Here is a 144,179-nt window from a genome sequence, read left to right on the forward strand (position 1 = left end):
AACTTCTTTTAACTTTCCCCTAAATTATCTAAGCAGACAAACCCAGCCGCCTCAGTAAATGATTCATTGAAAAGGTAAAGATTACAACCGAAGTGTCTTCCTTGACCCGGGAAGTGATCGGAATTGGATCGTAAGTGAAAATGCCAGTTTGCAGTGGCCTCAGGCACATGCCAACCTCCTGGCATTGCAAATGCCAGTCCTCTCTTGCCAAAGTGAAGCTGGGGGTTTGCATGTCCCCGGTTCACCAATGTGGGCCACAGCCTTGGCTGATAACATTGTCAGAAGCACCAGCCATTCCAAGGAGACGACTGAGAGCCTTGGGTGATGAGGACGCCTTTCAATTAGCACTTTGCTCTGCCGAGCCAGCCGGCCAGCCTGCCAGCTGGCACAGAGCGGACCATCGGCAACCTCAGCCCGGGCAGCACAGCCAACTCTGTGAAAAAGAGACTGCAGTTAACACTGGCAAGTAACAAAAACAAATCAGAGAGGGGAACTGGGAGACAGGTGGTGTGGGGGGCCCTGGTAGGGCCAGCCATCCCTGAAACTCCTGCCTCCAAGGACAGGAGAATGTGGCCAGGAGCATATGAAAAGTTCAGGAGTTCAGACCTGACCCTTCTATACGAGTTGGAAACTCACCATCCTGTGTCTCCATCTTAGATACAGTTGCCTCAACCTTTCCTGTAAATCTATGTCTGAAATAATCCTGTTGACTTTTTTGTAGTTTGGAATACAAGACAAAATATATTTTAGACTAAAAAGTGTAGGTGAGCTGTTTTTAAAAAAAGAAAAAAACTCTAACAACTATTGACATGATTCTTAGCAATCTTCCTTTCATGTGTTGCCTGGGAGACACCACCGTGCACTTCGAAAGCTCTCCCTTTCTTTAGAAAACTGCCGCATGTGTGAATGGCACTTTTGCTGCTTTTTATTAACGCACAATGGAGGAGGCAGGTCATCCTCACAATTCCATAGAGAGAAACACCAGCTTCTTGCAGGTGTGTGGGCAAGATTCACAGGTGTTTCTGGAAATCTAATCTGGGCACAGGGATTTGTCCTCGTCGGCACAGGAAAGGCGTCGACGCCTTCCTTGAAATCTGCCTGCAAGGAACAGTTCAGCCCTTGCTTGGCACCAGCCATGGTGAGGGCAGGGCCGCAACAGGAGATTCCTTTGCTGTCGAGAAATCACCTTGATAGCAACTGCTGCTGTTCGTAACAGCATGGAAGCCGGCCCTGGCGTTGCGCACACAGAGCTGGTGAAAGCCTCCATTACCTCTCCCGGTGACTCCTGCAGACACACGCACTCGGGGAGAGGGGAGGTGAGGGGCTAATAATTGGGAGTGATAAGGAGCTGCTAGAAGGCAGGGCGAGGGCTTGTCCTGTGTCGACTCTGACAGCGATCAAAGCCAGGCCTTGGTTCCTCAGCTCTCCGTTTTGCTAACAGTCTGAAGAATACAAAGCGAAAAGCAAAAGATGCCAAGAGCAGTGTTGCTTTTGAAGGTGAAGGCGCGCTCTCCAGCCTGTTTCTCTCGGTAAGTGAAGACAGGAGCAGCAGAGTCTACGAACAAACAGGGATTTCTCTTCTCCTTTGGAAACCCTGAGCACACGAAAAATAAATTTCTGTTTGTTGGTTGGTTTGACATCTAGTTTTGTTTCGATCACTTGAAGGGAAGAGTGAGGAGATCATAGCTGGGCCTTAGGAGAAACAGGGAAATTCCGAGGAGAAGGTTCCAGGGAGAAGATGAAGTTCAATTTTGAAAAGTGTCTTTTATACCAGGCCTCCAGAATTACTAGGTGCTTTATTCGGGTCTAAATAAAATCTTATCGACTACAACAGCAGCAATAAAAAGAAACAGAAAATCCCCATGCTGTGTTACCCCCGTTAACGCTACTTATGTTTTTAGATGATTTAATTTCATAAGCACGAGAAAGCGAAAGCGCTGAAATGCAGGGGGCACCTATTTGGTTTATTCCTTACTCCGCTTTTTTGTTTTGTTTCGTTTGTTTTGTTTTTTGTTTGTTTTGTTTTTTTGAGTCTAGGTCTCAGTCTCGCCCAGGCTGGAGTGCAGTAGCGCAATCTCCGCTCACTGCAACTTCCGCTTCCCAGGTTCGAGCAATTCTCCTAGCTCAGCCTCCCAAATAGCTGGGACGACAGGCGCGTGCCACAATGCCTGGCTAAGTTTTGTGTTTTTAGCAGAGAAAGGGTTTCACCACGTTGGCCAGGCTGGTCTCGAACTCCTGACCTCAGGTGATCCTCCCGCCTTGCCCTCCCAGAGCGTGGGGGTGGTTTATTCCCTACGCTTTATGCCCAACTTTTTCTTATTTGAAGAAACTCAAAAACACTTTTTGCTTTGAATATATTAAAGCAAAAAAATAATAATAATTAGTGCATTATCTTTACCAGCATCCTAATTCTGTTCCCTAATTCTAGAGAAAATATTTTTATTGAAAAGTAAAACTTCTCTTCCAGTGATGCCAGTACCGGCTGCAGTGTCTCCTCCATTTCACCTTGTGCTCTGGCCCCGAATGATTCACCTCTCCTGGGATTCACAGCCAAGCCAGCCCCCACAGGTTCTCCGATATTTAGTGAGGATCCTTTCCTGCTCTCTGTTCCTTCTTGACCTGTTATCTCCTGTTTCCTAAGGCCTGTGCTCACCCTAACTGATGCCCCTGCTAGGGACAGTAACATAGAGTGTGGTTAGGTCCATTTGTGGAAACGCCCACACGATAGTTTTTAAGCAGATTAGGATCCCATTGGATTCCTCTTGCTCATTTAAGCCTGTGTGCATCTAAATAACACAAAATAAAACAGTTGAGACATATTGAGTACTCAGCATATGCCAAGCACCTCAGAGCATGGTCTCATGTGTGCCTCATGACAGCTCTGAACGGTGCTCTTACCACCGAAGAGAAAACTGAGGCTCATGGAAGTAAAGGAACTTAGCTCTGGTCACAGAGGCGGCAGAGGGCAGAGCTAGGATGACAGCAGTCGGCCTGACTCCAAAGACCCTTCTCTGAGCCAAAACAGTGCATTCAAGCCGTTTTTAATATCACAAGCTCTTTTTTTTTTTTTTTTTTTTTTTTTTAGGTTGAGTCTTGGTCTGTCACCCAGGCTGGAGTGCAATGGTGTAGTGGCATGATCTCGGCTCACTGCAAACTCCATCTCCCAGGTTCAAGCAATTCTCCTGCCTCAGCCTCCTGAGTAGCTAGGATTACAGGCGCCCATCACCACACCCAGCTAATTTTTGTATTTTTAGTAGAGATGGCGTTTCACCATGTTGACCAGGATGGTCTTGAACTCCTGACCTCAAGTGACCCACCTGCCTTGGTCTCCCAAAGTGCTGGGATTACATGCAGGAGCCACCAGTCCCAGCCAGTATCACAGCTCTTAATTTGAAAAATGGAATGTTTGACTCCCGTAAGTCCATCAGCAACATCAATGAATGCTGATTTCTATTGAAACTCCCCCTGTAATCATCATACTATTCCACAAGATGCAGGGAATCACGCTGTTCTTTCTATAAAGGTATAACATGAAATGTCCCTTGGTCACCAACAGAAAATACAAGTGTTCCCACAACACATTGCAGTTTTGGCAAATGCCTTAAAATGTCATTGCCGTTAGTCTATGTACTTCTGAATTATACTAGATCTTGTTACTTAAAGAGTTAATCAAGAGGCACACGTAGTACTAGATCACAATTACTTCAATATTTTGATAACTGTATTTCAAGATATTTGGTTTCCTTTGATAGCTGCTTCAATATAACTGGTTTCCTTAGTGCCCGATGTATTTATGTTATGGATTTAAAAATATTATTCTTAGAAAGGGCCCAAGGGCTTCACCAGACTGCTAAAGAGGTTCTTGGCACAAAGGTTGATTAAGAACTCCTTTTATACTGCCTCTGTTGCATACAAAAATCATGCCTCCTCAACTATGAAGCGATTTTCTTTAAAACGGACATTTCACTTCTCCTTCACGCAGGAGAGCTGGTTTCACAGATGAGGCACACCGTTAATGCTGGGAGGGTGTGGCCGGCAGGATCTGGAGGCCCCAGCCGCCTTTCTAATCGGTCTGGTTTCACCTAGGAGGGCAGCCCCACCCAGTCTCTGAGTCAGCTGTGCACAAAGCAGTCGGAACTGACAAGGTAAAAAACGCCTGACTCCTCTTTACAAACCCCAGGCTCCATTTAAACTCCAGATTCCGCATGCATTTCTTCTTATCTAACTCCGCCCTGTGGGTTCCCAGGCGCTGACTCCCTCATGCCGCAGTTTCAATCCCTGCCTTGACTCATCTTCCTGGGCCTGCCTCACCCCTCCAGAGTGCCTGTTCCTGCCTGCTCCCTGACTGAGCTGATCTCTCTAGGAATGACCTGTGTGCTGATCAAGCCGACACGTCTCTTTGCTTCCCGACGTCCTGATACGGCAGCAAAATGTGGTAGAATGAAGTCATTCCTGCAAAAGAAGCTGTGCGAGGAAATAAAGATTCGGTGGCTGAATATGAAAGTGCTTATGTTCCCAGTGGAAGAAAATGCTAAATTTCAATTAAGAGGTTGGAAGAAATAACGATGCGGTCTTTTTACTTTTGTTCTTGCTTTTGTGTGTAGTTTTGCTTCTTTTTTTTCTTTTTCTTTTTTTTTTTTTTTTTAATCTGTCTGGGTTTGCAAATCTCTGAATAATATCCACAAAGCTATCAGGGGTTCCAGGCTCCAAACCCTGCCGTGTGTGATGGTAAAGGTGGCTCACATTTCCCAGGTTCTCCTAAGCTGTGGGTAGAACGGGCTCCTGGTTACACTCATGACTGAAATTTCCCTAGCCCGTCTACCTCCCTTTTAAGCACCTTTAAATTCCCCTTAATCAGTGTAAAAGTTCTCCAGGAAGGTCTTACGTGTGTTCAACAAATTCCTCTTGACTACAAGGAGGTGCTCACCATTTTCCTCCTCTGCTGCTCCAGCTAACTGGGTGTTATCCAGCTTCCGGTCCGCAAGGAGTGACCCAGTGTCCTCTGAAGTCCCCACCCTAGTGACATGCCTACCAAGGGCCATGGCACTGTGGCTGTGGCCTGAGGTCAGCCCCCAGCATGGAAAGCTGGGCCGAGCCCTGCTTTTTGAAGGGAGCTGGTCGGACACAGGCCCGGCTTGTGGTAGCACGCTGAAATGTGTTCTGAATTGAAGTCGTGTGCTCTCACCGCACAGCAGAGATGGCAGTGAGGCTGCTCTCCAATGTGTACGTTTCCTCCATTTCAGTACCTTGCTCAGGCCTCTGACGGCAGCATGTGAGAGCTGAGGGCCAGGCCAGAGCCGAGGGCAGAGTGGCCAGCAGCGTGTGTGCCCTCGTGCACCAGGTGTCCCTGCTGACCGTGGCATTTGGCATTGGGTCAGGCTAGTAAGCCTTGTCTCTGTCTGGTTTTCCGACAATCCTTTCCCAGGAAGCCTCTTGGGAAAGTTTGCATTCACAGCCTCAGGCACTGGGACATAGGTTTGGGGTGGGCTGACCCACCTGGTCCTCCAGCAGCCCTAGGCGGTCGTGAATCCTGCGGGGCTGCAGTTGAAGCGCAGGCCCAGACCCCGACTCCCCGTCAGGGCTGAGAGAAGCTGCCCCGTCCTGGAGTGAGCTTCCCACGCCCTCTGCTAGAAGTCCAGTTCAACAGAACAGAGCCGGCCAGAGCCTTTGGGAAGGTCTTCACGGCAGAAATGGAAATTGTAGTTTCTATAAAATAAATGTTTGCCGACATTCTTTTTATTGGCATATTGTACCCATAATAAATTATTTGGAACTGTTGTCAGTTGTAACTCAGTAAAGATTATTAAGACAAACCCCATGGGGGCTGCTAATTTGCTCTTATGCGTTGGAATTGCAATTTTTTTTTTTTTTTTTGAGACAGAGTCTCGCTGTTGTCTCCCAGGCTGGAGTTTAGTGGCGTGATCTCGGCTCACTGCAACCTCCACCTCCTGGGGGCAAGCAATTCTCCTGTCTCAGCCTCCGGAGTAGCTGGGATTACAGGCACCTGCCACTGCACTTGGCTAATTTTTGTATCTTTAGTAGAGACGGGGTTTCACCATGTTGGCCAGGCTGGTCTCCAACTCGTGACCTCAGGAGATCTGCCTGCCTCGGCCTCCCAAAGTGCTGGGATTACGGTGGCTCACGCCTGGCCTGGAATTGCAATTTGGATTCGCTACTCTGAAAGGAGAAGTGAGAGGAAGCAAATGCTATCATCCTTGGTTATGACTTTTTTTAAATTAAATAATTGTTAAAAAACAAAACAAAACAAAACTATCTTTACCATTCACTGAATCTGCTGTATGTAAATGCATCAACAATAACAAATGCAACAAAAGCAAACAATCTTATTTCAGACAGTGCTGTTTTAAGCACTTTACTTCTTTGCAACCATATAACCATCATGACAGCACGAGGAGATTGATACTGTTAGTTTCCCCATTTTGCAGATGAGGAAACTGAGGCACAGACTTAGAAACTTGAACTCATTCTGAGGCAAGATTTTAAGAATTATAAGCCTGTGGATGCAAGAATTTCTTCTCGCTTGTGAACTGCGTCAATGGCCTTAACACCCATAGTACACTGAACTCCTTTTGAGGATCTTAAAATTCTGCTGCCAGTGTTATTCATTCACACTACGGGTTTTGAACTATGGGAAATTGAGGAAAGTAGTGGAATAAATGTAATGAGGCAGGTTGTTTTTAAAACTGGAAGAGAACAAAAATATATACAAAACATCAGATTACACCATGTATGATAATAGTAAATTTTTCATGAAGCTTTTGCTTTAGTTGTGTGGTGTGGGTGTGTGGTGTGGTGTGTGTGTGGTGTGTGTGTGTGTGTGCACATGGGTGCATGCTAGGTAACCGTGTAACCTAGCTGGGTTGCAGTCTAAAGGATTTGACAAACAGTGTCCCCAGCCTGTGCATGGTCCAGGGCAGGGTTGTGAGAGTTTGGGCACTTGCCGAGTTAACTGACCCTCCCTGCGAATGTGTAACTGGTTCCTTATCCTTATCCGAGCTAAGGTATCATACCACTTGGCCTCTGCAGCACAATGCCAGCTGTGAGTTTCTTTCACAGTGATGGGGAAAAAAAAGCATATTATCTTCGTGGCATGAGTTAAGCACAGACCCCAGAAATGGAGCCCCCTCCCTCCTTGGCATGACTCACTCGTGACGCTAATCACAGAGGAGCTACAGCAAGACTTCCTTGTCCGTCCTCCCTCCCTCCCTCCCATCGCCCCTCCTGAGGGGACCTGCACTGGTGTTTCTCCTAGGGTAGCGACTTTCACCAACCTGGCAACTTGCTAGAAGCTGGTGGATGTTATCCCAGGAGTGTCAGCCCTAGTGGAGGCTCCACCTCACCCTCCCTGGGTTCTAATTGTAGGTATCCTTGCCTACCTCCTCTGAGACATGAAAACCACTTCGTGATTGACTACGCCATCTTCATTCTTGTATTTTTCATGCTCCTGGCTTAGGAGCCGGCATAGTCACAGCTCGCTGCATATTTGTTGAATTTGTGGGGTTTTGATTTTGATGTGTGCAAACATTTTGAGACATAATTTGAATGAACCATTAAAAAAGTAAAATTATTAGCTGAGCATGGTGGCATGTTCCTGTAATCCCAGCTACTCGGGAGGCTGAGGCAGGAGTATCCTTGAGCCCAAGAGTTTGAGGCCAGCCTGGGCAACATAGTGAGACCCCCATGTCTAAAACCAATGCATAAATAAATAAAAGTATTTAACAATTTCTTCAGAGAAACGTACAAAAAGTAAGTACCTGACACATAACATGTTTTGAGATGCGGTGCATGCATAGATCTATGCTAGGAAATATAAAGCAATCCTCAAGAAGACAGAACTCCTGGCCTGTTAAGCTGTGTTGTTTCAGCCTAATGTTGTCATCTGACCCTTGAACTCAGAAACTTCTCAGGCTGTCTGGACCCAGCAGCAGCATGGCCTGTCTCCAATCCTAAACCTTTCTGCGAATAGCTTCATGACTGTGAGTCTTTGTTACCTGTTTATCATAAAATTTGGAAATCTGAATCATTGGCAGAAAATGTTCAAGGAAATTGCTGGCTGTTGTTAGGTTGAGAGATATGAAAGAGTTAGAGAGTTATACTCTTGGCCATGGTTCCACTTACTGTTTACCGTTCTTTCTAAGAATGTAATGCTGCCACAGGACAAACTTAAGGATGGAGTGACTTTTTTTCGTTGCCATTTCACATATCCTCTCAAACTTTCTACATGTCCTTATTATTGCCTTCATCATAATAGCTGCTTACGTTTAATTAGCCAACACATTATCATGCTCTGAGAATGGGCTGTACACTGTGAAAATCTTTCGGATTTATGGTCTCATCTGAATCCTGGGAGCCCTTGTGATGTATGTACTCCTCTCTCCATTTTACAGCGAGAACATTTAGGACTGCAAAGTTTATAAGATATGTTCAACGTCACAAACAATTAAATTACGGGTCTGAAACACAAATCAAGATGTTTAATTCCAAACCTTTCTTCTTATCCTCTGCTACCCTAGTTGACTGCCCAAGTCCTGGGGAGGCACCCGTCAGCCCAGGACACAGAAATAGCCTCGCCATTCTAGTTTGCATTCACAGCCTCAGGCACTGGGACTTCTGCGTTTTTGTACCACAATACAGCTAATGTTTTGTTGTTTTTGTTTGTTTGTTTGTTTTCTGAGATGGAGTCTCACTCTGTTGCCTAGGCTGGAATGCAGTGGTGTGATATTGGTTCACTACGACCTCCACCTTCCCAGGTTCAAGCAATTCTCCTGCCTCCACCTCCTGAGTAGCTGGGATTACAAGTGGGCACAACTGTGCCGTCTAATTTTTTGTATTTTTAGTAGAGATGGGATTTCACCATGTTGGCCAGGCTGGTCTCAAACTCCTGGCCTCAAGTAATCTGCCTGCTTTGGCCTCCCAAAGTGCTGGGATTACAGGCATGAGCCACCATTCCCGGCCACAATACAGCTAATGTTTTAATCTGCCCAGATAACATAATCTCTTGATCCAGTGTTAAAGGAAAATGCTCCAAAAATGGATAGAATCTTGACTCTTGTACAGATACAACAATGAACACACATTAAAGATTTTACTTAACTCATTAACGAGAAAATGGTAAGATGCAACAACCAGTTTCAAGAAGAATACAAAGGACAGATGCAATTTTGCATCAGGAATATAGAAACAAACGTGCAGATGAAGGAAACCAGCTTCTTCCCCGGTTGGGGTGGCAAGTCCGTTGAATGTCTGCATCTACCAGGCAGAATTTATTTTTCATGTCTTCAGACAACATTTTGCATTGCTGTTGATTATCTATAAATTATACAGTCATGGAATAGTTCAAAGGAATGGAAAGCTGGGAGCCAGATAACCCAGAATGGCGTGCTCTCCACCAGGTGTCTGCAAATCTGGCCCCCACCTGTTTCTGTGAGTAAATTTTTATTGGAACATACCCATTTGTTTACTTATGGTCTACGGCTGCCTCCTGTCGCCACAACGGAACCAAGTAGTCACAGCCGGGGACCACATGGCACACACACCTAATATCTTTACTATCTGGCCTTTTCAGGTGAAGTTTTCCAACTCCTGCTTTATATAATGAATGGCTTTCCACTGAAGCACACAGTTTTCCTTATACCACCTGAAACACATGGCTTTGTATGTTATGCAAAGCAGGTGGCAAGGATTCTAAGAATTTCTTTAAGAGCAATAATTGATTAAGGGAGATATTTAGTGTGTTTTGTTTTGCTGGGCCTGACATAATGAAGTGTCATCAACTGCATGGTTTAAACAACGGACAAGTATTTTCTCACAGTACATGAGGCTAGAAGTCCAAGATCAATGTGTCAGCAGGTTTCGGGTTCATCCCAAGACTGTGAGGGAAGAAGCTATTCCAGGCCTCTCTCCTTCGCCTGCAGACAGCCGCCCTCTCCCTGTGTCTTCACACCGTCTTTCCTCTATATGTGCCTATGTCCTGATCTCCTGTTTTCATAAGAACATCAATCGTATTGGATTAGGATCTACTCCAGTGATTTCATTTTCACTTGATTAGCTCGGTAAAGTCCCTCTCTCCAAATAGTCATTTGAGGTACTGGGGATCAGGACTTGAACACAGGAATGTTGGGTGGCACAGTGCAGCCCCTCACATTTGGTGAGAGGGTAATCTGTGTGCCCACTAAATACACTGTGAAGATGGCCAGATTCTCTTCCACCCTGTGAGAACGACGCTACAATGGCTGTGCCAGAAGTGGACTCAGCAACACCCCATTTATTCTGGAACTTCGTGGGTGCATCTGCTCCTGCCTTCCTCTGCATTTAGAAAAGTCCTGCTCTCCAGCAGCAGCTGGCACATGTAGAATCCTGACACAGGGACGGGAACCTTCGCAGAGATACATTCTGTGTATGCTTTTAATATAGATACCATATATTTTATCTTATTGTATAAACCAGGTATAAACCAGGAAAAACTTGATCTCCTTTTAGGTCTGAGTCAGCAGTATTTTAGTATGAAGTATATATTGATGCTGACTTAAATAATAAAGGCAGGAAAGTCAGGTGCAAAGAATGTTCTGTCCTTACTCTGGGAAAAAAATGCAAATGGATTTCCTCTTCCCTTAGAGATATCTAAAGATGCTGTACAATGTGGCTTCCTCTTGGAATACCGTTCAAGACCCTCCGTGGATGCCTGAAACCACAGATAGTACTAAACCCTGTATATACTATGTTTTTTCTATATGTTCACAACTATGACAAAGTTTAATGTATAAATTAGGTAGAGTAAGAGATTAACAAAATAATAAAATAGAACAATTATAATGATATACTGTCATAAAAGTTTCGTGAATGTGGTCTCTCTCCCTCTCAAAATATCTTATTGTATGTTACTCACCCTTCTCCTTGTGCTGATGTGAGACGATACGATGCCCGTGTGATGAGATGAAATGAGATGAATGATGCAGGCATTGTGACATGAATAAACAATTCCAGAAATAAACATGCATATGTTCTAAATGGCGCCAATCTTAGCAGCATGATGGAGCCTGGTGCTGTCTGCATTCAGCCTGGATTGCCATTAGCCACTTAGTAGCTTTGCCTTGGTTCTCAGATCAAGCACTGAGGTATCACAGTGCTGTGTTCAAGTGACCTTTATTTTAGGTCATAATGAGAGGTGACAGCGTGCTGGTAGTCCTCACAGCCCTCGCTCGCTCTCGGTGCCTCCTCTGCCTGGGCTCCTACTTTGGCGGCACTTGAGGAACCCTTCAGCCTACCGCTGCACTGTAGGAGCCCCTTTCTGGGCTGGCCAAGTCCGGAGCCGGCTCCCTCAGCTTGCAGGGAGGTGTGGAGGGAGAGGCGCGAGTGGAAACCGGGGCTGCCAGCAGCGCTTGCGGGCCAGCTGGAGTTCCGGGTGGGCGTGGGCTTGGCGGGCCCCACACTCGGAGCAGCCGGCCGGCCCTGCTGGCCCCGGGCAATGAGGGACTTAGCACCCGGGCCAGCGGCTGCGGAGGGTGTACTGGGTTCCCCAGCAGTGCCAGCCCACTGGCGCTGCGCTCGATTTCTCGCCGGGTCTTAGCTGCCTTCCCGCGGGGCAAGCCTGGGGACTGCAGCCCGCCATGCCTGAGCCTTCCCCTGCCTCCGTGGGTTCCTGTGCGGCCCAAGCCTCCCCGATGAGCGCCGCCCCCTGCTCCAAGGCGCCCAGTCCCATCGACCGCCCAAAGGCTGAAGAGCGCGAGCGCATGGCACAGGATGGGCAGGCAGCTCCACCTGCAGCCCTGATGCGGGATCCACTGGGTGAAGCCAGCCGGGCTTCTGAGTCTGGTGGGGACGTGGAGAGTCTTTACGTCTAGCTCAGGGATTGTAAACACACCAATCGGCACTCTGTATCTAGCTCAAGGTTTGTAAACACACCAATCAACACCCTGTGTCTAGCTCAGGGTTTGTGAGTGCACCAATGGACACTCTGTATCTAGCTGCTCTGGTGGGGCCTTGGAGCACCCTGTGTCTAGCTCAGGGATTGTAAATACACCAATCGGCACTCTGTATCTAGCTCAAGGTTTGTAAACACATCAATCAGCACCCTGTGTTTTAGCTCAAGGTTTGTGAATGCACCAATGGATACTCTGAATCCAGCTGTTCTGGTGGGGCCTTGGAGAACCTTTGCGTCAGAACTCTGTATCTAACTAATCTGATGGGGACATGGAGAACCTTTGTATCTAGCTCAGGGAGTGTAAACGCACCAATCAGCACCCTGTCAAAACAGACCACTTGGCTCTACCAATCAGCAGGATGTGGGTGGGGCCAGATAAGACAATAAAAGCAGGCTGCCCAAGCCAGCAGTGGCAACCCGCTCCGGTCTCCTTCCACACTGTGGAAGCTTTGTTCTTTCACTCTTTGCAATAAATCTTGCTACTGCTCACTCTTTGGGTCCACACTGCTTTTATGAGCTGTAACATTCACCTCGAAGGTCTGCAGCTTCACTCCTGAAGCCAGCAAGACCACGAGCCCACCAGGAGGAATGAACAACTCCAGACGCACTGCCTTAAGAGCTGTAACACTCACCGTGAAGGTCTGCAGCTTCACTCCTGAGTCAACGAGACCATGAACCCCCCAGAAGGAAGAAACTCCGAACACATCCGAACATCAGAAGGAACAAACTCCAGACGCGCCACCTTAAGAGCTGTAACACTCACCCTAAGGGTCCGCGGCTTCATTCTTGAAGTCAGTGAGACCAAGAACCCACCAATTCTGGACACAATAATGGCCCCAGAGCACAAGAGTAGTGAGGTAATAGTTTCAGAACTTGGTTGACTAAGGGTAACTGAAGCTGAGGAAAACAAGGAGGGACCACTGTATACATAATGCAATATTGACACTAATGTTTGCATGCCTATTAAAAGAGGTGTATTTAAAAAAAATTCAGCAACGTAGGATTATTTGCGGTCAAGAATAAAATCTAGGGCTGGGCACAGTGGCTCACGCCTGTAATCCCAGCACTTTTGGAGGCCGAGGTAGGTGAATCACCCCAGGTCAGGAGTTCAAGACCAGCCTAACCAATATGATGAAACCACGTCTCCACTAAAAATACAAAAATTAGCCTGGCGTGGTGGTGCGCAACTGTAGTCTCAGCTACTAGGGAGGCTGAGGCAGGAGAATCGCTTGAACCCAGGAGGCGGAGGTTGCAGTGAGCTGAGCTCTAGCCATTGCACTCCAGCGTGGGTGACAGAGCGAGACTCCATCTCAAACAAAACAAAAACAAAAACAAACAATGAAACCTATCACAAAGCCAAGTCTTGAGATCAGCTATATCTCAAGATAGTATGAAATACAGAGACACTATTCACAGATCGTTACTGAGTGCCTATTATCTTCTAGCCCCTTTTGAGAATGTTATTGCCACTAATCTCAGGGCAGCTTTCAAGGTGGGTGTTCGTAGATCTCTTTTCACTGATGAAAAAACTGAGGTTCCGGGGGGTAAAGTAGCTTTCTCAAGAACTCGTAGCTGACAAGCAGCAGCATGGGGTTCCCACGGAGCCCATCTGCAGTGGAAACGCACCCGCAGCTGTCTTTTGGGAATGTGCGAAGATGACGCTGCATTTTTGAAAGAACCTCCTTCTATATCACATACACCATGATTTGGACTGAACAGGAAGGCCTCCACTGGCTGATTTTGCATGGTGCAGGATGAAGGAGGAGGTGCAGATGAGCAACATTGCCCTGAGTTGCATGCCACTGGATTCCTAGCACAGGGGGAGAGATCTCTGGCGGCCGAGCCTGCTCCTCCTTGCAATATGATCTTTTTCTAATGTGTTTTTATAATGCTCTGTGGGGCCTCCTGTAGCTCAGATCCACGGAGCGCAAGCCCTATGAGCTATTTCCTTGCATGTGGAAATTGGCAAAAAGAAAGGGAAAGAGTCCGAAAGAAAACAAACAGACTCCATTTTCTCTCTTCTTGGTTATGACCGCTAGCTATTGATTGCCTGTGTTTGCTAAAGTAATTAGAAACCTCTCCCAGTTTATCAATTCCTATAAGAAAAAAAATGAGAATGTTCATGATGTGAAAAAAGAGGAAGGAAGAAAAGAAAAACAAATTATGCTTATCCTTACTGTTCTAGGGAACCACACAGCCAAAGCCGGGCCTGCATCTGGACAGCAAAGGCATAGTTTGAATGTTGCAGAGAAGCTTTCATTGCCAAAAAAATATTTCTGTATTGACTTTCTCTGAGCTGATGTTTTATTGGGAAAAACAAGAAAAACGGGCATTATCTTCAGAAGACCTGAGTTAAATAAACCATATGTTTCCTGAGCAAGGCCTTCTAACCTTTAGAAACTGTTCATCAGATTAGACAGTTGAAATCTGGGGGTGGAGGAGCTGGGATACTAAGCAGGGAGACCAGTAGATGTGGTTTATGCCAACACAAACTCTGTAGCTGGGTGATGAGATGAGGGAGGAGGAGTCAGGAGGAACCCAAGAATCTCAGAAGGCCCCAGGACCCACGGCCTGGACAGTTTGGGAGGAAGAATGAAGCAGACGTGTGTTCAACTCATTCAAAAACAGCCCCGCCATTTCTCTAAGAGCTGATCCTTTTGCCATTCTTTCTGTTGAAAGTCTCTGATTGTTGGCTTGATCTCTATTTTTGAACCATCTGTATTATGTGCAGACAAGCAAGGCCCAGACAGGCACTGAAGAGGCGTAGAGGGAGTAGGTGTTGTTTCGTAAAAGGATTCATTGGAGGATTAGTCAAGCCTTACCCTAGACAGAGTGGGCAACCTCCTATGTAGTATGATCCATGGAGTTTGAGATTTAAGCTCAAGTTCTAGATCTAAGTTATTGTCCAAGAAAAAAAAAGTATGTATGTACAAACATACAAATCTCCTTATCCTCATCCTCCCTTCGTATCTGATCACTAAAATTATGTTAGACAGTTTAAGTCCTTTAGTTGAAGAGATTGAGCCTTGTTTATTAAAAAGGAAAGAAAAGAAAGAAAAGAAAAGAATAAAAGAAAAGGAACCCCATGAGAGGGAAACCTTCGAGCTGTTATCAACCATTCATACACCAGCAATCTTCTATGTTTGCAGGGGAAAAAAGATTCTTGGGTCACACAAGCTCTGTAGAATCTGAATCTCTGGCTTCAGGTACAGGAAGTTCTATTTTAAAACAGGGCATGAAAGTTTACAGAACTTCTTTAGTAGGCTGTCATAACTCTCAAAACACTTATTTCCCTAAAATTGTAATTTTTAAAATAAACAATATTTATTATTCTGAAAAGATTATGTTTCTCTTAGAAAACTAAGATCACTACAGTGGGCTGTGATTGCTATTTTCATAGCAGCTCTATCTTAGGTGCTTTTTATGTTTCCTGCAAAGCTTCTGGCACAATTTTAAATAAATGGGAAGACACTTGGGGAGATAGTAAATATTTGGCAAAATAAATGAAGCACATGCCTTTCAATTTTTCTGTATAACTCTTAACATATCCTCTTACTGGTTCAAAAAGGAGAAAGAAGTAACAAAGTATATCAAATTCATGAGAGAATTACTGCCTAAATCTCATTAGATGAAATTTCTATTAGATCCGGAATACTCGGTTTTGTTTGTGCTAGCAAGATAACTGACTGCAATTACATGGCTTACACTTAAGCGTCTTCTCTATTAGAAGCAAAAATACAAATCTCTCTGCATCGTGTTCCCAGGTCCACAGCTCAAGATCACATGCTCTGGTCACACTAGCAGATATCAAGTCCTGTTTTAGTAGCAAATACACTAATGAAAGAGCTCTTATGCATCCACAGCTATGAAACAAGAGAAGTCTAAACTATAACAAGGGGGGGCTTCAGATTATTTGACATATATTTATGTATTACATTTATTTCTAATTTCCACAGCTGGCATCGAAGTGATATGTAATGTTTCAACAGTTGTTACTTAAAACAGAGATAGTACTTTAAATACAGTAACACAGAAACAAATTAAAGGCTCCTTTTAGCATTAATCTATTTCATCCTATTTACCTCTTGTAGGTTGTAAAGCATATCACAGAGTAAAAATGTAAACAAACCAGAGAAGAGAAGAAATGGAGTGGAACACAAATTCTGTGTTTAAACCAGAAGTGAAAGAGGAAGGAAATTGGAAGGCAATCTGGCAGTATCTATCAAAATTTCTAAAGGCTATTTCCTTTCATACAGCAATCTCACCACCAGGAATTTAGGTGAAGGATATATTTGGAAAAGTACCTTGAGGTGTCAAGTGTGTGTGAGAATAGGTAGGCTTATGCTGGGTAACAAACAATTCCCCAAATCTTCTGGCTTAGCGTGTTCATTTTATTTATTATGCAAAGAGCATAGTACCGCAGGTCAGCAGGAGGCTCTACTCCACAAAGTCACTCAGGGATCCAGGCTGACCAAGCTTCTATCATCTTTGAGCTGTGCCTTCTAGAACTTGTGATATCTATAGTCACTACAGCAGGAAAGGAGGAGCACATGAAGATCCAACACCTGTTCTTTTATGTCACCACATCATTCCAGCTACGGCCCATTGCCCTCAACCTATGTGCAAGTGAGGCTGAGAGAAATAGTGGAGTACCTCAATTATCTGATGAGCCCTCCTGTCTCTCCACAAACCAAAATATGTTCATGAAGCAGTATGCAGAAGAGCTTAAAAACATATTTTGCCTGTAGATGATGGACAAAATAAGCATATTATGTGGATTTTTTTTTTTAAGTAGATCTGAACGTGCTGATGAGGAATGGTCTCCAAGACATATTACTTACCAAAAATACACGGCATAAAACAGTATTTGTGATGTGATCTCTCTACAGATCATTTAGAAACACTATTTATATGCAAGTGTGTGCATATATCATTTTTCTGAACAGATAGACAAGACTGATTATGCCAGTGCTTACTTTGAGAGATGGAGGAGGGGATGGGAAAGGAATCATAATTTTTAGTCAGATAAAGTTATAGTGTTATTTTTATCCACATTTTTTAAAAAAGCTAAAAAGATAAATTTAATAGATTAGATAGTAGATTATATTATGAAATGCTTGTACATTTTCTCAAGACTCATAATGGCATTGTGGTTATACAAGAGGGTTTCATCTTCCAAGATGCTGAAATGTGGGAAGAAAGTATTGTGAGATCTGAAAATTCTTCAACCAAAGAATGTGTGTACACAATGTGTACACATCCATATACACACATACACACATACTGATGTACATAGAAACACACAGAGCGTGCACATATGTACAAAGTGCTGATTATTGACTCTACATAGAAGATAGCTGGGAGTTCATTGTTCTGTCTTTCAACTTTTCTGTATATCTGAAAATTTCCAAAGTAAAATACCAGGAAAAATAAAAAGAACCAAAGGGATAAAAAGCACATCACCTGCAAACGGAAAGCGCCACAGATCTCTAGTCTCCCTACCTTAGGGCTCTGCAGAGTTCATAGGTAGACATACTTGAATGTCAGAAATCAGATATTGATATCCGAAACCAAGAAGCATCACAGAACACGCGGGTGCCGACGGTCTGCAGTAGAAAAGTTTTCCAAAAGGATTTCTGTTTGCTGCTATAAAAAGCTGGGGTGACCTTATAAAGCATTGCCAGACTCTTTAAACTGCCTAATCACTGTCGTAATCGTAGTACCTGCTTGGCTGGCGGTGCTGGTTAAAAAATTCTATTGCCATATTTCAAACACTTTTCTGGAATCTGTTCTTAAAGTTAGCATAATTGAGACTCAAAAACAATGCACAGGGGATGAAAAGCCATGTGGCTTTAATCCATGTTCTCGTGGTCCCTGAGGTGATGGTGACTCAGGGAGAGAGCATGTCCCACCAGGCCATCTTTAGGAGGTAAGGACTTGGTATGCCACCTTTCCAATGGACAGCTGCCTCTCCCTGTGGTTAACGTCCACAGCACACAAGGCTTTATGGGCCCCACTCATTGTGTTGCACACAAACGTTAGCGCCTCCCACTTTTTCAGCAACTGTTTGCAGCAAAAAACCCAGTCCCGGCAGCGTGGCCTCAGTGGGAGCTTCAGAGACCAAACTATCAAGGTATATTTTCCATTGTTTAGCAAAGTACCCGATAGTTCTGGAAACGGAGAATAGTGCTTCCACCATGATCATGCTTAAGGAGACTTTTTTTTTTTTCTAAGCCCATGTGTGACTGCAACACAGAATACGAACTTCTGACACAGGCACTCCTGGAAAATGTTTTCCATCTTTTCCTGACACCCAGCCAACAGTGTGGAGGAATAAACTGGCGTAAGTTGAAGTGTAATTAATGCAGTCATTATTTTTATCTGAAATATTTAAGGGAGTTGGTAGGAGACCCTTATCTTTTCCCTCCCCTTTTACAAAGAGGGAAGTTAAGAGGCAGGGACTTGGGTTTATGCAGGAGGAGCCCCGCGTCTGCTCGTCTGAAATGCTTCTGCTGCACGTAGCTTGTAGGTCACTTTGGCAAACACCCCAGATACTGAGACTTCCTTTTTTTTCCTACTGTTTTTGGGTCCAGGGCTAACTACTGTTAGCAGACATAAAGTTCTCTGCAATTCTTTCCTCAGAACGAGCTACCAGAAAACTACCAATTATAGCCAAGAAACAGTCTTTCAAATACACATACACATTGTAATGTGGGCTGGAAACCAATTGGAAACTTTTTGATTTGCCCTTTAAGGCTTCAGGCAGGCACTTGAGGCAGACTCCTAAGACGTTCTGACGAACAGAACAGCGATTCTAAATTTAGCATCCTAACCAGCCAGTCGGCATAAATGTAATGAAAGATTTAAAAGGAAAGAAATTGAACTGGCAGTAACAGAAGATACAGGTGGATGAAAAGACAGCTACAAATAGACAAACACCTTCCTAAAACAATGCCCAAGGAATTCAGACCTAGAGCGGCTGTAAGCCTTCTTCCTTCCTTTCTCGCCTGCATCCGAGATGCCTAATTGCTATTCATGAGGTTTTAAAATTGCTAACTGGACTGTGAGTTCCCTCATAGGAGGAATCCTGTCTTTCATGTTATACTCTCTAATATTTAGTACACTGCCTGGTAGATAGTAAGTGCTAAATAAATGATGTTATATGAGTGGACAAATTAACGTGTGTGTGTGTGTATGCATGCATGCACATGTGTGTGTGTTCATTATATGAAGCTTCTAGACTGATCAATAAGCAAGAATCTGCTTAGGTGAGCTCATTTTGAGTGTCTCAGGCCCATCTAATAAAAAGGTGCTAGCTGAGGGTGACTGAAACCAGTGCTGGCTCTGCCTCTCCCCACAGCTCCCTACTAACCTGTGTGTTCTCTGCTGGAAACAGAGATGCGATTTTTGGATTTGTTGTGTTTTATGAGCTACACTTCAACATTAGATGCATGTAATTGAGCTAAGTCTTAGGAAGTCTCAATGAGTATCTGAGGGAGTCCACGTTGCAGATGGCTGGCCTAAGTCAAGGACCTGCTATGTGGTTTGCCTTGGGTCACATGAAGAAACAGCAGTTCCAGACAGAGGTGCCCCAGATTCCACAGGTTCTATGCTTTCTTAGCATGTAAAGGAATCTAAGCTATACTAAGTTATTCATGTAAAACAAACAAACAAAAAAGTTGGAGTTATGTGTCTAGAAACCTCTCTCACATCTTTTTTGTCATCTTGAACATCATGCAGGTCACTCAGTTGGTGAAGAACTAAGAGATCAAATACTTCTAGACCCACTGGAAGATAGAGCAAGCTGTGAGCTCTTCCTGGAGCATTTTTTCCCACTTGATGAATCCCAGAGATAGAAATGAATTTCGACTACTTTTCTTCTTCGTTTAATGTTGTGTTAATGAAGCCACTGCACAAAAATGATATACCTGAAGAGGATTCTTGGAGTATTCAGTTTAAGATTCTAGTTAATTTTAAGCAATTTGCTTTGAGGAAATTTATCTCCCCTACTGTTCTTGGACGTTTTAAGATAAGAGTCATCATGTCTTTTAAAACACCACACACACACACACACCACACACACACATACACACATACACACACCCCTGTAATCTCTTTATTAAGCATGAATGGCACTTAGTTAAGAAATAATAGCTCTATTATCAACTAAAAGATGTTTTTCAATTCTACAGTTTTCTGTCACAGACTACAGAATTAGAGGTGTAAATAATAAACGAGGGATAAGGATGTGTTTCAGATACCAGCATGAACAATATTCAACAGGAAGTTAAATTAATCTTGAGTCTACAAGGAAGACAAAGTCAAGTTGGGCTAAGTTAACTGGTGGAAGGGAACACTGTGACCACCTGACACGTTGCCTGCCTCGTGGTGAGTCTTTATCAGGCATTCACGTAGAAGGGTGTAGCAAATGTGCTCGGACCCCACCTGCAGTGGCCTGAAAATGTTTTCCACTTTCACCTTCCAAGTGGATAAATGATTCCACTTAACAATTAGAGGGAAGGGCTGGCAACACCAGCTCAATCCGTATGTATACATTGCTGGTTCTGAAGTCTTTTTGGATTTTGATTCTAGGGAAGGGTGAAGAGCTGCACAGCCCTGGACCCTGGGCCCGGGGCAGCGGGTTCTTGTTGGAGGCAGTGGGTGGATGGGCATGCGCAGCTAAAAGGTGGGGCCGACTGGGCACCACCTCCGCAGACTTCAGAGCTGTGTCTGCAGCACACTAGGACATGGAGAAGCTTGCATGGAGATACTTTTGTACAGCTGAAAATGGTGATGGCTTTTTGCTGCGAATCCTGCAAAAAGCCAAAAGCGACCTTCGGTATCTTAGAATCCATCCCTCTCACTTTACAGGTGAGGCTCTGAGGCACAGAACATAAAAGGATCTGCTGAAGGTCACAGCATGAGTCAGTAGCAGAAATAGAGCTAGAAACCAGGTGCCCCTTTCATGATTTAACACCTTTGTTAACTGTCTACAACTGGCCAGAAACTGTGCTGCTATAATTAGTATTATTTTCCTTGTGCCGTATGCCTGTGTACCTGATGTATACCTGGAGGCTTCTTGAGGGGATTGGTTGTTTTTAAAGATATGGTTGACTGCATATGAACATTATTTTAAAGAGATTCCACTAATCAAGTTTTCAAAGTATAAAAATCTTAAGCTGCATGTATCCTTAGCTTTTGGGACACATCTAAAAATGGATTAACCTACCTGGTTTGCTATATTTTGTTACAAATAATGCAATATTTTTGTACCCCCCCCTCAAATGACTGATGAATGATTCTCTACCTGGAATAATGAATCGGAGTAGGAAATACTCTTTTCCATGACGATACTGAAAATTTGCCTTCAAGTAAGTGTATAGTGTAAATATCACAAACATAATTCAAAAATCCATCCAAAGTAAAAACTAAAGCAGTAGCACATCCAGGCTAGCGTCCTTGGTGCTGCAGTAGCTACTGTGTCTCCTGAGCCACCTGAGGCCTATTTGCTACCCAACCAAAAAGTAGGGTAATGGTCCTTTTTTTTTTACCTACATTAGGAAAGTGAGTTTTACTACTCCGGAGTTTTCTTTTTCTTTTGCTAATTCTTCTCTGGGTTGGGTTCAGAGACTGACAGTAAGCTGGACAGCAGTTACCCAGGAAGGAATACTTTATTTTTTCTCATTTCCATTGCGAACCTTTATCCCAGGGTTCTTTGCCAAAAAGGGAGTTGATAAGAAAGAGAGCTGGCTGCTGGCTGAGGGACACTTCCCTGTGCAGAGCAGTAACGTGCTCACAGCAGGCTGGGTTCACCTTTCAGACACAACAAAGGGCATCTGGTTATACGCCCTCTTGCAAGGAGCTTCTGCATGTGGTTCCTTCTTCCCAGGTGAAAAGAACAAGTGGACAAATCTTGTTTCTTAGCTGAGCTTGGCTTACTCAGAAAACGTGGTTTAAAAACAAGGTCCAAACCATGACATTGTGTATTCGGTCATTTATACTGTAATAGGGACCACAAAGTAAAGGTTGAAAATGCATGATTTCACTTTGGTTCTTTTCTTTTGCCCAAACTAATCAGAAATGACCTTGGTACATATGGTTGAGGGTTCAGCTTAGTTGCTTGGCCATAAAATTGCATACATAAACTTGGATCTGCAACTGAAGGCAGGTGGGTGTAGCAGGATAAAATCCTGGAATAGATGAAACTATGATTCTAGCATCAACGAAAACCCTGGGCCTCCGGGGATTGTTGTTGTTGCTGATGAAGGGAGGCATTTATTTAACAAACATTTCTCTAGTACAAGTACTATGCTAAGCTGTGTAGATCCCTGTGTCCAAACCAGCCTTTCTTCATCACCTGGGGACTTTTGAAACATATGGTTTCTTCCACTGATTGGGGTGTGGTCTTGGGCAGGTCAGTCAGACCTGGGAACTCTTCTGGCTTGCTTCCTGACTCCTGGGGCCTTTTCCCATTCTCCCTACCTAAAATGTCTCACTCTTATGGCAGGGATTAGCCTGAGATAATGTAAAGATCTTAGCACTCAGATCTCAAGGGTGTGAAGTTCTCTGCTACGGGTGGGGACTCTTGGTTGTTTAAAAAGCTACCCAGGAAGTATAATGATCAGTCTTAGTACCCAGGACTACAAGAGGCCTGAAAAATAATCTCACCCCTCAGGGTACATAGTTACCTTCCCCAGGAAGGTGACCACGGAAAGTGTGTTTTAAACTCACAGCTGGCCTCTGGGTTGCCTTCAACCAGTATCTCAAAATGTGCTTTCATCAATGTTAAGTTTTTACAAAAACATTTGACTTTTTTCTTCTCCCTAGGATTATTCTGTTAAGAAAAATGAATCGATAGACAGCTGTTTTGCTTCTATGGACACTAGATCAATTTGGAATTAAGTGTAAGATAAGAGTACATTTCCCTCTTTTTCCTCAGACAGTTAACTTTGTAGGTAACTATTCTGACTGTGCAATTCAGGTGCCACTAGGGAGATTTTCCGTTGAGGATTATTAGGATTTTATACAATTGCGTATTATTTTTGAAATGTGAATTCGTGGTTTTATGGGGAATAATGAGCTCACGGCTCTTAGCAAAATTAATATTTGTGTTATGTGCACATCCCGATTTGAAAAGTGGGCACACAGTGTCCATGGACAGAAGTCTCTGGATTACTGTAATTTTGGGGGAAATACAGTAAAGGAAGGCAAATTAAAATAACAAACAAAAAAGAAAGAAAAATGAAAAGAAAAGAAAAGAAGAAAAGTACTTTGAAGGCACTTTTTCCATAGGAAAAAAATATTTTATTTTTTTAAGAACAAATTCAGTTTGAAACATGTGGAATGTGACTTCACGGATTTCATTTTCTGGGGCTAACTGCAATGTGAAACTAAAGCAGATTTAAAACCTATGACAGGCTATTAAAATAAAACAAAGAAAGAAAAAAATATTTATAACTCAGGCATAATACTGTGTTACTTACAAATTGGACAACGAAATTTTAAATAAATATTCATGGTACATAATTACGGCACAAATATGCAGCAATTTGGCAACCTTTTATACCATTTTTTCCTCATTACAGTGCAAAGGGGAATGACACTGCCGTTAAACAAGCTGTAGCTAAATACATTGCAAAATTCAGATTTTATACAAAACATCTTGCTTAGACTTTATAAAAAACCAACATTGCTCTATGTACACAATCTGGGTAAGAAAAGCCATTTCTTTCTTGTTTTCACGTGTATTTTTATTAAAAAGGTGAATAAGGCTACTGTAACACCCCAAATCCATAGACAGTAAAATCTGAACCTATTTACAGCATCTTCACTTAAACATGATGGGTGAAATTCCAAAGTCGGGTGACCAGCGACGATCATACAAGCAAGGCATTTACAGTAACTTTCCAAAGCTAAACCAACTTCAAATAAAGGGACGCTTGGTAGATTGTCATATTCTGCACCAGACACAAAACAGACGCACAGAACACTTTTCAATTGGTTGCAGGGAACTCTTTTATCAATTCATCTGATTTTTCACAGTTTAGCATAGAACCAAAACGTAGCCAACTGATGATACATACATTTGATTTCATTAAAATCAGACTATTTCCCATTTTTCCCCTTCTCGCCCCTCTCCCCCATCCTAAAAGTAAGTTCTGATGGCTTACAAGAAACTCTTGTACGAATGCACAGAAAGGAGAGGTTGGGGTGATGGAAAGAATTACATATGTACTGTGGCTGGTTACCACGGCAACCCTCCACAGAAATATGATATAGATATATATAATATATATTGTAGATATATATTATACATATATGTACACATGTATACCACACACCCACTCACACATACACACACGCACTTTGGACCAACATCATTTCCAGGTTCAGGAAATAGGGGATCATAATTTCTGTGACAACTCATTTTTGCAGGTACTCACTGGAGGTCTGAGAACCTTAAAATGCTGTCGCTACATTTTTTTTCCCTTCCAATTCAGAAAGCAAAGTGTTACCATAGTAACAGGACTATGTTAAAGATGTCTATTTTGCATAGCACATAAAAAGTAGGTTTCCTGTTTACTCTTCTTGTTTCCCAGAAGGGAGGGGGTGCGGGGGAGGACAGGAGGAGGGAGCCAGAGCTAAATCGTCACCTGAAGCCCCCAGTGTGACCCGCTGGATTCTAGAGAACACTTCAGCCCATAAGGCAAGGGAAAACCCAACGCAGAAAATAAATGCCGGAACATCTTGTCATTGTTAAATATATGATGCAGTCACATCGACTTCCTGCTCTGCGGGGCTCGTACTTCCTAGTCTACGGTTCCGTGAGATGCCTTCGGAGGACTTGGTTATTTTTGCATTTGCTCTCATTATTGTTCTTTTTGGAATGATGTTGTTTTTCCCAGAAGTAGCTGTCCAATTTGTTTTTTTTAAGCGCTGAGCATTGGGACCACTTAATTGCCACAAATGAATTTCACATCTTCTGGTGTGTACTGTGTGCAACCTTAAAATATATATTAGTAAAAATCTTTCATTTTATATCCCTTGTGTTCTATATACCTATTATAAATATGTCCTATCTTCCTTCTCCCCCTGGACATCATAATTTATTTCCGTCTTAAGGACTCTAAGAGGTTTGCCGTATGTGCTTCACCTTGACACAGAGCACCAGGCGCTGCAGCCTCCATCAGTACCGACCCTGCAGCCCTGGCACCCGGACAGCACCGCATAAACCAAAGTGTCGTAAGGCTCAATCGGGAGGGGAAGGGGGAACCTGGGGGGAGGGGGATCTGACCTACCTTTTATAGATGAGAATTCTTTAATAACAACGATGATGATGGAATTACAGCCTGTTTGACCTTTGGCTTTCCAACTTTTAGGTCAGATTTGGCTCTCTGCTATTCTCCTAAATGCTTTCCCTGTGTTTAATAAAATGTGATAAGTATAGCAGCTGAGTCTGCTTAAAAAATCATCCAAAGCAGACCGACTCTCCTACAGCTCGGAGCTGTATATCTTATTGCCAGTACCACAACAGTCCTGCCCGAATATATCATCAGCGGCCTACTTTCTCCCTTCCCTCCAAGCCTGTTCCTTTCCCAACAATACCCGTCTTTGTTCCCCGGAATGAAGAGGGGCTTTTCTTCCTGCACATCGCTATTTGATAACAGCAAGTGCCTCCCCATGCACTGGAATCCACTGTGTGTGCTGTCGTGTCTCCTACTTGCCTCTTAAATCTCAGCAAAACCAAAGTGCTGTGCTACCTAATTGCTTTTTTCTTTTTTCCCTTCCAACTTTCTGTTTCAGAGGCAGCAGCAGTGAGCTGCAATTGCAGCCAGCCCTTTCCCCAGCCCCACTCCCTTCTACGAACTCTTGGCCTTCTTCGCAGACAGCCTAGCATCTGGCTAAAGGGCACCTTGTTAGCAAACACAATTTCTATGAACGGATTACCCATGGACTGAAGCTGTTGTTGCCAACGGCTGGAGGAGGGGACTCCAGACATGAGTGTTCCATTAGTGATGCAGATGTGGAGTGGAGGTCTCAGGTGAGGTGCTGCAGAGCCCTGGGTAACAGAACGAGTGAGACAGCAAGGACTAAACTCTAGAGATCTTTGCACACCTTAACTAGCCCAAGGTCCGTGTGACAAGTCCGGTATGCACTGCGGGGGAAACGCACCCCAGGCAGAAGCCGGCCCTTCCAGGCGTGGCGTCCTGGGGCACCTGCCAGGATGCTCACAGCCCTCTTGTCCACAAACCACTGTCTTCCCTTGGCTTCTGCAGAGGCCTGAGTGACCGCAGCACATGGCTTCGAGGAGGAGACGTGTGACGCGGCACAGCAGTCCGAATAGGCGTCTTCTGCACAGTCTTCCAGCTTCCAGGGAGCGTGTGTGTTCACCAAGGCCGAATGCTACAAGACTAGGTAAGCTGTCCAGCGCGACGGGCTCTTCCGAGGAGGAGTGTCCCTCTCCCCCGGTGCTGTGCTTCAGTCAATTCTCCAGCACGCGGGCTCTCAAACCCTCAAGGGAGGCATCGGGACATTAGGTGTCCTCTGGGAAAGCACAGGTACCACCAGGGTCCCTCTCAGACCTTGTAGTAAATGTTCGCCGGGCTCTGCGGGGGCATCTCCTGGACGATGTACACCGGGTGCCCGTAGTCCCCGCTGACCTTCTCGTAGTGAGGGCAGAAGACGCTGTCCGCAGTCCTTAGCGGGATGATAATGTCACTGGGCTCCGAGCCGTTGTTGTTGCCGCTGCGCTTGGGTGTGGCCAGTGTGCTGAGCGACAGTGTGGTTGTGTGCTGTGGCGAGTGCTTCCTGTGTCTCCTCCGGTACTTCAGCAAGAGGACCACCAGCGTGATGATGATGACGATGAAGATGATGCATCCTGAAGCAATCCCTGCGAATAAGGCCACTTCGGAACCGAGGATGTTGTTCCCCGAATGTCCGGCGCTGTTGCCGTCTGTGCTAGAACCTGCAGACGCGGAGACAGAAAAGGTCAGAGATGGTTACTGCTGTCCCGGTGCTGATGGACTGCTTTTATGACCCTTAAAAATGTGAAAAATAAGCCAGGCTTATTACTACCTAGAAGCTGGACTTTGCCTCACCAATACCTCATCTAAGAGCTCAATGCAAAGGGAAATGAGAGGTATCTCTAGGAGGGACTTCCCTACCCTCCCAAGCCACAGGGTTTCCTTTGTATTGTTATCCAGCAAGAGCACAGACTGTCGGTGACAGCCAGCCCTTGATCTTGCTTCATCTTGGAACCCGTGTCAGCCAGCCTGGGGCAGCGGCAGGGAAGAAAAAGGGAAGCGGCCAATTCTCCAGGTCAGCGGTGAGCGTTTATGTGGTATTGCTCTTCCGCCTCCTTTGAGAAAGGGAGTTTCATGCGAACCTTCAAAGGGCCTGCCTTCTAAAGAAGAGCCCTACCTCCTGGCAGAACAGAACAGCTCGGGAACGCGGAAGGAGTGAGGGGGCCTGGGAAAATGTGCAGCTCGTAACTCATCCGTATTATTTGATTTACACTTAAAATATATTTGGAAGGCAGCAGAAACTCTCACACCGAACAGACTGCCAGCCCAAATGTTAAGCACTAAAAAATTGCCTGGCATCATTATATTATCCATTTATCAGTTTGTCACAAGAATTTGACACATCTTGTCATTGAAAGTTAGAAATAACAACTTCCCTCCTTGACTCTTGGAAAGAGACGGAATATTGCTGCAGATGATAAATTCGCACAACGACCAACCAAGCACACAACAATCCCTAATACAAAACTGCTGATGTCTGCTCAACGGCTACTCTATAAAACCTTCATTAGCATGGTAACAAATACAGAACTATTTGTTCCAAGACTGTTAAGAAAATGAAGGTCAACGATGGACAATTTTATCTGGTATTCTACACTTTTGCCAGGGACCTGTTTAATATTTTCTTTTACATGGAAAATGTGAAACAAAATAACGATAACCACCTGAAAAAATACTATTATGCAATATTTAAAAATGTTACCATTTAAAATTTAGAAGAGGATCAATTAAACCCTCTGTGGATTACATATAATTAGATGAGGGATTAGCACATTAATTACATATACATTAACATCAGCTTTAAGCTGGCGTTGACAACCAGCTTGATAAAATGTCAGCCAATGAAACCTTTGGCCTGACAGAGTAGTTCTAATAACTGGCACTTACAGCTCATGAATTCTACTCCTTTGAATGTATGACTTTCATTGGAATGAGTTATTTTGTTCTTATTGAGTGTAATTAATAATGACTCACTGACAGCAAAGATTCCTGATCACTGTAACTTCCAGCTAATCCTAACTGGTTAGAAGTCCTTAGACTCTGCCCTACCTTTTAAGATACTACTAAGAATGTGGTACCCACAGACCTCCATACACACAGATCATGCTGTTATACCTGGATTTGGTTTTACAAAGGGACTTGTTGTCGAACTTCTTCCATTTATACCAGCTTCTAGTTCTGGACGTCTTGTTGGATCTTTATTCCTGGTTGATCCAGCAGAACTTGCATCTATATGAAAAACAAATGATTAATTACGGCACAGACATCTGACAATATCTAGCTTTAGGAGCTGCATATATATTTCAACAGGCATGAATAGCAATGAACATAAGAGTCTTTATGCAAAGTACTGTGAAATACAAGAATATAATTTTTCTTTTAAAACAAAATGGTTATACTAGTTATTTCAGAGGTTTAGATCGTGAGGCCATCTGTGGAAACTATAGGGATTCTTGCATTTGGCAGGCAAAGCATTGCAGATGACATTTCAATTTAACTGAGCAAGTTGATTGACTACTATACCAATTTTTAATTAGAAGAATAATTATTTCTTTCTGCACAATAGGTTATCTATATTGGAAAAGTCACAATGAACAAAACTCTTCTGTAGTCAAGATTCAGAAATGAGCAAAACTGCACAAGCTTTTAGTTTTCATTCTGGATATTTTGATTTTGAACCAAAGTGTTTTGCTTTTTAAAAAGAAATATCTGTCTATCATCTATCTATCTATCTATGGCAATAGACATTCTACCTTGCTGACACCAACTCTTAGAGAGATCTCCGATAAAAGCTTAGTACATTGACTTGAGGAAATCTGTCAGTGGCTCAAAGTGCAGAAGGGTTTGCTTTGAAAACTAAAGAGAAGCGCGAATGAAGGTGGGCGTCGGCAGCATTAGCGCCACACTAGCTGGGGGCTACACCAGGTCCCAGTGGCGTCATGAAGCAGCAGATGGTCTTTACCTTGTCCAACTTTCATGAGGATCTTCATGGCTCTTGTCTGGCACACCCCTCCCTCCTGGTTATCCAGGCCCTCCAAAGACCCATTTGATGTAGCTGATCAAAAATAAAATGGACAGAACAAAAAAATAAAGAAAAATCAGGAAATCAATAAGCCAAGTTTACATGAACATGAAATGTCTGAAAACAATTTGAAAAATAAGAATTCACTCTTAGTCACAAGTTTTCTGAAAGTATGGGGATGCTGAAAGCCAAAAAGAAAAAGAAAAAGAAACAAAGAGAAATGGATATCGGAAACACTGCCGCATGTATGCTATCTGACTCCAAATTTATTTAGGCACTTTCTCCTTCCTTCACAAATGACTGATTTAATGTTAGTCTATAAATAAAAGGGGTGGCATCTTTCAAAAAGTCTATGGACTCTTTTGGGGCCAAACTCAGAAGAGCAAAATAGTTAATGCAGCCATTTCCAAATGTGGTAATCATCCCCCCACACCTGCTTCCTCCACCACAGATTTCCTGCTTCAAGAACAATTAGCTTGACGCTCTGTTTGTCAAGCATCCAAGTTCTGTAAACACTAGACCAGGAGCCTCCCACAACCCTTGTCTTCTTTTTTCAGCCTTATACATGCTTAAGAAGTATACCAGAATTCAGGTCTTCAAAATCTCCCCTTTTTCCTCCATCGTTTTGTAAATCAGAAGAACACACGTGTTATTACTGCCAATGTCAACCTTAGTCAACCTCTTCAACCAAACTACCTGCTGCGGGAAAACTCTGGCTGAATAGAGGGTTCACACACATGCCCACCACTGATTCTGGGTCCTGTGGCAACCCTGGAGAGAAAGTGGGCACTTTCACCAGCCACTTGCTGGTGTTCACCAATTGAATTCCCTCTCCACCTCAGCAGTGAGGACTGGAAGGAAGGACAGAATCATTTTACCATTTTCAGCATTTTTTTTTTCAACAGCCTATGCTCTATTTAAACACATCCTTGTTCTGTCTCTTTAGACCAGTGAGGTCTCTGAATAGCTTTGTAACTCAAGCTGTAAAGAGATAGGCTGCCAGGTACTTTAATGAGAAACAGGCTTTGAATTACAGTTCAAGTTCCAGGAGAGAAAAGAAGGTGGAGAGTGCTAGACATTTTCATTCCCCTAAAGTTCAAGGGGCAAGGAACAAAAGTGTTTCATATACACTTCTGCAATTTAAATCCATTTTCTACCTGATTATCAAAGTCTTGTCTTGTAACACTGTACTTTGCAAGGGACTGAAAAAAGGATTGATTTTCCGGTAAAAATAAATCCCAAAGACATTCTTCTAATGGGATTGTTTGTTTTCCAAACAGTAGGTCAGCAAACAAGTTCTATATGCCTTTATGGTAGAAATATGCATTCCACTGAAATTATATTAACTACAAAAATAAGGCACTTATTTACTTGTCTTTGTGGTCTTGAATTAACTTTTACTTTCACTGTTTTCCTCAAAACAAAGGCTGCCTCTTCTGTGCATACATATCACTGTGCTTCTCTGAGTGCCTGCTTAAACTTTACAGTCTCACAATCGCATCTCATTCTTCTGTAACTGTGGATAAATTTTTCCCGGGAAACTGGGCAATAATTGCCATAATAATAATGTCTTGGAAGGTAGTAAGAAGCAGACAGTATCTGTTTGTAGATACAAACATTGTAGACCATTAAGAAACTGTTCAGCAGACAGCTTAAAAAAAAATACCTAAAAATTTTGTACACTTCTGTGAATCTAAAAAAAATATTTTTTTAATTATTTAATGGGGCTATTAAAAATTTTTTTTTATTATACTTTAAGTTCTAGGGTACATGTGCACAACGTGCAGGTTTGTTACATATGTATACATGTGCCATGTTGGTGTGCTGCACCTGTTAACTCGTCATTTACATTAGGTATATCTCCCAATGCTATCCCTCCCCCAGCCCCCCACCCCACGACAGGCCCCGGTGTGTGATTTTTTTCAGTTCTTCGTTCTGCTCTTTCCCTTTTCCCTCCTCCAAATATGTGCCTAAATTTTAAAGTATCCTTTCCTCCCAGAGGCTTCAAACTATGAGTTTCTATGAGCAGACCCTATTTCTGGACCATTTCAGAGCAGTGCTATAATCTTCAATTAATTGTTGAGAATTTTCCTATTTGATTTTTCTAAAAAATCAGGATACCTCTGCATATAGAAAGAAGTGAAAGGCTGATGTCTCTATTTGGCTGGTAGTTTAAAATGTTTGGTTTACTTAATTCAAGTGGAATCCCAATGTTTTTAAATTCACATGCACATAAATGAACCTACATGCAAAAGTGCACTCAAACTCAAAGTTAAATGACTTACTTTTTGTTGCTAAAAGTTTCAACACTAAGCTGAAAAATGACAAAATGAGATCTGAAGGGCAGTGCAGAAAGAAAGGGGAGGAATATACATTTATTTATTTTAATCTTGAGGGGAAAAGACAGTCAAAGATTCAGATCCAAAAGAAAAACAATTAAATGAGTATCAGCAAGAGAAAGACAGGCACAGTAGAGCAGAGTTACTTGTAAATAGAATTGAGAACTGCGTCTGCAGAGGGAGAAACTACTGATGACTTCTACTTTGTCAAATTGGAAGCACAAGAGGTGCACATTATTTGACTTTTTTTCTTTTAATTTGTAGGTCAGTGCCTTTTCTGAATATCAATGCTTTTGTGTGGAGCTCCCTAGGTTTACCAAAATGGTGTCTTGACAACCACAAATGTAAAATCTCTAGAGTATTAAAATTCAATTGGAATCTATAATTTAACATCCACAGACTACAAGACAGCAGGAGGAAGGCTGCGTTGCATAAGAATGAAACTGCTTTGCACCTTTAAGAGTGAAAACTTTTTTATTTCTTGGTTTAAAAAAAAAGTGTGGGGGGAAGAGGGAAACGTTCAAGTCTTAGAGTTGAATAAGGAAAAATCTACAGATGCTGCCTTTGTAGGTTCTTCTGAAGCCACAGGCTATTGCTTGTTTGGGGGAGTGTGCTTGCCGGGTGGTGAGCAAAAGTGGGCTGAACAGTCTGAGCGCAGACAGTTTTTCTGCTATATTCAGGATTTTGCTTCTTTTCCTTTTAAGTCAACCTGTGACTTGCAAAGGTTACTGGAAGATACTGAAAAATTCACAATTAATATTAAAATAACATCCCAAATACTTGGTTGCTTATAAAGGGGCATTTAAAATACAGCTACACATTCCACCACGAAAGATTTTTGCCATGAGTGAGAAATGATCTAAGGTGCCTGAATAACCCTGTTTTAACCCAGTGAGTACGCTGGTACTAACTGAAACTCCAGGAGGTAAACTTTACGAGCATAACATAATTCAAAATGACTTCAGTCTATTTTATACTTGATGTAAGTAGAGCTTCCCATAGTAAAAATCACCTTTCTTCTCCCCTGCTACACCCTCATCACGGAGTATAATTCTTATGCTGAGGTTCCAAACCTATCTCCTTGAGCAGTGACACAGCTAAAAAAAAAAAGTCTCCTATCCCAATTACACCTCCTTCCTGGCAGCGAACTCTGAAATAAAACCACAAGATTAATATTCTGATTTCTCCTGCAAGTCACCAAGAAGCTTTGAAAGGCTTAGTGGCTGATTTTGAAAAATAACAAGAAATTGCTAATGCTTGGGAAAAAAAATCTATTTCCATTTCAGGAGACAATTTTGCAATTATGTTCATTGTTCATTTGAATGTACTGGGAATTTTTAACTTAGAGAAAGAGTGAAAATAAATTGTTAGTTCATTATACTTAGGTTTTCTTTGTATCTTTCTATCAGCGTGATCTAATGCAGCCACAATCATAGTATTGCTAAATAGATGAAATCACATTTAATCATTCAGAGATAGAAAAAATAACATTGTTATAACTAAGCTTTTAGTGCCCAGTATTTTTTTTCCCTTGGCTCAGGAAAAAAATAGACTTTACAAATCTAAAAATTACCAGAAAAGTTTCTCTATCCAGTTGGAAAATAGGCTTAATAAAGATACATGGGCATTTTACAGCCTGCTTTTAAAAGCTTTTGCTTCAGGGGTCTAACTGCATGTAGTAAGTTTATAGAAGTCACTACATTGTCCCCCCCAGGGCCTGAGTTCCAGTGGGTAGAGATTACTGCTCAGCAAAAAAGTTCCTTGAGTTCACATCGTCTAAAAGTTCTGCAGCACATCTGAAACCACACAGCTGCCATCTGCGGTTTGCCATCTATTTGCACCTATACTTATCTGCAGTTCTTAGTCACTGGGAAGAGTATACTGGTTATCTGAGTAGGAAAAAAAAGAGAACCAGTGAGTAACTGTAAAGCAGACTGGAAGGGCAAGAATATTTCTGGCTGTGCTTTTTAGCCCATCCCCGCGAAGAGGAAGTAGTACTCCATTTTCACATGTCTTCATCTGATGTTCACCGCTCTGCTCCCAGGAGGCTAAGCTCCAGCCCCACATCTTGGCTGTGTTTAGTCCACCACATTGCTAAGAGTGTGCTAATCAGATGGACAATCAAACTTCTGGATTTGTACCGATATACGGGTCTCACTGGCACAGAGATTTGAAACGGGGAAGCACAAAAAAATCCTACAGAATAATGGTACCACAGTTCTTATGGAAAGAACGAAGCACCAGGAAATATAAATACTATGGAGGGTTATTTCAAATTATTGAAAAATGTAGCGTATTTGTACGGGGCCAGGATGGAGGAGAGGGCCGATGGATACTTGAAAGCAAGTATTTGTATCAACTCCGTTGAAGAAGCCCGTCAGAGAGACATAATCAGCATCCAGAGTCATGAAAACCACAGAGTCGCCAGAATAAAAACGTCGCCCTTACATACAGCTGCACTGGACACAACTCACTCTCACATAACCACGAAACAAGTAGCATTTTATGAACATTCTCTGTCAATATCTATGGGAACTATTCTTTTCCAGCATGTCCTCACATGCTAGCCTTGCTAATTTGGACTTCTTAGGCGAGTCTTCCTACACATCAGTTTCCTTAAGCTCAATACAGACTTCTGAAGATCGGAAGACTGTTATCTTGGCAAACTGAGGAACTAAAAAAAGCATAATCCAGTAACAACATGGAAAGCAAAGCCGTGACTTTAAAATAAACATAAACACAACAACATACCAAACTATATTACTGTTTTCTTCTACCACAGGGCTATCAAATCTGAGTGTCAAAAAAAAAAAAAAAAAAAAAAGAATAAGGTAAGTTGAAAAATAAGAAGGCTGATAAAAAAATAATTAATGTGAATATACAACCTAGGAAGCTAAGATTTATCTATTTAACACCCTGACATCAATTCAAACTATGTACTCTAGAAACAAGAATTCAATTTCTGAAACTCAAATTAACGTAGTTGAATGCCCTGAGTTTCACAGTTATCTTTTAAGATGCTAACTCAGAACAAAAGTTCTAAACATGGAAATGATAATGTTCACTGAATGCCAAAAATAAATGACTGTTTCTTTAAAGTTAATTAATAAAACCTTCTGAAACAGAAACATCTATTTAATTTGCCAAAAGGAAAAAGAGAATTTCATTCATTTTTTTTCTAACTTCTTCCTTTTATGTGTTTTTCACTGTGGCTTTAAAATGAGAAAAATGAGAAATATAATCATGACTTCCAAGGGCCTCATTATTCTTGTTTAGCTTAATATATTTAAAAAATTCAGCATTACTTCAAATCACATAGCACTTCATCCTATAATACCAAATTTGCCTTATCTTAGACCAAAGTTTTATGGTATACTTCCCCTAAATGGCCTCACTTGAAGAAAGAAAAATACAGAAGAATTTATTTTCTTTCTTTTTTTTTTTTTTTGAGACGGAGTCTGGATCTGTCGCCCAGGCTGGAGTGCAGTGGCGCGATCTCGGCTCACTGCAAGCTCCGCCTCCCGGGTTCACGTCATTCTCCTGCCTCAGCCTCCCGAGTAGCTGGGACTACAGGTGCCCGCCACCACGCCCGGCTCATTTTTTGTATTTTTAGTAGAGATGGGGTTTCACAGTGTTAGCCAGTTTGGTCTCCATCTCCTGACCTCGTGATCCACCCACCTCGGCCTCCCGAAGTGCTGGGATTACAGGCGTGAGCCACCGTGCCCGGCCCAGAAGAATTTATTTTCAAGAAGAAATTTATACTTAGCAAAGTTAATTTAAACAAAACAAGCCCTCTACTTGATGAGACGGTTCTCACTGACATTTGATTAACTCTTATTTAGCCACAGCTAAAACACTGTATAAACTACCAGTGATGTAGGATGTGTGAGTTTTTCACCTGTGAAAATATTGTTCAGTATGATAGGAAGAATCACTTGAATTAATACCACATTGCTATGGTTGTGTTTTGAAAACTTAAAGCAGTAAATCATGCATTAAGAAGTAATAACTGGCTTAGCTTCAGTGACTTTTCTATGCAACACAATTAATTAGTTTTCTGCACTAAACAGAATAATTTGGAAAAAGTAGATTCTAAAATTGAGTCACAATTTAGACCTCCCCTCCTGTTTGCCAGCATTGAAATATGACTGAAGATGTTATCAAGTGCAAATGGATGCTCTTAAAGAAAATGGTACAGTTTTATTTCCTTAATTTCAAATATTCATGATGAACAATAATAGGACATTCTACCCAGAGCTCAGAAATAAGAGTGTTAACAATGGAACAACTTTGAAGCAGTTTGGTAAGTTGTTTTTGTTTGTATGTACACTTAAAAGATTTTGATGACATATATTACTTAATTACTTCTACTTGAGAAGAGAAAGGATACCAGGATACAGAACTGAGTTTACAGGTGCCATCATGCTATGTGAGGCTTGGACACTGAGGGAGAAGGTCAATCTACTGAGAGAACAGTCACAAAATAAAGCAATAAACACCACATCTAGAACACGAGAAATTCTAGCACAGCTTTCACATAAAGCCTTTTAACCATTAAAAACCGTATGAATGTCAAATAGCAATCAGTGAAGACATTCAGGGCCATAGTTATCTTTGACAATACAGACCTGGAAAGCTACTGGCTACAGACACTCAAGAGTGAAAAGACGGAAGAGCAGAAAGCAGTGATGGCAGGTGCACATGTGTGCGTGTCTACATGTGTGTGCTTGCAAGCACGTGTACAAACAGAGGGTACAGATCAAGAAAACATACCATCCAGGCTCAGTGATGTACACCGACGCTTTTCTGAGAAAGACCAGATAGTACTGGCAATAAACTTCACCTCCCCCAACCCCCGACTTTTTTGTTTGTTTGTTTTGCTAGAGACATGTTTAACCACATAAGATTATTTATGGAGTTGTTTATTTTATTTCCCCTCAAAATATTGTTTGGAACACCTTGGTGTCTTGACTTTTAATAAATTCTGTTGAGGAAAAACATCACTTTCTAAGTCTAAGATCTTATCGTTAAAAGTTATGACGATTTATGCAGGTGGAATCTCTCAGTTAAAAAAAATTTAACATAATTTCAAAATAAAAAACAAAACAGAAAAAAAAGCTTTTCTTCTAGTATAATTTAAGGGACCATTTCTTATTGCCACAGTAATTCAGAAAAACTTAATATAGTGGGAACATGAGAGTCAATGGTAGAAGAATAAGTAACTTCACATAGAAGAGCCAGCCTTAGACACACCTGAATATGTGTCCTGAGCTAGGGAATCCGGGAGTGGCCAATGTGGAGAGTCATTCCTTGTCTATGAGGAACAGCTGAGCCCTCGGCCCATCCTGTGGAACATGGGCCGTACAGGGACTCGAGGTCCTAAGTTCTGGAGTAAATGAAGGTTGCCAGGTGGAAGTCATTAGCTGGGTGGTGTTAAGTGAAAATGCTATAGATAAACTACATGCTGTTTGCAAGCAGATGCAGTTTTCCTGCCCAGCTCACTGCCACGGGCCCATGCGGATATCTTGTCTAGCCCATTGCCACTGGACTCTCTCTCTCATGTATATGAGCCCCCAATAAAACCCCATGTCTTGAAAAAAAAAAAGTCAGCCTTAATATGCTTAATATGGGCCAAAATGTACTAAGATGGAGGAATTGTGTTTTAAAAATAGGTGGCCAGATGACCGCTTCAATAGTAATGACTAAGCTCCCATTTTTAAAGAAAAGAATAATGTAAGAGTTCTAAAGATAAAACATCATTCCCTATTGTCTATGTTAGCTGTACTTAAGCATCAGATTTTTTAAAATGAAACTTCCCAGGGAAGGGAGAGTGATAATATCTAATGAAAATATTCTGAACCATGAAGAGGCATGTGTTTGAGTGAATTATTTCCAGCACATAATCCAGTGCCTGCTCTCAAGATTTTGACAGTCTTAATCATTAAAATATCCTTGCCAAGATACGAAAAGGTCTAGCTGGGAAAGGGTCAGAGTAAAAAGTTCATGGTGGGGAGGGTGCACATCCCACAACCCTCTAGCTCTTTCTACTGTCACTAATTGCATGCAATGATATTAATGACCCAGTAATTGCAAGATGAGTGGCACTGAAGTGGAAAACATCCATCGGAGGCAGAGTTCATCTCTAGGTGGTGGGACTTCACCAGCGACCGAATTAATGTCTGCTGACAGTTTAGAATATAACACTGCAGAGGAGAAAATGCACTACTCTCATGGCATCACAGCTTAGATGGACATGTTGTTTGCTTTGACCATTTAGAGACCAGTAGTAACCCCAATAAGGTGCCCCTATCTGAATGTGCCCTACACATGAACCTTATTCCGTCCAGGGGACATGTTCTATCCTCTAAGAATCCAGAGCAATTTCCCACGTTTGTGCCAATAAAAGAATACCTTCATCTCCTGTTTAACATCAGGAACAACAAAACGGGCTACTTCACCAATGCAAAAAGCCACGTGCAAAGCAGAACTGTCACCCAGCCTGGCTCCTCTGTAATGAGATCAATTACACTCCAGCTTGAGGGTCTGCCAATCCATCAGTCCGTCTATCCAGCCAGCCAGCCAACAAAACTGTTGCACTTGTACTTGGCTAAGGAAATTTGAAGTCTCATACCACCTCTACTTGTACGTTTGAGAGATTTTTATTTTTAATAACTATATTATGTAGCAACTTTCTATTGAGGGGCTCAAAGTACTTGCTAACACAAAAACACAAAATAGTATAGACTTATTGAAAAAATGGAATTAAAAGTATGTCTAAAAAGAAAAAGAAAATTCATAAGAGCTAACAAATTGCCACTATAACCACCTTTTCCCAATGGCCTTCCTTTCCTAGTACCCTGTAGGATTTTCTTAGTTCAACTTTGGGGGCAGATGATTGCAAGCTGGTTATATGTACACAATATATGACAAAGCGTCAGTACCAAAATGTCTGATACAAGCATACAGTCCATCCTTTATAGTTCATGAGCTTCTCTGCTGTTGCTATGTATGCAACATGTGTGTACGTATACTCTGCTGTCTCTATATATGTGTTATGTATGCATGCATACTATCTTTACTATTGCTACATGTGCACTTAGATGTTTGGACCCAGGAGGCACTGCTGTAAACTAACAATGCTGGCCTAAGGGTCCAGCGGCCCTGGATTGAGTTTTGTTTCTGACATTTGATGGCCAACTGAATTGCACTAAGCTACTCACACTCTCTAAGTTTCAGCTTTCTCACAGTGATAAAAATTGCTCTAAGACCTAACTGCTCTGTGTTTCTAGACTTCAAAGTGAGAGAAGATTATGTGAAGGCCACAACGCTTCCCTAAGTGATCAAACACCCAGACTGAAATTTTGAAACTTCAGGAACAAATGTGACTCTTAAGAACTATACAAATAAGTTAAAGTAATATTTGTTTGTCTGGTCTGTGTGTCTTGGCTATTTTCATGTGTTTTATTTTGCTTTAAAGTTTTATCTTCTTGATGAATGTTTAAAGGTTATTAAGAAAGAAGCCTGTCCTCTTTCATTCTTGTACTAGGTCTCTAGCATTGTCCAGTTATTTATAAATCCCAGTGAACCTTAAAAAAGCCATAAATAAGGTGCTAAAGATACCAAGATACATTTTATGAAATAATGAAGGCAGTTTTATTCTGAGCAATTCCTAAATAATTTTTGCTGTCATGATGGCTTAGGTGATGTCATTTAATGTGAACAGAGTCTCCGTCCACAACAGCTTTTTCTTCTTACACACTGAGCCATATGGGACAGACATCCCCGTGGTCGTGACTCCATTATACCTGAGAGCCAGAAGTTTCTCAGTGCAATCTCAAGTTAAGCAGAAGCTGAGACTTTAATCCTTAAGTGTAAAGAATTTATCTTTATTCATATTAAATTCAATAAGGAGTCTCACTGACACATACTGGGAAAACCTTTAAGACAGCCAGAAAAGGAGTTCACATGATGTTAAGAAGTAACAGAAACAACGCTTCTAATTATCAGACTAATGGACTGATCTACTTTCCCAGCTAGCCTCAGTGATAACGCAACCCTGACACATTTTCTTCTCTGGAAGACAATTTATACCACATTAGGATGCTACTAAAATTATCAATAAACATACACTATTTTCATTGTGTAACAGGGAACTGAAAAAAAGTCCTGGCAGGGCTGGTGACATGGAAATTGGGAAAAATGATTATATGTATCTGAAGACTCCTCCCCTGTCTGTCTCTTTTGGGTCTTACAAAGGATCTGCTAACAAGCTTGGGCAATTCCATGAACAAAAAAGATACATAAGTGCATGTTTCTTGGTAAAGGAAGCTCAAGGACAAAAGGGCTTTTATAACACTCAAAGAAGACAAAGAGAGAAGATCTTATAATTAAGTTATGCAGCATTCCTGAAACGTGTAAACTCTCTGGAGTTCCATTTTATGGATGGACTTCAAATCAGCCAAGCTTTTGGGGCCCATCCTCTCCAGCTTGCAGCCAAGCACAGGTCTGCCTCCAGCCTGGAGCCTCATACTTCCTCCCCTGCTCCAAAGTTAACTCTTAGTTATATGTATTTGGTGTCAAAGGTGGAAGTAATAAGCATTTTATATATCCCACTGCATCTGGATTCCCATCAACCCTGTGAAGCAGGTGCTGTCATTATCCCCACTTTACAGATGAAGAGACTGAGGCAGAGAGGGGTTAAGTTACTTGTCAAAGGGCACTCAAGAACTCGGGTCTTCCAGACCCCAGACTCTCAACCTAAGATGTTGATCTGTTTCTCTTGGACAGGGGGAGGGTGGTGGTGGTGCTGTATCCCCCAAGATCCCAAATGCACAGTCTCTGGCAAGATTCTGATGAATATCCTATTACAAAGATGACAGCTGTAGGTTAAAAATAAAAATGAGTTTAAATGCTTGAACTCAGCCATTATGCTCAAGGTATCAAACATAAATCCTCACCCCTCAATCAGAGGACCCAAATGACAGGCTGATGTTGCTGTATCACCAAATGGGATTACATTTAATGATGGAAATGTGGCTTTTGCTACATTTATCGTACATAAATAATTCATCAAATAAAGCACATAATCGCTTTATACAGCCCACACATTATTCTATATTCTAAAAGAAATCTATACGTTAAGAGGACATTTGAAAGCTCCTCTATCTTGCTAAAGAACAGTGCATTCAGTACGTTTCAGTGCTACTTGCCAAACCTACACCCCAGAAATAAGTAAATCAAAAGCAGAGAACAAAACAAAAATATGCTCAACAACATAAGCAATAGACTCTAAAGTTCTTCTGCTTTGATTCTTTAAGAATATTGTTTCATTATATTTGTGCAAGCATTTTACTTTATTCTGTGATTTTGCTTAGAAGTGGAGTACATGTCTAAAAAATAGCAAAGCTGTTTGTGAAGCTTTCCAATTTTGCATGCTCTTTATTAAAAAAAAATAAAAAATAAAAAGCTATAGACAACTGAACCAATGAGGGCCCTAAGAAATGGCAGCTTCTCCAGACTCGTTCAGTGTTTCTTAAGGAAGACTTTGCCAAGGCATGGAGAGTGAGGGAGGCCTCCAACAGGATGCCATGAACACCACAGGGTGGATCTCACAGAACAACCTTTAATCAAACAGTCCTTAGGAAAGATGACTTATGGACTATGCCACAAGATGTGTCTTAGCTATGGATTTGCAGCAAAATAATGCAAAAGCCATATGAAGCTAAATTGGGAGGTGCTTCATTAATACGGTTTTCTTTGTCTAACAGCTCTGCTGTAGCTACTGTTCACTTGAAAAGTATGAAGACAATGGCATTCATTTTTCATCCACCTCTGACTCACATGATTTTGGTAGTGTGACGAAAACCTCTTTGTGGGTTATTTTGCAAGGTTTTATGCGAAGGTAGAATAACCAGCCCACAGAACCTTCATAAGGACAGCTGTTGCAAAGGGCCAACACACCAAACCTGCTGACTCATTCAGCTCTGGGTGTCGCCTCTGAAAAGAAACTAAACCAGGCATAGAAAGTGCTGCAAAGAAAACTCTATGGATAAAGGCTACGAACACAAGAAGGCTTTCCCAGTATCAACTGGAGCATTTAGTAAGTCTAAGACACAGCTTCCCTTGAAAATGGGCAATTTCAGAACAGTTATTTCATGAACATTAAAAAAAACTTTAACGACAATAATGAAATAACTATAGGTTAGGTAAATTAGCTACTCTATTTTTAAGGCAATTAAAGATCTGAACATAATAAAGAAAAGGTCTCTTCAGACCACATGGCCATAATATCTCCATCTTTGCATCACTTGAAGATTAGGAGATCTCATTATGCAAATCAGGCCCAGGGCTAATTACTGAAATAGGTCACTTGAAAAAGTCAATTCTAAACAAGAATAAAAACCCACATACAGATGCTCTGTGACTTAGGTGGGGCTATGTCTTGATACTTGATAAGCACAAGGTAAGCTGAAAATATCATTAAATTGAAAATACATTTAATACTCCAATAAACCCATAAGAAAGTTGAGAAATTTAAGTGGAACTATTGTAAGTCGGTGACCATTCGTATATAATTTTGCCACAAGTTAAAAAACAAATAACCATCTATGAGAAGAACGAATGAGGATGCATATCAGTTTGCCACATATCTCCTAAGGGGACTTAGTGAATACTTAGTGTGTTTAAAAATACAGTTCAAATTAAAAATTCATATTCACGTCTGAAACTCACAAGTGTGATGACTATATTTTAAAGCAGGTAACACCACAAATCAAATTAAATGTTTTTAAAGAATTTACAGAGGATCCTGTCCATTTGAAACCACACTAACAAGTGATCCTATATTGGATTTGTATGCCCAGCCCTAAGGTGGCTTGAAACTGGAGGAGACCGCCATCATTAGCCAGAACAATGACAATACTAAAAGTGTTTTTTAGGGAAATAAATTAAAGTTCAAAGAAATAAAATTGACTTTCTCATTAAGCTTAGGAAGCAGGACTAGCAAGTAGGACTCTAGGTTCCTGGTTTAATTCTTCTGAAATGCTGTTCATGTAGGGTACTCCCCAATGCAAGTCAGTCCCTCTGGACTGCTCCTCACTGGGGGAAAGTCAAGCACTCCTCCAAAGCATCAGATCTCTTTTTCCTCTCCATGGAAAGAAACCAGCACACAATAACATATTTATTATAACACTGCTCGTTCTGAAGGCGCTTACCAACTAGACACTCAGATTTGGGGTTAAACCCATGTAGAATTTATTAAAGCTGAACTCAAATACCAATATTATTTACTGTCTCAAAGTGAACCAACGATTTGAAGTGTTAAAAATATACATGTAAATTTTAATACTTTCCGTCATGCTACCTAGCACTATTTATAAATGTACTGATATAAAAATTACTAACTTCAAACACTTTCCTTCTCAAAAAAGCCAGTACAGAGCTTCACTGTGTGTGTGTGTGTGTGTGTGTGCATTTGTCTGATATGCAAAGTAGTGACTTTTTAAAATCCATTCATTGTTTTGGTGTATTGGAACTTATGCAGAAGCAATACAAAGTCAATATTAATTTCTAAAACTATTTTAACATTTGTTCTCTGCATTTCCCATTTCCTTTCTAGGGAAACTTGTAGATCAATGAGCTTTGCTGTAGGGTGGGTGAGAAATTGGCTTCTATATTTTCCCAAGTATCTGAAACGCCTTCCTCTGCCTACGCCATCGTGCAAGTCTTTCAACTCTGCTGAAAGTCTCAGCTGGACTTCCTGGCAAACTTCTGAGCCCTGAGTCCTTCACCCAGCCCTTATGACAGTCCCCCAAAGCAACATTCAAATAGCCTCTCATAGTTTCAAACTTGAGACCCTCAATTCTATATTAAGAAAGATTCATTTATCCCAGGCTACCATATGCTTTTGCATGGTAAATCATAACTCTAAGGAGAGCTCTGATGGCCAGAGTAGCTCAGTAACTGCAATGAACCTGTTAGTGTGGTATGAAGAGTTTCCAAAAAAAGAAAATAATAGATGTCATTATTGTGTAGATTAATATTATAATTACAAATTAAACTGCTTCTAAATACAAATCTCTCATGTATTCATAAAAAGCAATTATTAAATGCTCACTACATTAAGCAAAGAGATGTTGGTAAACATTTATTTGCATATCTTGCATATTATTTCACACTGAAGGTTAAACTCTTAATGTTTACTAAAATTCCACTTGCGCCCAGTGCGAACTTAGAATTTGCAAAGCATTCTTCATGAAGTCATAAGCTAAAGTAAGAAGAGAGACTCTGGGTGTATTGGCATTATCAGTGGACTTGGGCTGCATCCACGCATTAGGGACATGCGTTCACTGCCCTAGGGCATCTCATCTCTAGTGTGTCCACTCTTCCCATACCAGTACCTTCTTTCTCCCACCCTACCCAGGGGCATCAGTTTCAGTTCCCTGTGAATGTCATGCTTAACAGTAGCTTTCACTGAGAAAGTCTTACTTTAAAAGTCTTTACTAAGGCCAGGCGCGGTGGCTCACGCCTGGAATCCCAGTACTTTGGGAGGCCAAGGAGGAAGGATCACGAGGTCAAGAGATCCAGATGATCCTGGCCAACATGGTGAAACCCTGTCTTGACTAAAAATACAAAAACTAGCGCACGCCTGTAGTCCCAGCTACTTGGGAGGCTGAGGAAGGAGAATCGCTTGAACCCAGGACGCGGAGGTTGCAGTGAGCCGAGATCACGCCACTGCACTCCAGCCTGACGAAAGAGACTCCATCTCAAAAATAAAATAAAATAAAATAAAATGATAAAGTCTTTACTAATATAAATACGTTGTTAGGCTTCCAAGAGCTTAAAGTTTCCATTTATTTTACCTGGTAACTATTTTACATTTTCAAAGATTTCCCTACTATTCTGCATACTTGGCCACCCCATCTACCTGTTTCATTTCAGAATGCTTTTATTTTATAATAATTATTCCTTACTAAGTATATACTCTACCACTCTCTCTTTTTTTTTTTCTTGTTGTTGTTGTTACTAATTCTTGGTAAGCTACTCTATGCATCAAGTTGGCTTTAAAATAGGTTTTCATTCTGTGCTTTGAAGTGTAGCTCTTGAGCTGCGTGCAGTGGCACATGCCTGTAGTCCGAGCTACTTGGAGGCTGGGGTGGAAGGATCACTTGAGCCTTGGAGTTCAAGGCTACAGTGAGCTGTCATCATGCCACTGCACGCCAGCCTTGGCAACAAAGCTAGACCCTGTCTCTAAAAAAATAAAATAACAATAAAGTGCAGCTGATAGGTTGAGATGCAAGAGTTTCAGTTTGATCACCAAGAGTCTCCTACCTAAAGTTTTAGAGTCCACCTTGGGGCAAATAATAAACCAGTGGCAGACAGCAGTTCCCTAATAAACTGAAAGTCTATGGTAACCAAGCCACTGGAAAATTCAACCCAATTATGAGTATAATTTTAAACCAAAGAAATTAAGAAAAAAGACTTCATTGCTTGAATGATGCGAACAGCTGTCTGAGTCACCTAGACTTTAACAACACCTGGGGCCCTGGGAATGACGCTGACGAGAGATCTGCACATAGTAGGCGTGGGCTCCAAATGTGCTCATCAGCTGACTTCACATCCTCACAAGTTAGCCTCAGATATGACCCAAAGGATACGTACCATCTCTTCCTGAAACAGCGTGTCAAATTATATATGTATGCAAAAAAGGGTAATTCACTGAGCAAACCAAGTTTCATCTTTTTCTTCTGAATCTGGTTTTAATGTGACCTGTCATCCCCACCTTTCTAATTTATGAGCTCCGTCTTCTCTAGATTGTTAACTTCTTGAGGAAAACATGCTATTTTACCACCTTTCACTGCTGAATCCCTAGCCCTTAAGCACAGTCTCTGGCACAGAATAAATACGAAATGAATGAGTGAATGAATGGATGGATGGGTGAAGAGAAAAGGCAATGCACAAGATTTACCTATCAAAATCCACCAATGGTCCTTAAAAATGGTTTTGTCAGTAGAGATGCTGAATATATTCATATAATACATTTATTTCAATACTATTAAGAATTCTAGTGTTTTTTTTTTTCTCTTTGGGTATGTATACTTAATGAATACTGGTAGCACAGGGTCCCAAATTCAATGAAGTTTTCTTTGAAAAAAAAAAAGGGGGGGGGACAATTTTTCAGCAAAGATTTTCATCAAATTATTTGCCACAATAATTTTAAGGAAACAAAAAATTGATACAAACCTATATAGCTTATCTTAATTTCTATAAAATAAATGAATAAAATGATACTTACATATAATGTAATAATCTTTGTTCTTCTGAAATTCTAGACCCCAGAGGTTAGGGCTGAATTCTTGAAACTTGATGGTGAATTTGATATCTTGGTCTGGTTTGGCACAGTTGAGGAGAGGGGTATTTTCCTTCTTAATAGTGCATCTGTCTGCTTGGTCTTTATCAACCATATAAACTTTATAATATTCATACTGGCCAACAGTTTTAGAGTCCACTTTGGGGCAAATAATATCCAATTTGTCTCCTATCTGTGGGTATAGTACCAGTCCTTGTCCAGGTAGAAATCTAAAAGCATAAGAAAAAAAAGCCATTGAGTTGATAAAAATTAACAGTATTAATGACAGTTACAAGATAGCCAGGCAATGCCGATAATCCCAAACTACACATTTTCAGATTCACGCTTTTATTTATCAAAAGTCTCTTACTTCAGATCAATATGGGATGAATGTATTTTGGAATTAAGCTTTAAAAGAAAAAGGAAAGACAGAAAGAAACCACTTTCCTTACTCTAAGCTGTAGGATCAGGCTACCTGCTGACATTTCTTTACCACCCCCTCGCTTGTAATATTTCAGTACTCCTTTGTGTAACTTTACAATAACTTTTCCTCCACGGTGAGTCAGATCTCCCACATGTTTGTTATTTTTTAACCATTGGCAGCTTTAGTTTATTGGGCATGCCACAGAGAGAGCTCATCAATTGGAGGGAACAGTGGATCCACTAATACTTTGTTGTCCTGTTAGTTTCCATGTGCTGTTGATGTTAATTAACAGACAAGTTTCATCAAGAATGTTTCAAATTACTTATCATAATTAGTCAGTCACTGATCAAACAATGGGTTTTTTATTACACTGAACAAAAGAAATGTCTTACAAATGCATAAAAGATAACCAGAAATAATTAGTTGTGGTATTGATTCAGCTGCAAAATGAAGAGTCCTCTACTTGCAAGGACAACAACTACTGTCCCTGCTCTACAAATCTTTTTTTTTCTTCCCTTGAGATGTATTTGCTCCAATTAATTCTCAGAAGCAAATCTTTAGAACTAAGACTACTGATACAATATCCCCTTAATGCTTATAGCTAAAAGCCTCCCTCCTCCTCCCTTTCCTCTTTCTTGGTAGCCATGTTCCTGAATGATCTTTCTTAATGGGGAGTTTCTCTGAAAAACTGAAACAAGAACTTCCTAATGAACATCCTTCTACAAGTGCTAACACTAACAACACACTTAGAAATCCCAGCTCGTTCGTAAGCAGCCAAGCCTGCAGGCTCATTAAAATATTAAAGCCTAAGAACAAAGAATCGCCTCTGAATCCTTCCAGTCCAACCCTTTCTTTAACCAGAGACGCCCACCAGCCATGATGACTACAGGGTCATAATTCACTAAGAGATAAAGCAAGGATGATAGCGCACCCCCAATTTCAAACCCATACCAAGGGAATAGTTTATGATTTATGCTAATGAATGGTATTAATTTTCTGAAAAGTGCATGAGTGTGGTTATGAAGCAGCACAAAACATAACAGAAATCATACTATGGATTCATATTAAAAACCCGCACTCTTTTTCAGCAGGAAAAATGTATGTGGCTGTTACCTCTTTCTTGGGAATGTGTTACTGTACAACCCCCAAAAGAGAAGGATGGTCCCTTTTTTTTTTTAACTGAGCTCCTTTAGCAAGGACATATGACATTCATTCATTCAAAAAAACTTTCTGTGAAACAGAACTCAAAACGAATTTTTACAACAATGATATATTTAAAACAACCATGTGTGTACTGTTGAAGAATTCTCTAGAACTTTTGACAAATGCAAATCACAGTGGGAGCCTCTCTGTGGTATCCCCTCAACCTTGTGAATGGCAATGTATTCTCTCTAGACAATTTCATCTTCTTTATGGACAAAACACAATTCAGTTTCTCAAGTAACAGACTGAATCAGAATGTTTGTGGATGAGGCTAATTTCTTTATCTCCCCCAGCCCCTCCAACACACACACAGTAATTCTGATTTGCTGCTGAGGTTAAAAACCTCAGGCAAGATGCCGGGCAGTAAGTACAAACTAAATTCCATCAACATTAAATTGATCATCTTCTTGACATTTCCTTTTTCTCCTGACTTATTCTTTGACCTTTTTAGGACATCTTTAAGGTTTACAAACACCAGGAGTCAATTCCTGTCTTGGGTTTCTCATACACTCCAAACCTTCTCTATCCTTAATCTGCTCCTTCTGCAGCCTGCGCAGCCAGCACTATATAAGGGTTAGCTACTATTAAGGGAAGTATTCCTAAATTACAAGCCCTGGGGGCTTCCCAGTCTTCAGAGATTAGGATCCTTAACCAAGCCTGATGTACCCATTTCCTCAACCATTCATTCAGCTCTTTTAAGAAAATGCATTACACCCCCTCCCAAGCTGTACATCTCTGCAAATCTTAAAACTCTCCCACATTACACCCTATGTCTCAAGTTTGGCTCAGTAAGCTCTTTCTACATTCAAAATGCTCCCAAGATCCTGTTTCCTTCATGAGGATTTTTTTTTTCCTGCTTAACTAAAGATTCACAGGAGGTTTCCTCCCGGGCCATGCAAGTCACTCCTCTTGACTCTCATCACTCACCGTCTCAGCGACAGCTCTTGCTGGTGCTGATGCCGTGAGGTCGAGAACATGGGACGCAGGAGTCGGTGTGGCTTTGGGGATCTCTGTGTTTGAGGCCATATTTTCAGAAGGCGTAAGTCACATAAATCACTTAATGAGCCTTTTAATTCATTTTACAAACACGCCAGGCCTTCCTTGATGTAAAGTTTTCATTCAGTGTATACTGTCCAACTTTGTTAAAAATCTATAATGGTCAGTGATGGCAAACCAGGGGGATGCTTATCAAAATGGAAGTGTGGCGGGGAGGCTCACATTTCAATATGCATATTTGATATGCTCATAAAAAGTAAATCGTGACAGAACTCACTATTCCTGATGATTCCAAAAGCATTAATTCACCTTTCAGAACACACTGTGGCAAAACGTGAGGCAAGAATTTGATCCTCGGCTCTTCAAAAGTAATTGTTTCTAGAGCTCATTAAAACAATGATTGTTCCTTTAATTAAATCAATACAAAAGGCCCCAATCCTTGAGTGGTTTAGTAGCTTTTACTTTTTAAGCGTATATGTAAACAGCCATAGCACACAGTCACTTTAATTGAAGAAATTACGGCTTCTCAGTGGACAGAGTGCAGTTGAGCTGAGAGCCTGAACTACAGCTCTCCTGGCCATGTTTTCACTACGTGCAGTCTGCATTATTGACTCTGCCTCCCGGGAACTCTCACACTTCTAAAGCACCATGGCAGCAAACAACAGTACTGTGAGTGTAACAACTCAAGTAACCTATTTTGTGCCAGACGTTATGAGTGACAGAAAAGTGGAGACCGCTGATCATTAGGAATTTATAGTCTAGCTCCCTGAGGGCAGGCAAGTCCCACATGTGACTAATTCAGTATTAAACGCCCAAGGGGCTGACACAGAGTAGATGCTCAATAAATAATATATTAGTTGAACAAAAAATAGGAATGAACAAATAGAAGCTAATATTTATACAAATTGAAGTCAAATTAAGTACCACTATTTGCAGATCACGGAGATGACAGGCATTCTGAAGACAGAACCACTGAGTCAGGACAGGATACACGGAGGAGGAGAGACTGGATTTCCACAGATGCCCTCCCAGGCACACTGGCGTTTCTGGAGAGCAAGGAGCCCTGCAGATGCAGTTTCTGACCCTTTCTCTCTGGAAAAAGTTGTAAGTATTGGCAGTCTTCTACAATCCCTCTCTACTTAAAATGCAAGGCAATCAGCCACCTCCAGAACCACTAATAATACAAACACAGCTGCTTTTGAGCACTTGCTTTTGGCTCAGCACCGTCCAAAGCCCCATGCATCCCATGTTCTTCATTTCAGCATGACGCATGGACCTAACACACAAAACAGGTGAAGACACACTGGTGCCCAATGAGCATGACAGGAAAAGCCCCCTTTCTCTGCACACGTTTCAGTTTTGACTGCAGCACATTCAATTATAACCCCGGCGTTGGGAAACCCATTTTTTCCCCCAAATCAAGCTGTTCATACATAAGCCATGAAGTTAAGGGAAATCAAGACACGCACATGTAAGCGTCACATGGAGAGCCAGGGAAAGCCTAGCTCCACACCAAGCACACATCAGTGGTGCCTGAAGGGAAGAGGCTTCTTCTGAGGCAGTCATCTGAGACCACGGCTCAGATGTGCGACCCTTCCCCAGGAGGCCAGGAACCAAAACGTGAGGAAGAAACAGACCAGCTACATGGCATTTGTGTTTTACATTTAATATTACATATGGACTCCAGACAATTATGCAAACAGCAGAATATATATGAAAAGCAAATGGGGTGAGTTTCCTAATACTATCATTTTTTAATGGAAGACAACTGAGTTCCATATGTTATAATCAAGTCAGTAAACAGAGTTCCTATTTTGGAAGTGATGGGGTTTATATTTGAATTCTGTTAACTTTGATTGCTTAGACTCATTAACAAATCAAACTACACAGCACATCTATCTATGCCCTAAATGTTTTGTAATATTCAACAATACACTTCTCCTATGCTGACTTTGAAAGTGTTAAAAAGAATTATGATGATGATAACTGGCTAATTTTAAATTGCTAAACTGACTTTCCATTATGGATGCCAAATACAGATTTCTTTCTGTGTGTTCAGATAATGTTCATCTTGTAACCAAAAACAGCAGAGGGAAACCGCCACAGTTACAACCCATACCACATGGGGGGAGGCTGTTCTTGTTAAACTTCGCCCAGACAGAGAGTGGTTAGAGAGAGGTGTCATTTCATAAAGTCTGCTGATTTTAAGCCCAAATAAAAAGCAAAGACCACCAAAAGTGATTCATGTCCCACACAGGAGAGAGAACTGAGCCAGACCAGTTCCGTCTCTGAGCAAAGTCAGAGCAGGCTCTCTACTGTTTTCCTGGGAGGGGAAGGCTGCCTCTTCCTTTCCATCAAGAGAATCTCCATGTTCAGGACTGCTTCCCAGGCCATGGCGTGTGGCTTGGTGCATTCCCACTGGAGGGCCTCCCTGGGAACCATGGGAAGCTGCTCTTAAGAGTGAGGCATACTGAGTGGAAACAGGCAACTCCAATGGTTTTTCCCAGTGAATCAGTCCTAAGCAAGACAATAGATGCCCTGCCTTTGAATCAAATATAGACAACATAATGTGGAAAAAACTGGAAACACTCAAGTAGGGCTTCCAAATTTAACATGCCTATGGTGAAAAGATCTGATATTGGAATCTATTTTTACTCTTGGATTACCTATTGAACTTAATCCAAGCTTTTTCAAGTTTTTCACCAATCTAGACTCTAATACTTCTACATGGATACTTTGGCTAAGTCTAATCATCTCAATCAGACATAAATATTTAGTAATCTAAACTGGATCTCTAATAATTTAGACATTTCAACTTCACAGTCATAATTGTAAAAACTTTAAAAAATAGTCATTATGTTGCCAGGCGTGGTGGCTCACGCCTATAATCCCAGCACTTTGGGAGGCTGAGGCGGGTGGATCACGAGGTCAGGAGTTCAAGACCAGCCTGGCCAAGATGGTAAAACCCCGTCGCTATTAAAAATACAAAACTTAGCTGGGCATGGTGGCAGGCGCCTATAATCCTAGTTACTTGGAGGCTGAGACAGAGAATTGCTTGAATCCGGGAGGCGGAGGTTGCAGTGAGCCGAGATCGCACTACTGCACTCCAGCCTGGTCAACAGAGCGAGACTCTGTCTCCAAAAAAAAAAAAATAGTCATTATGCAACACAATGTTCTTAAATATTAATAGACTAGAACACAGCATAATTAATGAAGACAACAGAAAGTTTTAACCTACACTACGAGCACATGCTTGTTTAAAACACGGGCCTAATACACTGAAAACATAAACCAGCCACTTAGAGTTCAGAGGTCACCTCATGTGATTTTCATTCACAGACCAGACCATGGCACGTTGGGATGTCAAGTCTGGACTTTTCTGCTGACCTGTATTGCATTATCGGGTCTCACAGGGTGCCTGTGAAATGGACGGAGGCAGTGGTCGCCTATTTCTGCACTTTGCCCAGTGTAATAGGAGGATCCGTGGGAAGCCAGCAGTGGAGAAGTTTATGGAGAGCTGTGTAGTGAACCCGAAATTGCACTCCCTGCTTCCCCTCCCACCCACGGCTACTCCATTTTCCCTGCTTCTTTCTTCCTCTGACCATACTACACGCACCTTAGCACAAACATCTGATGCCTTCTTACAAATCTTCTCAAGGTTGGCCAAAGAGTGTAGATTAACCGGGAAGAAAACGCAAACCGCTGGGGGGCCACTTGATGCTGGTGTAGTCTCTGAAAATACACGCGAAATGTGTGACAATATACCTGGTGGCTCTCCCGAGGGACGCGACAGATCCACGGAAAGAAACCACGGAAGGAAATGCCAAAGGTTCCAAACAAGGATGAGTTAATATGTTAGTAACTGACTGCAAGAATATTTAGCTGACACAGAATAAAGAGATCAGAACAAAAAAGATACAAACAGGAACTACCAGTTTCTACGTCCAGACAGATAACTAGGCCAGGTAAACCCCAAATGCAGACAGACACGATGACAGTGCTTGGAAATGCTGTGGGAAAGCTTCTATTTAAAAAGCATCAGATTCGATCCAGAGCCACTTCTACCTAATATTACACACGTAAAGATCTATTTAAATATTTAATATTTATGCGTAATTATGGCAGTTATCATGCACTTGAGAATCAGGGCCATGTTACTCCTGTAACAGGACAAGGTGAGTCCTGACATGGATGCTGGTGCACGTGCAAGTGGAATAAATGTGTGTGGGGGGAGGAGGCCCACACATAAAGCTCTTCTACCTTTGGAGCAAACTGCCAAGCAGGGCGAGATTCATAAGTCAATTCGCATTACTCTCCACAAAGAATTATGTTATTTTTCTTTTCATTTCAAAATTATATCATTAGTGTATATGATCATTGTAAGCAGATGGCTAATTTCAGTTGAAAACATACACATCAATAATATATGGCATGTTGTTCTGTTTATTTTGCTGACTGCACGGAAACAACCATAAACAAATGGTCACACACACCGCCTTTACTTGAGACCACTTTGGACTACTGAATGGTGGACTTAGAATGATTTTTAGCTTTCTGTGTTTTCTTTGTGCTAGTCAATGTTTTTGTGATAAGATTAAAACATTATTTTTTAATGTAGTTTCAGAAAAACTTTGTGCTATCTTTCATAACTGACTTTAAAAATTAGCATTTAAAATATTTAACGCTTACAGACTTAAACTTTTGATGCAATTCCCTAGCAAGCAGATAAATAAAATTACCCTAGTTGAAGTTGTGGCCGATCTAATACATAAATCTCTGAGTCCACAGAAGCTGTAGTAACAAACTTGTTTACTCAAATAAGTGAAAAATAGGGAATATATACAATTTATGCTTAATCATTGAACTGTACAAACATTTCAAAGATTCTAAATCCCAACTTTACAAAGAGGCTCAGCCTAGCAGTTGCAAACCAAAAGTCATATAACATCACAGGTTTATTCCCAAGCCAGTGTTCTGTACTAAGTATACTTCGAATTTACCCCATTTTGGAAAACATGTACTTTTTCCATAAAAGGCTTTAATTTTTAATTAAATGCCAAAGCCTACAGTGAAGAAGAGAAGTCAGAGTGCAAACTGGTTCGTCTGCAATTCTGAATGCGGATGAGCAGTCTGCAGTTCTGCTGTAATTGGCTGGTGTTTCCAGTCACCTCCTGACAAAGGATGCACGCTGCTCTGGATAAGCCCAAACCCTTGACCCTTCACCCCACCATGTACTTTGGGCCCGCCACGTCTATACGGAGCTAGAAGAGCATTAACACCAAAGACCAAGGCTCCTTTCCGAAGTGCTCTGTGCACTTGGGAATACAAATACTCCCAAAGAAGGACTTTGCATCATGAGCATGTGAATTTGATGGCACACTTCATAAACAGGCAGGATCTTCAGTCTTGCATGTCTTCCATTTAATGCTAGATTGCTGCAACAGCTTAATAAGGTATTCTCTCAATGCCCCAAACATAAGAGTTTTGTTATAAAATGAATAAATAAAGGCAGGGCCTACGAAAGACACAGGCAGCAATAAGAAATACTTGGAAAATGTTTTTTCCTTTTTTGTGGATAGCACTTTACTGCCCCCTTTTGCACTTTAACATCAGAACAAGTTTCTACGCAGACTTATTCTGAAATCAGAGAAATACTGTGGTGTAGTGATAGGGTGTCAGGTTTATACGGAATTAGGTTACCAGATACCACTGCTTAGAGTAAAAAGTAATTACCTTAAAACTTCCAGCGAGTGCACCACTATCTTCTCAGCGGCTTTAAACCTCCAAGAAATAAGGTAGTAATTGGAGGCTTTAATTGACATTTTCTGCTTTAATTTGAATGTATATGTGTGTTGGAACAATTGCCTGTTTTTGCAGGTGCCCCTTCTTTCACACTTTCCTAAAACAAATATCTGCAACATGAACCTGATTTATTCAAGGAAAAGAAAAGGGGTCTAAGAGCAGGCTATACAATTTGGAACCATTAAAGTGTTATAAATCTGAGAGCAAAGACTAGATGGGTGGGGGTGGGGGTGGGGGGGTACAATTCACACCAATGACAAGCAAAATCTTTTCAAGAAAATGAAAGATGAGAAGCACAGAAATTCAAACACATGGTGAGCTGATAGGCACACAAACCAGTTTAGCAACTCTTCAAGGTGAGGTGTATTTTGTGTCTCTTCATCATGCATACCTTTGAAAAAAAGTAATTAAACTACAGTCTAAAGGAAAGTTTTATTTGTCAAACTTGAATCTGCAATAACAGAGCTAGAGAGCCCCCAGTTCCTGGCCCAAAGACCTCAACTTGTATTTGATACAGCTGCGTGTGATGCTGTGTATCCTTTTATTTAAACACAATCCATTTTCCTCTGTCAGTCTACAATTAGCATATGAGTCAAAATAATATTAAATTTCACAGCCCACAGTGCTGCACAATTGAATGAAAACTGACTCCTTTTGATGTTAATCTTGTTTTTTATTTGTGATATAATGCTCAAAATCCTGCTGGCTAAAGTTAATTTTATTTTAAAATGCTCCAAGACAGTATTCTCATAGTTTAAGCTTTTTTTTTTTTCTTCGGGGAAATAACAGAAGTATTTATTTAATTTTTATCTGTGCCATGATTTTCACTGTCATAAAAGCCTCCAATTCACAGAGGGGCATACCTATAACTGGCTGAGGCTAAAAAATCATCTACTTTGGTATTAATCATCTAGAAGTCTAACTTTAAGTGTGTGATCACCAAATATCATTGTTGTCTTTTCAAAAGTTGAGACTAGTTAAATCTCTGCCATGAAATTAAAGACAAAACTCAACCACCTATATCAAAATAAAAATGCAGGTCTTTACTTACCAAAAAAAAAAAAAAAAAAAAAAAAAAAAAAAACCCGCACACACCCCCCCAAAAAATCAGCCTATGAATTTTGTAGCTAGATAAGAAAAAATGTGGAGATTTGAAGAGTAAGGCTGGGATGCTATGTACAGTGGGCAAGTGAGAAGGGGTGTGATCTCACAAATGCCAAATTTCATCCTGCTGGCTTGATCACGCCGGCTCCATTACTAAAAGGAGGATTTCATAACCCTCAGAGACAAGATGCACTGCAGGTTTCTTTCCCAACTGTAATTTGTGTGCACCTGTACGGTCTTGTTCCAAACCATGCTTTTAGCAAGAGTCTATAAAGGAAGGTGGAACTCCTGTTATTTATAGGTGAGGCACCAGAAAGAAAAATGGTTTTCATAGAGAAAGAAATTCAAAGGGCATTTCCAGCTGGTTCTCTCTTGTTTTAGATATGAGTGTTCAAATCCATTTGCTCATTTACCTGAGTGGGAAAAATCGCAGAGATGAAAGGCTCACGTAAATCATACAGGGAATGCCTTGGCATTGAAAAAACTCAAAGAAATGGAATTAAGCTACAGTGACAAGCATAACAATACTACAATCTAGAGTTAGGGAGAGCATGTCTTTTGTTTTAACCCTCTGCCCATCCCTTTCCTTCCTACCATCACATTTTTTTTTTTAACTACAAAGAATTTTGCCTATTGACAAAAATGATTCACCCATGTATTATTAAAGTGAAACCTTTCCCTTTTGGTGGGGCCAACAGCCCCGCGAGGGGCTGCCATTTCTGCTCCTCCAGGATTGAGTCTGTCTTGTTTACCATGGGACCCTCCCTCTGACCCCCGACCAGGTACCTTGCATAAGTAGGGTGCTCAATAGGTGTCTGTGTAATTAAAGAATGAACAAATTAATAAGGCAAAAGATGAGATAAAACTCTCCAAGTTCTCTCTTGCTATAAGAGATTCACCTTGCCAGTCAAGTATAATCAGCCTAGTAACACAGTTTACAAGGCTGTGTGCAATTGCTTTACAAGCAGGCTGCTTCAAAGATACCTCCTTCCTGGGATTCAGAGGAGGGTCAGGGCTAGGTCTGCTGTGGGCGTATGACAGGAGACATTTTCCTGCACGTCTCAGGGCTTTGCCACAGCCCGTGGAGTTAGGGAAGAAAAGGAAGAAAAACAAAGCAGGCTACAAAACAGCCAGGTCAGTACTGCTAACATCAAAAGGGAGCAAAATCAGACTGGGTTCCTGACTTCCATACGGATCACCCCCACAACTATGTACCTTAGGAAAATAGAAACAGCGCTCCACTGTAACTCTGTGGACGACCCATTTATTTCCTGCTTAGTCACCACATCCAGCCTGGAATTACCTTGACCAAAACCCAAAAACACCCCAGAAGTTAAATACTATAAGTGATCCAAACAAGCAGCTACTGAGAACTGCATGAAAGTAATTGGACAAGGAGGAGGAAGGAGGATGTGCTGGGTACCCTGAGTTCTAAAAGGCATGAAGATGTGGTTGTTGGAGACCTCTGGCCGGCGGCTGCATGGTCTCCAGGTAAGCAGATGCTAAGCATGGTGAAAATGCAAACCAAGGGGCACCACTTGGAGTCAAGAGAACCCCAGGCCCACCAATATTCACCGCCTGGCTTCCTTAAACAAATGGCTCCAAACTTGCAGAACATCAAAAGCCAGATGGGCTGTACTGAATGAATCCACAGGCAAGAAGCCAGAATCCCAGTTTGCTGTAGAAATAAGCCTGGACTTGATTTGAGTCTTCTCAGCTCTGACAAGCTGGAAGCTGGCACGGATCCCAAAATCCAAAATAAAATGGCATTTAATTGTGACTAGACTCTAAAAAAGATGTCATACTATCTCCTTAGCTTGACACACACTCAGCATCTCACCAAATGGATCTCCCCTCAAAAATCTGACCTCTTTTTCTCCCAACAAGGAACAATCAAATGTTTCAATTTTTAAAAGGAAAATGTTACCAGTCAAAGGAATAATACTCAATATATGCATGACTATTATATATTGTAATAACCCTCCAGTCATCCTTTAAATGGGCTGATCATTATTCTGTTTCCATTGGGTATAACCTTATTATACCCAAGATTTGACATAACCTTATTATATCAAAGATTCAAAGGTTCCATTTAAAACTACACGACCATCATAAGAAAGTGACTATAAATCAAAATGGATAATGACAGAATTAAACCAATTACACCACAAACTTTTTGATCCATCATGTATGCACTGCTTTAAGCAAATGCATGCTTAATTTAGTTATATGATAAAGACTACTCCACGCAACAGCATAAGCAGGAGGCAGAGGATTAAAAGAGGGACCCTGGCCCCAGACTAGCTGGGTTTAAATCCACTTATTAGTTCAATATGACTTTGGCTAAGTTAATTAACCAATTTGGCCACAGTCTCCCCATTGGTATTATGGATATATTAAAAGTACTTCCCTCATATGCTTACCATGAAGGTTTCAGGAGTATTTGTCAGGCAGTTAGAACAGCAGCTGGCACATAGTGAGTGCTATACACAAAATGCTGTTAATAAAACAACGTCCACCAGTTAAGCAGTTTTCTAAATATCATGTAATATCAATGTAAAAAATGCAATACTGCCCATCCCTCCAGGTTGAATTAATGTATTCATTCAACAACCTAACTGCTCACAGTACTCTCTACTATACAAAATGAATTCAGACAAAGAGCCTCCTCTCAGTCCACAGTTGCACAGCTGAATGACAAAGTCCAGGGCTAAAAGTGTTACTAGAAAGCACCAAAAGTAGGAAAGCAGAGGAGAGAGAACTTAATTTAACAGGACAAAAGAAATACAAAGGGTGTTTCATGTAGCAGAAACTCATTAGAAATGAGTAGAAGTTTGGCAGGTAAACAAAATAAATTAACACCAAGGAGTTTAAGGTGAAAGTATTATGCTATAGTCTTTATTAACAGAGTATTTGAATTTTTTCCTTGTATGCAAAGGCAAATTGAACCATGGCCAGGCACACAGTACATATTCAACTGACTTTTATTAATAACAACTGGTGTTTTATTGATTGGTTCATTGTGCCAATCACGGAGTTTAGCTCTTTAAATACACTAAATGTTGACCAAAATTTTGTTACTCTTTTATTCAGCACTGTTATGTTATTGTCCCTATTATAGAGATGGGACAACTGAGGGACACTAAGGCTACTGCTCCTAAAGCTACACAGCTAATAAATGGCTAAACTGGGATTGGACTCACATATCCAAACTCTAAAGCATGTGCCCTTAACTAAACTACAATGGCACTTGCCCTACGGTCTCTGCGAAACTGAATTGCCTCACCTATCCATGATCATACTCATTTTGAAAAGCAGTAGTTATTGATAATTCTCACATGAAAAGGTAGCTGAAATCAGTGGCTTAGCTGTTCCTGTGAGGGATCTGTATTGAGCAATGGCCTGATGTAGGGAATCCTGGGGCATGTTCACAGGTGGATGTGATAGACACACACTGCCCTTGGCTGAAATACTGTTTCTTTGGCTTGCTTATTATTTTCTTTATTTCAGCTCTCTACTGTGACTTCGCTTAGAGATGCCCACAGTATTTCAAGACTCAAGCTCCTCCTCCCCGGGCTGTTTCTGGACCCCTCCAGGGGCAAATGCCATTCCCTTCTTCTGTGTCCCCACATTGCACCAGGCACCTACCTCTAAATGTGCTTGCTCCCACCTGGGCGTCTCTCTACTGGACTCAGACTTTAAATCTCGAGGGTACAGGTCACTCTGCCTTGTATTGTTAGAGCCGAGTAACTGGCCTAATACTTAATAGTTGCTTGCTGAATTAACAACAAATTCTCCACCATCAATGGTTAGATCCCTGATGCTCCCCCAACAAGGCAAGGACCACAGATTTCTTCAGAGATCCCCAAACAGCTTTAATGTTGAGTTGTTTTCCCAGAAAGGTTGGTGTAGGGCGAGGGTTCTCAGCGTGGCCCTGAGGCAGCAGTTGCCAGCGTCACCTGGGAGCTTGTTAAACACGTCCATCTTCAAGCCCCACCCCAGACCTCAGGAATCAGGAACTCTGGGGGTGGGGCCCAGAAACCCCTGTTTTCTCAAGCCCTGCAGGGGATTCTGGTGCCCTAAAGTTCAAGAGCCAGTGACCTCTGAGCAGTCTCATCGTCTCAGGTCTCATCCATGTCTAGCAGCAGAAGGATGACAGTTAAGACAGGGTAAACTGCCATCAGCGCAAATCTGGGTTGTCTGTCCATTCTACTAATACTGGATGCCAATGCTGGACAGAAGTAGGGACTGATGAAATGAAGAAGGTGTGTCCCTGACTTTTAGGACAGGTAGAGTGGTGAAGACTTGCACATCCATCATGGTGTACTGTGTGTATGGCTCTTTCTAAGTACATCTAAGCACAAAGTGCTGTGGGATTATGAAGAAAAGACTTAAAGAGATCACTCTTGATCTATGTCATAAAGAGAGAGAACATGCCTAGGAGAAATCATGAACTTTACTGGACAGTCCATTATAATAATGATCCATTTTCCCATAAAAGAGGGGGATTCAAGGCCTACGAGAACTTGCATTTTTTAAAAACCTAAAATGTACCTCGAATATAGTTCTGGTAGATAAGTAAAAGATGACATTTTCTAACTTCTTCTGCAGCTAGGTACATTCTCAGCTGGTCTGGAACATGATTTGCCCTGCCCCACTCACTCATTAGACAATTCTGATTCTGGGCAAATGTTTTAGGGCCATGGTAAGCCCAGGTAAAGGCGTGACAAGAGCAAGGATTATAATTCATCAGCTATAACCCTAGGCTGGAAGAGATCAATTGAGAAACACTTCTGGCTCTGAAGGTCGGAAATTCTTTGCTACGCACACAGGTTAGGTGCCCTGCAGGGAATGTGGATTAGGAACAACAGTAGAATAGGCAGACAATAATGGGTTGCACCCACCCCACTTAAACACATATCCACGCCTGCCAAAAATGCTAAAGCATCACTGGCTTTCCTCAAAGACAAACATGTTGACTCTACTGGTTTCAAAAGTCTGGGTAGCACTCATAATTATTCTGGGGTGATACGAGAGTGGTGTACATGGAAAACATGGATAAGGCCTCAGTGGCAATGAGGACGTGGGTAGCAAGTATGGGAAGACAGATACAAATACTGTAATTAAAATTGGATGCAACAGGATTTAAATTGAGAAAATAAACTGGTAATATAAATAATTATAATAATATATAAAAACAACAATAAAATAATAAAAATAATAATATAAATAAATTAAGTGTGGCAGAACAGCAGTGGTTCATTCACAGCGCTCTAAATGTATGCCCACCACAGGGCAGTTTGAACGCTTACTTACTCGTGCTTTAGAGAATGAAAAGAGCACACTATTAATACTCCACTGCTGTCCACTTTTTCTTCCTATTTTGTTTGGAGAATTACTAAGGGCAGAAACAACTTGTTTAGTGGAGCTTCCCTTGCTATGTTTTCTTACTTGAAATCAGCAAGTATGCACTTACCAGTCACACAATGCTTTGGACTAGAATTACATATTTGAATTTAGACATGAAAGGAAAATATGTTAATAGTCTAGAGCCACTGCTGATTCTCTGCTGGAATAACAGAAATAGGTTCGCCTGGCATTCAATGTGCATGGAAAGCATTTTATAACTGGTCACCTACTCTTTTCACTGGTTTGCTAGATCCTCCTTATCTCTAATACCTCTGAAATATCTTCTCACAGGTAGACTGTAAAGCTAAATGTTGGATGAAGGTTAGTCAACAAATGGCAGGGCTTTCTTGAATGATTGCTTTAATCACTTTAACCCTGTTTCTGATAGAAAGCTGGAGGCCAGGGCAATTCAGCTTTTTCTTTTGTCATTTGCCTGCCATAAATATGCACCAGTCTGCGTTTGAAAAGCTGAAGGAGGCGGCAAGCTTGCTGGACATTTATCATGCTCTGTTCCCTGTTAACAAGCAAATACTTTAGTTGAATGGGCCATTAGCAATCATTGTCAAGTGTAGAATGCAAGGTGCTTGGATGTGACCAGCCTGTAAATCAGGGGGTAGCCCCTCTCTGATGAAGCTAGACAAATGAAATGGATCTATTAATACAGATTGCTGCGTTAAGTTAGAAAAACAAGGTAAAGTAACAAGCACTGGATATGGCCAGCCTATATGCAATACTTTAAAAATGCTTTTAGTCTATGAAAGCTACATAGTAATGGCTACAGTAATTCCCATAGTAACGAGAAAAACAGGCAACAAGGGCAATGTATCTACAGCCCCAAACAGATGCTCAAGTCAGTTGAGAATTTGGAACAAAATCAGTGAAATGGGTCTAAATTATAATATTTATCATTTAATGACCATTTTTGTCAGACACAGAATCCAAGAGTCTAGAAGGGCCCTATGTTGCTGTTAATAAAAAAAAAAAAAAAAAAAAAAAACACAGCACTGAATTCCCCTTTGTAAAACACACCAAGATGCACTCCATCAAGAAAGACACTTAGGGTGTTTGCAGCCTTTGGCATTTTCAATGTCTTGAGAGTTCAGACTCTTCCAAAGTGTCGAGACTTTCCTGTAATGCCAAATAGGGGGCAATCGAGCAAGTATTTCCTTCTGGCTTGACCCAATGGCGGATGTCACTCTGCATGGAACCCAATTGTGGTTTCAATGACTTATTTTGTTTAATGGCTGAAATGGAAAGTATGGAAGGCAAAAACAAAAGTCTAGCTTACTTACAAGGTTGTTCAGGACAGAGTGTGGTAAGATTCAACAGCACAGAGATTTTTTTGTTTTCGACTTTAAGGCTGGGCAGCACTAACATTTTTATAATCCTGTAATTTACACCACCTCTAACAGCCTACCCCATTCACATTTACGAGTAAAATTACATCTAGGTAGAGCCCACCGCTTTGGCATACTGGATTACTACTCATTTGAATTAAAACTAAATTCCTCCCTCCCCTTTTAAAAATTGTATTATATCTTTTTTTCCAGGGTGGGAAAGACAAAACTCACAGAAGAGCTCTGTGGCTGAGGGAGAGGGACAATGTGTCCTGTTTACCTTTGCTTCTCCCATGCGGCGGGAGAGGGAGGTGGGTCTGAAAAGATGGCTGAAATCAAAAGGTCTCTGTTTTCTTTTCAGATAACCCCAGCCCTACCTATCCCCTCTGGTCTCTGTTCCTTCCCAGCATGTCCCTGCCTGAAGCCCAAATAGATTAAGGCAATGACCGCGAAGTGCAGTTAATCCTACAGAACGGCTGCCGCTGTTAGGCCAGGAGTTAAAAAGGAAAATCTCCCAGGCCCTAACAACTGCAGTGATCTGAAGTTTTAATCAGCCCCAATCTCAATCTATAAAAAAGGCAGTCAATGAAATCTACCTTTGCCATATTATCCACCACCAATGAGCAAGAACTGAGCAGCTTTTCTTCACAGCCTCAGCCATCCCAGACCACAAGTAGAGCTTTCATACTTCCTAATCCCAGTTTCCAAGTCTGTGTGGTTCTCACATAATGCCCAACAGCCTGGAGGCAAGGGACTTCGTCCCGCGCCCTTTTCAGAGACGTGTCATTTCTAACATCAAGCTAATCTATATGTTGCCATGGCTTCACCCTTTATCTGCCTTTACATCCTATGAACTGCATGGATTTACCACATTATTTTTATCTGAAAGACAGAAAATGGTGGTTTTATTGCCATACAATCAGATTACTGCTGCTAGTTTCTCTATGCCTTTTTACCATACTTCAATCAAAAGGGATCAGTTTCTTTATACTCTGCCCTTGATTTACATCACATCTGTAAAGACCTAGTCTGAGTTGTAATCCCCTTATTAACTATGACCAGGGTTGATTTGCCTAAAAATAAAAGCAAATTGTGTCAGACCCTTTCACTTTGTTTTTGATTCGGAACTACAAAATGGATTACTAAAGAAATCTTCAGAGTTCACACGGCTAGTATCGTGCTGAATTTAAAATGAGAATTAAACAAGTTAAACAGGGGAGGCATGTCAACGGTTTGCATCTTCCATCATGGGAGAAGGGCTGAATTGCTTATGTCTTTGTATTCTTTGGCTTTATAGAGACAATGAAGCCACAGGAGCTTTTCCAAGCTGTTCGGAACATGTCCCATTTGCTATCCTTCCTTCTTTGCTGTTCTTATATTCCTCCCCCAGCCTCCTTCTAATTCCCCCCTTAAAAAGAAGGGGGGAGCTCTTCCCTGAAAGAGCTAATTCCTGACTAGAAGCTTATAGTTCTATGGGTTCTGCATATTTTAATCAAAATATTTTAAACAGTTGAGCACTCCTCTTTAAGGCTCTACTCCGCTACACAAAGGGTGAACTCATAGGCAAATCTATGTAGATGTATATTAAGTGACCTGAAAAACAGGTTCTTTATGTCAGCAGCAAAGGCAGGCAGAGATTAGGCTGATAGGAGGACCAGTTTAATCACCTTCCTTAGAAGAGCACTTCTATTTGTCTAATTTGCAATTAAGTATTTTAAGAATGAAGTTTTCATAAAATGTTAAAGAAATATCTTTCCTAAAAATTTTTGTATTAGGGTCTACAATCTGTGTTTCCTTTTTCCCTGCCACTCCCATTCCTATGACGCATTACTGCAGTCACGCTGGGATCTGGAATAGTTTCCCATTAGGTGAACGCACTCTAAAACGTCGCCCGAAGTTTGGTGTCATACTGAAGCTCTCGGGAGCTACCTGGAAGATTTCAGAGGAAGGAAAGACAGCAAGGATTTAGTTGCTCCAGTTGCAATGTCCATCTGAAGGCAATTATCTCACTGATCCACCTACCGAAGGATGTACCTCAGTAAGTTTACAGACAAGAGGTTTTAATATAAATCTACCAATTGTTCTTCAGCTGACACTGTATAGAGGAACCATTCAAATACTTAGTTTTTAGCTGGTCTCCAGGCCCATGGCTAATTCACCTGTCCACATACTTTAGCTTAAGTCAGAAGCCTTTGGAAATGTTGGAGTCATTTGCATTTCTTTGCGTCGGTAGAACAAGTGTCAACAGCTTATGCTTTGTAAAAGATTTAGAACCAAGTGCTTAACAAATCATCTTAACCTCTAGCTCCTGTTTCTGGGGCTTGAAGCTGTAATTGTCGAGGTTAAGATGTGCAGTCCCTAGACACATGATTCTCAAATAAATTCTCATCTGAAAACAAGGCTACCAAGCATGTTGTGAGGTATCGCTTTAGCTTCGTCTTTGTGCTCTGCCTGGCTCAGTTGTCCTGTAGAACAACGACAGTCCATTACCTACAGTTTATCATCCTGACAAAATGTGAGGAATGTGGATGTGAAAGCACTAACAATTCCACCCCTGGTGCTTTGAGCTTTTTTCTCTCTATATTAAAACCGACAAGATTAAGCCAAACGCAAACTGTGGAACATAGTTCAAGGGGCTATTCAATCAGTGCTGAATGTGCATTTGTTTACCTACAAAAATAAGAATTTCAGACACAATGGAAGGCAGGCTGGCTTATGTATGTTATTGAATGGACTGTTTAAACAGCACTATCCATTGTAGTTTATTTTATCAATCTCTGACAGGTCTGTATTTATTCAGAGCCTGATTGTGGTGAAGCCCATGTATTATACGTTATCTGGATATCATCCAGCCATTCTTTTGTATCAAGTCAATTAGTATCAGGAATCCAGTATTATATAGGGAAAAAATTACATGGGAAAAGCAAAATGCTAACTAACTAGTATGTGATGCATAGGGAATGGTAACCCCAGACAGAAGGCATTAGTACTCGAAATTTTCAACAAAGTCAGTGTAATGCATTGCAGAACACTGTGAGCAAATACGGTGAGCAAATACAGATTTGCTCACATTAAAGTAAAATTAATTTGTTTTAAAAAAGAGCCCACTACTTTACTTAGGCCAAAATATCCCTCTTGGAAAAAAATGTTCTACTGAAGTGTTAGTTAAAAATGGAAGCTAGGCATTACTGTTCTCTGCTGAATTAAAAAAACAAAAAACGAAAAACAACTTTAAACAACCAAAATGGCTACAACGGACCCAACTCTACCAGAACATATCAAAGCAATGTGAATAACCTAACAGGGCAGCTACTGTTTCAGCACGCAGGACATCTTTCCATTATTACATACAGTCAGGGACGGGCGAGCCGACAATGTGATTAAAGTAGTTACGGAGACGCTGAATTTACAAAGGGTTTTCTGGACCCTGTATCCAAACAGCTGCTGCATGCTCCCTGTGTCGACCACCTGCTAAAAAAGCTGACCTCTGAATGAAACAAATCTAATTACTGATGGCGGCTTCATTACAAATGAATTGTTTCACAGTTCATAGGAACTGATGTGAAACTTCAATGCATTTGATTACCTTCCTGCCACATCATATTTACCGATTGAAACTTTCCCCTGGAAATAAATATAAAACTTCCCCAAGGAAAGCGACCCCCTGGCATCAGGGGGTTGTATGCATTCTCAAAAACTTAGAGAGGGCTCTTTCCTATGGCTCGTACAGGAAGAAATCTTTCTGATCTCTGGAGCTAGCATTCAGCTGCAAAGGAGACCTTTTCCAGGGACACATTATCCAGTCATCCAGGCAAGCCGTTATCAGGAGAATTTTAAACGAAATGCTGCTGTGGAGGACAAGACAGCAACAGCAACCTCAACCGCGCAAACGGCAGGCTTCCAGAAACGCAGGGCCCTCGCAGGTCTGGACATAGCTGGAAAGACAGACTCATCTTCACCATCAGAATGGGGGGCGGTGGTAAATACCTGTCACCTCCCCCCGGAACCCCCCACCTCGACACATTACAAAAAGAAGTTATTAATGTCTAAACCTTAGGTTGAAATAACTTGTTCTACCTTTCTTTTTCTCCCAACTAGGTATTTCTAATTCTCCTACCGGCTACACACAAACTAATAGTTAATAATAACGCAAAGATAAAGATACACACACACACTGAACTAAACGTTGAAGAGGCTAAGGGAATTTCTTTCAACTAGATTTAAACAGAAATATTAAATCCTCATAAGAAAAAAAAAAAATCAGCCTCAAAGAGAGCCGGTCAGTGAAAGTGCAGAGTGGCTGGAGCAGGCGGCCTGGGGGAGGGGCGAGGCCTGGCGCTGCGCGATTCCGCATGGAAGAGTGACCTCTGGAGGCACCGGGCGGGCAGCGGCGCCGCGGGCTCCCCCCGACCGCCCGCCTCTCCCGGACTCCGGGACCCGCTGCAGCGCGAGGTCCTAGCCCGGCTTCTTCCGGCACCACCTGGCGCTTCCCGAGCCGGCATCGATGCAAAGATGCCGCCGCCAGTACTTCATCAGCAAACACAATAATTTACATTAAAAATATAATCCATGCAAGAGCAGACTACATGGAAGAAGGCTGAGCTAAGTAACTTCTCCGTATGAGCGGTGTTGAAAGTGCCTTCTAGCATCATACAAACATTTGTTTAAACTGATTTGTAACCGACGTTTTTGCCCTTTTCATGAAGGGATTCTTGGTTAACATGTTAGTGAATTTGAAATTTGACACTTTTAAGAGAATGGACACACTCCTTTAATTAAGACGGGATTTCTAAATCAATCCCCCATCTCTTTTCTCCTAAAACCAGGCCCAACTTGCTCAACTTCAATTAGGCCATTGATTTTGCTTCTGATCTAAAACGTTTTCTCCAGAAACCAGCTAATGTCTGCATACTTCTTCTCCAAGTTTCCCGAGACTACAATTCCATGATTCTGTAAAATATGTTTTGGCTGTGATTCGAAATAAGGGGATATACAGTACTGAATGCCCAGATGACTACGAATTATGACCACACAGATTTAGGGATGGATGGGATTTTCTAAATTCTGAATGCACTCTGGTGGCCCAAACTGAAAGTTACTCTCCACAAGGCCTGGCTCGCTCCCGGCTGTAGCGTCCGGTAAGAGCAAATCTGATCCTAAGGATCCCATTCCTACCAGTGGCCCGAGGGAGAAGGCTTCAGGAGCAGTGTCGACTGGGCAGGGCCCTAAGCTTTTATAGGAAGTGCATTACAATCAGGTCGGCCATCGAGACCGCATACTCCGGGGCTACCGGCTTGTGAACGAAGCGGGAGGCCGAGGTGCGGCGGGCCCTCAGGGAGAAGCCTAAGGCCAGTGTCCCCGGAGCGGAGGAAAGGGCTCGACGCCCGAGTTCTCCTGCGAAGCAGGCGAGCTCCCCGCGCACCCTCGGGCTGGCAGCGCGGTGCCAAGGCGCCCCGGCTCCAGGGCTCTGCGGGCAGCGTAGCGACTCCAGGCTCCCCTCTCTAGGACGCGCTCCGCTGCCCGCGTCCTGCCACCCCGGTCGCCCGCCCGCGGGCCCCCGACCACGCCGCCAGCGCTCCCCGGGAATGCAGCATCTCCGCCTCTCTCCAGAGCCCACCAGTCCCCGCGTGCCGGCCAGCCTAGATTGTGGCCATGTTCTTCGTCCTCGAAAACAGGAGAGGGTCAGGTAGCAACATCAGACACCTTCTCGGACGTGACACCCGAGCCGATAGTAGCTTTTAGCGCCCGGGAGCGTTCGGGGGAGAAAAGGCGGGGAGACCGTCCGTTCCGGCGGCGCTCGGGTTGGAAAGCCGAGCGAGGAGTCTCCACCTAGTGAAATGGGGCGGGGGTTGGGGGTGGGGGACGGGGAACCGAGGTTCCAGAAACAGGCTCCGAGGCCCCGCGGACTGACCCCTCCTCCCGCCCGGACGGCGCGGCAGATCCCGGGGCGGGGACATAGGGGGATCGCGGACGCCACTTACTTGGAGTTCGAGGAATTCCAATAGATAGGCTCTAAAACTATCGATTTGGAAATCACAGTTCTGCATAAAACCATCAAAACTCCCCAGCAGTACTTCCACACGGAGTCCCTCCTCACAGCCATGGCGAAGCCACTCCCAGCTCCGCGCACTCCGAGCCAAGAAGGGACTGACGGGACGCAGGCTGGGACCCCCAATCCTCCGGGGCAGACTGGCGGGGAACACGGCGTGCGCCCGCAGGCAGCTCCGGGGCGCGCTGCGCAGCTCCAGCGGTTGCCGGGCCAGGTGCACTCGCCCTCCGGGGCCCTCAGGGCGCGGGGACGGAGCGCACGCGCGGGGCGCGGCGGCGCGGCGGACTCGGGGTTCCGGGGCGCCGCGCCGGACGCAGCTCGGACGGCCGACTCCCGTGCGGCTCCAGGGTGCCGGGCCGGCCGCGGCTGGCGGGTGGGCGAGGGGCGGCGGGGCGGCGGGGCGGGTGCGGGCTGGGACACAAAGACCCGGAACGGAGACGACCGGCGCGGGCGGCGGGCGCTGCGCCCCGAGCGGGGCCGCCTGTGACTATAGATCCAGTGCAGCGGGCAGCGGCCCGAGCGCGCGGGCGCCGCGTCGGCGCGGTTCCATGTCCCGGAGCACAGAACGGAGTAGGGCGCCTCCGGGCGCGCAGGAGCCTTCTCAGTCCGCGCGGTTCCCGGCCCCCAGGGCAGGAAAGAGGGAGCTCGGTCCCCGCCGCGGGCTCCGGACGTGCGCGGGCCTTTGTGTGCGGGGAGGGCGCCGGGACCCGCTGCGTGCGCAGCTCCTCGCTCCGGCCGGCGCCGCGGTCCCCGCCGAGGAGAGTCAGCGCGGCCGGCGCGCTGTCAGAGCGCTATAAACGCGGGGCCCCGCCCCGCCGCGCGAAGCCCATTGGCCCGCGCTCAGTAGCTGCGCGCTGGTTGGGCAGCCGGTACGTCCGTCCGCCATCCCCGCCCGACATTGGGCGCCGCGAGGCGGGGCTCGGGCTGACAGGTGAGCCCCGCCCCCGGCTCCCGCGGGCGGCGGGAGCGAAGCAGACGCCGGTCAGGAGAAGCGCTCAGCGCGTGCACAGGGCGCCCCCGGGGCGGCGAGAGGCTTCCTGGGCGCGGTGCAGAAGTGGAAACAGCGACGGCCGAGTAGCGGGACACCTGTCTCCGCGCCCGGGGGCGCCTTCCCCCTCGGCGGAATCAAAGGGCGCGGCTTTCCCTCGAGCGGTGCGGAAGGCAACGGGCTCCGCTCGGCGTCCCTTCTCCGCAGATGCGGCGCTGCGCCGCGTGCAGGACCTGCATTCCGCGCGCACCCTTAGAGCTCCCGGCTTCTGCGCGCTTCTCCCGACGCCGCTCGGCGAGGGCTTCTCACTTGATTTTGGTACCAATCGCCTACGGCTCAGCTTCAGTCAGTGGGGCCAGGAATTGCAAGACGATTCCCGCGACGCAGCGCCAGAATTTGCAGCTCTAATCAGGGCCTGAGCGTCGTCGCCTCCCGCCTTCTCCGCGGGCGTCTCCCTTCCCTCCTGGCCTCCCGGGAAGGTGGCGCCCCTGGAGCTTTCCCCGCGTGTCGCCGGCACAGGCACGACGCGGGGACCGTCTCACTGGCCTCTAGGAGACACGCGCGCTTCCCAAAGTGACCAGAGATTTAGAGGGTGTGAGATGGAAAAGTCAAGGCATGTGCTTCTCACTCGGCGTCTGCAAGACCCCAGAGCAGAGCTGGCAGGAACTCCTCGCTACTTTCCCGGTCGAGCGCCGGTGCTGACGCTTCTCCGTGACTTCCACGGAGCCACAGCGCCCACTAGCGGCCAGCTTTGCTTCTCCGCATCTCGAGCGCTCTGCGGTCCACCGACCCGGATCCAGCATCCTGCAGCATCTAATGAAGTCACAGTTCCAAGGAAAATCTTTTTGTATGTCCAACAGTAGGAAGAACACGGTAGAAATAAGGCACAGTGCAAATGTACGATTCAGTATGAAAAATTAAAATACACTGTATGCCCACTTTTTTTTTTAATTTAATGCCGTCCACCCCAGGATTTATGTTTCAAACACAAACTGGGCAGCAATTCTACAAATTACGTATTTTTAAAACAAAGTATCCACTACGCTAAATTTAAAACAGAAAATGCATATGGTAAAACACCTTGTTTTCTTTCACTCTTCTTTGTAACAATTTCTGAAGATTTTTATGGTACGTTGCTTTTAAGTATCCGTTTTTGAAACATTAGTCTAAGTTAACGTATACATCTCAATTGGAGTGGTAAAAGCTTGTGAAGACTAGTTTTAGAAAACACATTAAGGCATACAGAGTACTGAATACACTTACTCTTCCAAACAGATCTTTGAGAGCAGAAAACTTTCATAATTTATTTTCATTTTAAATAAGCCTTCAAACTAAATATATATACACACACACACATATACGTATATACACACACGTATATACACATATATACGTATATAGGTATATATACACACATACATGTATATATGTGTATATACATATACATATATACACATATATACGTATATACGTATATATATACATATACATATATACGTATATACGTATGTATATATACACATATACATATATACGTATATACGTATGTATATATACACATATACATATATACATATATACGTATGTATATATACACATATACACATATACGTATATACGTATGTATATATACACATATACATATATACGTATATACGTATATATACACATATACGTATATACGTATATACGTATATATACACATACGTATGTGTATATATACACATATACATATATACACATATACATATATACGTATATGTGTATATATACACACATATATACACACACATATATATATAAAAAATTTATTTTAAAAAGGCTCCACCACGGTATGACGATTTGAACAGCGGATTCCCAGGAATTTAACAACCCAAGAAGGAGCAGGCACTATGACTCCTAACTTGACAAGGGTGAGAAAGGGCTAGTTTTTTAATATGCTAAAATATCATTTAAGGAACTCATTGAAATTGAATATAAAGTTAGCTTAATGATCTTTTAAAAGAACACTGGGTACTCAGTACCTTTTGACAAACTTATATTGTGAAATTTAAATTGTGACCTCTTAGCTCACTACATCCTCCTCTCCAAGTAAACTAGAGGAAATACAGGAAATTTGCATTGTCTGAAAATAAGCCAGCTTCCAAAAATAACATTTTCAGTAAATCAGATAGTCTCACATCCAAAGCGTTTTACCTTGGGACAAATGTAAATATACACTTTAAAATCGCTTCCTTTTCAAAACAAAGTGCATATTTGACTGAAAAGGAATCCTACACACACAAAAAAATCTATAGTATAGTGTGAGAATACACAGCTTAGTTTCAGTCAACAGAGATTCAATGTAGACAATGTGAAAACCATCAGCAGTAGCAACTCACTTCGAAGATGTCAACATTCTACTATTTAATAGTAATTTTGGTAATTAAAAGCATCACCTCAAAGCCATTTATATCTACTATTGTATAACATGCCAGGCAAAAAGTAGGTCATACTGGCATGCACAAAGCAAAGTAGAATTTCCAAAGCATGCCAAACCAAGAACCAATCACATCAGTCTCCTATCTCTTGGTATTTGGACTTCATTTTACAATTATTGGGAAAACTTGGTTAATTTTTTTCTTTACCACACTTTGAATCATGATCAGTGTATTTCGAGAAATCTATACTTTTAGCAGGTGTATTTAAACCCTCATCAAATGAGATTTTATTTCAGCAGAGGAAGTTACTTCACTGTGTTCTAGAATTAAGAAGTTTTGAAGGCCGGGCGCGGTGGCTCACGCCTGTAATCCCATCATTCTGGGAAGCCGAGGCGGGCGGATCACGAGGTAAGGAGATGGAGACCATCCTGGCTAACACGGTGAAACCCTGTCTCTACTGAAAATATAAAAAATTATCCGGGCCTGTGTCGGGCGCCTGTAGTCCCAGCTACTCAGGAGGCTGAGGCAGGAGAATGGCGTGAACCCAGGAGGCAGAGCTTGCAGTGAAGCCGAGTTCGTGCCACTGCACTCCAGCCTGGGCGACAGAGTGAGACTCAGTCTCAAAAAAAAAAAAAAAAGTTTTGATAAGTCAAATAAATAAGGATTTGGGAATTTCAAAGAATACCATAGTTATAAAAGTTAACACAAAGCTGAATAAATGTAAAATGAGATGACAAATAGATAATCGCAGCTTAAAAAGAGTGGAATCCCCCACCTCCAGCAAAAAAAAATTCATCTAAGTAGTTATGTTCCTACCCCTTTGAATTCCTAGGCATGTTTTGGTCTTTAGAAGTTATGGTTGTTTCTTATATATTCCTTATACAGTATTCCATCATTTCTAGGACATATTTCAAAAGATATATGCAACAGAACTTCTACAAAAACAAAAGCTTATCTAAATAACATTACAGAAAAATAAATTTGTTATGTGTTGACTAAGTGTTGTCCAAGCCATACGTTCTCTATGTAGCTTGTAAGCCTCTCGCAAAATCATACCCTTTGTTTCCTGGCATTGTATGCTGTTTATTTCATACAAGTCACTGATGTTTTCAGCACTCTCTAGCAAATCACATTTTCCCCCATTTATCCTTGAGGGAAAGATCTGACAGGAGAAAATAAAACCTTTTCTTAAAATCAACTTTGCTAAACACCCTTCTCCCATCTGCTTCTAAAATTCAGATTGTTAAAACACTGAAACATTTTATATTAGAGTCTATTTGTTTGGCAGGAAAAATACATTAGGCTCTTGGTCAAAAGAGAATCATTCTTCTCTCTGGGAAGTTTAGAGAAAACTCCTACCTTATAGATTGTCACATATTCCTTATGGAAGAAAAATACCGTATTTTCCACTAGTATCCATTTTAATCTGAAGCTCAACCTCTCATTTCTTTTACAGCATTACTAATGTAAAAACAGCACACATGGAAATATGAATGGCTCCAACAAGCACGCACACCTGGCATGAAACTTCATCTCTTTATCTGCAAACCAAGTGTGGAGGACCAAACTCCACTCATCATTCCAAGATGGATTAAGAGGTGTGGTGGATATAAAGGAGCAGATAATGGCTAGCTAGCTGTGCACTCTCTTGATTGCATGATTAATTCTAATATTTAACCTCTCTAAACAGGATGTTTTTTCAGACTGATTTGATACAGACATACATGAAAATTTAAAAGTTAAATACTACCCTTATAAACATAAGGAAAACTTCTGACAACAATCATAACGGATCTCCTCTTTTGGGTCCATAAAATCATTTTTTGCCTCCTCTTTTTACTACTTAACAATAACAGCTTCAACAGCACTTAAAACCAGCTGCAATAATGTATTATTTTGTTAACTCCTTATTCTACTTGTCACTTCTTTAATCCAAAGTGAAAACCTAGAAAATGAGAATCATCCAAAGGGTAAACAAACCCATTTTATTCTAACCCTAATAAGCCTAGGTTTGGTAATCAACAGTTGTAGCTATCAGAAAACATACACTATTAAAAACATACGCCTTTGGCCGGGCGCGGGGGCTCACGCCTGTAATCCCAGCACTTTGGGAGGTCGAGGTGAGCGGATCAGGAGGTCAGGAGATTGAGACCACCCTGGTCAACATAGTGAAACCCCGTTTCTACTAAAAATATAAAAATTAGCCAGGCATGCTGGTGGGTGCCTGTAATCCCAGCTACTCGGGAGGCTGAGGCAGAAGAATCGCTTGAACCTGGGAGGTGGGAGGTTGCACTGAGCCAAGATTGCACCATTGCACTCCAGCCTGGGCAACAGAGCAAGAGACCACGGGGTGGGGGGGGTGGGGGGGGGGGCGGCGGGGGGCAAAAAAACAAAACAAATACAATTTTATAGCACTGATACAAAAACAGTGATGAGAGAAACAGCTGGATCATTGGAGTTACTATTCTCTAATGTACTGGCTCTTTAATCATAGAGCAAAAAATAAAAATATAAAAATAGAACTGTCCCAACATCCTCTGGTCAACCACTGGAGGCTCAGAAAAAGATAAATCTTCAAGTATGACTTCCAATTAAGTTTTAATTTCTAAACCCAATAATGACTTAGGTATAAAAGCACTTATCAATTTGTGGAACACTTACATAGATGTAAAAGCAACCATTCTGATTTGTATTACTTTGTAAAATCAGAAGAAAGTTCCAAAGAAATACATAATGGAGTAAGAGGCTAGTTATTTCTCTCTCACACACAAACCCCTTAATTAGGTCTTCTGTATCCCCCACTTCCAGTTTGCCAGCACTGAATCAGTTACTCTAGAACCAATACTGGATGGATGGATGGATGGATGGATACATAGATAGGTAATACAATCCACTCATCTTAAGCATATCTACAGTGAACAGTGTAGTTTATCAGCAAATGCAAATCTTCTAGATTACTGCACCACATTTTCCATCATCAGGGACAACTGAATGTTAAAAGCCAACAACAACGCAAGAGTAAACAAAAAACATTACAGACAACAAAGATAGTCAAAGAATCAAGACCACTGTTAAATGGCAATTCAACAGATCAAAAAAGTAGGGCCTATTGCTTGGGCTTCCACACTCATTCTAGACTTCCAGGTTGAGGCCTTATTTTTACCTTCAGCAGTCCCTTGAGGTCCTGTGATTACTAACACTAGTACTTGTTCACAAGGCTCTCCTGGAGGGGGAGGAGAGCCTCAAAAATTAAGATAGCCTGTCTTCAGTATTTCTCATGGCCGTTAATACAAAACAGATGAATGGTTTTGGGTGTAAAGATGCAGAAAATTGAGACAACTGAAAACAGACGCTCTAATGGATAGCAATAGCTTTGGAGAAATGTCAGTGAAGTGACAGGCTCCTCATTATAAAATGAGGCATTAGAAATGATACACAGAGTTCAACAAGCCAGGATTCTATGCTTACTATACTTAGAAAATTGAAAAAATACTAACCACTGAAAATTCTTAAGATACTGCTAAATCCAGGACAGGTGGTGATACAAAAAAAAGCTATGGACACATACTAGTACCGTAAATGAATACGGAACTTACTTAGGGTAGAAACAGTCTGATTTGCTGCATCTTCATAAGGGAAACTGAAGTAGGTAAAATCTCATACTACAAACCCCTTCCCCAATTTAAAGCATTAAAGAGTCCTCACACCAAGCTAATTTAAAGGTTTAGTTTATACAATTGATAATTCTGCAAACCACAATATGTCAATAACTACATACTGTAATAAACAAAGTCATAGTTAATTCTATAATGCATTAAGAATAACCTAAAAAACAAACTGTGAATAAAGGCATATTTAATAAATTAGGGAACATCTTAACTTCTAATAGACTAGGGGAAATTTTTAAGTTTTCTATGTACACAAAGGCAGTGGGAACAAATGAAAAAAACAAATTACTACATTGTTGCAGCACATTAAAGACTGGATGGTGTATATTATTCACAATTACATCCTCTTTCCCATAGCCTGGCAGAGGAAAGTAGTTACCAAGCACAGGAACAATTTCAACATCTCATCGGAGTCTCCAACAGCAAGCAGATACTGCAGGATGTCATTAAGCAACTTACTGTCACTTCACACCATATGTGGCAGTAAGAAACTTAAAAAAAAAATTAAAAGGCACGCATAAGCTGATTTCAAATATTTTAAGTTCAGGCTACTCTCTTTAGATACAATGTTTTGAACACTTGTATAGAACAGTTTTTAAATAAACATTTCCAAAAACTTGAATACAGAACTTAGGAACCATGAATCTGCACCAAAAAAAGTTACATTGGAAAAAAAAAAATCATGAAATAATTACAGCTAACCTATATTTAGAGATAAAGTATTTTTTGGCAACCTGTATTCTTTGGGAAAATAAAATGTTTGATTTTAGAATAGGTAGCATGTTTACTAAAAGTTCTCACTATATTTCATGCCTATTTAAAATTCTACCTTTAAAGATCTTTAAACTGATTTTATATTGTTCCTTACCACAATTAGACTCATTGAAGAGCTCAAAACTAAAGCAACAGCATTTTTCTTAGCATGCACACACAAAATAATCTACCATTTAGTCATCTCATTAGCTTATGTTTTCAATTTTTAAGAATAATCAAACTGTCTAAAAAATATTGGGAAAAAATAAAAATATTTTCTCTACTTGATGACATGTTTATGCATCTCAGGTAGCATTTTAGATCAATATCCTTTTCTTGAATGTTTTAATACCTGTATACTTAAACATATGTAAGAGTAAATGAGGCAGATTCTAGTGTATAAAATGAAAGCCATCCGTAAGATTCCACATGCAAAAAAAAAAAAAAAAACAAAACTTCATAAAGTTCAAATGTGTTTGTCCTAAAAATAAATGTGCAAGTACACTACACAATGAAAATGACTTGACCATCTTAGCCTTTTTTTGACAGTATAAAGCTAAGTTCTTTCTGATGGCCCACTCTGAAAATGATCTCAGATTCCGTAATTTAAAAGCATTTTTCTAGCCTTTATTAAGTATAATTTGTGATAATACTTATATCCTAAAACAGAGGCACAGGTTTGAGAATTTAAATCTTCTGGGTGTTGTTAGTCTTTCTTAAAGGTAACACTGATGCCATTTGCTCTATCAGCATAAAGTTGATATTTGTAAAAATAGCCATTAAATACTAATTCACAAGTATATTTAATGTACATTAAACCCTATGTTAAAAGTATAAACAAGAGGAAATATAGTTCTAAGACTTCTAAATGGTTGACCATCAAAAAGTGTACCACCCTCTTTAAGACTTAACATAACTTTAAAAAAAATTGCTTCAACATACGAATTTAAGACTTTACTTTATTCAGCAAAATCATTTATTTACACAATGGGGAATGCTGGTTTGATTTTGTCAATGAAATAAAAACAAAATGAACAGAGACAATACTGAACTGTATATATACTTTGTATCAGTTGACCAACTGTTTCCTTACCTGTATCAGGAACATCAAGAGCAACAGTATCACAAGGACACTGGTTTAACAATACACCACATAGGTCCAGTAATACCCTGGGAATTTCCCAATGCAATCACCAACTTTTTCTTTTTTTATAAATATATAAAAAAACAAAAAGTCAGCAAAACCAGCATTATGATGTAGCAAACAGAGTATAACTCTGAAGTCAGTGGGGTCAGTAAAAGCCTTATCAGACCATCCATAGTTTTACAATGTGATCTGCTCTTCCTCAGACCACTAATATAGAATCCAAACAGGTGAAAAATACGTCACTCCTTAGAAGACAACAATGATCTGATAAGGATTTGACTTAGTGGAAGGAAAAAAAAAAAAAAAAAGGGAATTGCAGAGCATAGCCCCTATTAGAACAAGCTAACTTTCCAGATTTTACAAATTAAAAAAACGAAAACAAAAACAAAAACAAAAAACCACTTCAACATGAAGCTACCATACAAAGTTTTTCCATTTTTCTTTGTAAAAAGTTCAGAGTTTGCAATTTAATCCTGGGTTTTTAATGAGAAGGACAGTTTTGGCCTGGACTTCCCCTTGCCCAGGATAATTTTTTGTTCTTCTTTTTGTTGACGTTGTCGTTCTTGTTCTAGTTTCATCCTTTCCTCATGAATCTTTCTTTGTTCTTCAACAATTCTCAACTGTTCTTCGGCCTGAAAGTTAACAGTAAAAATTAATTATAGAAATGTATTAAAAATTATCATATATACCCCTGCAACAGGTGTTATCTATTATATATCTACAAAAAAATTTTTAATGCAAATGCAAAAAAGAGGGTAAAACAAGGACTTCCTATGAATTACATGCCTTGAAAATATTTTAGTTATGAGGTAACAACTTACACACAATGGCATGTGTCATAAAATTTGACTAAGGTCACATAGTTTAAGTGGTAGAGAAAAAAGAATTAAGAAAATTAAAAGAGAACCCTTTATTAATTACATCTACATTTTCTTTCATTTTTAATGAAAATAAATGAACAAATTATGGAAAAGCACTTACACATTTTGGAAATCGAAATTAATTTCCACAAATCACATGTTGAGATCATGACAGATTTTGTTCTATACCTATTTTTATCTCTAACTTCATTGTACCAGGTTAATAGATCGTTAATTATAAACCGAGGCACAGATTTACTCAAAGAGCAGGTTATCTACCAATTACCATATTTATAGTTGAAGGGCATAAACACACACACAAAAACAAAAACATAGGAAAAAATCTCCACTGGGGCTTTTTGTTTGTGTGGTCAAATCATGCTGAAAAAAAGGCACTATATTATAGTATCAGTAGACAACCAAGAAACACGACAGACCCAATTACCTGAAGAAAAATATTAGAAAACCTTCTGACCTGACTATAAAGTGCTACCTAATTTCAAAAGGACACTGGTATAACTGATTCCACTCCTGCAGTGCCTTCAACTCCTTCCATGTCAAGCAACTTCTTTCCTGCATTCTTCCACAGATTTCCCCCTTTACCAAAGTCAGGCCCTTCTCATGCTTCCTAGAGATACCATACACACATCTTCAATTCTCAACCAAGCACAATTTTAATCCCTTCCCCAAGGGGACATTAGGCAATGCATGGAGATGATTCTGGCTGCCACAACTGGGAATGGCTCCTGGCATCTAGTGGGTGGAAGACTGGGTCAATGCTACACATCCTATAATGTGGAAGACAGCTCCCACACCAAAGAATGATCCAATCAGTGCCAAAATTGAGAAAGCCTGCTCTCACCCTTTTTAATATCAGTTATCATGATTTATCCTTTTTCCCCTCTATCTGACAGTGATCTTAAAACATTCACTGCATCCTTTGAGCTGCCTACCTATTCCCATTCAAAGTCAAATTTTAGCTCCCACAACAAAGAACGATCCCATCAGTGCCAAAATTGAGAAAGCCTGCTCTAACCCTTTTTAATATCAGTTATCATGATTTATCCTTTTTCCCCTCTATCTGACAGTGATCTTAAAACATTCACTGCATCCTTTGAGCTGCCTACCTATTCCCATTCAAAGTCAAATTTTAGGTCATTGATTCCATCTCCATTATTCCACTAAAATTATCTTCTGTATGGTCAAAATCTATCAAATTCAGTGATTTTTCTCTTTATTCAAATAAATTCTTCTGTTCACTTAAGTCTTTTAAAAATGTTCTCTCTTCTGATACATTCTTTAATGCCACACACTAATTACTTCTTTTGTCTCCATTGATTTATATATATTTTTTAAATAAAGTGTAATGTGACTGGTTTATAGGCTTTATGGCAGAGGAAGATGGAAAAGGTAACAGGACTCCGGTATGCAATACAAAATGTTTAAATTTTATATTGGGAAGAACACAAAGAAGTTTAGACAGCAATGTGACATAGACTAAAAGATAGGTGTTGGAACAAATCAACCGCAGTCAAGTAAGGTTGGAGATAACAAAGATCAGAATTACAAGCATTGAGAGAATCTGGCAGGTGAGCATGGTGGAAAATCCAACAGAGAGCTAAAATGTATCTTTAAGGTACAGCTCTCTAAAACCTTCTTCCTATGCTACATTTAGACCTGGCTACTGGACACATCCACCTGGGAGACCTAGGACTTGCTTCAAAATTCAACATGTTTTAAGATTTAAATTCTTCCACTTTAGCCTTAAAATAAATCTGCCCTTTACACTTTCCCTTCTGCCACTCAAATTCTATAGCTTTATTTCATCTCTTCCTTCTTCATTCAAGTTTGTTAATTCTTGTTTTATATTCTCTGCCTAGAGTTTATTTTCATTTCTTTTGCCAGCTATATCAGTGTAGGGCCACATATCTTTTGTACATCTAAAATGGTATCCGTTTCCAGTGTGTCCTTCAATACATCCTACACGATACTGCCAGACTCACCTTTCTTGATCATTGCTCACTCTTTCTTGTTCTCAAATTTCCAATGATATCCACTGTCCATGGCATACAGCTTAACTTCCTAAAGTATAATGTTTCTCTAAGACAAGATTTTCTATAACCTGGCTCCAGCTTTGTTTCTACTCCTCTTCTAAATGCTCCTTTCTATCTTGTTCCCCCATCTTTTGCTCATGCCATTCTTTCCTTCTATGGAAATCCTACCTGTACATCAGAATCTATTTCAAATAGCCACTCTCTTCCTTAGGCTTTCACTGATACTACAACAAAAAGACTTACCTGCTACCGGTCACCATTAGTGAATTCCTATGCCAATCACTTTATCCAGTTTTAATAAATCATCACAAATTTGGGGTAAGAGCTCAGTGTGTGCAACTGAATCAAGATGTAGTAAGGGTTCTTTGGATGTGTGTGTGTGCCTAAGAAACATTTTATCAATATAAACACTCAGATTCACTTTCTTCTAAGGTTCTAACTCAACCCTAGGAAAAGATACTAGAGCCCTGGAGAGTAAGGGTACATAAAGCAGAACATCACAACCTTAATCCATAAGAGAAATCTAATGAACATTACAAATATACCATTTTTTACCCTAGAAGACAGAAATTCAAAGTGTGACAGCACATTGCTGTGGTTTCAATATGTCCCCCAAAGGTCACTGTTAGAATTAACTGTCATTGTTAACAGTATTAAGATGTGGGGCATTTAAGCAGTGATTAGGCCATGAGGGGTTCATCCTCATTAATGGATTAATTCTGTTATCACCCGAGTGGGATGTGGGTTGGTTACCATGGGAATGGGCTCCTGATAAGAAGATGAGTCTGGTCACCTGACTTTTCTCTCTCTCTAGGGCCCTCTCTGTCCAGCTTGCTCTCCATGTGATGCCTTCCACCATGGGGAGACCTCATGGGATGCCTGTGCCACGTTCTTAGGCTTCCCAGCTTCCAGAACCCTGAGCCAAATATTTTTATAAATTACCCTATCTCTGTTATAGCAGCAAAAAATGGACTAACACACATATGCTATCATATAAAGAGCACTCTCACACTATCAAAATTACATCTTCGTAATACTGTATGCCAGCAAGTACATTTTCTGGAATTTATATTATATACTTGTACAGCAATGTGCAAGTTTTGCACCCATGCGAAACTGATATATTTACAGGGTTACATATTACAACACAGTTTATAGAAAGAAAAGAATGTGAAAAAACCCCAAATATCCACCAATATGGGTACATTAAATAAGTTACTGAAGATATATAAAGCAGAATATTATATAGCTGTTAAAAACAAGTAAGAGGAAAAAAGGAGGCCCCTATGTTCCGCAATGGAAAAATCTCCAAGTTAAACTGTTAAATGAAAAAAAGAAAGTTCCATGTGTACATGCTACTTTTGTGCAATAAAGGGAGAATTAAAATATTATGCATTTGTATCTGCCTGAATACGCTTTTATAGACATTCTGAAAAGATTTTAAAAACTCATAACTGAGTACACTTTTGGAGATGGGGTTGGGAATTGGGGATTGGGTTGGGGGGAAGGTAAAGGGACTTCACTGTTTCTCTTCCTAAAAAAACAAAATTTGAACCATGTGATCATTTTGCCTAATTAAAAACAAGATTTTTAAAGTAAAGCAACTTCCTTCAGATAAAATACTAATTCTGCACTTTAGATTGGGTAAAGAATCAAGTTTCTTCATTTAGGTCTACAAATACAGAAGGCAAAAGTGTATGTGTATGTATACACAGAAGAGTTGATTTTCTCTGGGACTACGGCTCAACAATGTTAATCACCAATGCTAGGCATACAGTGCCTACTAGAAGTATTTAATGCAATGATTTAAAAATTAGTTGAATATACTGTCTATATACAAATATTGGTATTTTGTTCTACTATGGCTTTAAACTAAGCATAAATCTTAATTACACTTTGACAAAAAAAAAGACTATTCAAACACTAACAACAGTCATCTCTCATTTTAATATAGTCTCTCAAGTGAGAAAAGCTGGTTTCCTGTTCACCCACCATCTGTAAGTGTGGTATGACCCTATACCTTATTTGCTAGGTATTTTCCTAAATCTTATCCTCTCTCTGTAGTAACTTTTTCTTTCCTGATGACTCGACTTGCCAGAGAATACAATCATTGCTCCTTTCCCTGCTTGTTTCACATTTATGCACAAGAAAGCAGTATTTGCATTGGGGGGCTGGGGATGCATATATGTATTTATACAGATGAATAATACTAAGCAACTCACTCACAAGGATTATGTAGTGGGCAGCTTGGAGGCCAAGAAGAAAGCTAACATCCACAATACCAGAACCATTACACTGGGGCAGACCCTCCTAGCCATTATGCTCATAACCCTGTTCAATCTCACAAAGGTGGTTTTCAACTTTGTACCCCAAGCTAAAGAGTGACTGGTGATAAGAAGTACACACACAAAAAATGTTCCATTATAGTTAAAAGGCCTACTTACCCTGCCCAGTAATCTCTGCCCTATTTATTTATTTATTTTTAGACAGAGTCTTGCTCTTGTTGCCCAGGCTGGAGTGCAATGACACGATCTTGGCTCACTGCAACCTCCGCCTCCCGGGTTCATGCGATTCTCCTGCCTCAGCCTCCCGAGTAGCTGGGACTACAGGCGTGTGCCACAAAGCCCAGCTAATTTTTTTGTAGTATTTTAGTAGAGATGGAATTTCATCTTGTTAGCCAGGATGGTCTAGATCTCCTGACCTTGTGATCTGCCTGCCTTGCCCACCCAAAGTGCTGGGATTACAGGCGTGAGCCACTGCACCCAGCCTCTGCCCTACCGTCTTTACCCAGAGGATCTACTCATTTTATAAAGATTACTTTTCTAAGCATTCTCCTTCTTAAACTGTCTATAAATGTAATCAAGGTAGTCCTTAGCAACAGTCCCTTTAGCAGACAGAGATACTGAAATCTATTCTCTATTTGAAATATATGTAACTTTATAAAATTTTAAAAATCCATAGAAATATTTCTTTTCAAGACTGATTATAGAAATGGATGAAAAACAGCACAATTAGAAACTATGCCACTATTCAGAAATGTGATTTCTACATTTTAAACCTTCCAAGATAAATAGCCTGATCCACTCTGCCATTTATAATTTTAATTCCTTTATTCATCTTCCCTTCCATAACTTTTTAAATGTATATCCCACTTTAGATAACCAATGAATAAAAAAATGAAAAAATATATTTGATACAGTTAGTTCTGACACTTAGTAAACTATGTCAGTAAATTTTTCTGAGGTATTCCATGTACAATGTTAAATAACAGAAGGGTAAAACACAAGGATCCTCTTCATCCCTGTGACAACATATTTATTCTCACAGTTACCTCCTTAGGGTTTCTAATATGCCAAACCATCATTACGGGATATCATTAGCTACCATCTAAATTCCTATCACCACCTACTCCCTTTACCCCCTTTTATTCTTAATTCCCCTCTTGTGACATTTATATATAACCTTAAATCATTTTTGAAACTTCAACCTTAGATAATATCTCCATGGATTCCATGTTACCTGAAGTGAAGACAACTGTTTCAAAAGCAGGAAGTGACTGAGATTGAGCTTGGTATGCAATATTATGTACAAAAAGCACTGCCTGAGCACTCTGGAGAGACTGCTCTATAATTTTGCCAAGGAAAATCTGATACCTTCGGGATTTTCTTTACACTTTCTGTTCTAAAATTTCACAAATAAAGGTATTATCTAGATGTGGCTCTTTTAACCTTCTGTATCCTACATTCTCTCTTTTTAACAGTCCTTCTGTCTTGGTCATTCACTATTTTGTGCACTAAGTTTTCCTTAAATGCCTGGGATACCTGGCATGAGTTTATTAGGAATGATTACATCAGGAGGGTCTTTTCTGGTTCCTACAACAGACTTCCCCCTGCGTCCCGGCTTTTTCATACCTCTTCACTCACCAAGTCCATTAGTTCTCCCTTACAGTTTCTAAGAACTGCTACTTTGGTGATTCAAGGCCCCATCTTTTGACTGGCCTTCAGTGGCTTCGTGTTTCCAGTTTGTGTCCTATAAACCCATCCTTCACAATGTCAACACACTCACTCATGTCCAGAAATTTATTTTTTAAATTACTGTCCCAAATACATTAACATAAGGTCTTCAACCAGTTTTTTATCTTAACAATCAGGAAAAAACCTCTCGTGCTCTGAAAATCCTTACCTGACTTACCCAAAACTTCATTTCAAATTAAAATATTTGACATTTACATTTGGTGCCTTATTTTTCCTAAGTATTGTGCCATTTCAACTTATAGAAATGCTCGCTCTACTATAAGATACCCTGTTCTTTTTCCCACTGCGTTCATTTCCTGTGGCCACTGTAATAAACTGTAACTGGATGAAATTTATTATGGACGCAAGAAGTCCAAAATCAGTATCACTGCAACAAAAATCAAAAGCGTTGGCAGGGACCCACTTCCTCCAGAAGTTCTACAGGAGAATCTGTTCCTTGCCTCTTCCAGCTTCTGATGGCTGCCAAGGTTTCTTGGTACGTGGACACTTCACTCCAAGGTCAATATCCTCAAATCTCTGTGTTTGTTTTCACATCACCTTTCCTGTGTACGTGGATTCTGTCAGGAGTCTGAACACCTTCCTTCATCGTGTCATGTGTCTTTTTCAGTCCCAGTTGGCAGTTTCTGCTGACACAACATTCTCAGAAACTTTGGAGGTCCCCTACATGTCACATCATTAAACATCGTTCTCCATAGATATTTCCTGGATAATCTCATCTATTTCTGGCTTTTACTGAAATAGTACGGGGAACCTATGAGTTACATGCATAGTTTCTTCCACACAAACAAAAGGCTGTCTAGCAATACCCCAGGCCTTCTTTCCAGAGCCAGTTTTTCTAACAGTGAACACCTTTTGCCATCTGAATAGCCTGAGATTTTCCCAACATCAAGTGCTGGTGGTTCTTTCTATACTTATCAGTTCATTCTTCAATTTAGCTCTTCTTGCCACTTTACTATAAACAGGAAGAAACCGGGCTACAACTTCAACACTTACTTAGAATTCTCAGCTAAATATGAAAAAGTTTTAAGTTCTGCCTTACATACAACTGTAGGACACAATTCAGCCAAGCTTTCTATCACTACATAGAAAGGATCTCTTTCCCTCCAGTTTATATGTTCCTAATTTGCTTCTGAGCCCTAACCAGAAGCACCTTTAAAATCCATATTTTTGCCAACAGTCTTTAAAGGCAACGTATGCATTTTCTATCATGTGACTCAAAACTGGGGCCTCTACCCACTGTCCGATTCCAAAACCACTTCCACATTTTTAGGTAACATATTACCACAAACTAAACAGCTCAAAATAAATTTATTCTGGAGGCCAGCTGTCTGAAATCACTATCACTGGGCTGAAAGCAAGGTGTCAGCAGGGTGTCCATTCTCCTTTTGGAGTCTTCAGCGGAGAGTCTGCTCCTTGTCTCTTACAGCTTCTGGTGGCTGCCAGGATTCCTTGGCTTCAGCCTACATCACTTCAATCTTCAAAGTCAACATTTTCAAATCTCTCCTCTGTCTTTACTTAGCTTCCTTCTCCTGTCTGTGCTATATGCTAAAATTTCCCTCTGCCTCTCTAAGAATACGTGTGATGGCATTTAAGGCCCACCAGATAATCCAGAATAAACTCCCCATTGCAAGATATTTAATCACATCTGCAAAAGCCCCGCCCTCCTTGTCATATATGGGCACATTCAGATTCCAGGCATTAGAATACAGATTGTTTTTTATGGAGAGAGGACAGAAGGGATTTTTCAGCCTACCATACAAACTCATTTAAAAGAAAGCCATCCCTCCATTGCAAAGCAAACTCTGGTTTATTTTAAACTTATGTATGTGGTACACATTTGATATATAAGCAACTTTCAAACATGGCACTATCTTTTCTTCTCTCAAACTGCTGAGATAACAAACTGGTGAGATACAAAGTGGTATAACACGATGAACTTGGCAAGGGGTGAGAAGAAAACTATTTCATTAGTAAAGAGATCTGTAAATCTAGAATTTATAACTTGCATATACTTTAACACCCCAAACACCCCCGTCTCCCATCAAAAGTAATTTGTCCTTCCTCTGACCAGTATGTTACCTAAAATTTTATTAGAAACTATCTATTATTACAGTTTAGGTGTTTACACCAGATTCACTAACCAGGTTGTATGGTTTATATTTTACAATCTTGACAAGGGTATAGATTGAGAGTTTCTTCCTCCTGCTGACACAACCTTCTAGAAGAGTATTTTATTCTATAGCAAAATCTATCCCCAATTTTTAAGTCTGTTTCCCTCTCCAAAAAAGTAAAATTCATATACATTTCGGAACAGTATCTGAGATTTTCCCAGGCACATCATAAAAACACCATGAAGAAGACTTCAAAAAATTTTAAGCACTATTTTTAACAAAAGAAAATTAAAATTTTCCATTGTATTCACCCTTCAAATAACTAAAGATAGTTACGTGTCGCCAACACGAACTCAAGAACAAAGAACAATCTGCCAAAAAGCCAAGTCAAGTCATATTTGGATGCTTTTACTTTGTAAATAAAGTATGTTTGTTGGTTAATACTTTTGTCTCTGTTGACAAACCAAATATCTTGGTACACAATGTGGAATTGAAAAAAACAGTAACTACCCATGGACTAGAGCACTTAACAATGATTTTCACATATGGATGAGCTCGTGTGGCTAGGCTAACACATTCCTTATTAGTCATTACGGGATTCAATCTGTGAACTTGTGTCATAAAAAGCTACTTAAAAGTCAAAAGTATGACTTTAACTTCTTTACTAGTGTTTGTATGTGATCAAAAAAGTGATATACATTACTTGTAGCATGTAGAAACTGAAGAAAAGTATAAAGTTACACGTAAGACTACCAATTAAGGATAACTATTTTTAGCATTTTGGCTTATTTTTCTGTCTCTTAAAATGTGCAAGTATGTTTCTCAAAATAAAAGGATCATATTGGACATATAAATTTTGTATTTAGCTACCTCCTATTTTGTATTTCCCCTGAATTATCAAATACTTTCTGGCTACAGAAAAACCCACTGTGTAATAATAATGAATCCAACAACTTGGACATTTCTATTTTAAATAATTTGAGAATATCTTTGTACATAAATTCATTTGTAAATGATTCTATCTCATGAGATAAAGTCTTAGATACAGAATTAAAGTTTTTTATATTTACTGATTTACTGTTAATTGTCTTCGGAAACTGTTATACCCATTTAAATTCTCATGAACAGGTAAAGAGGTATCTGTATCATAACCTGCCAACACAGGACACTGTGAAAAACAATGGCTTTAGGGTATTTCTATTAAGGAAAAAGAAAAGAGGGGGACATTTCTTTGCTTCTCTACTGAGGTTGAGATATATTTTCAGAAATTTATTGTAGTTGCTTCTTGTCCTACTTGTGTACAAATCTCCTTTTTAATTAGGAAGTTACTCTTAATTACTGATCTGTAACATCATTGTATTATTTTCTCAGTTAAAATGTTTAAGAAATCTCCCTCCCCACTTCCAGGGTACTTTCATTATCAACTTGTCTTTTCTATAATCCGCTTTCCACACAAACTTCTTAGCACACATAAGGTTGGATGGCTGCTACTTTACTACAGCTACTTCTCCCAATATCCCAAGTTTCCACGCCCCTGCCTTTGTTTTATTCTACTACCCCAAAGGCCTTTGCCCTGTTTCATTTCCTCACACTCTTGTCTGCCTCCTAATAGAATTTCCACCTATCCATCAGGCCCCAGCTCAAAGGACTACCTCTTCTAGGAAGGTTTCCCAGGGCAACTATGCCATTATCTTACATTACCTGTACCACTTACCAAATATTTCCATGGTATTAGTAACTTTTTTTGGAGTTGTCTTTGTTTCCAAAATATGTTAAATTATTTAAAAGCACTTAATGGCTTGTCTACTTTTTCATCAAGTTGCTTTTCTCAATATAGATTGTAGCAAACAGTTACCTTTGATCATCCTTCACCATTCATCACTTTCTAGAGGCCAGAATGCTTCTCATTCTTCTTGCTTTATATGATATCAAGTACTTTTAATAGGAGTTTGAATGTATTTTACATATTTTCCAATAAACATACATAAAGATTAAAGAATAGTGCTCAAAATTGAGAGGAAGGGGAAGGAAAAAGGCAGTAAAAGTGGAAGTGAGCCTCAACGTATACCTTGCCATCTTTATACATTTTTTGTCTCCTCCTACACAAAGAATACCCTACTTTTCCTGCCAGCATATGACCACCAACAGAACCAAATAAAAAACTTTTCTTGGCCAGGCGCGGTAGCTCACGCCTGTAATCCCAGCACTTTGGGAGGACGGTGAGGCGGATCACAAGGTCAAGTTTGAGACCAGCCTGGCCAACATACTGAAACCCCGTCTCTACTAAAAACACAAAAATTAGCCGGGTGTAGTGGTGGACACCTGTAGTCCCAGCTACTCAGGAGGCTGAGGCAGGAGAATTGCTTGAATCCGGAAGGCGGAGGTTGCAGTGAGCCGAGACTGCACCACTGCACTCCAGCCTACCAGCCTAGGCAACACAGCGAGACTCTATCCAAAAAAAAAAAAAAAAAAAAAATTCTCCGGTATCAATTTACTATGCTTCCAACTTTATTGAACACTGTAAGCAAACATGTTAAATATGTTCAAATTCTTACTCAACTTTCTCAAATCCAAGCCTCTTTTTCCCTAAGATATGTTTTTTACTGAAGTTTATCACAAGCATGCCATCAGAATAGTGTCACACTGGGCCAGGAGCGGTGGCTCACACCTGTAATCCCAGCACTTTGGGAGGCCGAGGCGGGTGGATTACCTGAGGTCAGGAGTTCGAGACCAGCCTGATCAACATGGTAAAACCCCTAAAACTCCATCTCTACTAAAATAGAAAAATTAGCCGGGCATGGTGGCGGGTGCCTGTAATCTCAGCTACTCGGGAGGCTGAGGCAGGAGAATAGCCTGAACCCACCCAGGAGGTGGAGGCTGCAATGACCCGAGACTGCGCCATTGCACTTCAGCCTCAGCAACAAGAGCAAAACTCCATCTCAAAAACAAAGCAAAGCAAGAATAGTGTCACTCTGATCAAATCTAAATCTGTGTGATCTAATGTTAAGCATGGCCCACAGACCACTTATAATCTACAAACTAATCAATCCCCAACAAGGACAAATCAATATAAGGGTTTTAGAAGTTTTTACAGCAATATGACCTCATTTTTCTAGTAATTCATCTTAACTGTATTTTGCGAAAGTAGAGGTCTGAGACAAACTGGGATTAAAAAACAAAAATAGAACTTTTACTACCATTTGAGAAGTATTAGGTTATGACTACCAATATTCTTTCCAGTGATCACACGCCAAAAGTCATATTTTTATTTTTCATGTGGGCAAATAATAGAGGACTGTAAGAATAATGCAAGGAGGCCAAACCGTCCCTAGCCACCACAGGGTCAGAAGGGATCAAGATCTTGGGAGGGCACACCAAGCTTCCAGGCCACCCACATAATGAACCCACCACAGCTATCCAATCTCTTTAACATGTCCTAAAAGGAGGTCCAGTTCCACCTGCTCAGTAATTTTGCTTCAATGATTTAACTGTCAACCACATTTTTTTCTTCTTTTCTGAAACATCCATGCCTCACAAACCAGGGTGTATTTACCCTTCAAAGCTCAACCTTCTAACCTCAAATTCAGATTGAACACTTTCCCTCTTCTTCCTATCTGCACTGAGGTTCTCTCCTTATATGGAATCCCGGAATCACTTAAAAAAAAAAGTTATCACATACTTACTCATAAGCATGCAGCAATATAACTTAGAATGACTCGTCCATTTCACATTCCTATTGCTTTTTCTACCTTAGCAGATTTTAAGATTTTCTTTGCGAAAGCGGATTATGGCTTTCCAATGGATTCCATTATGGCCTTCACAAATACCAGGTGATATTTACCAAGAATCCACTGTGCCATGTTCACTAAGTTATCTGGAATATTTCTAGCATTATCTCTTATCCAGAGTACCCTATTTTTCAGAAGATGATGTTCTAGAAACAACTGCCCCGTATTAACTTTTTACATTCTTATTAAGGTTATTTATGGTCTTCCTTCATCCCTACTCTCAATGGGATCCACTGTTAGCTACTTAGACCCACTTGGATATTTTTCTGTACATTTATAACCACAAAATTTCTTTATACCATGTAACTGGAGCTTACAACTTGCTTCCCCCCACCCCCATCTTTCTATATTATATAATTACCAAAGACTCTGTATTTCTTAAGATTATAAACTAGGAATAGGAAATTACTCTGGTGCACTTACTATCAAATAAATACTATCTGCTCCTGGGTAACAAGCCAATGAATACAAAGTAAAATGCTGCATATTATAGTTGGTTTAAATATACCCCCAAGCTTTTGTTGTTGCTATTAGTTTTTTAGGCATAGGAGAAATGTGAATGAGGTTAGGAAAGAAAAAACTGGGGATAGAGAACAAAACAATTTCCCCAGAAAACTTGTTTTTTAAAATCACTGCAAATTTTGGAGTTCTGTCCAGATTGGAAGTAAAAATCTCAATTGTTCCTATCCTTGCCTCAAAAAGCCTTTAAAGTTAGTCCTGAGAATCCCCCTAAAATAAGTCAAATTATAGGGCACAAAAATCAATCCACAAAATCTGAAAAAAGGAAATAAAGCAAAATACAAAACACTTTTCAAGTATGCTTTACACTTACCAGTTTGGCTTGTGCTTCTGCAATTTTTCGGTTATTCTCTTCCAGTATTCGCTCTAGCTCCTCACGTTTTGCACGTTCTTCCTCCTAAAGGGGAGGATATGTTAAGATATTAGAAAAACAAAATGTTTATTTTTATTGATAAATATTTACTAATCTTCCTCTGAACTTTTTTGATATGACTTACAGGGTAGCTTTATAGCTACCTTCTGTCTGACAAATGATAAACTGTGCAGTCACTAAAATTGGTTTCTAGCACTAAATTTAAATCATCCCTCCCAGTCCAAACAGCAACCAACTAAACCCTCCCTAATGATAGTTTCCTGGCAATTATTACTAATACTTTAATATCACACAAATCAACAAGGACAACTACAAAACTGGATAGTATTTACCAAATTAAAAAAATAATATATAAAATATAAATAAAGTGAATATTTGTCTCACCAATTATGTATACCTACGTATTCTTTACCTATACTCCTTTAATCAGCATTAAAAGTTGAATATTTACTGTCTTGTCCAGTGTCCTGCAGAGTGTGCTCCTCGGCTGCCATACGCGCCAGCTTCCTCTTTAAAATGATTTGTACTGTTAGCTTGGCAATACCTGCATCAGCAGCTCAACCATTTATAAAGAAACAACATACAAGGAAGGCTGAGCTGAGGAATGCAGATGTTTATGGTAAGAAGGAACAAAAAATGTAATTCATCATTCCTAAGGCAAACAATTAATAAGAAAAATACATTTACTGTTAGTGAAAAATACAAATGGTAATCCATACTTCATGGAACTACGGGCTTCTTCCATGGGGAAAATGGACTTAACATTCAGATGTTGACAATTTCGGAAGGCAGCTTATATTGTCATCTACAATCTGAACTGAAACTCAGAAATCCAGGGGATGCATGGTCAGGAAATAAAATTCTTCAACTTATTTTTTCTTGGAGAATTTAATGAGATTTTATAATGCAAACTGTATGAAGACTGCTTGATGGCTTGAGCAGTGTTCAGATCACAGCATACATATTCAAATGATTTTAATATTTGGAAAGACTGTCAGAGGGTTGTGTCCGTGTAAAAAAAAATTGTTAATATGAAACAAAAAAAGCAAATGAAGAGAAAAAAATCTTACTATGATTAATAACTCGCTACAAGACAGCACCATTACTCCAAAAATATCTTCATTATTAAAAGCACTGACACAAATAAAAATTTCATACATTCAATTTTATAGTCTGTGAAACCCACTATAAATATAAGCATGTTATCTAGTTAAAGACAGGACAAGGGAAAATGCATTTTAAAAGCTAAGCTTACCAGAAAGCAAAGAGATTTAATAGGTCAACTTGTCCACAATAATGCCAAGATGAAAAATGACAATGAGTCTTAATTATTTTGAGTCAAATATTTCAGTTCAAGAAAATACAACTATAGGATTTCCTACATCACACACCAATGGGATTCATATTCATTATGCAAACTATGGTGATAGACACTCAGGGCTGTAAAGTAATTTGCCTTGAGTGTTTCAGTGACTTTCACCACCAAGTTTTTGGATCCTGGAGTAATCAGTGCCAACAAGCTATAAAGCTTCAGTAGCAAATTACTGTCTCACAGAAAGACATTTTCAACTTCTGCTCCAGCTGCTGATAAAACAAATCATGTGTTTAGCTTGACTCCAGACAAGGACAACCTGTTCCTTCATAACTCTCTAGAGAAAAAAAGGAGTTGTTAGTAGATACTAAAAAAAGTGGATGAATAATCTGGATATTTTTCCTAAAAAGATTCCTTGAAACACATTAGGAAAATGGAGGGCCTTATGATCAGAATGCTAGAATTAGTCCATTGTGCTGAAGCAAGGTTTAGGGGAGGGAGTGAGGGATAAAAGAAGGAAAAAAAGAAGAGTGAGAAAACCTATTTATCAAAGCAGGTGCTATCACTCAATGTTAGGCCCTGCTCTTTTTAATCTGACTGAAGGCAAAAGCCTCTCACAGTCTAGGTAACAGAGTGACAGAACAGAAGAATATACAACCACAGGTGGATTTTTAACCTTTTCCCTTTACCACTCCCTGTCTCCCCACCGTCCTCCCAAAAAAGAATGTAAGTCCTGCAGCCATGGCAAAAGTTTCAAACACTTCTCAAATAGCCAGTTCCATTAAATCAAAAAGTATCCTTGAATATGTTTTATAAAAGCTTCCAACTTTTAAGTTATCAGTCAGCACTTCTCAATAGGCTAAAAAATTAACTTTCGCAGCAATGTTAAGTTTAGATGAGAAAGGAATTAGATAGTCTGTATTCCATCTCTTTCTGAACTGAGCAGGAGGCAGAACCCAACACTGAAAGTTTTGCCATGGACTGTCTCTACTTTCCAAACGACCGAGCGTTACCTCTCTAGCTTTTTGTGCTGCAAGCTCAGCTTGTCTCTGTCGCTCGAGTTCTTCGAGCAACTGCTTTTCCATGATGCGTTTGGCTTCCTCCACCCTTCGGAGAACTTCTCGTTCAATTTCATCCTTCCTTTTCTCCAGTTCTTCCTCCACTCTTTTTGCCACCAATTCTTCCACTCTTCGTGCTGTTTCTTCCTCGATGAGTTTTTCTTCTATTTCTTGCTGTCGACTAGCAAACAAAGTGAAAAAAACGAGTTAGATATTTATTTTTAAAACTACAAATTTAAACAAAACTAGTTTTAAGTCTAGCAAGCCATTGAGCCTGATATTATTCACTGATTTTTTCAGAATTCATTTTCATGTCACATTTAAGGAAATGACAGATACGAAGATGTTAACTGATACAGAAATTCAAATGAATATAAAATCTTTTTTCCTTTATCATATTCTAAATACAGGAGAACAGGTATATACAAAGAGCCTAATTCATTAGTTCTAACTTAGGAACAATAAATCTGAGACAGAAAATCTACTTCTGTTATCGACTTTATAATCAGAGGACAAGTTGTTAAAATATATGGATTTGCTCATTTGCCAATCCCTTCGTCTGGGGCTAAGCTATAGAGAAGTAAGGAGAAATTATGTAGCAGGCAACTCAGATTGGCTGAATTCATTTCCCGCTAAGCAAAGAGAGAATAAACATAGATTGAAGAGATTCAGACTGCTGGAGTAATAGTGCATAGTTTTTACTGAAAATATCACCAACTTAAGTTTTGAACTGAAGTTCTTCAGCTTTATAGTTCCCATGTCTTTTCTTCCTTTTGTTAATTGATTTTCAATTAAAAGCTCCTCTAGAAATGAGAAAGTGGGTAAAAATATATTTTTATTACCAGAAAAAGTTCAATAAAGCATGATACTACAGTTTTATAATTACTCCAATCCCATTTTGATATTATAAACCAATTTACTCAAAATAAAATTCTGTGCTGAAATTACTGACATTCAACAAGGCACCACTGTGGAAATCCTGCACATTTCATACCAATGATATTCAGTGATAGCCACTAGTCATATGTGTCTGGTCCGAACTGAAATTTAGTATGAAGAAAAAGAATATAAATGATCTCCTATTTTTATTTGATTGCGTGTTAAAAATGATATTTTGGATAAAAATATACACTAAAATCAATTTCATCCATTTCTTAATGTTACTAAAAAATTTTATATTGCATATATTGTTCATACTATTTCTAGTTAACAGCACTCTGAGACAATAATTTGTGCTGAATGAATAAATTCTGAGGCTCTTGCAGTAAATCTAAATCCTAAGAGGACGATTCATGTTCCAACTTTCTCACAACCCTCAAAATTAAATAAAACCTGCAACCTTTAACTTTTGATGACTCATTTGACATACATATATATGAGACTCATTCAATTTATCTGTTTATTAAAGACTTTATAGTTTCTAAGTGACCTTTAAATACTCCAATCCACTTCAACTCAACTCTATTCTTCGGGATGATTCAATTCTCACCCAAGGGCTCTCATTTTCAACTCCTGTTACTTATTCACAGTGATAACACACTGACACCAATGTGTCTTAAACAATCTGATTCATTTCAGTTTCTACATTTATCCTCTACATTCTTCTGTCAAGGAGACAGTAGGTATCAGAGAAAGCATATTTTCCTTTAAGGGCCTAGATGTTTGCCCAACACTCATTCGCAGGACTCTGTTGTTTTAAGTCTTTATCTACAGCAGCTCAGTAAGAGAGCAGATATCTTACCCAATACTAAAAAAAATCAATCACTGGGAGCATATAAAAGGAAACCAGACAGCAACTTCAATAGAAATTAAATCACATTTCCATATAAAATGTTGTTTCTCTACTTCATCCAAAAGGAAAGAAAACTAATCAATGAAACAAGACTGACAACTGTTGAATCTGGATAATGAGTACTCAAGAAGAATAATAATAATCTGCCTTTGTGTATATGTAAATTTCTCATAATAAAGTGTACACACACACACACTTTTGCTAGTTGGTTCTTCTGCAATTAGTAAATGTAGAGAAGCCTAAGAAGAAACTTAATATTTAAAATTTCAAAACCAGTACAATGTGACTTTTAATTAACAATACTAAGTGGATCATAGTACTATTAAAAAAAAAGGATAATGTAACACAGTTCCAATTAAAACTTCACACAAAGTAGAAAGAAGGCCCTAGGAGTAAAAAGTTGCCATCTTAAGAATTTGGTGAAGGCCGAAGAGACCTGATACACACTCAAGGTTATTTTTGGCAGTCAAGCCATCCCTCAGCAAAAGCGCAGTGGCTAACAGGGCCTCATTTCCATAGCTTTGGTCAGTAAGGAGAAAACGAGCCAAATAAAATTTACTTACAGCAAAAGCCAAATCAGAATGTCGGTTCCCTGCTTCTATTTCCACTGATGACATAAAACCAGAGGGCCCATGTAACAGGCAGTACAGGCAGGCCGTGGGCTGCTCTGCTAAGGAGTCAATTCTAACTACAGCTCAGCGACTTTATAGCCCAAAGGGAGGGCAAGTGGAAAGTCCCATGCTCAACTGAAACACTGGAGAATGAGAAATGACCTAGTGCAGTTTCTCACAAAGCTGCTTATCTCCCTTTGTTCCTGGAGGAACTGCAAGGCATCCCAACATGAAAATGAAGCTTTGCAACAGGCAGGGTTCAGGGTACCACAGCAAAACTGTTTGCCTACAGGTGTTAGCAAGAATATAATTTCTGCTGTTTTTCTTGGTAAAATTAAAAATGCTACTTCAGTAATCAGAAAAAAATTTTAAATCAAATTTTATGAACAGTGCTGAAGGAAAGCTCAATTTTATCCCCCCCGCCATACACTGAATTCAGCAAACCAATGAGCACATATACAACTGAATTAAGCATGAGTTCATATTTACTGATGGCAAATTTATCATCATAATCAATGATAAAACCACTATTATGCCTACTCCCATAAGAGGCACTGAACTTTCTTGAGTGGGTCATTAGTGTCTTGCAAAATAGGTATCATCTAACAGCCACTCCTCAAAACCCTTGCCATAGTAGTTGTCACCCTCATGATGTTCTTTTCTCTAATGTTTTCCTCATGCTCCTCTGCTGAATATCCATTCCCCTGCCAATAATATGTTATACTGATGAAAGCATTAAATCAAGATCTTCAAGGTTTTCAATGGAAATGGTATAATACTAGGTCCTATTTTCTCTGTGCTCTCAGGTATTTTAAAAACACTAGTCAGGCTGGGTGCGGTGGGTCACGCCTGTAATCCCAGCACTTTGGGAGGCCGAGGCAGGTGGATCATGAGGTCAGGAGATCGAGACCATCCTGGCTAACACAGTGAAATCCCATCTCTACTAAAAGTAAAAATAAAATAAAAAATAAAAAATAAAAAATAAAAATTAGCTGGGTGTGGTGGTGGGCGCCTGCAGTCCCAGCTACTCGGGAGGCTGAGACAGGAGAATGGCGTGAACCCGGGAGGCAGAGCCTGCAGTGAGCTGAGACTGCGCCACTGCACCACTGCACCACTGCACTCCAGCCTGGGCGACAGAGTGAGACTCCGTCTCAAAAAAAAAAAAAAAAAAAACCACTAATGACAATGAACTTTAAAATGCTAACTATTAAAAACAAAACAGTAAGGCTACAGCACTTCAGCACTGTTTTAGAGTAACTGGCACCATTATTTTAAAACATCTTTAAAATGTGGGAACTCAATCCTAGGGGCTTACTTCTAGGAATCGCTTAATAATTATTAGCAAACAGCATTTACTTATTACTTAATAGGTAACATATAATATTGTGCCAAAAGCTTTATATACCATGTCATCATTTAAATCACATAATTATTCCTATGCGGTGGGTACGTATCCCATTTTTACCGAGGAAAACTAAGAACAAGGAGCTGAAGTTTCTGGACTCAAGCACACTGGATGTTGCTGAGCTGTTTCTCTGAACCTACGTAGATGCCAAAGCTAATGATCTCAAGCAAGCACTATACTACCACCCTACATCGGTTTCTGCAGGACAAATGAGAGAGGCAAAGACAAGCACACAGATTTAACTACCAGAAAGAAAGAAAGGAAAAAGTATAGGCCAGGCACGGTGGCTCACACATGTAATCCCAGCACTTTGGGAGGCTGAGGTAGAAGGATTACTTGAGGCCAGGAGTTCAAGATCAGCCTGGGAAACATAGTGAAACTTCTCTACAAAAATAATAAATAAATAAATGAATAATATTCTTAACATCAGCTAGGTCTTATGCCTTAATGTTCTGTCAGAGCCTTAACCTCCAAAAATATGCGGTTCCATATAATCAATTTTCTCCTAAAAGCTCTTCTTTGCTCTAACAACGAACTGCCCAAGTAGTCTAAGAATCACTTATATAGATCCCAGTTCAGTGTAGATACTCTAATTTAGAAGGCTCTTAATCCGTCATCCAGTTGAACACGGAGGATATTCGAACCTAGATATCACAGGCTAGAGTAAGTTACTATGCCATTAACATTTTCCTGATTTGCTGCAAGTTATTTTCAGTTGTCTATTTTTTCAACAGTTAATACAACATGCATGCAGCATCTCAAAAGAGCATTTAAGAAAATGGTGCTACTGGTGTGGGGGAGGGGTGAGAAGAACCACACTGAATGGCTGGGGCACAAGGATGAGAGGAAGATCTTTTGAACTGAATTTTGAACCATGTGAATTGCCTATTCAAAACTGAGGGCAAAAGTCTTTAAAAATGTAAAGGCCTACCTTTTAAGCATTAAGATTACAACTCATAAGATCACTTCTTAAATTCATCAGGCTTGGTCTGGCTCCATGTAAGTTAGTTACATTAAATAACATTACTTATTCAGAACTATTATATGCCAAGTATCACCTACTTTAAATACATTATCTCCAATTTTCACAACAAGCAAGACAGATTATCTCCATTTCACAGATTTAAAAAAAAGGTTAGAGTAGGTAATTTATTCAACAACTCAGAATTGTAAGTGGTAAACCAATACGGTTTCCAATCTTACCAAAGAATTCCTAATTAGTTAAACCCAATGGTTGATTCTTATTTTACAGTCTCTTTCCATCTAACTAGATTTCTTGTAAGGGCACTTGACACTATGCATTTTTACCATATTCCTTTCTGCTTCCACCATAGGCTTTTCTCCCTCTTCCTAAATGCAAATACAGGCATGTCCTAAGGTTCTTTCAGTCCCTTGAATGAACTGCTCTCCTCTCTCCACATTCTCCCTGGGTCATTCCATATACTCTCAAGGTTTCACTGACATTCAGTGAAGCCCCTCTCAGCTAGGCTTCAGTCTCACATGATCAACTCTGGATAAACTCAGTACAGTATATCCAAAACTAGTGCTCACAGTGAAGGCACCATTCTCTTATCCCCTTTCCCTCTCCCTTATCCACTATTTACAAAGTTTCTGAATTTTTACCAGTACCTGCCACATGGTTGTTACCGAAACATTTGGTAGATGAGTTGCAATAGCCACACTATAAACATGAGAACCAACATTCTTTTTCTGAAGTCCCACATTCCATTTAATATACCCTGAATGTTTCTTAAATCTGTCCCTCTTTTCCATTCCAACAACCATCCTCGCTACTCCTGTGTAAACTTCTGTACCCACCTCTTAGTTTCCATCCTACACAACAATCAAAACAAAAAAGGCACCATGTCATTTACCTGCTTAAAATCCTTCCCGTTTCTAGGATGAAAACCAAGCTCTTTAATATGATATGCAATAACCCTAACGTGACTCCCAGCCTCTATTTACCTCTCCAGTCACTCCATGGCTTAAATATTTATAGAACTTCGTGTTCTAAGTCAACAGTCACCTGATTATTCCACTTTTAAGACCATTTCCTCTATTTTGGCAGGAGTCGGGGGAGGAGGCTCTTTTCTGTGCTCCACGTGTGTCCTATACCTTGCCTGACATTGTCATATTCTTATAGCCTCCACTCACACAGGATACTTCCTTTATACAGTTTATATTACTGTCACTAAATTTACTACACTGTATTATTGCCTATTTAATGATCTGTCTCTGAGCTAGATCAAGCTCTTGGAGAAGGGCCAAACATCTTTATATTAACAGCACCTAGCACAGTGCCTGGCACTTATTAAATGCTCAATAAACATCAGTTAAATGAATAAAATAACCAACAGGATATGCAGACTGAAAACTTTCCTTACATTCCCAAAGCTCCAACACTTAAGTCTTTCCATTGTTTCTTTTGCATTGCTTCCAAGGCATTAGAATATATTAAGTAATGCCTATTGCAAGGCACCCAGGAATTTAGAGTACAGGTGGCTGCTAACCCTGGTCCCTTCTCCCTCCTAAATACTATTGGCAGTTTGCGTCTTCTCTCAAACCAGAGAACCATATAGCTCCTCTATTTGCCATATTTCATTTCTGTATTTCTTCTCTGCTATACATGTGAAACCTGCTAAATGCTTCTATTTATTCTTTGCATACCAAGTTTCTTTTCATTTTTCCCACATAGCTTTCTAGTGAAAGGCAAGTTACTACTCTTTGGAGGTATCCTTTGTTTTCACATGTAGAAATTATCTCAGCAATGTCTTAGGTAACGTTTCATACATCCATCTACTGATAGCTATTTGAGATTTTTACAGCTAAGGGCCTTGTTGCAGACCCAAAAGTTGTATTCTACAAAATCAAGGTTTAATTTGAAACAATTACTTGAACTTTGTTTTCATATATATCACTGACAGTTCTAAGTACGGGAAAAACTGAGTGTTGCATGTGTTTTAAGGGAGTGTTGGAAGCAAAACAGCTCCAGGTACAGCTGTAATATTAGTGCTCCAGTCCTACCTTTTAATAACTGTGGTTTTAGAAACAAGCTGTGTGTGTGCTGGAAAATCTACCTAACACAAACCCAACTACAGAAAACTACAAACCCTGCAGTCAATTCAGTACACATAAACTCGCCTCGAGAAAATCATAAATTCAGTAACGTTCTTGCTTCATGAGCACTTTCCAAATATTCACTGAAGAACTGACCAAGTATGGCTGGTTAAATTGGGAGTTAGTAGGACTGTTCAAATCTACTTTTCAATGTGGTTTTTGGAAACTGAATACCCAGAGCATCAAAGTACGATGATCATAAAGCAAAACACACAACAAATCCCTAAATTTTAAAACCCAAAAATTCCTTTAGTTTGGGATTATTTATCCACATCTACTTTCATAGCCAGAAATACCTGAGAGCTGACATTTTCGGAAACACACTCTAACTTTAGTTTTCACCAAATATCCTTCAAGCGAGCAACGCCAAAATAAAAGCAACTCTTCAAGTGTCTTCTGAAGAAGCAGTGTAAGGGAAACAACAAAACTGCACGTTTTTGCTAGAGGAATAGAAAGCAAGTTAAAAAAGGGGTAGGCTTTGGGATGGTGATTACACAGGTGAATTCAAAGGTCAAAAAACTCATCGCACTGTACATTTAAGGTCTGTGCCTTTTTTTTTTAACATCTCAAGGAAGGGGTGAGGATGTAGGCTCAAGGGGAAAAAAGCAATCCCAACGCCTTAACAATAGGAATACACTAAAGTGAAAATTCATTTTTCTGGCGGACCACCTAAAGTGTATGATTCCCGAGAGTAGTTAAGTCCTGTCCCAAATTTGAGCTTCAATAGAAGAATGCTTCTGGCCAGCTGTGATTCGCATCTGAAAGGTTAATTCCCTTCTCTCTCCTTCTCAAGCCGACCAACAAACGCTCACCACCCTCCACATCTGCAGGCCAGCTCGCTCCCGGCCTCACAAGCCGACGCAGCTCTCCGACCTCACTCCGAACTCCACCCCTACTTCCGGGACACCACTCCTCTCTCGCGCCAAAATCGCCTTCTCTTATTTAAGCCCTTTCTGCTCAAGCCCTCGAATTTTCCATCCCAAACAACTCCTGGGTCTGTCCCACCCCAAGCTTTCCAAACGCCAAGCCTGCCCGCCCCGCCGCCGCCTCTCCAGCCCGTTCCCGCGCCCGGTCCCCAGCCCCGGACCGTCCCCGCCATTCTCCCGGCCCGCGCCGTCCCGCCCCGGCCCCACGCCCTCGCCCCGCGCCCCGCTCTCTGCACGCCCCGGTCCCTCCTCACGCGGGCACTCACATTTTTCGCTGCCGCTCGAACTCCGCTTTCTTCTCCTCCTCCTCTCGCTTCTGCTTCTCGTCCAGGCTGCTGCGCTTGCTCACCGTGCGCCCGAAGATGTCGATGCGGTCGGGCGGGGACGAGGCGCGCTCCCGGTCCCGCTCGCGCCGGGACACGGCCGTGTTGGTGGAGCGCGAGCGGGACCGCGACTCCCGCCGCCGGTTCCGTTTACTTTCCCGAGATTTGGAACGCTTCCGCACGCGCTCCTTGTCCCGGGATCGCGACCGGGACCGGCTGCGCTTCTTGTTGTGCTTGCTGCTCTTGGTGTGCTTGGAGCGGGACGAGCTCCGGCTCCGAGACCGGCCCATCCTTCCGGGCGACGCTCTAACCGCTCGCCTCAGGCCCCTCACGCGGCCAGTTCCCCTCGCCTCCGCCTTCGGACGCGGGCTGGCAGTTCTACCGAGGCCGGAGGAAAGAAAGGTGTCGGCCAACGGACTTTATGCCTTTTCCCGACGTTTACAGCTGCCACGAAGGCCGCCTCCAACGAGAAAGCCGTAGCGCAAGGCGCCCCTAAGATGGCAGCTGCTGCTGCACCGGCCGCCCTTCCCACAATGCCCTGCGCGGAACGTGCCGAAGCGCGGGCCCCGCCTCCTGACGATTTTTGCCGAAGGCAGGCGACCGCTTCCGAGCGGACTCGTTTTTTTCCGCCAGTCTTGGCGGAAGCCTGAGACGCAATAGATGGAGACTCTCCTTTTCGCCTTGGCGTACTCTTTTTTTTTCCTGCCTGGTAAGATGCCAACGCCATGTTGAATGAATTAAGCACGTTTTAGTGGGATTTAAGTCCCGCCTCGCAGAAGTTGATTGATTGCATTATTTTCTAGGAGCTGGTCTTGTGGGGCAGCCCTAAAATGTATCTCCAAGTGACCCTGCACTCATCACTTGCTGCCTTGAGCTTAGTTTCCTCATTCGTAGAATGGAGACACCACACTTTCTGAAGTGCTTATGAGACTTGCAGGAGATAAGTATGCAGCAGGTTTTGATGAATGTAACCTAATGCTTACTATAGGACTTAATGTGCCTTCTAAATGCTTTAATGTATTAACAAGTGCTTAATTCTTACAATTCTGAATTAAGTACTACTATTATCCACGTTTCAGAGATGAGGACCCTGAGGTCCACAGAGGTTAAATAAGGGTCACACAACTAGTAGGTGACAGAGCAGGGACGTGAACCTAGGTCATATTGTGCAAAGCCGTTGCACATAACCAGCAAGCCCTCCTCAACCCTAGCCACGAAAAGCTTCGTCCCTATGTGGTACAACAAACTGTGTCATTGTTGAGCCCTAAAAGGAAAAGGCAATGTTAATATTTGCAGATGACAGGAACCCTTGAAAATCTAGGTGCCTCAATTTTAAAATTGAGTGCAATAATAAAGCTTAACTAAGTAGAAGAAAAATTAGAATTATTTGAATAAGCAAAAACGTATTAAAAATGAAATAATATTTCCTCCACAATGGCAACAGAAACCATAAAATACTTAGGAATAAACTTTAACAAGTTACACAATCTTTATTATAAACCTTTACTGAAAAGGCAGTAATAAGGCCCTAGTAAATGTAAAACATGCTGTATTCTTAGATGAGTAGTCAGTATCAAAAATATTGTCAATTCTTCCCAAGTCAAATTACAAAATTAGTGCAATTCTCATGAGAGTCCCAAATTCTCTTGGGGATATGTGTTTTAGAACTAATTAATTTTAAGTTTTATATGGAAGATCACATAATTAATTATCAAGAAAACTTGGAAACAAAGAAGAGTAGTGTATTAGTCTGTGTCAACTGCTGTAACAAAATACCATAAACTAGGCAGCTTATGAACAACAAATTTATTTCTCACAGTTCTGAAAGTTGGAAATCCAAGATCCAGGTGCTAGCTGATCTGGTCGCTGGTGAGGACCCGGAGATTCACAGATGACTCGCAGAAGGCGCCTACTCACAGTGCTCTCACGTGATAGAAGGGGCGAGCTAGCTCTCTGAGCTCTCTTTTAGTGGCACTTCTAGGGTCTGAAAGTTTGTGTTCCCTCAAATTCATATGTTGAACCCTAATCACCAGTGCAATAGTATTAAAAGGTGGGGCTTTGGGATATTGATTAGGTTGTGAGGGCTCTAACCTCATAACTGGAGTTAGTGCCTATCTCAGTCCATTCCCACTGCTATAACAGAATACTTTAGACTGAGTGATTTATAAATAATAGACATTATTTACCAGAGTTCTGAAGGCTAGGAAGTCCAAGATAAAGGTACCAGCAGATTCAGTGTCTGATAAGGGCTTGCTATCTGCTTCCAAAACAGTGCCTTGTTGCTGGGTCCACAGAAGGGAACGAACACTGTGTCCTCACATGAGGGAAGGATGGGAGGCAAAAGGGCAAAAAAAAAAAAAGGGGGGGGGAACTAGGACACGCCTGTCAACCTCTTTTATAAGGATACTAATCCCATTCAAGAGGGTGGAGCCTCATTTCTTAATCACTTCCAAAACGGCTTCAGCTCTTAATGTTATTATAGTGGATTTTAAGCTCCAACATAGGAAATCTAGAGAGACACATACATTTAAGCCATAGCAATGCCCTTGTAAAAGGGGCCCAAGGAAGCTTGTTCACCCCTTCTTTACCATGTGAAGACATAGAAAGAAGGTGTCATCTATGAAGCAGAGAGTGAGGCCTCACCAGACACTGAATCTGCCAGTGCCTTAATCTTGGACTCCCAGCCTCCAGAACTCTGAGCGATAAATTTCTGCTGTTTATAAATGACCCAGTCTGAGGTAGTCTTATAGTAGGCTGAATGAACTAAGATAGGAACTAATCCAATTCATGAGGGCAGAGCCAGCAGCCCCACCTGCTAATACCATCATCTCCCAGCAGCCCCACCTCGTAATACCATCGTCTCCCGGCAGCCCCGCCTCCTAATACCATCGTCTCCCGGCAGCCCCGCCTCCTAATACCATCATGTCCCAGCAGCTCCACTTCCTCATACCATCATGTCCCAGCAGCCCCACCTCCTAATACCATCGTCTCCCAGCAGCCCCACCTCCTAATACCATCGTCTCCCCGCAGCCCCGCCTCGTAATACCATCGTCTCCCGGCTGCCCCGCCTCCTAATACCATCGTCTCCCGACAGCCCCGCCTCGTAATACCATCGTCTCCCGACAGCCCCGCCTCGTAATACCATCGTCTCCCGGCAGCCCCGCCTCCTAATACCATCATGTCCCAGCAGCTCCACTTCCTCATACCATCATGTCCCAGCAGCCCCACCTCCTAATACCATCATGTCCCAGCAGCCCCACCTCCTAATACCATCATGTCCCAGCAGCCCCACCTCCTCATACCATCATCTCCCAGCAGCCCCACCTCCTAATACCATCATGTCCCAGCAGCCCCACCTCCTAATACCATCATGTCCCAGCAGCCCCACCTCCTCATACCATCATGTCCCAGCAGCCCCACCTCCTCATACCATCGTCTCCCGGCAGCCCCGCCTCCTCATACCATCATGTCCCAGCAGCTCCACTTCCTCATACCATCATGTCCCAGCAGCCCCACCTCCTAATACCATCATGTCCCAGCAGCCCCACCTCCTAATACCATCATCTCCCAGCAGCCCCACCTCCTAATACCATCATGTCCCAGCAGCCCCACCTCCTAATACCATCATCTTCCAGCAGCCCCACCTCCTAATACCATCATGTTCCAGCAGCCCCGCCTCCTCATACCATCATCTCCCAGCAGCCCCACCTCCTAATACCATCATGTTCCAGCAGCCCCACCTCCTAATACCATCATGTTCCAGCAGCCCCACCTCCTAATACCATCACATTGGTGATTAGATTTCAACATCTGGGTTTGGGAGGGCACACAAACATTTAGACCATAGCAAATAGTACGTGTTTGCCCTACACAAAATTGAATAAACTGAACAACAAGATTTTAAGACAGAAATAGGAAAACAGTGCAATAGAAAGATAGAGCTATTCTTTTACTTCAGATACATTCAAGTAAAATCACATTTAATATAGAATGTATAGAATTACCCCCATTATAGTAGAAATATTTCTGTCAATGTAACCATCTGTCTGTACATATCTGTACCTATCTATCCAGTGGGAATGACATATATGGTTTATATATCCATATATGGTGTGAAAATATGATATGATATATAGATATGTCTGGAATTTTGTTTATGTATATGTATATTACATATATAATGTATGTATATTACATATATATATAATCCAGAATGATAAAGATAGTTATTTCCAATGAGTTAGTGTATAAATTTTCTAGAGCTGCCCCAACAAATTACCACAGACTGATATCTTAAATGAACAGAAATTTATTCACTTACAGTTCTGGAGTCCAGCAGTCCAAAATCAAATGTCAGCAAAGTTGGTTCCTTTGGAGGCTCATGGAGAAGAATTTGTTCACTGCCTCTCACTTAGCTCCTGGTGCCTCTCACTTAGCTCCTGGTGCTTCTCACTTAGCTCCTGGTGCCTCTCACTTAGCTCCTGGTGCTTGCTGGCATTCCTTGGCTTTTAGTCCCTGTCTCCATCTTTACTGTACATCTGTCCTCTTCTTATAAGACCACTGGAGATTGGATGTAGATGTATAGGGGATTATGGAGCTTTTAAAAGAGGATGATGTTGGGCCAGGCGTGGTGGCTCATGCCTGTAATCCCAGCACTTTGGGAGGCTGAGGCGGGTGGATCACAAAGTCAGGAGTTCAAGACCAGCCTGGTCAAGATGGTGAAACCCCGTCTCTACTAAAAATACAAAAATTAGCCAGGCGTGGTGGCAGGTGCCTGTAATCCCAGCTACTCAGGAGGCTGAGGCAGAGAATTGCTTGAACCCAGGAGGCAGAGGTTGCAGTGAACTGAGATTGGGCCACTGCACTCTAGCCTGGGTGACAGAGCAAGACTCTGTCTTAAAAAAAAAAAAAAAGATGATATTTACCCTGCTCAGGTTCTGGCCATGTCTTTTGGCTGCCCCAGAAAAAAAAAAAAAAAAAAAAGAGGAGAAAGTGTATGAAAGCCCTTAATTTACCAGGGATCATCTCTGAGGATGCATTGAAGGAATGAGGAACACACACATTTTATGCCTGCATTTTATAGTATAATTGTCAAAATCTTGACATTTCACACTCCCTGAACTCACCTTATTTTCTCGTATATTTCTTTATTGACTATTTTTTACCACCAGAATCCAAATTCTCGGCATCTTGACTGTTCTGTGTCCACTGACACCCTATGAGTTAGCTAACCTCGATAAATATATGCCGAATACACCTTGAAAGAAAAGAATTGCGTGGTTTTTTATCCTGAGTATAAGTTTGGCTTCATTTGTTTTGTTTTGTTTTGTTTTCAGACTCTTAAAATTTTTAGTTGCCTCCCTTCCTCCATTCCCTTCTCCAATAAAAGCGTTTCCTCAGTTCATGTTTGAATAATTAGGATAGCCAAATATAAATAACACATTCAAATCCAGATCATTCCAAAGAACAATCTAAATGTGAAAAATAGGAGATGCCTGAATGTATCTTTCCTCCTTAATATGGTTTGGCTGTTTTCCCACCCAAAATCTCATTTTGAATTGTAATCCCCATAAACCCCAGGTGTCCGGGGAGAGACCAGCTGGAGGTAATTGAATCATGGGGGTGGTTTCCGCATGCTGTTCTCATGATAGTGAGTGAGTGCTCATGATAGTGAGTGAGTTCTCATGAGAGCTGATGGTTTTATAAGTGGTAGTTCCTCCTGGGTTCATTTCTTCTTCCTGCCACCTTGTAAAGAAGGTGCCTTGCTTTCCCTTCACCTTGGGCCATGATTGTAAGTCTCCTGAGGCCTCCTCAGCCATGCTGAAATGTGAGTCAATTAAACCTCTTTCCTTTACAAATTACCCAGTCTCGGGCAGTTCTTTATAGTAGTGTGAAAATGGACTAATATACTCCTAATTCTTAAATTACTGATCCTCAATTGTTTTTGCCAACTTTTCAAAATTTGAGATGTATTTTACAGCATGCCCATGAAGCGTCATAAGTATTGATTGCCTTGTTAATGGCAAATACCATCTTAGTTGCTCAGAGAGTTATGTCTACACTTACAGTGTAGGTGGAGTCCTTGGGCACCATGATCCCGCTCTCTCTATAGTGTTGTTTCTTAGGATCTCACCTACCTAACTTTTCCTGAGCTGTCTGACACCCAGTTTATGCCCATTTCTCCCTATCCCACTGACTGCCAGTCCCTTGGCAGGTTGTCTCCTTGGCAGCACTTTATTTGTAAGTTTTAAAAATGACATATAAATGTGTTCAATAATTTAAAGATAAACGTCAACACAATGAAAATAAACTTAAAAAAATAAACATGTTCATTAATTATTTAATATTCATCTCTCTAGCTAAAAAGTGAGCTCCTTTGGTTTGGGGGTTGGCAGGGCAGGGGTTTGGGGGAGTCGGCGTCCATGTCTAAGATTGGGGTCATCCATCTCAGGCCTAGGACCTAGGAGCACATGATGGGAGGCGGTCAAGAAAACATTCAGAATGAGCAAATCAATATGGAATGTGTTGTCTGGCTTTTCTTAGCAGCATGGGTTCTTTGAAGAGTTTTAAAGAGAATTCATAATTACAGAATATTACATAATTTGAAGATGAGTAAACTGCTTTCATCACTGCTCTGGCAATAAAATCTGGAAATCTGGAGAACTCTAGCTTCTAAAAACTATCTTATGATCCAATTCAAAATGTGTACTTCTGCACACATCGTACATGTTTTTTTTCCTAAGCCAAATGATCATCAATTCATCTAAAACCATTGTCAGGAGGCCCTATGCTATGCAAGACTAATTGTGAGTGTGACTGTATGCAAAAACAAACAAACAAACAAGAAAAAAAAAGCTTGTTAAAAAGGGAATTCTTTACTCAAGAGGCAGGAAAAAAATACCTCCTGACTAGGGAAAGCACATATTGATAGTTCCAGCAGCAACAAACCTGGAGATCTCTGTCATTTCTGTTCAAGTGCATGAAAAGCAAGGCAGCAAAAACTGTTGGTGCTGTGAGCATAGAAGGCTAAGGACATACTTCCCAGCAACTTGTTCGGACTGGACGGTGACTGGAGCTGATTCCTGAGATGGGAGTGTGAGCTTGGCAGGCTCTGACATGGAGCCAGGCCAAAGTGGGAGGCCAAATTTACAGTGTCAAATAAACCGTGACTTAGGAGAGATGTTGTTCAAAAGTATCATTGGAAGGGGTTGGATGGTGGTGGGGTGCGGGGAGACTGTTGTAATAAATAGAACACTCTACACATGAGGTCTGCAGGCATCTCAAGAGTTAGGCAAAAAGGGGTTTTCTTTTATAGGAGGAATAAACAAGAAAGTGATGTGAGGAAGTGGATGAAGGGGTCCCAAAAGTGGGTAGTGGATCAGGGAGCATTCTTCTGGAGGCCAGCCTGTTCTTAGGAGTGGGTGAAGACCGGCTCAGGCTGATGGTGGGCCAAGGTTCTGGGGCCTGGGGAAAGGACAGAAACTTAACCAAAGTTCAATAAATAAGCATTTTGTTTCCATTAATTTCAGGGGAAAAATAGTTCAGCTAATTTATGAAGCAAAGAATAGGAATTTGGAAGGCCCAGTCTGGCCTGTCATAAGTCAACTGGGACAGGGGTCGGATGATATGGTTAAGCTTTGTGTCCCCACCCAAATCTCACCTTGAATTGTAATCCCCATAATCCCCACTTGTCAAGGGAGAGACCAGGCGGAGGAAATTGAATCATGGATGTGGTTTCTCCCATGCTGGTCTCGTGATAATGAGTGAGTTATCATGAGATCTGATGGTTTTATAAGGGGCTCTTCTCCCTTCGTTCAACACTTCTCCTTCCTGCAGCCTTGTGAAGAAGACGCCTTTCTTCCCCTTGGCCTTACACCATGATTGTAAGTTCCCTGAGGCCTCCCCAGTCATGCTGAACTGTGAGTCAATTAAATCTCTTTCCTTTCTATTAGGGTGGTGCAAAAGTAATTGCAGTTTTTGCCATTGAAAGTAATAAATTACCCAGCCTTCAGCAGCTCTTTATAGCAGTATGAAAACAGACTAATACAGGGGGCTTCTATGAATCTAATTTAAGTCATACAAGGAAGAGGGATCTTGAAGTTAAGTCATTTCCTCTAACACGAAGGATGGGAGATTTCTTAGCCTCCTCTGTTTTCTAAGAACACAGGTAAAATTCAACACTGTCAGCAGTAAGGGCTTCTAAGGACAACTTAAGAGTCTTCTTTTATTCCTTCCCCAACTCTCTTCCTTTCTTTAGGTAGAGAAGAGTTCCTGACCTATATCTTTTTCCTTCCCTTTGAAGAATTTCTTTCAACATTTCTTGCAAGGCAGATTTACTGGTGACAAATGCTCTCAGTTTTGTTGATTTGAGTCTTTATTTCTCCATCACCTTTGAAGGATAATTTTGCAGGATACAAAATTTTACGTGAGTTTTTTATTCTTTCAAATCTTTGAATCTTTTACTCCACTCTCTTACTTGCCTGGTTACGGACTAGAAGACTGATGGAATGCCCATCTTTGTTCCTCTCTGGGTGGGTATCCCCCACCATGCCACCTCTACCCTAGGCTTTTTTGAAGATTTTTCTCTAGGTCTTTGTTTTTCTGTAGTCTGAGTATGATATGCTTAGGTGTTGATTTGGGGGTATTAATTGTGTTTGTTGTTCTCTGAGCTTCTTTAATCTATGGTTTGATTTTTGTTAATAATTTTAGAAAATTCTCAGTCATTATTATAATCTTTAAATATTTCTTCTGCTCCTTCACTTTCTTTGTTCTCCTTTTGGTATTCATTAGTGTGTGTTATGCCTTTTATGTCTCACCATTCTTGCATATTCTATTTCTTTTAAAATATTTTTTTTTCTTCTCCTTGCATTTCAGTTTGGGAAGTTTCTATTGATGTCTCTTCAAGCTCCCTGATTCTTTCTTCGGCTGTGTCCAGTCTACTCATGAGCCCATCGGGGTGCATGCTTCATTTTTGTTACGGAAGTGGTTTTGGTTTCTAAGATTTCTTTGCTTTTTTCTTATAATCTTCATGCTTACATTACCCATCTGTTCTTGCATGTTGTCCAATTTTTTCATTAACATTTTAACCACAGTTACTTAGAATTCCTGATATAATGATTTTGAAGTCTGTGCCATATCTGAGTCTGACTGTGATGCTTGCTTTATCTTTTCAGATGGTTTTTTTCCATGCCTTCTGTCATGTCTTGTAATTTCTTGTGAAAAGCCAGACATGATGTACTGGGTTATGAGAACTCAAGCAGACAGGTCTTTGGTGAGAAGTTTGATGTTTTTCTGGCTAGAAGTTAGTCTGTGCTTACTGTCCCCTGTAGCTGTATGTGTCAGAAGCTTATTTGTCCTCGGTCCTGGTTTTTGGCTGTCCTATTGTCTATGCGTTTCTCAGGAACTTTTTCTTAGGAGTCTGGTCCTTGAAGTTTTATTGTGCTGCAACCCCCTGCTATTATATGGGAACCCTGTTGATGTGGGATAAGATGTGGGATGGGGAACCAGTTCATGATCCTATGACCGGGTCTCAGTGTTTCAGTGAACCTGTGACCCTGGGCTGTGACCTTCACCAGTGTTTCTCAGATGGTTTTTCTCTTCTCATGCCAGAGAAAGCAGGCTAGAGGGGGCTACAATTGGGTCATTTCCTTTCCCCCAAATTGGATAAAGCTCTGGCTGGTGGTGTTTGTTGTGGAGAATTATCTGGGCATACTTCAAAACGGTTACTCTTCCCTTCTCCCTGGCCATGCATAGGGTATATTCACCATGAGAATCTGGTGGGGTTCCTGGAGGAAAAAAAAATGTGTCACACAACCCTGCTCTAGGGTCCCCAGGAGTTTTTAACTCTCATGTTAGTCCACCCTCAGCCCCTGGCGATTAGTCAGCTGCACCCTTCAAGTGTTCTCACCAGCTCCAGTGGCCTGTGCCTCCGGCAAGCTGATCTGCGCTCTCCCTCTTCACCCATCTCTTCAGTTTTCCGGGTGCTGATTTATCCTCCACCTCAGTTCTGTGATGGATCTAAGAAAAGTTATTGATTTTCAGCTTGTTTTTGTTGTTGTTCGGAGAGGGGGAGAGATGACTTCCAAGCATTTTTATTTAGTTGGTTGTTGTTTTTAGATTTTAATGTGCATATATATTTAAATTCTCATTAGAATTATACACTAATGATCTCTAAACTCCCATTTTTTGTTTTGTTTTTTTTCAGTTAACACGACCTTTCAAAAAAATTTATCTGAGCTACCTCCTCTCTCTGAATGGCTTTTTCCCACTTGAGCCTAGCAATCTTTCCTTAAGTAAAAAAAGAAAGCTGAGCTATTCAAAAGAATCCCCAAAGTTAGTGTCTCACCCAGCCTGTTGTTTGTTAGCCAGTTTCCTTCTGGAGGAGGAAGTTAGTTTAAACATGGCCTACTTTCCTCCCTTCTACCTTTCATTGCAGTCCATAGTTATTAAATTAAATGTAAACTCAGCTGTTTTATTGAAGTGCTTTTGTGGTGTTGGTGAATAGAAGGGATTAGCATTTATTGGCAAATCATTATGCCCCAAGAACTGTCTTAGATAGTCCTCAAGCTTTAACGTGCACAGAATCATCGAGAGAGCTAGTAACATGCAGGCTCTGGCTCAGCTGGCTTAGGTGCAGCCTGGGTGTCAGCGTTTCACAGGAGGATGTGCTCACAGGGCCTGCCCAGGGCCACTGGTCTCAGTCAGCCCCCACTCACAGGTAAGAACTCCGAGACTGGTGAGGGAAGTCGCTTTCGCACAGCTTCACAGCCAGTCGGTATTTACACCCAGGGTCTTCAGGCCACATGCAAAGCAGCAGCAGGGGTGCCCCGGATTAATCATCATTTCCTCCTGCCACCACAGCCGTTTATTTAGATTTTTTTGTTTAGGACACTGCTGTGGGTTGAACTGTGTCTCCCTAAAAGGTAGGTTGATGTCTTAACCCCTGGTACTTGTGAACATGACCTTATTTGGAAATAAGGTCTTTTCAGATATAATCGAGTGAAGATGAGGCCATACTTGAGTAGGGGGGCCCTTAATCCAACATGACAGGTATCCTATAAGAAGAGGAAAGGAGACATGAACACACACACAGAGGAGAATGCCACGTAGCAGAGATGGGAGCGGTGTGGCTCCAAGTCATGTCAAGCATTGCCAGCCACTACCAGAGGCCGGAAAGGCCAGGAAGGTGCCTCCCCTGGAAGCTGCAGAGAGACCATGACCCTCTTGGCACCTTGATTGAGGATTTCTAGCCTCCGTAACCACGAGATAATACATCTCTGTTGTTTTAAGCTTCCAAGTTTGAGGTGATTTGTGATAGCAGCCCTAGGAAATGAATAAAAATACTGAGTATACTGCCTTGGTTTTCCGTGTTGCTGACTGTGTCTGTCTGCCCTCTAGACTGTCATCAGGCAAACTCAGTGACTGCCAAAAGCCCATCTGACCCACACAAGCCCTCAGCCCACCTTGCTGTTTACTTGGCTTTCAGCATCAGGAGAAAAAATGATGTTTACATTATAAAAGTAAATCAGCTGTATTGTACTTTAGAGCAGAGAAACCCTTTGTTACTCATATTTTCAAATACTTTTTAAGAGATGTTTAAAGCATGGAAAGTATTTTTAGCATTTAAAGTATTTGCATTTTTAATAAAAAAATTTCTCCACAGAAAAATTGTTGTATATGTGTGATTAATTAATTGCCTGATATTTGCTTGGGAGCTATACTGCCAAGCAAACGTTTATCATCTTCTGAAAAATCTCGTGACATTTAAAAAAGAAAAACCTCTTGGGGTTGCCTTCTATTTGTTCCTCAAAGAATCTGTGCTGCAGAAAGTGAAAATGCAGAGCCCGGTTTTATTTCATTTCTCTTTTCAAACCAAATACAGTATTTTAGCTTTAGTTGGCCTTGAGTGAAAGTAAAATAGACTAGGAATGAATTTTTCTTTTTTGCTTCCCATCCAAAAGTCTGTAGCAGAACAAAAATACTGCTCGTGTTTCAACTGCTGGTTAACAAATCACCCTAAAACACAGTGGTAAAAAAGTCGTCCATTTTATTGTGCTCAAAAATTCTGTGGGTAAGCAATGCAGAGAAAGGCACAGTGAGAATGGCTTGTCTGTGTTCCATAATGTCTGGGGGCTGAGCTGAGAAGAGTCAAAGGCAGAATGGGGAGCATGACCCAATTTGGCAGTTGATGCTGGCTGTTGCCTGGAACTTCACCTGAGGCTATCAGCTGTTTCATCTTCATGTGGCCTCTTCATATGGCCTGGGCTTCCTCACAACATGGTGGACTTGTGGCAGCTCAGTGATCCAAATGCCGGTGACCCAAGAGAATTAGACAGTAGCAATAGAGGCTTTTCTCCTAGCTTCAAAAGCTGTGCTATATTCTACTGGTTACCAGTGAAGTCCCTACAATTGGCCCAGATTTAATGGGAGGAGAACTAGGCTCAACTTCTGGATGGAAGGAATTAAAAGAATGCGCAGATGTGTTTTAAAATCATCATAATGCTTTTAATAGATACATGTTTTACATAACATACAACGAAAATGGCATCAACTAGTTGAAAGATACTGATGGATTTCTGTTTAATTTTGAGTAAGATGTTGCACCTCTCTAGTCCTTACTTTCCTTAACTGCAAAATGAAAGGTCGCACTGAGTGGACTCCACGGGTCCTTAGCAGAGCTATGATTTGGTTTCTTCCTGTAATTGTACCAATCGAATCATTAGAAATTCAAGACTGAATTTTATAGCCAACATTTATCTGAGAGGACACTATTGTGCCGCATTTAGCTGTCTATGGCAGAATGAGGTAGAAACGCATCTAATCTCAATGTTTCAATTCTAGTTCTTCCTATTACTATTCATAGCAGGTATAGCTACCATGTATTGCCTAGTGCTGAAAGCCACTTCTTTGCCTCATTTGCTCTCTATACCCACAACAATGCTAGCCTTGGTATTTCTTGTAGACATCTTTTGAAGGGTCTGTGTGGGCCCACCCCATTCACTGTAAAGGTGTCCTTCTTTGCCTCCTTTAGGAATTGTCCAGGATCCCAGACAATTTTTTTATTTTTTTTGAGACAGAGTCTCACTCTGTTGCCCAGGCTGGAGTGCAGTGGCACAATCTTGGCTCATTGCAACCTCTGCCTCCCGGGTTCGAGCGATTCTTCTGCCTCAGCCTCCCAAGTAACTGGGACTACAGGTTCATGCCACCACACCCAGCTAATTTTTGTATTTTTAGTAGAGACGAGGTTTCGCCACATTGGCCAGGCTGATCTTGAACTCCTTACCGTGATCCACCCGCCTTGGCCTCCCAAAGTGTTGGGATTACAGGTGTGAGCCACTGGCCCCAAGACTATTAATCATCAGAAGCAAAGCTGCTGTGTTCATGAAAATAGAAGGCAGTCAGGAGGTGGGAGGAGGTGGAGGATAGAGGTGGTGTTTCTGGCTTGGCTAAAGTGAAGTCCCATGGGAAGGAAATTGCCAGAAAACTCCAGTCAGGCATATTGGCACCCATGAATGACTCAGAATGCAGAAGCTCCTGTCACCAGATGAAAGGCACCTCTCAGGTGGCCAATAACAATACCAATTTGCCATGTGGTAGACACAAAGCTCAGCATTTTCCATGGATCCGTACAAGAAATGAGAGAGAGATAACTAACATATCAGTTTTCCTCCATTTGACAGAAGAAGAAAATGAATCTGGTTGGACTTAAGTCACTTGTCTAGGAAGGTCACAGCCAGCTGTTAAATAGCACTGTATTTGAATCCAGGCACTCTAACTCTGAGCCCACACCTGTCTTCTGTCTTCTCTCCATAAACATGCTGAGTTTTGTCAGATTTCCCCATCATCCACCATTGAAACTTTAGCACCATCTGGATTCATCACGCTTTCCCCCTCCACTAGGTACTAATTCCTATCCAGGACTGGCTGCATAATTTGCAAAACCCTTTGCAAATGAAAACATGGGGACTTTTTCTTCAAAAAGCAGGAAAAAGAGTGTTGTTAAAGATACTAAAATATAAAGCTTTTTCATTTCTTCAGTGGTTTCTTTCTCGAGCTGTAATGATAATTTTTGTTTTTGTTTTCTTGTAATTTAATGTCTGGTTTCCTCCTGAAAAAGGAAAGGGTTCACAGGCAAATGCAGACCCTCAAAGGCATCCTGCTGCCACCCTTGCACCCCCTGCAACTTGGGATTCATGTCCTAGCTGAGAGCGAGGGAACTGAGGAAGGCAGGCACACCTCCTTTCCAAAGGCAATGCCCAATCCACGGCCAATGCGTGACCTCCACATTGGGTCAAGCTAATGTCTGGATGGGGGCTCATTCTGTTGTCAGCCTTAGATGTGGTGCTGCCGGCTTGGGCAGGGGAGGTGGTGAAGGTGGGTTGCATGTGAGCCAAGGCTGCAAGGTCCCCCACTCCACAGCATGCTTCATTTCTTATCAAACTGCACATAGAAAACACACTCAAAGATAAGATTAGGAATCTCAAGAGGGGAGTAGCGGAGCATTAAGCTAGGTGCCAGCATTTGTGAGCTCAGGGTGGTGTGTGACTATAGGTCACCTGGCCCTGGATCTGGCCCTGGTCCTATTCATCCTTTCTCCAAAATGATTTTCCCTTTTATCTTTCTCTCTCTGCTCTTAGTCTCCATCCAAGCCCAGGACTTTTTTTCCTCATTTCCGAAGCTGTCAATGGCATGTAAGCGCCTGTCACTTGAATCCAAGCTTCTCAACCTAACTTTCAGTGGCATCTATACTCTGGATCCCTGTACCTGTCCAGACTGCCCCAACCCGTCTAGATTGTCTTCCCCACTGCTCATCAGTACACACCCTCTGCCCTTCATCCTGGTGCGTGGTCTTGTTCTCCATATGCATACCCAGCACCAGGCTCTCACTTAACTTACTTCCCCTTGTGCCAGCCCCTGACTCCTTAGGTGCAATGCCTCCCAGCTAAGTTCCACACTGTTCCCCAGCTTCCCCTGCAGGATTAGGGTGCAGCTGCCCACAGCGGCAGTGGCTTGATGACTTACTGTTACTGGCTGCTTCGTCTTCCCTCTCTCACTGCTCTGCTCCTCTACCAGGTTTCTCCAGATCATGAACAGTTGAATCTGTGTCTTAGGGCTCTATTTTGCTGTGGGCAAAGTAAGGATCCAGTGGTTTCAAACCAGATCCAATAGCCTCTGGTTTGAGATGAATTTGTCCCAAAACAAATGTTGCTATGGTTTGAACATTTGTCCCCTCCTAAACGCATGTTGAAATTTAGTCACCAAAGTGACAGTGTTAAGAGGTGGGGCCTTAAATAGATCCTACCCTCATGACTGGAGTAATCCATTCATAAATTAAGGACTAATGGGTTACTGGATTAACGAGTTCTATGGGTGTGAAACTAGTGGCTTTATAAGAAGAGAAAGAGAGACTTAAGCCAGCATGCTCTGTCCTTTCACCATGTTGTATCCTGCACTGCCTCGGGACTCTGCAGAGAGTCCCCACCCGCAAGAAGGCCCTCACCAGGATGGCCTTTTGACCTTGGACTTCCCAGCCTCCATAACTGTAAGAAATAAATTCCTTTTCTTTATAAATTACCCACTTTCAGATATTCTGTTATAAGCAACAGAACAGGGACTGAGGCAGATATACCCTACGCTGCAGAATAGGGATGCATTGGACAGTCATAATATTGATGCACCTTACAGCTAGTCTGTGGGCTACTACCTGATCATTGCTGCCAGATAAATAAGGCACAACAGTTGCATTTTTGCTTTGCATTGTGAATATGCATCAACAGCATGACAGATGTCCAAATCTGGAAGGAAATATTTAATAACATATATATTATGTGGAACTGATAATACACAAGGATTATTAGGACAAGGCTTGCTGCAATGCAATTGACTGCCTAACCACCAGCCTCCCTCCACACTTCGCTGCCACAGATAACCTACATTATTCAGGTGTTATGAGGCCATGTTGTTCTGGTCCCTCCTTAGCCCCTGTGGGGGTCAATATTAATGTATTGAAGACAATCACTGCTGCTCTGTTCCCTTTGGCTGTGAGTGGTTTAGGAGTGAGTGTGTAACACAATCTGGCAAACACGATACTAGGAAAATTCTGCTGGGAGGCTTCTGAGAAAGTTTGTCTCATTCTATAAAAGGGACACTTGAAGGAATGTTCTGATTTTTCTAAATCTATGGGATTAAGATGCTTGAAAGTGCTGCAGTTCTCTTGCAACTTCCATAGGATGAGCATGAGGATGGAAGCTAGCATGATGCAGATGGCAGAGAAGAAAGGCAGAGAAAGCCTGTGACCTTGATTATATTGTTGAGCCACTGGCTTAACCACTGAATTGCCAGCTGTGGCCTTGTTCTCCCTTCTGATTTCTTGTTACATAGGATAACAAATTCCTGTATTGTATGAAGCATTTTGATTTGGGTCTCTGGTTACTTGTAGCCAAAATCTGGAGTCAGACTGATCAACAATCAATGTGAAACACAAAAACAAACAAACAAACAGCCAAGGTGTTGAAAGGAGGCTGACTTTCCTAGCCAAGATAATTAAATGCAATGCGTGTCCCTGTTGAATCAATCAAAGTTTGAACAAACCACCTGTAAAGGACACCTTGAGGACAGTTTGAACAAACCACCTGTAAAGGACACCTTGAGGACAATAAAGGAAACTTGGGTATTGAATGATGTTGAGGAATTTTTGTTAATTTTATGTGTGACCATGATAATTATGATTACATAAGAAAATGCCCTAAGACTTTAATAGTATATTTTAAAATGTTTAGGAATAAAATTTCATGATATGTGTATTACAGACAGTGACAAAAATATGAGCAGCAAATACAGCAAAATGTTAACAATAATTACGTCTAAGCAAAGGTTATATGGGTCATTACATCACTCTCTTCACTGAGTGTATCTTCACGACTTCACACAATTAAAAAATGAAAGAAAAACAAAACAATATTTCTAGATTGTACATCTGATAAAAAATTAATATGGTTTCATGGGGCCCAGCTCTATGCAAAAAGGCAGGGTTCTTTTTGAGAAAATTAATACAGAGAAACACATGCAAATAGCTTTAAACACTCTGGCCATAGGAACAGTGCTACCTGTTGTAGAAATCCAGTTTATTTACTACCCATTTGCTAAAGGCAGTACTCCTGTTCAAGGGAGAAACTATGACCTCAAGGAGACATACCATCAGCATAAGCTATAATGCAGGTAAGAAAGGGCAGGCTTACCCCCTTTCCTTTTGGAATGGCCACTGTAAAGATGTGCCCACAATTTCACAGAGGTGGACCTCATAGTCTTCTGTAAAGTGAATATCCACCAGTGTCCCCAGAGCAACAGCCATCCACAGTGAGCAAAAGATGCTCCTGAAGACTATGGATTGTGGGGGCAGAACCTTGGTTACCAATGATCCAAGATGGCAGCAGGTAACAAGTCTCCTTGGGTATCAGGTAAGTGTGGACGGGAGTTGGGAGGACTTCAAAGTCTCTCTTAAAACCACTGACACTTTTACAGACTGCACAGCTTCACTTGAAACCAATGACTTGAAACATTATCAGCAAAGTGATGGAGATGTTAAGAATTTGAATAAAAATGGTCATATGGTTTGGTTGTATCCCTACCTAAATCTCATCTTGAATTGCAGTTCTGATAATCTCCATAATCCCCATATGTCAAGGAAAAACCAGCTGGAGGTAACTGAATCATGGGAGCCATTTCCCCCATTCTGTTCTAGTGATAGTGAGTGAGTTCTCACGAGAGCTGATGGTTTTATATGTGTTTGACAGTTCCTCCTTCACACACTCACACCCTCTCCTGCTGCCTTGTGAAGCGGGTACCTGCTTCCCCTTTTGCCATGATTGTAAGTTTCCTGGGGCCTCCCCAGCCACACGGAACCAAGTCAATTAAACCTCTTTTGTTTATAAATTACCCAGTCTTGGGTGGTATCTTTGTAGCAGTGTGAGAACAGACTAATACAGTGAATTGGTACTGCAGGGAGTGAGGTACTGCTCTAAAAATACTTGAAAATGTGGAAGTGACTTCAGAACTGTGTAATGAGCAGAGGTTGGAATGGTTTGGAGGGTTCAGAAGAAGACAGGAAGATGTGGGAAAATTTGGAGCTTCCTAGAGATTTGTTGAATGGTTTCTGCCAAAATGCTGATAGTGATGTGAACAATGAAGTCCAGGCTGAGATGGTCTCAGATGGAGATGATGAACTTATTGGTAAATGGAGTAAAGGTGACTCATGCTATGGTTTAGCAAAGAGACTGACTGAATTTTTGCCCCTGCCCTAGAGATCTGTGGAACTTCGAACTTGAGAGACATGATTTAGGGTATCTGATGGAAAAAATTTCTAAGCAGCAAAACATTCAAGATGTGACCAGTATTATTCTGAAAGTGTTCAGTTTTATGTGTTCACAAAGAGATGGTTTGGAATTAAAGCTTATGTTTAAAAGGGAAGTAGAGCATAAAAGTTTGGAAAATTTGCTGCCTGATGATGTGATAGAAAAGAAAGAACCATTTTCTGGGGAGAAATTGAAGCTGTCTGCAGAAGCTTGCATAAGTAGTGAGGAGCCAAATACTAATCACCAAGACAATGGGGAAAACATCTCTAGGGCATGTCAGAGATCTTGGTGACAGCCCCTTCTGTCACAGGCCCAGAGGCCTAGGAAGAAAAATGGTTTCATGGGTTAGGCCCAGGGCCTCCCTAATCCCCCAGCCACTTCAGCTCCAGCTGTTGCTAAAAGAGGCCAAGGTACAGCTTGGACCATTGCTTCAGAGGGTGCAAGCCTCTAGCCTTGGCTGTTTCCATGTGGTGTTGGGTTTGCAGGTACCTGTAAGTCAAGAATTTGAGGTTTGGAAACCTCTGCCTAGATTTCAGAGGATGTGTGGAAATGCCTGGGTGTCCAGGCAGAAGTCTGCTGCAGGGGTGGAGCCCTCATGGAGACCTTCTACTAGAGCAGTACAGAAGGGAAATGTGGGGTTGGAGCCCCCACACAGAGTCCCCACTGGGGTGCTGCCTAGCGGATCTGTGAGAAGAGGGCCACTGTCTTCCAGACCCCAGAATGGTCGATTCACTGACAGATTGTACAATGTGCCTGGAAAAGCTGTAGGCACTCAATGCCAGCCCACGAAGGAGCTGCCCAAGGCTATGGGAGCCTACTCCTTGTATCAGCATGCCCTGGATCTGAGACATGGAGTCAAAGGAGATTATTTTGGAAATTTAAGATTTAATGACTGCCCTGCTGGATTTTGGACTAGTGTGGCACCTGTAGCCACCTTGTTTTGGTCAATTTCTTTCATTTGGAATGGGAGAATTTATCCAACCCTGTACGCCCATTGTATGTTGGAAGTAATGAAACTTGCTTTTGATTTTACAGACTCCTAGATGGAAGGGACTTGCCTTGTCTCAGATGAGACTGTAGACTTGGACTTTTGGGCTAATCCTGGAATAAGTTGAGACTCTGGGGGACTGTTGGGAAGGCATGATTGTCTTCTGAAATGTGAGGACATGATTTGGGAGGGGCCAGGGGCAGAATGATATGGTTTGGCTGTCTCTACCCACCCAAATCTCATCTTGAATTGTAATCCCCATAATCCCGACATGTTATGTATGGGAGGGATGTGGTGGGAAGTGATTGGATCATGAGGGTGGTTCCCCCTATGCTGTTCTCATGATAGTGAGTGAGTTCCCATGAGATCTGATGGTTTTATAAGTGTTGAACAGTTCCTCCTTCACATACTGACACTGTCTCCTGCCACATTGTGCAGAAGGTGACTGCTTCCCCTCCCGCCATATGTTTGTAAGTTTCCTGAGGCCTCTCAGCCAGGCAGAACTGTGAGTCAATTAAACCTCCTTTGTTTATAAATTACACAGTCTATGGTAGGATTTTTATAGCAGTGTGAGAATGGAATAATACAAATGGGATGTTCTTTATGAATAATAAAGAGTCAGAAGAAAGCAAGAGGTGTGGCCCTTCCTGGAAAAGTGAGAACCCTGATTAAAATGAAGTCATCTTAGTGCAGGGAAAAGAACAAGCCTGCTTTTTTAAGGCTGTGTGTGTGTGTGTGTGTTGACAAAGATTCTCTCCTCAAGCAAGCAAACTCTAGTTAGGCTTTTCTGAACTCTCTTCTCAACTGGGTCCTGAATTTTGGGCTTCTGTGTTTTCTGCATGGTCCCAAATCCCGCTAAGTCAATTTAGCCAGAACCCTCCACCCTCTATATCTGATCACTATCAATATCTCATCAGGTTCCTCATCCTCCACCATCTCCCAGGTGATTGATCACTTTAGCCTGCCTTCAGTGAGAATCCTATTAGGTCAGTTTAACCAGAATCCCCCTTCACCCCTAATGTTTCCTCTTAGTAATTTGTACCCAATGACCTCCAGCCTGTTTCTTGGCTGTAAATCTCTACTATTCCATACTGTATTGCAAGTTGAGCCTGCCCTCTCTCTCCTGCTGCAAAACTCTATTGCGGTGCTACCTACTCCTATGGCGATGGCCCTGAATAAAATCTGCCTTACTGCACTTTAACAAGGGAATGAGTAATTTTTTTTTCCTTAAAAGTATGGGTATATCATTTTTAAAAACACAACACAGAGAATATAGCTTTTTTTCACTTGCAGCTCCAAAAAGTGCACATCTCAGGGGTGAGTTTGTTTTACATTTTGCGCAAACAGACATTCAGAGAGAGCTTTTTGGAAACTACCACTACTAACCACTGGAATAGCTACTATGTCAGACCCCTCATCCCTGGATTTAAAAATAAAACAAAACCATCCTGCTCTTCCTGGTTCTGTGGAAACTGCGGGAAAAGCATTTGTGGATCTTGATACAGAAGGATGATCAATTACCCTGTAGAAGCTATTTTCTTTCCATTCGATCTGTGAGTGAGGATCTCATTGACCAGAACAATGACTGTGACTGTTGCAGGGTTTCATTGAGTCAGACCTCAGTGAGAGGGAAATGACCTGGCTACAGTATTTACAGAAGGTGGAGACACGTGTGATAAACAATTTACAGAGACACACCTAATAACAGGAAGAAAGACAAGGGGAGGGAAAGGCACTTTGCTTTGTGAATTGTTCTCAAAGAACTGCTGGGAGCTGGAGGTTGATTTTCTAGGCCCTTTGTACAGTGATGTGTTTTACAAAAAATAAATGTAGTTGCTAAATGATTGAGCTCTCAAAATCAAGCTTTAAGTATCAATAATGCCTTTTGCTTGATGACTTCTTGGCCATTTATACGTTTAACTATATATAGAGTTGCAAGATAAAATATGGGACATCCAGTCAATTTGAATTGGATTAAATAAGAACAATCATTTTTTTAGAATAGGCATGCCACAAATATTGCATTGAACATACTCAATGCTTGGGACACACTTATTCTAAAAGAAAGTGTTGTTTATCTGAAATTCAAATTTAACTGGACAACTTGTATTTTCATTTGCTAAATCTCACAATGTTAACTGCATATCGTTTTCATTTTTCTTTCTGTCAAGGAAGTTCTTGCTGCACCCTGTGAACTGCTGGAACTTGCTGATTGCACTTCATAGACAACTCCCCAAAGCCTGCATTTGCAAAGTTGGCCTTTTCCATTTGGAACACTCCTATCAGCTACCAGTGCCACCCTCCCCACAGCCTCTCTGGCAAAGTATGCTGGAGAACTTGGGGATTTTTGCTAAGCTGATTAGTTAGATATTGTGCATCTCAGTGTAGTTTCAATTACTATTTTTCATATTATGAGTGAGGTTGTGCATTTTTTCATATGTTTAAGGGTTATTCACACTGGTTTTTCTATGAGCAGTCTATATCCTTTGCCTGCTTCTTTTTCTAAGTTTCTAGTTTTTCTCATCAATTTTGGGGAGCTCTTTTATATTAGGAAATTCATCCTTTGTCTTGAATATAACTGCACATATTTTTCCTTAGTGTTTATACTGAAATCACTGTATCTTTTGACAATTGATACTTGCCTTTTCTTTGTCCTGTGAATTTGTCATATGCTGAGAGATAAATTAAAGTCTCTTTCTACCTCTGGGTTGTGTCTGTTTCTCCTTGTGTCTCCTAGAATCTCTTGGTGAATACTGCTGGTGGGCTATTTAGTGCATTAAAATCCACCCTTCGTGTCACATTTAACGGTTTGGGGCCCGGATTTTACTCAGTCTGATCTTTATATGGAGACCACAACTTTCTTCTTGTTTGCATGTGCTTGGTTGTACTTGGCCCATCTTTTAATTTTCAGTGCAATGGAATTGCTTTTGTGGTGCATGTCTCTTGTGCATAGCATAGGGTTGGATTTTGCTTTGTGTTCACATCTGAAGACCTTTTCCTTTTAATAGGTGAGTTAATCCTGTTTTCACTTAATGATTAACAGAAATGTTTGATATTAGCTCTTTCACATTATTTTGTGCTTATTTCAGTTTTTAGGGTAGTTCTAAAAAGTCTTTCATTATATAATCTGCTCTCTTTTCTTATTGTGTAGAGTCCTTATATTTAAAGTATGTATTTAGTTTTATTGGCTACTTTGATAAATCTAATATTGCACATACTTTACTCCTTTACTTTTTTAAAATAGCAATGATGATATTCGAATTTTCCCCCTCCCTTTATTCTATAAGTTGCTTTTAATCAACGATGCTGTATTTCTCAGTTATTACATCTGAGTAGTGTAATCTGCTTAACAGCTCTACTACTTGATGTATCTTCTTTAAAGTGCCTCGTGCACTGCCAGCAATTGGTGTGGATTGACTCTACCTCCCTCTCTCTTCCCCTCCTCAAGTTTGTCAGTTGTGTCATCTCTACATCATCAGCACATGTGACATTTATGTTCTTCTCTTTAATCTTCATCACCACATTAGAGTCAGTAATTCTGTTGTGATTTTAGTTAGCTGACATTCTTGCTCTGAGAGTTTCTCAAGAGCATGTCATGGGAGGTCATCAATTTCAAATCTATGAACTTTCGTATTTGAAGACAGCTTGGTTGGATATAAAATCCTTGAGTCAAAGGTTTTCTGTTCTTGCTGTTTGTTTTTTTAATCTTAGGGTTACAGCTCCATTGACTTCTGGTTTTGAGTATCGCTGTGAAGAAATCAGAAGCCAGACTGATCCTTTTACCTACCTGCCCAACACAGTCTTTCTTTATTTTTGTGGTCAGATAACTTTACTAGGATATGTATCTGTGTTGATGATTCTAATCAGTTTCCTGGACACAGTGGGAGACTTTTTTTTCCCTTAAATTACATCTTCTTTTATGTGAGGAAAGTTTTTAAATTATTAACATGTGCTATTCTATTATTGTTATTATTGATAATGTTATTATAGGTGGGAAGATTCTAACTGTGAGTACACTGGTTTTTTTTTCAGTCTTTCATCTTCTCTTGAATCCTATTAAACTTTTATTTCCATTTCAAATGCATGTTTTTCTCATTTCTATCTTCTATTTCTCTTACTATGTTCTCAACAGTATCTCTTATTCCTTGCTTGTCTTCCTATTTATCTTCATTTCTGTATAATTTTTCCTTTAATTTTTGTTTTGCTTTATTTTGTTTTGTCTTGCCATTTCTTTTTTTGTTTGAGACAGTCTCGCTCTGTCACAAGGCTGGAGTGCAGTGGCATGATCTCGGCTCGCTGCAACCTCTGACTCCCTGATTCAAGCGATTCTCCTGCCTCAGCCTCCCGAATAGCTGGGATTGCAGGCATGCAACACCACGCCCAGCTAATTTTTGTATTTTTAGTAGAAACAGGGTTTTACCATGTTGGCCAGGATGGTCTTGATCTCCTGACCTTGTGATCCACCTGCCTTGGCCTCCCAAAGTGCTGGGATTTCACACATGAGCCACTGCGCCTGGTCTGTCTTGCCATTTCTTACTCGAGTTTTTGTATTTCTCTTATGTGGCCTTACTTCATAGAGGATTTTTTTTTTTAATCATATTGTCTTTTTAAAGAATGAGAATGCTCGTTAGTTACTGATATTTAAAAATCTTTGAAATATTTTAAGTGAAAAAAGCAACAGACAGAGCTGTATGTCACTAGTTGTGCAAAAAGGAGAAAGAGAACAAAATAGCAATATTTGTTTATATACGCATAAAATAATTCTGGAAGAATTTTCAAGAAATGGTGATAATATTGGCATCCAGGTGGGAAAAATGTGTTTAAGAAACACTAGTAAAGGAGAGATTTTTATTGTATGTTCTTTGTAACTTTTGAATTTTGAACCATATGAATGTATTGTCACTTCAATTACTAAAATTAGTTGAAATTACTTTTATACTAAAAATTTAAGATCATCTGGAAAAATTGTGCTAAAATACTCAAGACAAATTTTTAAAATAGGGATTAAATATAGCATTATCAAAATGTCTATTGTTTTATCAGACATTAAAATGTTCCATAGATTTCTAGAGTTAGGTCGTCGTGGATTTAGCCCAAAGTTAGAGAGACAGATGAAGGGATTGGAGTAGAAATGGAAGAACTGTCCCTGCCCTAAACAAAGTTCAACCCTTGAATTGGGTCCAGATCTTAATCACTTCTTTTCCCTGCCTTTATCCCCTCTGATCGGCATGGCTCACTTTATCTTTCACCTGGGGTTTATCAGCATGCAAACATGCTAAATTAGCTCCCATTAAAAACAAACGAGCAGAAAACCTCCCTGGTTACATATTTTTCCAAGCAGTTCTCCATATACCTATCTCTGTTTTCACTGTTTCTTAGTCTTTTCCCCATTCTCCTTCAACTCCTCTCCCTGCTGGGAGCCCTACTCCTATGTGAGAGCAGCTCTTGTCAGCATGGCTGGTGACCTCCGGCTCACCAAGTCCAGGGGACCATGTGCAGCCCTAATTTCACTCACCTCAGCTGCTTCGACAGGGCGTCTCCTTATTGCTTTCTCAAAGCATTTTCTTCTACTGGTTCCAGCCACTCCCCACTCCCCACTCACTGATCATTCCTCTGCCTTTTCCCCTGGGCCTCCTCTCATCTCTATATACTCTTTCTCCAAGGAGTTCCTCAAGGCCCTGCACACTACCTGAATGCTGGAGACCCCCATCCCGCTTTCCAAACTTGTATTTCCAGCCCTGAACATTCCCCTGAGTCCGGATTTGTAGAGTTGACCCTTGAATAACACAGGCTTAAAATGTGTGGATCCACTTCCATTTGAATTTGTTTCCAATAAAAGTTCCGTCGAGAGTGCCTGCTTCTCCTGCCTCCCCTTCCACCTCCTCCACCTCTTTGGTCTCTGCTACCCCTGAAACAGCAAGAATGGCCCCTCCTCCTCTTCCTCTTCCTCCTTGGCGTACTTAATGTGACAACGATGAGGAAGAAGACCTTTATGATGATCCACCTCCATTTAGTGGATAGTAGATATATTTTCTCTTCCTTACGATTTCCTTAATACCATTTTCTTTTCTCTAGCTTAACTTATTGTAAGAATACAGTATATAATACATATAACATACAAAGTACTTGTTAATGGGCTATTTATGTTATCAGTAAGGCTTCTGGTCAACAGTAGACTATTAGTAAAGTTTTTGGGCAGTCCAAAGTTAGATTTTTCACTGCACAGAGGGTTGGCACCCCTAACCTTCACCCACAGGTGTCCAAGGATCAACTGTATATCCAATCACCTGCTTAACATTGCCACTTGGATAGATAGGAAGACTTTCAACCTTAGCATGTTCTAAACAAAATTTGGTGTTAACTGGAACTTCCCATACCCCCAGTTTTTCCACCTAAGTGAATGGCACGACCATTCACCCCATTATTCAAACCATCTCCAAATTTCCTTCCATTGCCAAATTTCTTCCTTATGTTCAATATGTTAGCTGGTTTGGAAAGCTCTCAGTTAACTATACGCTAGAGCTGATTCCATCTCACCATCTTTGTAACCCCAGCCTAGTCTCCTACACCCGTCCAAGTGCTTCTCACCTAGCCTTTCTCATCCTGTCCCTGCCTCATGAATGCCAGTTCTTTGCACATAGCAACAAAAGTGCTTGTTTAATCAATGTGAACCAGACTACACTCCCTAGCAAACAAGCCTTCATTAGCTTCCACCAAATATAAAGTAGAATTCAAATACCATTCCATGGCCCCCAAAGACCCCAACCTAAACCTCTAAACTTTTCCTCATCTATTTCAGTCCAGCCACAGTGGCCTTTTTGCTCTTCCCCTGGATACCAACCTGTCCCTGCCCCAGGCTCTCTGTGCTTCCTGTTCCCTTACCCCCATACTTTTGTGGGGTTGACTTCCTCACTCCGTCTCAGAACTCCCTGCATTATTCCTATTCCCTCTGCTTTTTTCAGGTGTCTGCCCAAAGACCACCCCTCACAGAGGCCGTCCTGACCACGCTTGCTCACACGGCTCCCGGCCTTCTCCCACACAGTCCCCCTTGTGGCTTGCTGTGGCTTGCTCTTCCTCCTTTTCAGGAATCACTGTTCATAGTCTGTGCCTACTGCTTAAACAAAAGCTACAAAAGGCAGAGGTCTTGCCCATCGTATTCAGTGCTATATTTCTTGTGTCTAAAACAGTGCCTAGAACATAGTATTTGCTCAATAAAAATGGTTGAATGAATGAATGAAAATTCAAAAACAAACCCAAGTTCACATAAACTTTGAATACATAATAAATATGACATTATACACTAGTGGATAAATAATTGATATTTATATATTGATATTGACATAATTTGCTAACTAACCATTTGGGGAAAAATAAATTTCATTTCCCACCTGTTTGCATATAGACAAATAAGCAAATAAATTCCAAGTGAAATTGTTTTAAACTTATGTTTTTATGTATTGCACACCCTGGTACAAATTTGCTTTTTGATCTATAGTTTAAGTATTTGGTTTTCTTTCATATTTTAAATAGTTGAATGTAAAAATAAAACTAGGCTTGTGGTTTGATATTTTACGTTTCCATATGTATTGAATAATTGTTTAAACATGACCCTGAAGAAAAAACAAGAGAAAGTATCACTAAATTTTAAGAAATAAAAACCTAAAGCTTCTTATGGTAAAAATTTTTAGAAATAATGTTTAAAGTAAAATGACCCGGCTGGGGGCAGTAGCTCACGCCTATAATCCCAGAACTTTGGGAGGCTGAGGTGTGCAAATCATTTGAGGTTAGGAGTTCAAGACCAACCTGGCCAACAAGGTGAAACTCTGTCTCTGCTAAAAAATACAAAAATTAGCCAGGCGTGGTGGCTCATGCCTGTAGTCCCAGCTACTTGGGAGGCTGAGGCGGGAGAACTGTGTGAATCTGGGAGGCAGAGGTTGTAGTGAGCCAAGATCGCGTCACTACATTCCAGCCTGGGCAACAGAGCCAGACTCTGTCTCAAAAAAAAACAAAAAACAAAAAAACAAAAACAAAAAACAAAAAAAGTAAAATGACCTGGTACATGTGCAGGGTTTTTATTGAACTGTTTTACTTTAGTAATACTACTTATTCATCCAATAAAAATGTATGTGCTTTGCACTGTGCTAGATCCTCTAGATGAAGTAATGATGAAGGATAAGATGCCTGCCCTCACAAGATTTTATACTTGTGGAGTTCTGTTTTTGGGTTAGAGTTGGAGGATCTCCAAGTCCTTGTTCAAGTTCACCCTCTTTTCAAGAAAACAAAAGAAAGATTACAATATTTTGTCTCCAACTTCCTGGAGGCTATCTCTGCTACATCCCTTCTCACGCCAATCCTATCAGCAGCACCCCTAAAACAAATGCCACGGATTCATCATTGCTTTCTAATGTTGCAGAATGGGGTGGGGGTTTGCAGCCGGCCTGGAGGCTGGGGACTGGTGGTCAGGGAAGCGCACAAAGCCTCTGAGCAGGAGTGGTAGGGGCAGCAGCCTCTGAAAGCTGACAGTCTTGTCCTCTAAAGCCTGGCTTGTGGTAGGGAGTACGGCTTTAAAGATTCAGCTGGGTGATTGACGTCTGAAGGTTGGAGCAAAACCAGATACTATCCAGAAATTTAAGTCCACAATTTTCTTATTTGTTTAGATGACTAGGGACTCCAGCGTATTTTAAATAACCAGCTTCCATTGCTTAAGTTTGTTTCATAAAAGTTGCTTCCACTCGATAATGACAGGATTAAGATGCAAAGTCATGCATGCTTAGAGCCCATTTATATCTATGGCGAAAGCTATGATGATTTTTATATAAACAGGCTGTATATCATGCTGAGCACTCCTATTGCCAAAAATCTGAGATCATTTTATTTCAAACGTAGTGCTCCTTGGTTGGTCTCTGAATCTCTGCAGTGTGTGTGGGTGGGTGTGAACAAGGACATAGATGAGCTTGTGCATGCTTTTGTGTGCATTTATTTGGAAAAACTTAGGGGTTGGATGAAAGCAAAACTTTTTCTCAGATGAGAAAGAATTCAGTTTAATTGCTGGATTACCCAGTCTCTTTTCCCATTTTTCCACAATTAAAATGTATTATAGAGACTTTTGTTTAAACACAGTGCATTGAACATATGCAATTTACAATTTCCATACCTTCTCTAATCTTCAACAGAAATAACAGAAAAGTAATTTTAATAAAAGGGTATAAACAATAAACACAAAAACACAAAGAATATGAGGAAGGACAATGTCAGATGAATGACAAATTCAGAGCATTTTTAGACTGTGGAAAGTAGAAGCAAAATGGCAACTAGCTGAGTTGGGAGAGTGGGAGATCTAGAATCAAAGTCTTTCTAGAAGGCGACAGCAAGAAGAAGTGAGAAAGTAAAGCATCGAGGGTGGAGGAGGCAGGACAGGATGGCCTGGAAGGAGGAGGAACCCTGGCTTCTGTGCACAGAGCAGTCACATTGCTGGCCTGCCCTTTGACACCCAGGAGCAGGCAGCCAGGCCTCCAGATGTCTGCAGGAGCCTGGCCGCATTCTCCAGGCCAGGAGGAGCTGGGCTCCCAGGCACCAGGCCCAGTAGAAGGAGTAAGGAAACAGGAAAGATGGAACAAATATCTTACCATGGAAATATGAATAAATTGTTATATTACAATCAAATGTAGTTTTTTCCGTACGTAATATCTTTGGATCAACGAATGAGGTGTTTGCTTTCATTTTATGCAAAGGATGTGTGATGTGTGGGGGGTGTGTGTGTGTGTGTGTGTGATGTGATTGGTGTATGTGTGTTGTGTGCATTGTATGGGTTGTATGTGTATGATGTGTGTGTATGTCGTGCTGCGTGTGTTGTGCTGTGTGTGTGGTGTGATATGTGTGTGCATTCTGCTGCATGTTGTGCGTGATGTGTGTGTTGTACTGTGTGTTGTGTGTGTTTGGTGTGTGCAGTGTGTGTGTGAGGGTGTGTGTAGCATCTAAACCTTGCCACACTATCTCTCACAGGCCTTCCACAAGGCCTTCTTTTCACTTCAGTTGGTCTAATTGTTCCTAAATACCCCGCCCACTGTCTCACTTTCTCACCTTCTCTCAGCTGCGACGCGCTCTCCACTCCCCCTCCTCCGACACACCTGTCAGGGAGCCAGACTCACGCCTACTCCCTCCACTGAATCTTCTGGCACCTCAGCCCTCCTGTATCTTCTGGACCTTAGCCTGGGCTTCTCTGGCATGCAGCGTACACTCCCTTGAGAGTTGCTTTAGTTTAAGTAAATGTATTTTCTGTCCAAGTTGAACTTGCGTTCTACTTTTTATTTTTGTTGTATTTAAACTCACTTTTCTATCAGAAGGTGAGGCAAGCTGGTTCTTTCTAACTGTGCAGCGAGTGGGCTGAGGAAGAGGCTGGGAGGCAGTGCCCTCTGTCTGCAAATGGCCTGGCTGACTCCACATGGTGGGTGCTGCAGTTTTATCTCCGTCCTCCCTGGTATGGACTCAGTATTTACTCCTGCACATTTGGTGCTGGTCTAAGATTTTGCTTCATGGAGCCCACATGCTTTTTTTAGCCAACAGGAGCCTTCAACAGATGAGTTATTTTTTCCTTTGTGGTTTTATTTTGAAATGATTTTAGGCATACGGAAGAGTTGTGAGGATACTACATGGAATTCCTTCATACCTTCGCCCAGCTTCCCCGAAAGCTAACATCTCGCAGAACTCCATTACATGCATCAAAACTCGTAACTCAACACTGGCACAGTACTGGTAACTAAAACACAAATCTTATTTAGATTTTTTTTTTTTTTTGCTAATTTCTCCTGTTTTTCTACGAATGTCCTTTATCTGTTTTAGGATCCCACAAGTCTCCTTATATCTCCTTCAATCGGTGGCATTTTCTCTGCCTTTCCTTGTCTCTCATGACCTTACCACTTGAGAAGTCCTCATTTCCTGACTTCTCCTTCCCCAGTACTTGGTCTTGTCAGCCGCGTTTGTGACCGTGCTGAGGCTGAAGCACACGCAGTGGAGGCAGCTGTGTGGCCACAAAGGCAGAGGAGGGAGTGAAGCCGCCTCAGCCAGGGAACGCCCGGAGCCACTGGAAGCTGGAAGAGGCAGGAAGGGTTTTCCCTAGAGCCTTCAGAGGCAATGTAGCCCAACTCAAGCCTGATTGCAGACTTCTGGCCTCCAGAAATCTGTTTTTTTTTTTTGTGGTTTGAAGCATGGCTCACTGCAGCCTTGAATTCTTAGGTTCAAGCAATTTCTCTCACATCAGCCTCCCAACTTGCTGGGACTACAGGCACATGCCACCACACCTGGCATTTTTTTTTTTTTTTGTAGAGACAGAATCTCTCTATGTTGCCCAGGATGGTCTTGAACTCCTGGCCTCAAGCAATCCTTTTGCCTCGGCCTCCTAAAGTGTTGGGACTATAAGCATAGATATCTGTTTCCTGAAGCCATCCCATCTGTGGTAACCATTACAGCTGCCACAGGAAACTCATACAGGCTCCCATAGGAAATATTTAACTTTCCCAATCACTCTGAGCACCTGGTTTTTCAAGAGTCCACTCAACACATTCTTTGTGGAGATCCAAGCGCCCCTCCAGGCCATCCTCCTGGCTGGGAGTACCATGACTCCAAGTCAACTCTCCCCCTGCACAAGCCAGCTCTGGCTACAAGGATGTTTATCCTGCCAAACTCTGAACCAGCCCTGCAGGAGTTCTCCTTCACTCCACTGCTGAAGAGCTGGGAGTCCAGATTTGTACTTGTAATTTTCCAGGCAGGGGTAAACGTGAGTCCACTGTAACTCTGCTAGGTAATCTCCAGTTGCCTCTCCCCTTGACCAGGAAGGCTGGCCATGGGGACACGTCATACAGGCTCCCTTGCCCTCTAGCTGCCTGCAGGGTTCAGCCAAGGGGAAGACCCCACAGGAGGACAGTGGCTGGGTGCTTATGCCTCATGTTCCCTGCTCAGCAGTGTCTGTGTTTCTCAATGGCAGGCCCTGGCCCTGTCAGGTGCCTTCACCAGCAGATCCAGCAGTGCTGATCTCTGCTAACCACTTCTTCTCCTCGCCCCTGCAGAGTAAAGTGGTGCTGTGCTTGGCTCTTCATTGCCTCTTATTGCTTTCTCTTAACTCCGATCTCACCTTTCGGTCTCCTTAGACTCTCGACAATCACCCATTTTATTTGTCCTGTCTCTTTCCTGCCAGGACCCTGAGCAACTCAACACCCCTCTAATTATAAGGGGCACCCTCTAGCTCTCTACTGGCACTGTTGAACGTTCACAGATTCCAACTTGGGGGGGTAGTTTTCAAAACATTTATAGCATGTGTTGTGAGCTAAATTGTGTCTTTCCAAGATTCATATGTTAAAGTTCTAACCCTCCATGGCCTGAGTGTGACTGTATTTGAAGACAAGACCTTTAAAGAGGTAAGGAAGATAAAATAAGGTCATGCGGGTGAGCCCTCATCTGATATGACTGGTGCCCTTATAAGAAGAGGAGACCATGACCCATACATACACAGAAGACCACGTGAAGACACAGAGAAAGCAGCTGGACGTCAGTAAGCCAAGGAGGAGGCTTCAGAAGAAACCGAACCTGCCGACACCTTGATCTGGGACTTCTAGTCCCCAGAACTGTGAGAAAATAAATGCCTGTTGTGTAAGACCCCCAGGCAGTGGTACATTGTTAAGGCAGCCTTAGCAAACTAATGCAGCATATCAACAGCTTTTTTTTCCCAAGGCAATTTTCCCCAGAAGACAGTATAATACAACAGAATTGAAAGAAACATATCTGATTCCAGTAGTCCACCTCTTTCATACCAGCAGTGCAAGGTAAGTGACACAAGAGCTGTTTAACTGGGTTCTGTCCAGTTCCTTTTGCTGAAGAGTTTTTGTTATTAGCACTTCCTTTGGATTGTAGCATCTGTGTAATAGGATCTCCTATTAGATCTGTAAAATAGGATCTCCTAAGGGATCCTATTTCTCTTTGTTTTCTAAGTTTTCCTTAGCTGCTTTATTGTTTTTTCACTTAATAAATGATAAGATAAATTATTTTTAAAAATGGAATGAATAACGAATACTGCATTACTCTGTTTTCATGCTGTTAATAAAGATATACCTGAGACTGGGCAATTTACTAAAGAAAGAGGTTTAATTGGACTTACAGTTCCATATGGCTGGGGAGGCCTCACAATCATGGCAGAAGGCAAGGGGGAGCAAGTCACATCTTACGTGGGTGGTGACAGGCAAAGAGAGAGCTTGTGCAAAAAAGCTCCCCCTTGTAATAACCATCAGATCTCATGAGACTTACTATCAAGACAATAGCATGGGAAGGACCTTCCCCCATGATTCAATACCTCCCATTGGGTCCCTCCCGCAACACGTGGGAATTCATGATGAGATTTAGGTGGGGACACAGCCAAACCATATCAAATACAAATTAGTGAAATGAAATTAGGCTATTGACTGATAGCTTGTCTTTTTCCCACTTTTACCCCCTCTCCTTAGGTCTTTGTCACTTATCTTAGTACAAAGTAAAGGAAGTTAATATACAAAGTTTAGTAAAGTTTTAAAGCATTGCAACACTTTTTTCTTTTCGCCATTGAAGTTGATCTACATTAGCCAAAACTAATAGAATAAGTCAAACAGAAAGCCAATTTAAGTGTCATTTCTACTTTAGGGCTGATTACTCAGTCTCATTTACCTGATAGTGTCTGAGAGTTGAATGGTTTTGAAGGGAGCGATTCTCCTGCCTTCTCTTTCTCCTTCCGCCCTGCTCTATTTATTGATCAGTTAGCCCTCTGCTTCCCCACGCCTTGGCTCCATTTGATGACACCATGCAAAACTACAATCTTTACTACACTTGTGTGTTAATGATTCTTAAGTCCTACAAGCAGCCCCAAACTCCCGAGTTCCAGCAACTGTGTATCACACTGCCCACTAAGCATCTTCATTCATGTGTCTTCCAAGCCTCTCAAACTCACCCTGGCCCAAAGGAGAGTCTTCATTTTCAGTGTCTCCCCAAACTTGCACATGCAGTTTTTTATTATTGCTCTTGATCTCAGCTACCAGAACCCTAATCTCCCCAAGCCCGTGAAGGTCATCCTGTGTTCTCCCCACATTCAACATTTTATTACTCATCCAGGCTTATACATGTCACTTATTTAACATCTGATACTAAGTTACTGAACGTTACAAAAGTGTCACTCTCATTAGCAATCACATACAAATCAACCAAAAAAGAAAGAACGTTTGTCAGCTGGTTAGAAAACACGTAAAAGATAATACCCAATGTGGTTAAGAGTCAAAGGAAAGGAACATTTTTATATGCAGCTAGTGGGAAGGAGAAACTTTTTCTGGGCAATCTGCCAAAGTGCACTAGAAGTCTTTAAAAATGCATTCCCTTTGACTCAGTAACTTCACTGCAAGAAATTTACCCCTACACTTCAGCTTCACTACTCTTTTTTTTTCTTCTGAGATGGAGTCTACCTCTGTTGCCCAGGTTGGAGTGCAGTGGCATGATCTTGGCTCACTGCAACCTCTGCCTCCTGGGTTCAAGTGATTCTCCTGTCTCAGCCCCTCCCCCGACCAAGTAGCTGGAATTACAGTTGCCCGCCACCATGCCTGACTCATTTTTGTATTTTTAGTAGAGACAGGGTTTCACCATGTTGGCCAGGCTGGTCTCAAACTCTTGATCACCTTGACCTCAGGTGATCTGCCTGCTTGGGCCTTACTACATTTTTAAATAGTAAAAAGTTACAAATATTATAATGCCTAAATAGCCTAAATAAGAGATGAGTTAAATAAACTATCTCATTTTTGTAATTTCTTTTCAGCCATTAAGAATGAATATGTGTGTGCGTACTTATTGACCTAAATGATACCCACATATATTTTTAAATATAAACAAAATTGCAAAACATACATATAATAAATATATAACATATACAGGGTTTCCATTTTAGATTGAAATATATATGTGTGCACCTAAACAGAAAAAAATGCCTGGAAAAGTGTTCTTCAAATATTGATGGTGGTTATTTTAGGAAGTGGTTTTGTAGAAAACAAATTTTCATTTTAAACATTTTCTGTGGTTGCTGTTTTTTCTTCAAGAAGCAAGACTTTCTTTTATAATAAAAAAGCCAATATTTTTATTTTTAAAAATCTGGGTGATTTTGTGTCTAGGATGAAGCTAAGCATAACCCATTAAATAAGGACACAGAATCATGCAATTCATGTGCCGTGGAACCCCATGTGAAACTTAACAACCCTTAGAACCATATCCTTATTCCTGAAAGAGAAGCAGCATCTGCTGAATGAATAATGCCCGCATAAATCAACCATTTCTAGAGTTCATGATCCTTGCTTAATAGAAGCAGTGCAATATTCCTAAAATCTCTGATTAGGTGTGGCAAAAGTGTGAAAGAGTACAAAACCGCAAGCCTGCAGTCATGTCTAGATTTCAGAATTGCCAGATGCTAATTATTTTCTTGTGCTTGAAGGCCTTTACATGGAAAAACTAAGATCATCTCTTCACCAATGCTGAAATTTTTGACTTATCAGAAATAGAAACCTGCTCCTAGGAGGTTTCATGCTCTTTGCAGACTTAATTTCTTTTTTGCCACAATTTCTCAGTGACCTTTCACAGAGGAACTCACTCAAGTGCTCACCCTCGTGTACAAATGTGAACAGATGTCTCAGCATCCTTTCTAGGTGAACCACTGTTTGTCTTTTCCAAACCTGATGCTTCCAGGTTAGGGTCTTGAGATGACAATCAGTTGCTTCACGGGAATGAGCTCTGGTACCGACCCTGTGCCATGAGCCTAGACTAACACAAGAGGCATCCAACAAACAGTTTTCATGAGAACAGTTTTGGATCTCTTGCCTGATTCCCGCCTGCCCTCTGAGCATGCACTTCATTCTTTGTTTACTCAGTTCTGCCCCTTGGCTTCCCTCCTGTTTCTGTTCCCCGTGCCTGGACATGACTGCTGTGAACCTCAGCAGGGCTCGGTATTTACTCTTCCACTCCCTCTGCTCTCAAAGTTCCAGATAACTCCCCTACAAATCCATCTGGAGCTCCGGAGGTGCACCTGTTGACTTTGCCCATTTGGCAGCCCTCCTGTCAAGCCTCTTTGGCCTCCCTGGGACTGTTTAGACAAATATTCCCTAAGGATGCTTTCTCACAGGGTGGCCATGAGGACCTCTTGACCTCTTCCTAGCAATGTGCAAAGTAGGCAACAGTCTGCAGTTGGTTCATTCATTCATGTGTTGCATGGACCATCTCTATTTCCTTCAACTCATTTGCTCTTGTCTCCTTCCACCATTCTTTAATTACACGAGAACCCCAGTTCTTTGAGTTTACCACTTCTTACCCACTACTGTTTCAAATTCTTTCCTCCCTTACTAACATTCTCAATTATCTGATTGCTTTCCTTCTATAGTAATTCATGATAAATTACTGATTACATTCATCCTCCAACCCTGGTGAACCCAACTACCCAACCCAAGTATCCAGCTCCTCTGCACTTTCACCCATTAGAAGTTAAAATTTCCCTGGGCCAGTCGCGGTGGCTCACACCTGTAATCCCAGCACTTTGGGAGGCCGAGGCGGGTGGATCACTTGAGGTTAGGAGTTTGAGACCAGCCTGGCCAACATGGTGAAACCCCCGTCTCTACTAAAAATACCGAAAATTAGCCGAGCATAGTGGCAAGTGCCTGTAATCCCAGCTACTCAGGAGGCTGAGACAAGAGAATCACTTGAACCCAGGAGGCGGAGGTTGCAGTGAGCCGAGATCGTGCCACTGCACTCCAGCTTAGGCAACAAGAGTGAAATCTGTCTCAAAAAAAGAAAAGAAAAGAAAAGAAATTCCCTGGGAACATTGTACACCAGGTGGAAGGTTTCACTGAAATTTCATGACCACAGACCCATGTGAGCACTCGACACTCCCTCATGGTTCTGCCATATTTTCCAAGATCTTTGTTACTTTTCAACTCTTCTTGAAACCCTGTACCTGGCCCCCTCTACTTCCCTCTCTTAGCCACTGCCCTTGACTTGCAAACAATCAGATGGGAAATCCCTCATCTTTCCACTACCAAATCAACACACCTATCTGCGTCTACATCTGGATTCTGCCCTTCCTTCTCCTGTCACCGGAGTGAGACACCGGTGCTGTTTTTGAGAGGCAAATGCCCTCCTTCATGATCTGCACTGCCTTTCCTCACTCACCTGCACCAGGTCTTTATTTCGGGAGTTACCCTGCCTCTCTGCTCTGCACCATCCATTTCTCCCTCTTTGCTGCCTCAGTCCCAGGGGCACTCAAGAAAGCTGTTTTGTTTCACTTCTTTAAAAGGATCTTTTATTGACCTTCATTCTAAAGGATATTTTATTGACCTTTATTCTCTTCTAGCTACAGCACCATTCTCAGCTCTGTTTTCACAGTAAGACGTCTGGAAAAAGTTGTCTACATTTATTGCTGTCTCTCATATGCTATTTACTTTTCACAATGTGAGATGTATTGTGAAATATGTCATGCATTTGAGAGCACATAAAACATATATAAATATATATTTCTTTATATATTATATATATAAATGTATAGAGGTATTCAAAAATCTATGTCTAAAATGGTAACATAAAATGTTGCCAGCCCCTAGGAGTCCCCCAAGTGACACTTCTAAATCATATACTGTGGCCTGCCCCCACAGATATAAACACTTTCTCAAACTTTGTGATAATCATCCCAATACTTTCTACTTTCCTTCCTTCCTTCTCTCTGTCTCTGTCTCTATCTCTCTCTCTTTCTGTCTCTTTTTTGATCCTAGAGTTTAATAAAAATAATGAGCTTTAACAGAGCAAGGGCACCTAGGCCAGCCAGAGGAGGGAAGTTGAGTTGTAGTTTCATTCAAGAGGGAGAAAGGGAGAGAAAAAGAGGTGGGGAGAGAGGAATTGAGTGAGTGAGTGTGAGAGAGGATGTGAGAGGAGAGAAGAAAAAAAAAGGGAGAAAAGTGAAAGACAGAGAAAGAAGAAGGAGAAGGAGGAGGAGGAGGGAAAGAAAGGAGGAGAAAGAAGGAAAGAGGGAAGGAGAGCCTCAGGCTTTCTTTATAGTTTTCCCAAATTTATATGTCTCCCTAAACTACACATATTTTTTGTCTGTTTGGTAAAACATATTATTGTGTCCATCATAAGATTAGATTTGTGTTTCGTTTTTGAGTTTTGCTTTTTTTGCTCAAATTATGGGATTGGGATTCTAACATGTTGATATGTGTATCTTAATTATGTTCAATGTATAGTATGGCATTATATGAATATATCCAGATTATTTATCTTTCCTATAGTTGAAGTATATTTGGGTTGTTTGCAGCTTTTTCCTTTTTATTTATTAATATAAATAATGCTTCTGTAAATGTTATTGTATATATCATATGTGTAAGAGATTATCTAGAAATGGAATTGCTGCCTTATAAGACTGTACATTTTCAGTCTAACTATAATTGCCAATTTTTTCTTTAAGAAAGTTATACTATTTTACACTGTTCAAACATTCTATGAGCATTTCCATTACTTGACATGCTTGATAACCTTAGTATAATCAGATTTTTAATTTTTTCAACTTTTGGACATGAAAAGCTGGTTCATCGTGGTTCTAATGAGGGTTTCCTATATTGTTATTGAGGCTAAATATCTTTCATATGTTTATTGATCATTTGGGTTTCCTCTTCTGTAAAATTCCACCTTACATCTTTTTGATTGTTTTTCTTATTGAGGGATGGTGTCAGAGGCGTGTGAACCAGAGCAACTCCATCTTGAATAGGAGCTAGATGAAAAAAAGCTGAGACCTACTGGGCTGCATTCCCAGATGGTTAAGGCATTCTAACTTACAGGATGAGATAGGAGGTCAGCACAAAATCCAGGTCATAAAGACCTTGCTGATAAAACAGCTTGCAGTAAAGAAGATGGCCAAACCCCACCAAAACCAAGATGGCGACCAGAGTGACCTCTGGTGGTCCTCACTGCTACACTCCCACCAGTGCCATGACAGTTTACAAATGCCATAGCAACATCAGGAAGTTACCCTATATAGTCTAAAAGGGGGAGGCATGAATAATCTACCCCTTGTTTAGCATAAAATCAATAAATAACCATAAAAATGGGCAAGCAGCAGCCCATTTATACACTCCCAATATATTCCAATTTATCAATCTTATCTTTTATGATAAATGGTTTAGCGTCTTGTTTTAGAAAATTCTTTGCTACTTCAAGGTCACAAGTATCTTCCATATTTCTCTTAATGTTTCAAAATTTTGCCTTTCACATCTAAGCTTTATCAATTAACTATAAATGTTCCAGTTAAAAATACAAAGATTGGAATTTTAGACATCTAATTATCTGCTGAAATTATCAACGTCTGAAATTAATCAATATCTTTGTTCTCCACCTGGAAAATTTAAGGATGTAGAAAACTCAGTCATTCTTTAAGTTCTCTTTCCAACTGTCATGAGTATTTTTGACTTAAATTGCCAATTTCCTACTCACTTACTTACTACTCTTTAGCTCTTTACTTATTCTTTTATCTCAGACATTCCATCTGAATTACTCTTTCTTCCACCTTTAGGCTTTTCTATCGTGAGGATCTGAGAATGGAAAATCCTTGATCTTTGTCTGAAAATGTTTTTATTTTACCCTTGTTCTTGAAAGACATTTTTACTGGTCTACACTTTTAGGTTGACGGTACCTTTCTTCAATCCTGGTCTCCATTGTTGCCATTAAGAAATCATCTGGAAATCCAATAGCCACTCTATTAAAGACAATCTGTCTTTTTTCACATCATGATTTTATATATAAAAAACCATAAAGACTCCGCCAAAAAACTGTTAGAACTGATAAACGAATTCAGTAAAGTTGCAGGATACAAGTCAACATACAGAAATCAGCAGTGTTTCCATATTCTAACAACGAATTATCTGATATGGTTTGGCTTTGTGTCCCCATCCAAATCTCATGTCAAATTGTAATCCCCACATGCCAGGGGAGGGACCTGGTGGGAGGGGATGGGATCATGGGTGTGGTTTCCCCCATGCTATTTTCATAATAGTGAGTGAGTTCTAATGAGATCTGGTTGTTTGAAAGTGTGTGGCACTTTCCCCCTCTCGTTCTCTCTCGTTCCCTGGCCGTGTAAGATGTGTGTGCTTCCTCTTAGCCTTCCACCATAATTGTAAGTTTTCCTGAGGCCTCCCAGCCACGCTTCCGTACAACCTGTAGAACTGTGAGTCCATAAAACCTCTTTTCTTCATAAGCTACCCAGTCTCAGGTAATTCTTTACAGTAGTGTGAAAAGGGACTAATATACTATTTTAAAAAGTAATAAAGAAGATAATCTCATTTACAATAGCAACCAAAAAAAAAAAGGCGAATTTAGGATAAATTTAACCAAGAGTTGAAAGACCTGTACATTGAAAACTATAAAACATTGGTGAAAAAAATTGAAGATACAAATAAATTTAAGATATCCTATATTCACAGATTGGAAGAATTAATATTGTTAAAATATCCATACTAATCCAAAGTGATCTACAAATTCAGTGCAATCCCTACGAAAATTCCAATGAAATTTTTCACAGAAATAGGAAAAGCATCCTAAAACTTGTGTGGAACCACAAAATAGCCAAAGCAATCTTGAGCAAATGAACAAAGCTGGAGGCCACACTACCTGATTTAAAGTATATTTCAAAGCTATAGTAATCAATACAGCAAGATACTGGCATAAAAACAGACACATAGGCCAGTGGATCAGAATGGAGAGCCCAGAAATAAATCTATCCATTTACAGTGAGCTAATTTTCAACCAAAGCACCAAGAAGACATAATGGCGAAAAGACAGTCTTGTCAACAAATGGTATTGGGAAAACTGGATATCCACATGCAGAAGAATAAAACTGGACCCTTATCTTACACTGTATAAAAAATAATCTCAAATGAATTAAAGACTTAAATGTATGACCTGAAATCTTAAAGCAACTCGAAAAAAACATAAAGAAAGAACTTTTTGATATTGGGCTAGGCAATGATTTTTTTGATATGACCTGAAAAGCACAGACAACAGAAGCAAAAATAGACAAATGGGGCTGCATCAAACTAAAAAGTTCCTGCATAGCAAAGGAGACAGTCAACAGAGTGCAGAGATCACTTACAGGAGGGGAGAAAATGTTTGCAAAGCATCTGTCTGATAAGGGATTAGTATCCAAAACATACATGGAACACAAACAATTCAATAGCAAAAAAGCAAATAACCCAATTACAAAAATGGGCAAAGGACCTGAATAGACATTTCTCAAAAGAAGACATACAAATGGCCAACAGATGTATGAAATAGTGCTCAACAACAGAATCACTAGGGAAATGCACATCAAAACCACGGTGAGATATCGCCTCGTATCTATTAGAATGGCTACTATAAAAAAGACAAAAAACAGCAAGTGTTAGTGAGGATGCAAAGAAAAGAGACCCTTTGTACACCATTGGTGGGAATGTAAGTTAGCACAGCCATTACCAATTAAGAGTGTGTGGTTACCTGGAGAACAGTATGGCGGTTCCTAAAAAGTTAAAAGGAGAACTGCCATGTGATTCAGCAATCCTCAATACTTGATATGTACCCAAAGAAAATAAAATCAGTATGTTGAGGAGGTATTTCATTCCCATGTTCATTGCAGCATTATTCTCAACAGTCAAGATATAGAATAGTCCCAAGTGTCAATTGACAGATGAAGAAACGAAGGAAACATAACATGTAAAATGTATAGTATAGTACATACTAAATGGAATGCTATTCAGTCTTAAAAAAAAAGAAGGAAATTCTGCCATTTGTGACAACATGGATGGACCTGGAGAACATTATGTTAAATGAAATAAGCCAGGCCCAGAAGGACAAAGAAATTGCATAGTCTCACTCATATGTGGAATCTAAAAGATTCTAACTCACAGAGGCAGAGGTAGAATGGTGCTTGCCAGAGGCTGGAGAATGGGGGAAATAGGGAGATGTTGGTCAAAGGGTATAAACTTTCAAGTAGGCAGGATGAATAAGCTCTAAAGAGCTAACATACTGCTTGGAGACTATTGTTAATACTGTATTGTATACTTGAAATTTGCTAAGAGAGTAGATCTTAAATGTTACCCATCCCCCTGCCCACACACAATAACTATGTGAGGTGATGGATATATTAACTAGCTGATTTGTGGTGATCGTTTCACCATGCACATATATATGAAAGCATCACTTCGTATTCTGTAATATAAACAATTTTTATTTGTCAATTATGCTTCAACAAAGCTAGAAAAAATAATGTATTTTTATTCTGATTCCTCCTAAAAAATTGTTTTCCTATTGTCATTGGCATTTTTCAGCTTCACTGTGATGTGTCTGGGTTTTTTGTCTGTGATGTGGATAGATTTTTTTTGTCCTGTTTGGCATTTATTGAGTACTTGAGTATATGTACTGATGACTACGACTTTATGGAAAATTCTTGGTATCTCTTCAAATATTGCTTGTTCTTCATGTTCTCTCTTCACTACAAACACCAATTATGCATATATTAATATTAATTTTCTCAATGTGCTTTCAATTTCTCTTTACTTGTCTTTCATATTTTACAAGAAATGATTGACGAAGAGGTACTCTGAGCTAAGTTGAGAAGGGCTAAGGGCGTTTCAGAAGGAAGACTGTGTGGTTTCCTGGGAAAGCTGAGAAGGAAAACCACACAGGCTGCTGCTCAGGGAGTGATCGGGAGAGGTATGATGTAAGGATGGTGACATGGGCAGGGAGAAGATTGTGTAGCATCTTCAGCCAACAGGCAGTGGGAAACCATTGTAGGGTTTAGGGTGAAAGCGAAGGAATCAGACGCGTGTATTAAAAAAATCACCTGGGCCCTCATGTAGAGAATGGATGGAAGAGGGCCAAACACGACGTCAAGTCAGGAGACTAATTAAGAGGCTGTTGTAGTGTCCAGGCTTGTGCTGACATGATGGTAGCCAAGACAGAGAAGCAGATGGAATGAGAGATACTTAGGAGACAAAAATCAACAGAACTTCATGTTGTGGAATTCTGGCCTCTAAAATCAGAATGAAATAGAAATGAAGGACATGCTGTGAAATAGAAAGAATAAGAGACATCATTGTTTTCAGACTGTATACCTAGGGAATCTCAAATCATCAACTGAAAAGCTATTTGAATTAGTAAAATTATTTATTTAATAACCGTCACTTTCCCTATTCCATTTATTTTCTCACTCTCTTTTCTCTCCTCAAACCTCCCACATCTTTTCTCACTTTCTC

General features: G+C 41.1%; 2 protein-coding genes across 3 annotated transcripts; both read right to left on the reverse strand.

The window, feature by feature from the left end:
* Nucleotides 1-23,232: 23,232 nt before the first annotated feature.
* EFNB2 (ephrin B2) lies at nt 23,233-68,416 on the reverse strand. Of its 2 annotated transcripts, XM_054446643.2 has the most exons (5): nt 68,209-68,416; nt 45,899-46,182; nt 29,207-29,299; nt 28,360-28,473; nt 23,233-26,906 (listed from the first exon to the last, which is right to left on the reverse strand). In XM_054446643.2, exons 1-5 carry the CDS (start codon nt 68,328-68,330, stop codon nt 26,518-26,520), a joined length of 1,002 nt encoding a protein of 333 aa, XP_054302618.1. In that variant the 5' UTR covers nt 68,331-68,416; the 3' UTR covers nt 23,233-26,517. The 2 variants fall into 2 exon arrangements, with proteins under 2 accessions (XP_054302618.1, XP_054302619.1); XM_054446644.2 differs by lacking the exons at nt 23,233-26,906; nt 28,360-28,473; nt 29,207-29,299 and adding an exon at nt 29,308-40,484.
* Nucleotides 68,417-77,044: 8,628 nt separating this feature from the next.
* On the reverse strand, nt 77,045-102,799 carry ARGLU1 (arginine and glutamate rich 1). Its single transcript, XM_054446504.2, has 4 exons — nt 101,479-102,799; nt 93,317-93,542; nt 90,932-91,015; nt 77,045-77,884 (listed from the first exon to the last, which is right to left on the reverse strand). Exons 1-4 carry the CDS (start codon nt 101,823-101,825, stop codon nt 77,720-77,722), a joined length of 822 nt encoding a protein of 273 aa, XP_054302479.1. The 5' UTR covers nt 101,826-102,799; the 3' UTR covers nt 77,045-77,719.
* Nucleotides 102,800-144,179: the final 41,380 nt, after the last annotated feature.

This window comes from Pongo pygmaeus, chromosome 14 (assembly GCF_028885625.2).
Source record: "Pongo pygmaeus isolate AG05252 chromosome 14, NHGRI_mPonPyg2-v2.0_pri, whole genome shotgun sequence".
Lineage (NCBI taxonomy): Eukaryota > Metazoa > Chordata > Mammalia > Primates > Hominidae > Pongo > Pongo pygmaeus.

Coding starts and splice junctions, on each gene's coding strand:
- EFNB2 (XM_054446643.2), bottom strand. CDS start 68,330: ATGGCTGTGAGGAGGGACTCCGTGTGGAAGTACTGCTGGGGAGTTTTG. Junction 46,183..68,208: donor TGGAATTCCTCGAACTCCAA/GTAAGTGGCGTC, acceptor TTATGCTTTTAG/ATTTCTACCTGGACAAGGAC. Junction 28,474..29,206: donor CCTCATGAAAGTTGGACAAG/GTAAAGACCATC, acceptor TTTTTCATATAG/ATGCAAGTTCTGCTGGATCA.
- ARGLU1 (XM_054446504.2), bottom strand. CDS start 101,825: ATGGGCCGGTCTCGGAGCCGGAGCTCGTCCCGCTCCAAGCACACCAAG. Junction 93,543..101,478: donor TTCGAGCGGCAGCGAAAAAT/GTGAGTGCCCGC, acceptor TTTGTTTGCTAG/TCGACAGCAAGAAATAGAAG. Junction 91,016..93,316: donor CAGCACAAAAAGCTAGAGAG/GTAACGCTCGGT, acceptor CCTCCCCTTTAG/GAGGAAGAACGTGCAAAACG.